Genomic DNA, 104,802 nt, shown 5'->3' on the forward strand with positions numbered 1-104,802 from the left:
GCTTAGAACAAGCCCTGGGAAATCCTCAGTAAATGCTACCATGATTGTAGATTTGGGGAGCTGTCTGCATGTCTATCCTTTCTGAAACATGATTATTCAGTTTTTTTTCTCTTAGTTACCAGTAACCCTTCCAGTAAATTGAAATTTACTTCCATTGTTTCAAGTACCTTTCTATTGTGACTTACCAACTCTGATTACCCCAGAGTAGCCATTGAGAAGGAGCCTGTCTGAACCAGGAAGTCTAAGGCTGCCTGACTCTCAGGCCGTCTCCTAAGTGCCAGATTTTTTAAATTTGTGTGTGTGTGTGTGTGTGTGTGCGTGTCTTTTTTTAAGGCCGCACCAGCAGCATATGGAAGTTCCCAGGCTATGGGTCAAATTGAAGCTACAGCTGCCAGCCTACAGCACAGCCTTCACCATTGCTCAGATGGAAGGATCCAAGCCACGTCTGTGACATACACCACAGCTCATGACAATGCTGGATCCTTAACCCACTGAACAAAGCCAAGGCTCAAATCTGCATCCCCATGGATACTAGTCGGATTCATTACTGCCGAGCCACGACAGGAACTCCAAAGTGTCAGATTTTTTAAATGACCACATGAGATTCTGGAAACATCCAATGTGCCGCTGGCCCAGGGTAACATGGTACCAGAGCCTGAGGTGGCTTTGTTGTCAAGGATGAAAAAGGAAGAAGCATGTTACTGTGCCTCCCTCCCTCTGAGACTTCCAGTCGTGGTGTTTATTAGTAACTGGAGCGCCCAGGGTTGTCAGGGAACACATGTCTCCATAGAGAGCTTCTCAGGAGGGTTAGTTGTTGAAGCAGCTCATTAGAACACAGGTAAACCAGACAGGGATGCTTTCCCTGGATGACCCTGAGCCAGAGCGCAGACCTCTGGGAGGCGTCGGTTACAATAAACGTGCCCCTAAAGGAGACGCACCACAAATGCCACGTTTGTTCCTCCCTCCTCCACTCAGCAGGCAGGAATGAAGGCACCGCACATCAGTGCCCCTCTGTTTCACGGAGCTAACTGTCTGGTGCCGAAGCTGGATGACTCACTTGAAGGCATTCCTTTTTATGGGCCTGCTGTCTGGGATGTGAATTGATCATTCCTCCCCTTGTCCCGCTGCCCCAGGTCCCTCACCTCCAGCACCCTGTGTCCCGTCTGGCTTCCATCTTCCTGCTTCTGACACTCGGACTAAAAAAAGCAGATCAAGAAACCAAGGCGGCTGTCCTGGGTCTGGTTGGGTGACAGTAACTGTATTTCTCGCTAAAGCAAGTTTTCACGCCTGCTCTCTGGATCTAAGGAACATTGCCTAAGAAAATGATGTATTTGGAAAAGGTGAGAGGATAAGGAGTTCCTGTCGTGGCTAAGCAGAAATGAATCTGACTAGCACCCATGAGGACACAAGTTCGATCCCTGGCCTCACTCAGTGGGTTAAGGATCCAGTGTTGCCATGAGCTGTGGTGTAGTCTGCAGAGAGGGCTTGGATCTGGCATTGCTGTGGCTGTCGTGTAGGCCAGCAGGTGTAGCTCCAATTCAACCCCTAGCCTAGGAATCTCTCTATGCCGCGGGTGCAACCTTAAAAAGACAAAAAAAAAAAAAAAAAAAAAAAAAAAAGGTGAGAAGATAAAAGGATATAGAAACTGGCATGTGTCCTGTTATAGGATGAGTCTCCACTGCCTTCTTTCCCTTCACAAGAAAGCCCACCTGTGCAGCCCACCCACCTTCTTTGTGATACTGTCCGGCTTAGTACGGACAGGTGCTTCTCAAGCACCAATCATTTTTTTCATATAGTTTTCCTGCAATATCCCTGGAGGTTTGCTTCCAGGACCCTCAGACAGGTACCGAAATCCATGAATGCTCAAGTCCCTTATATAAAATGGCTTAGTAGTTTCATTGAACCTATGCACATCTTCCTCTATACCTTAAATCATCTCTAGATTACTTATAATACATAATAAAATATAAATGTTATGTAAATAGTTGTAAATACAATGTAAATGCTATGTAAATAGTTGCAGGAGTGTAGCAAGCTCAAGTTTTTCTTTTCAGAAATTTTCTGGAATTTTTTTCTCAAATATTTTTTATCTAAGTTTGGTTGAATCCATGGATGCAGAACCCCAACTATGGCTGCTCCCTGTTCTATTAGTTACCTATTTTATTTCAAAATTATTTCTATCCCTTTTGAAACATAAATTCTTACCCTCTCCAAATTCAAAAGTACTTGCAGTCATAAGTTTAATGTGCTATTTTTACTGTTTCCTGATTAGTGTGCTGTTATTTTTATTTTTTAAATATTTCCTATTATAACAAATGCTTACAGAATTCTTATAGTACTTCAAGACTCACTCTAGGTGCTCTACAAATAGTATTAGCTCACTGAATCCTCCCAACAAGCCTATGAAGGTGAGAGCTGCTATTAGTCCCATTTACAGATGAGGAGACTGAGGCTTAGGCTGATGGGGAAGGAATCACACAGTAAATAGTAGGACTAGGATTGGAATCTGCTAGAAGGGCTCTAGACCTTGAGTTTCATCTGAGTTAAACTGAGTTAACTACTATACTTTCTGATATATCTATTTTTTTATTAAAGTACAGTTGATTTACAATGTCGTGCCAATTTCTGCTATAGAGCTAAGTGACACAATCATACATATATATACATTGTTTTTCTTATATTATCTTCCATCGTGGTCTGCCCCAAGAGATTGGATATCGTTCCCTGTGCTATATACAGGGACCTCATTGCCTATCCATTCTAAGTGGAATAGTTTGCATCTGCTAACCCCAAATGCGGGGTCCATCCCATTCCTTTCCCCCTCCTCACAGCAACCAAAACTGATAGACCTATTTTTAACATAGATTTTTTTAAACTATTAAAATATTTATATTGTGACTCATATATACAGCCTAAAAATCATCTCACCAACAACCCAGTGGTATGTGCCATGGTTGGAGAAACACCAGCTGAGTGTAAAGAACTCTGGACTCAGAGAAGAAAACGGCTTCCGTTTCTTTTTCACTGCTTTCACATTCCTGGCTGTGTGGCCTTGAGCAAATTTTCAGACCAGCATAAGCCTCAGTTTCCATCCTAGAGACAGGAGTCCATGCTTCTCTCACCGGTGGTTTTAGGGACTGAAGGAAATCATACAATTGCACGTGCTTTGGGAAACACTGTGGTCGAAAGTCAACACCATCCACTCTGAAGATGAAGAAATGTTTTAAAATTAAGGAAATGATGCCTCTCCCTTTTCCCTACAAGCAGCCCCTCGCTGGTTGGAAAACCTTTCAAAGAAAAAGTAGATCCCTATGTTCCTTTGTGCTATAGAGGTTGTTGCTGCAGCCAACCATCCAAAATAAATTACTTCATGCAGTAAGGTCTGTTTATATTATTCCACTACCTGATGACTTCCTGTATATAACATTCAAATGTGAGCATCTCAGCCAAAGGCCCATAAAGCTATTTCCCCCGCACACTTTACACTTCACCGTGCTAAACATCTGCTTTTCTTGGCCACCTGAGTTGATGAGTTTCACTTTGCACCACGGTGAGGTCCAGGTGTCAGGCGAGGACCCAGACATTTTCTTCCCTCATGGCCTCAAGAGGGATCTGGTTTATAGCCTTATTTTCCCACAAGAGCTGGTGGTGAGGGAAGCACTGCAGCTGGGCGTCATTACCTTCAATCAACAGCCATGACATTTTTTTTTTTTGAAGGTAGCAGACAGGGCCAAAGGCTGCCTTCTCACATTTTCAGCCAGGTTGGAGCCGTGACCATCTGGAAAGACGGATATGAGTATAAACCCAAAGGGGGAACTTTCATTTTTCCTTTTTTGGGAACTCCCACAACTTAAAAATTCCTTGCATCCTCATCCCGGGAGGAACGTGTTGTCTAGACCAAGCCTGTGACAGTGGACAGGGGTCGGATCACTGTACCTCTCTGCTCCTCCTCATTATCCCAACAAAATGAGAATAAGGAAGGGGATGCTCCTGGAGTATTTTGATATCCTGGCAGGAACAGTTACCTGTGATGAATCAGTGAAACCTTGATATCACAGATGCCTTTGGGGCAGATCTCCTACCTGATTCCAACAACACCTTTGGTATCAAAGGATTTCTTTTGAGCCCTATGTCCATTTTCACTATGGGGACCACATCTCAGTATAAGAGAGAATTTCACCTGATAACTAATTATTGAGGAAGGAGAGGCAAGACAAACGCAGAGAAAACATTTCCTAAATCCCACCTGGCTTGCCCCTGTGCCTCCGCTGGCTAAACCAGAGCCTCCCAACGTGGACAGAAAGCAACTCACCAGAAACAATTCAGATCGTATTTTGAAGGCCAGAGCTTCTTAAAGAAATGATTCAGAATCTAACAAAAAAATGATACAAAGAACTGAACAAAACAGAAACAGACTCAAAGATTTACCCTCTTTGCAGGAAGTGTCCTCTCTCCTTTCCATCCATGCTTGAAAGTCCAGCCTCTCTGGACCTGTTTTCTTGCATCTCCTGTTTTCTTCCCTACTCCCCACCCTCGCCTCCCTGCTTTACCTTTCTCATCATGGCCAGGTTCCTGAAAAGCCAACCACACTCTTCCCATTGCTCAGTTCCTTTCTGCAGCTCGCTCCCTTGAAATTGCCCACCAAAAAGACAACTGCATGGCACTGCTGGTCTTTTCCTTTGTTTTTACATGTTCTGATTACATTCAGGTCTCAGGCAAACAAGCATACGCCAATCTGTATGCCAAGGGGAGATATATATCCAGATATGTGTTCTTATCCACAAATTAGTTAAAGCAACATACTAAATACTTTTCCAGGTCTTTTGTTTTCTTTTAGTCATAAAACAATTCAAGCTACTTGGAAGTAAGAACTATGTCCTCTTGTTTCCAGTAGTGGGCCTGAGGACATGCTTGCAATCAAATTAGAATCAAATAAGGATGCAAACTATCGCCTTTGGAATGGATTAGCAATGAGATCCTGCTGCGTAGCACTGGGAACTATGTCTAGTCACTTACGATGGAGCATGATAATGTGAGAAAATAGAATGTGTACATGTATGTGTAACTGGGTCACCATGCTGTACAGTAGAAAAAAAAATTGTACTGGGGAAATAACAATAAAAAAGTGAAAACAAACAAAAAGAATAAAATAAGAAATAGAATTCAAACCATCTCTATCAAATGAAATCAGCTGCACTTGTTCTCAATACTGAAGCTTCCATGACTTCAGAACAGAAGTAAGAAGAGTGATATTATTTAGGAAAAAAATTTTTGAAAGTTGGCCTGTATTACAAAGAATGCCCACTTCCCATAGACAAAAGAGTGATAAAAGGAAGAAACTGTTAGCTCTGTCAAAAACTTGAGTTAACTGTGTTAGCAGGAAGATAAGGGGAAATACACTCTGATGCATTGCGAGTACGAGTGTAAATTGATGACATATTTTGTAAAAAGATTTATTAATATATATCAAAATTAAAAATGCACAGAGGAGTTCCCATTGTGGTACAGCAGAAATGAATCTGACTAGTATCCATGAGGATTTGGGTTTGATCCCTGGCCCTGCTCAGTGGGTTAGGGAACCAGCATTGCCGTGAGCTGTGATGTAGATCAAAGACGTGGCTCAGATTCCATGTTGCTGTGGCTGTGGTGTAGGCCAACAGCTGCAGCTCTGATTCGACCCCTAGCTTGGGAACCTCCATGTGATGCGGGTGTGGCCCTAAAAAGAGAAAAAAAAAAGGGCATATACCCTTTGACCCAGCAATTCTACGCTTTTAGAACCAATTCCACATGTTTACTCATATCTTGCCCAAAGATAGGTATATTGTGATATTCATTGAGTCATTTTAAAAAATGAAGCAGCTTATTATCTATGACATGATTGCCAAGATAAGACATGCAAAAAAGCAAAATGCAGAACAATGTGTTTAACGTGCTAATATCTGTGAAGGTAGGACACATACACACACAAACTTGAATTTGAAAACACTATAGGCTCATAGACACACACATACACATTTGGACTTGAAAAGACTGTCTCTGGCAGCTTATCCCAGAACATTCTCTCAGCACCTGTCTTTAGGGAGAGGAATAAGTGACTGGAGACCTGGGGCAGGAAGGAAATTTTCTTTCCCTCTACATTTTTATGTGCTGACTTAAAAATTTTTTTTTATTGTGCAAGCATTAAATTTTTTTGTTTTTTTAAACAAAAAAAAAATTTAAGTTTGGGTTAACTTGGACAGCATTTTTCCCCAACTGAGTGCTAAGAATGGCTGTGATTTAAACATTTTTCCCAGTTAAGTGTGAGGAGTTGCTGTAAGATTTGAGAGGCATGCGTGGGCCAACTCTGAATGGAGATGTATCAGCCCTGGATCTAAGATGAAAGAGAATTTTCTGTTACCTCCCACTGGCTTTGAGTTTCGCTATGTTCAGAAGTTTTAAATGAGGTGTTGCTGTAAAGAAGGCACAAATTACTCAAACCAGACACAAGAGCCAGTCTCATTAGTTCACATTCCTGTCTCTTAGGTCATCCCATGGTCATTAGCGATTGTTGAAAGAAGCTGCTAGGGAAAAATCTCACTGCTCCAGGAAATGTGTTTCCATCCTACAGGTTCTGGGTCTCAGAATGTCAGCAATAACAGTCACTAGCCACAGTCCAGTCTGTTTCTGTAGCAGGCGGAAGGAGGCATCTTAAGGCCAGTAATGCCGAAGTCAGTATCACTCCATCCTTTCAGCTAGCCCCTGAAGCTCTCTATTGCCAACACTCGACTGCAAGGGCATGGCACCAAGGCAAGTCTGGACCTTCCACTTCTAGCTCCGCATAACTCTGCTCTCTTCCCTTAGGAGTCCCCCTAGTCTGACATCTTCTCAGCAATCAACCTCACACCCCGGGAAAGAAGGGGACATTCTGGAGACTAGGGTCCCCTGAGCCATCTTCGAAGCACCGGAAGACAGCCATTAGCAGACATTCTGGGACCTGGGGCAGTTCTGGTCCTCATAAGAACTGTTTTTGGAGAGGCAATTTACAGCTGTCACTGTTGTCAAGTGCAAATAAATTTTTAATAATAAGAATAAGAGCAGTGGATTGATACCTTGGCTCATCTGGAACAGCCATCCAGGGATATTCCAGCCTTAAAGTTTTATCAGCTCAAGCTAAAATTGATATTTCCACCCCACAGGGGAACATTTCGGCCCTTAATCTATTACAAGCAGCAGTGGACTTGAGAACCAAAGACAGCTGAGGACTTGGCCATTGCCAGGTAGCCTGTGAGAGAGGGACCACCGAGGAATTGAGGCCCTTTGCTGTGTTGCTGTGTTTCTTTCACTAGTCTTTCTTTCCAACTTTCCTGTAGGTGTGGTAAATCCAAACGCATAGTTCTCAGAAACTGTAACTCACACTTTAAGTGTCAAGAAATCTTAGAATGTGAAGACACTTTGAACAATCCACTCTTCTCAACTTCAGCCTCTGGCATTGACCAAGGAAAGCGTTTTTGGCATTGCCCTCCTCAGTCTCGCTCACATGCTATCAAGACTCACCTATGGGAGGAGAAATACTTCCAAGGACATCATGTGAATTTATATCTTTTTCTTTCTTTCTTTCTTTCTTTCTTTTTTTTTTTTTTTTTTTTTTTTTTTTTTTTTTTTTTAGGGCTGCATCCACGTTATATATAAGTTCCCAGGCTAGGGGTTGAATTGAAACTGCAGATTGCAGCTGGAGGCCTACACCACAGCCACAGCACCTCAGGATTTGAGCCACATCTGCAACCTATACCACAGCTCACGGCAATGCTGGATCCTTAACCCACTGAGCGAGGCCAGGGATCGAACCCACGTCCTCATGGATACTAGTCGGGCTCATTACCACTGAGCCACAATGGGAACTTCCATGAAGTTATATCTTTACACATCCAGTATACTGACGACTCTTGAATCCCCATACAGTATGAAAGCGAACATAATGCAAGTAAAACCTGAATTGACTTTAGCCTGATTTTTGCAGGAACAGAGACTTATAAATCACTATATGTGTCAGACTCTGCCCTTTTCCCTGATTTGGTAATCACCCTCTTAGTAATTCGGGAGATCTAAGCCAGACGTCTGAATCTACCATGGGCCCTGACTTTACTTATTTAATTCAGCTGAGAATCTGGGATATTATGTTCTATTAATTCACTGACAAACTATTTTTAAATCAATGCTTCAGAGTCAACTTCTTTGTTAGATGTTAGATTGGATAGAAATACATGCAGTAAGAAGTAATTCTCCATTCTGGCTTAAATTTGTTATTGTTCTATTCACATAAGAAAAGGGAAAAAAAAACTCTCAGATGCTCTCAAGTTCCATGGACATTTTTGTCTGTATGTTTATTCAGAAAGGAGTCCAAGTCTACAGTTTCATTTTCATATTTTAAATTAACAGCAAGAGGAATAGCTCAAGCCAATTCAAAAATACCAGTTATTTTGAATGAAAGCTAAAATTATGAAAATTAGTTAAAACCACGAATTATGTCTAGCTTTAAACTATCTCAAATGCACAGATATCTTTTAGCCACACTTCGTGTGAAAAGAGTTTTAAAGGTTTTTAGAAAAAGGTTTGACTCTTTTTCCTCGCCTTTCTCCAGAACAACTTGTTCAAGTTCTGTGGTGCTAAGACCTGGAGTTAACTACTATGATTCATAATGGATTTTCAAAAATTCAAGTGCAAGGAAAGAATAAAAAGCCCTCCACTGATGTTTGCCTATTGAAGGAAGAGGAGAAAAAATGAGTAAGCTGATAGAGCTTTAGGATTCAAAGCAATGGCTTGTGCTAAATTCCTCATAAAAAGGTAAATTCTCGGGGTCTCCTTTCAACCTCGAAACTAGAGGTTGATTTTGTGTATGACTGCTAATGAGATCCGTGATCGCATGGGTCAGAAATACCAGGCCACATCAGGCACATTGCTTTCCCCCACCAATTATCGACGTCTCCGTCTTTAAAAGCATAGATTCCTTTCCTAATTTTACCACTCAACTTCAAATGGCCTCTTTTGGTCTGAGATCAACAAAAACCATTCAGAACGGACTTTTCAGATATTGTATTCTTTTTTCCAGTCTTTGTGCGAATGCTCTGATGAAAAGAAAGAAAACATGGTCTCAGAAGGCCATGTCTGTGCATGTTTTTTAGTGCCCTCCTTTCAGAGTGTTCCTTTTATGTAGAGGGTATCCCCCTCCTGCCCCCCACTTATCCAAGTCCTTCCCACCCTCCATCACATTAAGGACTGTTCTAATGACACTTCTTCTCCCAAGATCTAGCAAAAAGCCAACACCACATGAGCACTCAAAGGACTGTGGAAGGGTGATGTTGTGCTTTTCTTCTCTTGAAGGAGCCTTAAGTCATAACCTCGAAAGCCTCATGTACCTGCAGGATGCAGCTCAAGGTTAGGCAGAGGCTACATAAGATTAAATGTAGGTTAATAATACTTGATTTAAAGCTTCCCTATAACCCTTTTCTCTGAGGAGGTATACCTATGCACACGAAAAACAGGAGGTTAAGGGGGCTGGCACAACCTTTCACAAAACAACATAGACTTTGAGGAGATGACAAAAACTGGTTGGACTTCCAGGGGAAGTAAGCCTCATTCTACACTCATTGTAATACATTAGCATGTGCTAAATGAGACAGGCACCATGACACTATTCCAAGGCCACCATAAAAGGTCAAAGAGTGGGTGGTGGCCCAATTCCTGGAAATCCCCACCCCTTCCCTGAAATAGTTGGAATAATCCTCCCACTCATTAGCCTATGAAATTACCCAGCCCATACAAACTCACTGCCTCATATTTCAGGTATTTGCTCTCAACATCATGAGGCCTCTTGTGCCTTTCATTGACCTTGAGCTCACAACTCTAAGTTATGGATACCTGATGGTACTGCAAATGATTCTCGTCCACAGACATGCAAACGAATTCTGTTTCCTGAGGCTACAATTGATTATTCTCTCCTGCTGTCCAATGGGCCAGTTTTGCATCTACTTACAAATTTATTGCTGCATTATTGCCAGGTCTTTGGATTCTCCTACAAGCCAGTTGTAATATCTGACTGGCTCCCTCATTTATTAATGATTTAAATAACATCTCTAACCCATGTTCACTTTGTATCTGTGATTCATGATGATATTCTGTTTTGAAAACTATCCCTTAACACAAGGAATCTAGAATAGACAGTACAAAACTATTCTCTACTTTCTTCCTTGAGGAATCCATGGAGTTCACCTCAGGAGGGCATAATGAGCCCCCTCCTTCTCCAGTCTCCATCCTTATTCTCTGCCACCCTCACCCCTAAACTCTTTTCCTTATTTTCAGTCATTTACCCCTAGGATGGGCTCCCAGCCAGCCAGTTCCATCTGAAGGGAGGAGAGAAAAATATCTGATTCTTCAGTTTCCTCTGCCTGGAACAGCTGCAGAGAAATTAGGCCTTCCTTTTCTAATGTTGAGGAGACCTAGACTCCAGTGCATTATACTAACTTCAATTTTCAAAAATCCCCTCCAAGAAAGAGAGTGGGAAGGAAGGGCCTCCAACTCCACTCTGCCACTCTGTATCACCTTTCTTTTCCTGTTAAAAAGGTATGTTGCTGCTTTGTCTTTCTGCTGATGAAGATGGTTTCAGTGGATCCACTCTACTCTTTCATCCAGTCTCTTTCATGGACACATGAATTGAGCATTTGCTACATGGCAGGCATCGTTCTCTTTGCAGGAGTTTTGAGAGAATCACCTCCACATGAATGCAGCAGCGTGGCACTTCATAAACCTGTACACTTTCAGGATCTCTCTCATGAAGATGCCCAGCGTGTGGCAAATTCATGCAACCAAAGACTCAGAGGAGCGCTCAAGCCTGAGGTGTTTGACTTCTTTGGCATACATTTGAATAAACGCAACCAGCTCAGACCAGAACTTATCTGAACACAAAATAGAAGAGGTCAGGTACTTCAGATGGCTAATTATCTAAGTGACTATTCACAACCAGAAAATATCCCTGCTTAGTTTGGCTTTCAAGTTGACAGCCATGAAATACAGGCTTAGGAAAACTGTCTCGAAGGGCATGTAGTGATTTGGACCCTCAGCACTGAAACCCCACCTTTGGGGGGCTGGGGGGGTGCAATTCTGGTTGGGGCTGCCTTTCTAATGTGAGTGGGCCCTTTATTTCCCTGACCTCCAAGAGGCTTCCAGCACTTGTCATGGTTTATGAGTAATATTTAAAGTACATTCTAGACCTCCCTCCCTTTCCAACTGCTCAGGCCTCACTAGGCTTTTAAACTTTCTATTTCATTACAGTACAAACAACTCTACAAGCCGGCCTCCTGCTTCTCCCCTCAGGCTCTGCAGAATTATTCATATTCAAGGTCTAAAGAGGAACACGGGCATGAAGGGAAAACAGACGAAGGAGTGAAAACAAATTAGCAATCCAAACAGCCCTTTCCCTGCCTGTCACGAAGGCCTTTGGTGTCTCCTCCCAGAGTCAGGGGGTTTTCTGAGTGGAAGATGAAAGGGTACATTTTTAGGGCTCAGAGAACAGATTCTGCGAAATCTCTATGCACCCAAGGCAACCAGGACAAATTATGCACATGCAGAACCAGGGCATGCCTTCAACCCTGCAGGAGTCACCACACCAGATTAGCTGGGCGGGAAAATTTGGTATTCTGCACCCACCAGGAACAGGACAAAAAGTACATTTCATATTTTCCTTCATGCTTGGATAGGGGGAAAGAAAAAGGAAAAGAAAGAAGAAAGAAAGAAAAAAAAAAACAAGAAAAAGAAGAAGAAGCCCTTAAGCTATCTTTGGGTGTGTCATAAAGCCTTATCTTAAAGCAGTAATTCTCAACTGGGATGAGTTTACGCAAGCCCACTCCCCAGAGAGACACTTGGCCATATCTCAAAATATTTTTGATGGTCAAAACTGGGGGTGGAAAGTGCTACTTGCATCTAGTGAGTAGACAACAAAGAGGATACCGCTAAAAGCCCTATAATGCACAGGGCAGCCAGCATCCACAACCAAGAATGATCTGGTTCACGTGTCAATAGTGCTGAGAAACCCTGCCTTAGGGAGACTAAGGAGTGAAAATAGAATTTTTAAAAAGCTTCTCTCTCTCTCTCTCTTTGTGCGTGTGTCACACACACACACACACACACACACGTACGCGCCCTTGACTTCACACAGGTGTGACCTGCGCAAACACACAGGCCCCCACACTCAGAAGAGACCCCACACTTGATGGAATCCTCGGCTACTGCCATCTTGAAGTTTTAATTTTGAAAGAGGGAGTCCCCATCGTGGCGCAGTGGTTAACGAATCAGACTAGGAACCATGAGGTTGTGGGTTCGATCCCTGGCCTCGCTCAGTGGGTTAAGGATCTGGTGTTGCTGTGAGCTGTGAGCTCTGGGTAGGTCACAGACACAGCTCTGATCCCCCGTTGCTGTGCCTGTGGCATAGGCCAGCAGCTACAACTCCGGTTAGACCCCTAGCCTGGGAACCTCCATATGCCAAGGGTGTGGCCCTAGAAAAGACAAATAAATAAATAAATAAAAATTTCTTTTGAAAGAGGCCCCACATTTTCACTTAGCCTGAGTCCACACACTATGTAGCTAGTACCACATGCAAATGCACATGCACCAAGGAGACACAGCCCTTTTCTTCCATTTTTTAAAAATAGATCAACAGGGATTTCCCATTTTAAAGTCCCAGACACAGACTTTAAAATAAATGTGCTAACAATGTTAAAGATAATAAAAATAATAATAATGGCAAAGGGAGAGACCAGGGGCTGGGTGTTCGACAGGCAAGGGGACAATTAAAAGATGGCAACACTGGATGGCATGAGGGCACTTCACTGTCTGTCATACCTCTGTTCTCCCAGATGGTCACATCTTTTTTTATTATTATCTGTCAATTTCTGCTGTACAGTAAAGTCACCCAGTCGTACATATACACACACTCTTTTTATCTATTATCCTCCATCATGTTCTATCACAAGTGATTGGATATATTTCCCTGTGCTGTACAGTAGGACCTCATTGCTCCTCCATTCCAAATGTAATCCTTTGCATCTACTAACCCAAACCCCCACTTCAGCCCCCTCCTTCCCCCAACTCAGCCCTTTTCTGCAGCAGAGCCATATGTTTTTCACAGCACCCCCTTTTCACCCCCAAAATTCCACTGCAAAATAGCAGTCGATGTTATTTTTCTGTTTTGAAAACCCTTTGTTGGGTTATGACGATGGAGCTGAAGCTGGAAAATACACCCCTGTCACAGATTATGAAATTCCCTTCAGATTCCCCTCTTTCCCACCAAGCTGTCTAGGAAATTTACAGAAAGCACCGAGGGGCGGGCAGTGAATTGTGTGATGTAAACAGGCATTTTCTCCAGGAAAAGAAGCTGTAGGGACTATAGAGTGTGTTCTTTCCTGCAGTAGGTTCTGCTCCAGTAACCCTCCCAGAGATGACAAAAACAATCCAGAGCAAGTATCTTAATACCTGCAATCAAAATCAAATTTCACATCTAGCCTCTACTTGTAAGTTGTTTTTTGTTATAATGTTCTCCAATGACAATAAACCTTTGAAAATTCTTTAAATGTCCTATTAAAAACTCCAGTGAGGAGTTCCCGTCGTGGCGCAGTGGTTAACAAATCCGACTAGGAACCATGAGGTTGTGGGTTCAGTCCCTGCCCTTGCTCAGTGGGTTAACGATCTGGCATTGCCGTGAGCTGTGGTGTAGGTTGCAGACGCGGCTCGGATCCCGCGTTGCTGTGGCTCTGGTGTAGGCTGGTGGCTGCAGCTCCGATTCAACCCCTAGCCTGGGAACCTCCATATGCCGCGGGAGTGGCCCAAGAAATAGCAACAACAACAACAACAAAAAGACAAAAGACAAAAAAAAAAAAAAAAAAAAAAAAAACTCCAGTGAAATAAGAACCATCACTTTGCTTCTTTTTTTTTTTTTTTTTTTTTTTGTCTTTTTGTCTTTTTTAGGGCCGCACTGGCAGCATAGGGAGGTTCCCAGGCTAGGGATCTAATCGGACCTGCAGCCACTAGCCTACCCACAGCAACTCGGGATCTGAGCCGCGTCTGCAACCTACACCACAGCTCACAGCAATGCCAGATCCTTAACCCACTGAGCGAGGCCAGGGATCGAACTGTGTCCTCATGGATGCTAGGCAGGTTAGTTAACCACTGAGTCACAATGGGAACTCCACTTTGCTTCTAATTAATCACTGTTACCTACTCCCACAGGTCATTCAGCAACAATTCCCTGAGCAGCTATGAAGGGATGGATGACCCTGTCCACTAATAATCTTGTTCCCTTTTCCAAATGGACCCTTTAAAATGTCCTGTGTGGGGGATTATCTGCGATGCTTATGGAAAAAAAGAAAAGAACTCCCACACCATCCCCCCTCCAACATACACACACAAGAGCAACAACAAATTCAATTTCTAATACTGGACGGAAATGAGAAACCCTGTGGAAGGTCCGTTCCCTTTGTGGGGACCCGCTTTATGTGTCTCTGCTGCCATCTTCTGACGAAGCATCCAAGCAAACACATCCATTACTACCTGCCCCTTGGGTATCCGCCTAGCAGTTTAGAACTGCACTTACGGGAGTAAATGGCCTTTGAAAAAAATATTAAAGCACAAATCACAGTCGCTGCCACATTAATAAACAGTTGAGAACATCAATAATAAACTTCTAGGCTTGCAGACAGCCTGACTTAAAAACCAATACAGAGAGTTCCCGTTGTGGCTTAGTGGAAATGAACCCAACTAGTATCCAAGAGGATGCAGGTTTGATCCTTGGTCCTGTTCAGTGGATTAAGGATCCGGAGTTGCCTTGAGTAGCCAGGTATGTCACAGACACAAGCTCAGATCCTCCATTGCTGAGGCTGTGATGTGGCCTGGCATCTGCAGCTCCAATTAGATCCCTAGACGGGGAACTTCTATAAGCTGCACCAGTGGCCCTAAAAAAAATAGTTACAGATGGAGCAGAATTCAACACTGTGGTCTGTGACTGGGCAGTCTGGAGCAGTGGGACTCTGGAGAGAACTGCACAAGGATGGTGGGAAAGGCTGAGGAAGAGAATCAACCAGCTATTAACAGCTCAAGGTCTTTAGAGGTTTTTCTTTGTCCGCTCCTAGGGAGGAGAAGAGATCAAAAGCCCTGAGCCCACTTTTCCAGGTAAAGTGTAAATATGGCGGATGTCCCTTCTTAGGCATCACCTGAGACACGCCTAACTCTCCTTTCCCCTTTGTACACCACAACCCAGCCAGAGTTTCAACATTAATGATGGTGCAATATTCACTGCAGCACTATATACAATAGCCAAGACATGGAAACAACCTAAGTGCCTATCAACAGAGGAGAGGATAAAGACGTGGTACACATACACAATGGAATATTACTCAGCCATTAAAAGGAAAGAAATAATGGTATTTGCAGCAACATGGATGGACCTGGAAATTATCACACTAAATGAAGTTAGACAATGAGACACCAACATCATATGCTATCATTTACATGTGGAATCTAAAAAATAGACACACTGAACTTCTTTGCAGAACAGATACTGACTCACAGACTTTGAAAAACTTGGGTTTCCAAAGGAGACAGATTGGGGGTAGGGGGATGGGCTGGGGGTTTGGGATGGAAATGCTAAAATATTGGGTTGTGGTGATCGTTGTACACTATAAATGTAATAAAATTAACTGAGTTAAAAATATTAAAGATGGTGGTGATGTAGATTCCACAAGGGCAAGGACTTGAGTCCATTCACAGCTACATTTTCAGGACTAGGATGGTGGTTCACAGTAGGTGCTCAAAAGATAGATACTTACCAAAGAAACAGTCTTAGCTGTCATTTATCGATAATATATTTTATTCCCAGTCTTTTACTGTTCTTATCTCATTTTAGATTTATAAACCCCCTGAGATATGTGTTATTATCCCTGTATTACTGATGCAGAAAGTGTATTAAGCAGACTTGGTAATAGCCAGCCGGAACAAGGAGAAAATTTATACTATGTTGCTATTAGCCCAGGCTGCATAATAATAATAAAACCAATTATTGAGTAGTTACTATGAGCCAGGACAGTGTTCAGTATTATCTTATTTACTCTGAACAATAGCTCAGTGAAATCAAATATCAAATATTTTTGGATATTGCAGTTTTATAGATCAGGGTCAGAAAGTTAAGCAATTCGCTGGGACTTGACCCTGGACTGAGGCAGCTTCTCTTCCCCAGTATCCTGCCTCCTGTGATAGGAGTCAGGCTGCACACCTTGCTCCAGGATGTCACCCATGAAAGTGACAACAACGTGAGCCAGCTCCCACACAATGCCCACCAGCTGACTAAAGGTAGACACTTCCTCCTCAGCTATTTAGAACCCTAGGTAGAGAAAGAGTCCTGAGAGGCAGCAATCCAAAGGTACTGGATGGCTGGTCTACCATGAAATGGAGTCTTCTCCACACAATGGTGAAGGTCAAAAAATCAGCTGGAAGAAGAAAGCACAGAGCCCTGGCAGCAACTTGGCTCCTCCACTTGGCTGTCCCTTAAACACTGCAAAATGTCATAAACTTAAACAGAACTCCTGGATAGCCACACCAAAACTTGTATGCAAATACCTGTGGCAGAATTGTTCATCGTAATCAGAGGTGGAAATGACCCTGATGCCCATCGGTTGATGAGGAGATACATAAAATAAGCGTATTCAGAAATAGAGTACTATTCAACAACAAAAAGGAGTGAGATACTGGTACATGCTACAATGCAGATGAACCTTGAAAACATCATCCTAAATAAATGAAATTAGACAGAAAGGCTACATATGAATGTATGCTCAGCATACATAAATCTATAGAGACAGAAACTATGCTAGTGGTTGCCTAGAGTTTGGGATAGGAAAGGGGCGGGGGCTGGTGTGAAGAATGAGGTGGGAACAGTGTTTCTTTTGGAGGAATGAAAATATCCTAAAATTGATCATGGCGAAAGTTGTACAGCTCTGTGGATATACTAAAAACCAATTGAATATATCCTTTCAATGGATGGATTGTACCTCAATAAGGTACATATAGGCAGTATGAATTATGCCTCAATAGAGCTGTAACCAAAAAACCACTGTCTACATGTGCTTAGAAACAAAATGAATTCTCTAATTACTGAGGGAGAAAACCCTTGGTGCTCCATAAGATCTAATCTAGTCCCTTCCTCCAGTCTTCCTTATCTCAGCAAATGGCACCACACTCTTGCACAGCTAGAGTGCTATGAGTGATCCTTGTCCTGTGCCATCTCCAAAATCCGAGTCCATCAACAATTGCTGTTCATTACATCTCCAAGTTATATCTTAAACTTTGCCCATTGATCCCTATCCTAACAACCTCCACCCTAATCCAAACTGCCACCTTCTCTCCATCACTGATCTTGCTTCCCATTCTTGCCACCCTCCAATCCATTTTCTGTAAGTTGCAAGAGGGATTGTCTTAAAGTAGAAATCAGATCATGGCACAGACTCCTTCAGGGGTTTGCCCATTGCAGAGACACAGCATCCACCTTCACCATAGCCTCAGCATTCCCTGATGATGCTCTAGGCACATGCCCTCCCTATTGTCCCTCCATTACACCAAACACTTTATCACCTCCAGGGCTCTACATTTACAGTTCTCCCTGATAGTACCAGTCATTCCTTCAAATCTTTGCGTGACTGGCTGTCACTCATCCTTCAGGTCTCAAATGTCTCCTCCCAGAGGGGCCCCTGATTGCCTCCTATAGAGGGATCTTATTGGGTTCCCCTCTATCTTATCCCTGTTCGTATTTATAGTACTTATTGTAATTTGTAGTTACCTTGTTTATTTGTCTACTCTTATCCTCCCCGTTAGAGACTAGGTTTAATTATTTCTTTCAACTTTATAGTTAATTAAATATTTGTTTGTAATGAAAGAATGCATGAAAGCGCATAGAAATCCCTGCAATTTGAGATTGGTTAGAAAGGAATCCAGCAAAGGAAACTGAAAGAAGTATGTTCCTGAAAACATCTCCAGGAAAAAAAAAAAATCATGGGAAAACAAGATTATAAACAGGATTATAGGAGCCCAGCGAGATTGACAAAACTTAGAATGGTAAAAAAACAAAAACAAACAAACAAACAAAAACAAACCAAAAAAAAGCCTTTATATTTACTGAACTAAAACAACAAAAATAGCATATAAAACAAAGAGAATATTGGTTAACATTTTACAGAATTGAAATTTATAGTAGGAGTTCCCGTCGTGGCTCAGTGGTTAACGAATCCAACTAGGAACCATGAGTTGCGGGTTCAATCCCTGGCCTTGCTCAGTGGGTTAAGGATCCATTGCCATGAGCTGTAGTATAAGTCACAGATGCTGCTCAGATCTGGCGTTGCTGTGGCTTTGGCATAGGCCAATGGCCACAGCTCCGATTGGACCCCTAACCTGAGAACCTCCATATGCCACAGGGGTGGCCCTAGAAAAGGCAAAAAGACAAAAAAGAAAAGAAAAAAGAAATGTATAATATTGAGTGTGGTATAATTAATTTCCCTACTTATCCTACCTAGTTTGAATTCAACATTTTGGGAGTTCCCTCACATGATTCTAAAGAGATGCTTATAAATTTGTTCTGTTTTGCTTGAAGATAATATAAATTATTAATAATAATTAAAATTATTATTAAGAAGCAGCAGCAGCAGCACTGTTCTTCCATCTAAAGTTTGAATGGCTTTCTAAAACTGAATCTCAGGGTCATTGGGTCACTTTTCCCAAGTTATGGATCAAAGAACCTAGCAGTTCATGCACATTCTTCCAAAATTCTTTCTGTTGCAGAGAAGGAATAGAATATTGTAGAATCAATTGTTTGAGGATGGCAATGATAAAGGTTGTCCATACTTCAATTACATGAGAGGTGAGGATTGAACAATGGGGAAAATGAAGCAGTTGGGCAAATATCCTCTAAGATTCAGAACTGTGACTGCTCATGTCCCTGTTTTTCATCCTTCCGCCATGCTGATCCATGAGGAACCATGCAGAACTAAGCTGTCTCAAGATTCTGACTTAGGATGTCTGCAGAGATGTTTAGAGATCTGTACATTTGTAACTCCAAAGACATTTTGACACAAAGTCAAGGTTGGAAAACACTGTTTTAAGCCAGGCACTATGAAAAAATCAGGCCACAGGTACAAAGATGACCAGGATCTGGTACCATCCCAAATATTCTCCTCCAGAAATAAGAGTTATGTAAACAAGTATTTCAATGCATGATAAACATTCTGAGCACATTGCTGCGGGAACACAGAGGGAGAGCTGTCTCCAAGTCTGAGTCATATTTGTTCTGAAGAATGAGGGAATTTTGAGGGCTAATATGGAGCTAGGGCTCGCCAATGTTATTTGCAATTTTTTGTCTCCAAATAACTTTCCGTGATCTGCCTTTTGAGAGAGACACTCTCTTTACCAACTATCGACAGATTATAGAGTTCGAAACTGGTCTTTCCTGGCCCATGTTCCTTTCGTGTTCAGTTTTCTAAAATTATAATCATGGCAAAAGAAAGCTCAAAGGACCTGCCAAGTTTTGTTAAACAGTGTCCCAGACTATACTCTCTATGAAGGGGAACCAATTTGCCATGGTTGGCCTGTGGGGTTGCCTGGGGTTGCTACAGGAGAGATCAGAATAATAAATTCAGAAGGGATAGGTAGTTTTAAAGATAGAAGATGACCAACTATAGACCATAAGAGTTAGCATAGCTCTCATGTAAAAATAATGGGGTTCTGTGAAGATGGTGAGATGTCTAGGGAAATTCTTACAGGAATACTTTCAGGTTGGAAATGCAAGCTGGTGAGGACCTTGTACTGTCCTTGACATTGGCAACCTCGAATTGTGTGCCAATTTATTGCTTCCAAGGCATTGCAAGTGTATCCTGTTGGTTTGGGATTTTTTTGGTAGAATAAAGTGCCTAAAAATACACACACATCTGCAATACACACAGCTATTATAAATCTATATATAACTAAATTTAATGATAAATTTTTCTCTCTTTAGAAGATTCCCACAAATGTATTTTAAAAGCTTTTGAAAATGTGCACATGGGGCTGGTCTTCAAAAGAGAATTAGCTATTCAGATATGCAAGCCTACCTGTCAGAAATCAAGTTAAAGAGTACTGTGACAAATACTTTTTGGAAATAGAATTGGGTTTGAACGAGAAGTTACCATCAATTAGCTCTATTAATCTGGGCTGTTGCTTGGTCTCCCTGACCCTCAATTTTACTATCTCTAAAATGGAAATGATAAAACCTGCCTAAGAGAACGATTAAGTAGATAAATATGTAAAGTTTGGTAGTTTTTAAAGCGATGAAAACAATTCATTAGATTTCCAACACCAGTCTTTTTACTTTCCTACTAAAACTTTTTTAAAGTGAAAAGTTGTGTGTGTGTGTGTGTGTGTGTGTGTGTGTGTGTGTGTGTATGTGTGAGTGTTTTAAGTGAAAAACTTAGAAGGAGGCAAAACTTTGGAGACAGAAAAAGACCAGGGGTTGCCAGGACTTAGGAAGGAGAGAAAGATGAATAGTTGAAGCACAGGAGTTCTAATCGTGGCTCAGCAGTAACAAACCCTATTAGTACCCGTGAGTAGGTGGGTTCAATCCCTGGCCTTGCTCAGGGGGTTAAGGATCTGGCATTGCCGTGAGCTGTGGTGTAGGTTGTAGACAAGGCTCCAATCCTGCGTTGCTGTGGCTGTGGTGTAGGCCAGCGGCTACAGCTCTGATTGGACCCCTAGACTGGGAACCTCCATCTGCCATGGTGTGGTCCTAAAAACACAGAAGAAAAAAAAAATTTTGAAGCACAAAGGATATTTTTAGGACAGTGACAACACTCTGTATGACACTACAATGATGGATATATGTCATTATCATTTGTCCAAATCCATAAACTGGACAACACCAAGAGTGAAGCCTCATGTAAACTGTGGACTTGGGGTGCTAATGGCATGTCAGTGTAGGTTCATCGGTGGTACCAAAGGTACTGCTCTGGGGGGAGATGTTGACAACGGGGGAGGCTGTGGGTGGTGGGGAGGAGGGAGCTTAGGGGAAATCTCTGGATCTTCTGCTCCATTTTTCTGGTGAACTTAAAACTGCTCTGAAAAATAAAATCTACAAAAAAGAAAAAAAAAATCCATAATGACACTAACAACCTGGCCCACTGACTAAGAAAAGCAACCATTAGCCGTACACCTGATTATAATATTCGAACAAATGCCAAAGGTGAAAACAGTCTGTTGCACCACAGAACTAGAGAGAGATAAGTAGGCTTGAGGGGAACAAGAGTCTTTTCTCAGGCAGAAACTAAGGTACAAAAATTATCTTCTTTACAAACCCCAAACATGAGTAAGTTGACATTTGTGCCTCTTCATCATTCTATTTTCTGTCCATTATCAAATGTTCTCCAGAAAAAGACAGCCTCTGGAATGCATCCAAAAAAAAAAAACCTTCCTCTAAACCAGTTATTAAAAGAGGAAAATTTTCAGAACTTTGCGTATTTACTTAGGGTTTTTTTTTTCTTCTTTGTGTCTCCTTGCAGAGACCAGGGGAAAGTATGAAGTTAACAGACAACAGAGTCAGTCAACAGCGGCATCTAGTGTTCAATCGGGATTTTTCTGTAAAGCCTCTGGACCGAGACAGGATTCTTATGTTAATGTAAGAAGCAAATCCGTTACATTTAACCCACCATTGGCGATCAGACACTCACCAAATTAATAATGATGCTGTTTTGACAGATGTTCCCAGGGAAAAGACGCACGTTGTCCTAATTCCAGAGACAACCAACATCTCAAAGCCAGGAGCCCATCGCCAGCTCAGCCTCTCCCTCTCCCACTTTCAAAGACTGGATGGTAAATCTGAGAGCCCAGGGGCAAGAGCCCAGGATAATTGTTTAACAGCCTTCTCCTGGAGTAAATTGAATACAGCTGTTTGGGGAGATTGTCCTGTTTTACACGAACTTGTTCCTGACACGGTGAATTCCTCAATGAATAGCAAATTGGGGGAGGGGGGAAGAGTACTATTTAACCTATTGCATTCTATAAATAAGGGGCTATTTTTATCTCTACATGCCAGCAGGGTTTTTTTTCCAGTTTTGTTGACATACAACTCTGTATCACTTTAAGGTGTATAACATGATTTGACTTGCATCATGAAATAGCTACCAGAATATATATATACATATATATATACACATTTATATATATACACATATATATACACATTTTTATATATACACACATATACATTTTTTTTTGTCTTTTGTCTTTTTAGGGCTGCACCCGAGGCATATGGAGGTTACCAGGCTAAGGGTCCAATTGGAGCTGTAGCTGCCAGCCTACTGCGCCACAGCCACAGCCACACCAGATCCTTAACCCACTCAGTGAGGCCAGGGATCGAACCCGCAACCTCATGGTTCCTAGTCAGATTTGCTTCCGTTCTGCCACGACGGGAGTTCCTACCATGATAGATTTAATAAACATCTATCATCTCATAAGGACATAACATTAAAGAAATAGAAAATATTTTTTTAATTCCCAGAGTTGAGGCCAGTGATTTTCAGCATTTTTTTTCACTAACGGTGGGAACTTTTAAGGGGAAAATGAATTATTTGGAATGATGATTTACCAAGCATCGATAAATTTAGATAAAAATAGATGAGGGAGCTGCTCTGTTTAAAGCAACGCTAGGTGGAAGAACCAAATCCCCAGTCTCTCAGGCTTCCTGAACCCCCACCCTTCGCTCAGCTCTCTCTGCCTCTCTCCCTCTCTACCACTCCCCCACTTCTGTTACTCCAGGCCCACCCCACCCCCAGCTTATGCGGCTTTTCCACAGAGCCCTAGGTCCTCGCAGCAGAAGTCCTTTAAACTTGGATATATTTTCCTTAGGTAAAAATTGGAAGACAGTTCCCTGCAAATCTGCACAAAGACTACAGTGACTTTAATATAGGTGCAGATGGAATGTACTAAGTACAGAAAGCTACCGAGGAAGCTGGGCAGCATTTTTCCAGGTGTAAAGACAAGCTTCCCTTTATTTCCACACCCAAGAAGGCACCTCACCCCCACCCTCACCCTTTTGCTAACAGCACCACACCTTTGGATGAGGATGCTGTCAGATCCCTTAGGGAACTCTCCTTTGCCAACCTTCTGGGAGATTTCAGACCCTTTTTTCCCCTTCCCCAGGCTATCTGCCTTGTCTTCTCATAGCAACAAGTGACTAGTGACAATGCAAGCAAAATCTGAAAGTGTCCTGGAAGGAGAGCCAGTGATCAGTGTCCCAAGGTCAATTTCCCAGGGCAACACCCCCTGACAGACCCAAGCTTCAGGGCTGTCTGTGACATATTCCGAAAATGTTGTACCTTGGAGCTTCCTCTATAATCGTCAATTCATTCAATTCTTCATTCACTAAGAAAGTACTCTGGAGCATCTGAACCATCCAAACCAAAGGATCAGCATTTTTACAGTTGGGAGCCATTTATTTTTCTTGAAAGTGAAATTTAAAACATTTTCTAAACCGGGAACTGACAGCCATATCTTACTGTTCAAATGTCATGTGTATGGTGTCATCAGAAAAGAAAACGAGAAAAGTTCCTCTTAGTCCTCTTCACTTGGTCAAAGCAAGCAGGAGGATTTGCTAAGTTCTATGTGGCAAATGCACTCTCATTCCTCTTCAAAGCTTATCAATGAGACTTGACACTGAGCAATTTCTACAAGACTGGATTTCTTCTCAAAATCTTAGGGTTTCTCAGCCTCAGCACTACTGACATTTTGGACAATTCTTTGTTGTATGGGGCTGTCCTGTGCATTGTAGGATGTTTAGCAGCATCTGTGATCTCTAGGGATTCCAATAGCACGTGTTGCTTTAAAAAAAAAAAAAAAAAAAAAAAAAAAAAAAAAAGAAGGAGTTTCCATTGTGGCTCAGTGGTTAACGAATCCGACTAGGAACCATGAGGTTGCAGGTTTGATCCCTGGCCTGGCTCAGTGGGTTAAGGATCCGGCGTTGCTGTGAGCTGTGGTGTAGGTCGCAGATGTGGGTCAGATCCCGCGTTGCTGTGGCTCTGGCGTAGGCCAGTGGCTACAGCTCCGATTCGACTCCTAGCCTGGGAACCTCCATATGCCACGGGAGCGGCCCAAGAAATAGCAACAACAACAACAACAAAAAGACAAAAGACAAAAAAAAAAAATGCACAATGTGAGAGCTGTAAGTTAAATTGTACTGAACTATAGCCTGGGAGACGTCGTCTCAGATAGCTCCAAGGAACCACTGCTCAGAAGAGGCAGTAGGAGAGAGGTCAGTATATCTGTGTGATTTTGGTGAAGGGGGTACACGCAGTCAAGCACACATTTTGGCAGAAGTTGGCTGCTAGTCCCAAGGAGCAAGTGTCTCTGTTAATGATTTTAGTGCTTTGCTAGATATGAGGAGATGCAAGAAATTGGGCTCTTCTGAAAATATCTCACTATCTGAAGGCCTGCTCTGCCAGTTTTCCCAGGGCACAGAGTGCCTCATTCCTGATCTCCACCCTGAAATTCTTCCAGGGGGTGTTGAAGGTCAGCAACTTCAGTAGCTATTTACCTAATCCTTGTAGAGGCAGATGGCAAGTGACAGTTTTTAGTTGGCACACATTTCCCCAGTTAGGACAACCCAAAACTGTCTCCAGACATGGCCAGATACCTCCCAGAGGCAAAAGCATCCCCCTCCCATTAAGATGCACTGCCTTATGTGAATTCCCTGCATACTTCTTGCAAAAATTCCTATGAATTAGATAGTCTGACTTTTCCTATTTACAGGTGAGGAAACCAACATTTGCACAAACTCCCCAGTTTTGCACAACTGAACTCAGTTTAGAGCCCAGGAATCCAACTCCAGAGTGTGTGCCCTCAACCATCTCTGCTCTATCCTCCTCAAAATTCCTAGCCTGCCTACTGCCCAGGATCAACAAAACTCTCAGAAGAGTCAGTCATTTCCCTGGTACTGCCACAGTCTTAAGAGGACTTGCTGCCCCTTCCAGAGTCTGGTGCCGTGAAAAGACAAAACTAAAATTCATCCCCTATCAGGTTTGCCCTAACGTGTGAAACTATACTTCTCAGGCCATGTCAGCATAGAAGTTTCTATAAAGTTACAAGAGTAGTCACAAAAGCAAATTTCTCTACTTCATTTCCACTCACTATGGAATTCTAACCTCCAGCTTTAAATACCTGCCATAATCTTCCAGTTCCCTCTTCATGCTGGGACTACAGCTGGAGACACCAAAAGGGGATTTTAGTGGCTGCTGCCCACCTTAATCACTTTCCCTGCATAAGTTCATTGAAACTTTGTAACAAGCAATTTGCCCATTTTCTGTAGAGGAAACTGAGGATTAAAGCAGTTCTGTAACTTGCCCAAGGTCACTTTACCTTGTTAGTGACAGAGCTGAGTTCTGAATATCAAAGCCTGTGCTTTTAACACTTAAGGTGTCTGTCACTGTCCCCTTGGCTACCTATGGCGTCACCAGTCTTGGTGATTGCAGCTGCCCACTCTCCAACCATCCCACCCCACCCTCGCCTCTGCAGAAGCCACAACCAACACACAAAGACTATGGGCATTTCTGTAGAAGGCACATACGTTGCACAGAAGCTCATTCTTTTGAGCCTTCAATATCACTGGTGCCAACACTACAAGCATCTTCCCCACAGAAAATAGCTTGTTTAGTCTTTTCCTCTTTTTTGCATCTCCTCACTTTAAAATTCAGGTATAAGCCCAGCGTGGGAAAGGAGAAGGAAAATGTCCATGACTGACAAACAGACATTTTGGCTCAGAATGAGCCTCCGTCATTGGTCTTTTGTTGTTGAATCAGACTCTGTCTCTTGACTTTCTTCCCTCAGGATGTAGGAGACAGTGTCCCAGTAAAAATGTAGAAAGGAAAGATCCTGGCCTGATGACTAAGCCAAGTCCAGACAACTGTCCCTAGCCCCCCTCCCCCACCCCCCCCACACGTCTGCTCCTATAAAGTTGCTTCCAAAATTACAACCCTGCCTGTTCTGACTCCAGTCCGACCAGCCAAGCACGGACCCAGAAGAGCTAGCCCATAAAAGCCTTGTGAAAACCAACCCTTCTCAGGGCTCAGACTCCAGAGCACAATCTCCTCTGAGCCTGCTGGCGTAATAAACCTGAGTTCTCCAACTCTGAGTGCTCGCTTGGTTTCTTGCCAGGTAAAGCGCTGCTGGAGCTGATACACTGTGGCCACAGGGCTGCTGGGCAGCTGCTGTAACAAGGATACAGCCTTCCCAGTTCATTCTCTCAGCCGATGTTTGCTTAATATCTTCCATGTGCCAGCCACTCCACTAGGCACTGGGACTAGATCAATGAGCTAAGATAGATGTAGATAGATGTGGTGCCTGCCAGCTTCATGGAGCTTGCAGTTCATAGCAGAGGAAACCATTAATCTAATAATCACATAAGCAGGTTCAAGGTGATGGCTGTGTTAAGAAACAGGGAAGAGGAGTTCCCGTCATGGCTCAGCAGTAATGAAACTGACTGGTATCCATGAAGACAAGGGTTCAATCCCTGGCCTTAGTCAGTGGGTTAAGGATCTGGCATCACCGTGAGCTCTGGTGTAGGTCACAGACATGGCTCAGATCCGGCATTGCTGTGGCTGTGGCCTAGGCCAGCAGCCACAGCTCCAACTTGACTCCTCGCCTGGGAACTTCCATATGCCACGGGTGAGGCTCTTAAAAAAAAAGAACCATGGAAGAGGAGTTCCCACTGTGGTTCAGTGGTAATGAACACAACTAGTATCCTTGAGGACGTGGGTTTCATCCCTGGCCCCCGACTCAGTGGGTTAAGGATCCGGTGTTGCCATGAACTGCAGTGTTGGTCGCAGAGGTGTCTCAGATCTGGCATTGCTGTGGCTGTGGTATATGCTGGCAGCAGCTCCGATTCGACCCCTAGCCTGGCAACTTCCAAATGTTCAAGGCACGGCCCTAAAAAGACAAAACAAACAAACTAAACCAAAAAACAAACAAAAAAAAAGAATTATGGAAGAAAAATATGCGCTGCTCTAACATGACTTGATTCATATTTTATGTGGGGATCTAAGATTGTGAGCTTAGGGAAGGGTTTGTGGATAAATGTATAATGAACGGAAACATAAAGCTCTGAAGAATGGACAAAAGGTAGGAGCAGTAAGGAGCTAAGAGGGCAATGGAGTGTGGGGAGCTGGAAAGCGTTCCACATAAAGAACCAGGTGCATAGGCTGAGAAGTGGTAAGAGGGGGCTGTGCTTCTGGAAGGAGGCCATTGCAGCAGAGTGGAGCTGAAGAGACAAGCAAGGTCCCCACCTGCAGAAGCTCATGGGCGTGTATAGGATTTGGAACTTTTTCCTAAGGATAGTTCTTTAAGCAGGAAGGGACATGAAACTATTTGCATTTTTAGAAGATCATTTTGCTATGAAAGAATTTCAACACAATGGTCTTCTAAAAATGCAAGTAAAGGAAGGAAGGAGGAAGAAAGGGCATGAACTATTTGCAGATTATTAACACAATACTGGTGGCAGCTCTCTTGAAGCATATACTGCTGATCATCCACATAATATCCACACTCTCCCTCTTGCAAACTCAGAGGATTCTACTTTTGTTCAAGGTGCCTAATCACTTTCTCAGACTTCCTTGTAATCGTGGCTGGTCCAAGGACCCAGTTCGGGACAATCATATTTTATGAGCAGAACTCTTTTTTAGAGAGATAGGCATAGCTAACATGCCTTTTGTTCCTTTGCTCTTGTATCTTCTCCTTCCCTGGATGTTGATGCTGTCTGGAGGTGGCAGCCCTTTTGGAGCCATGAGGATTAAAGTCATAAGTTAAGGATGAGGAGCAGGAAGCAAGCCACAGACTACACAGCTGATCCACGGACTGTCCCTCCTGGGACTTCTTGTTGTATAAGACAAATAAGCCCTTATGGGTAGGGGGTCTCTATGACTCACACCTGAGTCCAATCCTTACTTCACCCACTAATCCCTCTGACATCCTCAGACATGCCTGACTTCTAGAATGAATACAACATCTGGTCTTTCTCCAGATAAGTTCCAGAGATGACCTGCATTGAAATCTCTTAGACTGGGAGGAATTAAAACTACAAAGTCTCTAAGCCAGGTGGCCAAGATTAACATTGTCATAATAAGTCATGTTGATATAGGCACCCTTTAGAGGTGTCATGAAAATGGCACTTTTCCTCCCAGTTTAATCATAAGGAAAATAGACAAATTGCAGTTGAGGTACATTTTACAAAATGCTTGGCCAGAACTCCTCAAAAACAAGGAAAGTCTGAGAAACTGTCATATCCAAAAGAAACCTAAGACATGACAACTAAATGTAAAGTATCCTGAATGAGATCCAGAAAAGGGGCATTGGGTAAAAATAAAGGAAATGTGAATAAAATGTAGACTTCAGTTGATCATAATATATCAGTATGGATTCACTAGATGCGATAAATGTACCACACTCATGTCAGATATTAAGGAAACGGGAAACTGGGAGTGGGGTATATGGAAACTTCCTGTACTATCTTTACAAGTTTTCTATAAATCTAAAACTATTCTATAATTAAAATCTGTTAAAATGAATATTCCCTGTCTTCATGCCAATTCTATAAAATTGCACTGTCATGAGTGGAACCCAGGCACCACTGCATCCAACAAGACCCTCATGTTGGAAACTACTAGTTTAGGACTAATCTAGGGCCCTACTACACTTGAAAGGCAAAACTCTTTAGGGCACCTGCCAGCTGCTACAAAGAAAGATATAGACCCTTCCACAGACAGGGCTAGTCAGGATATTCAAGAGTAAATATTCAGCCTCTAAAACAAAGCAGGCAATTCCTTTGTTGTATGTATTTTATTAACACCAAATGCCTTTGGACAGAAATCACCAGTTCAGTGTTTTGCCCCAAATTGATTTGGGGCCTCTGCAGTAATAATGCTAATAGAGTTATCTCTAATAAACTGGACTGCATTTTTGTGTTTCTGTCATTAATAAAGTGGAACATTCAGTGATTTGATTTTTCTTACTTCTTGGCTCCCACGGTTACCACCATAATATCTTGGAGTGAAAGAGTAACAAAACCAATATTTAGATGGGTTTTTCCACGGCACTATGAAAATTTTTCATCACGCTTGAAAGAGTGAAATAATTGTTTTCTATAATAGATTTCTGACGTGCATATACAGAAATGCAGCCATTCATTAGTTGAATTCAGATATATCAGAATCAAATCATACTGTAAAATGCAGCAGGAGAGGAAGGCAGCATGGTGAAATGGACAGAAAAGTACACCAGAGATTAGAGGGCCAAGTGGTAGATTGTGGTGCAGTTATTGGCTAGCTATGTGACTTTGGAGAAGTAATCTGGACTCAATTACACATTAGCAAAATGAGCTGTTTGGATTAGCTGACTTTTAAGATCCCTCTGAGCTATGGAATTTTGAGTAAGGAATCTCATAGCCAGGAGTTAGTCTTACACCTAGCATCACAGTATTAAGGCTTGTATCTATAAACTCAAAATAATTCATTACTAAGAATTCAGAAACTAATCACAAACTCTCTCTCTCTCACTATATATATACACATATATAATATATATTATATATTATATATAATCACAAAATACAGGTGTAAAACTTCAGCTGTCTTAATTATTTTTTTTAGAGCTTCAGTGCGGCATATGGAAGTTCCCAGGCTAGGGGTCAAAACAGAGCTGCAGCTGCCAGCCTATACCACAGCCACAGCAACCCCAGATCCCAGCTGCATCTGTGGCCTCTACCACAGTTCAGGGCAAGGCCGGATCCCTAACCCACTGATCAAGGCCAGGGATCGCACCCACATCCTCATGGATACTAGTCGGATTTGTTACTGCTGAGCCACAGCAGAAACTCCCAGCAGTCTTAATTATTGAGAATTCTATCCCAAACAATGAATTAAAGAGACACAGCCAGTATGAAAGCCTATTTAAAGATACTTTTCAATTCATTTTGCAGCTCTTATGGATGCTGCCATGTGAGACAGGGAAAGATCCCAGAATGAAAGCTGACAACAAGTAGAGAAAAGAAAAGCCCCATAAAACAGATGTTTTAAACATGAAGCATGTGTTGATGTTTATTTATACCTGGCTGCTTTATAGACTGACATTGTTACAGTTTCAAAGTAGGAGTTCTCCCCATAGGCAATCGACAAGGAAAACAGAGGAATCACAAAAGAAATAAAAGTGATAACAAGCGTATGGAATAATGCTCACCCTAACTAATAAACAGACATGCAAATTAAATCAACAAAGAGGTACCATTTTTTTTCCTTTGCTAGCTTTTTTCCTGGTGTATACCTGAATGATAACAATATGGTAAAACTATATTCTCATACATCATTGTTAAAAAGAGCATGAATTGGTACAAACCTTTTGGAAAATACTTAATGATGTACATAAATATGATTTAGATATTCATGTTTTGAGTCTGTAATTCCGCTAAGAACACCAGAGAAAGCAATGTGCAGGAAGATGTCCATTGCAGAGAAAAATTGGAAACAACCTCTAGATGTCCAAAAAATAGAAGAAAGATTGTAAAATTTGGTACATCAATTTAATACGTAGCTTTGTAAAAATGCTTTCAGAAGGTAACAGAAAATGTTTATGATCTGTGAACTGTGGTAAACTGTCATTCGCACATATATATATGAATCTTTGGCTTACCCAATAGTTTAAATTTTTACATTTCATAACCAACATTTTAAAATTGATAACATTTACATAAAAGTAATGTTTGTTCAGCTCTTGTCAAAAATCAGAATAACTGGCAAAACTGAGCCCCTTGGCATAACAATGATCATTTGGAGCTAAGCAGTAACTGCTCCTTTTATTTTTTTTTAATTTATTTATTTATTTATTTATTTTTAATTTTTTTGCCTTTTTGCCTTTCCTAGGGCCACTCCCATGGCATATGGAGGTTCCCAGGCTAGGAGTCTAATTGGAGCTGTAGCCGCCAGCCTATGCCAGAGCCACGGCAACGCGGGATCCAAGCCGCGTCTGCAACCTACACCACAGGTCACAGCAACTCTGGATCCTTAACCCCTTGAGCAAGGCCAGGGATCGAACCCTCAACCTCATGGTTCCTAGTCTGATTCGTTAACCACTGTGCCACGGTGGGAACTCCAGTAACTGTTCCTTTTAGAACAAAGAATACCTAACAGTTTTTGATCCACATTCCCTACCCAGTTACTGTTGGAGACATTTGAGCTCATGATCTCTGACCTAATTTAATAGCCAGATATAAAATTGTACATAGAAACATCAAATATGCACATAAAATGAGTCCTCCCAAAATGTTTTATGTGGTTATATTAGAATTCTAGTATTATGGTTAATTTTTTCACTATTTAAAAGTTTTCTGGAGTTCCACTGCGGCTCAGCAGGGTAAGAACATGACAGTCTCTGTGAAGATGCGGTTTTGATCCCTGGCTTCGCTTAGTGAGTTAAGGGTATGGTGTTATAAGCTGTGGTACAGATGTGGCTTGGATCCAGTTGTTGTGGCTATGGCGTACACCTCAGCTGCAGCTTCGGCTTGACCCCTACTCTGGGTACTTCCATTTGCCACAGGGGTGGCCATAAAAAGAAAAAAAAGTTCTGCATTAGTTTTGCATATATTAAAAGAGGGTGGAAGTTGACCTAAGTCAGTGTGACCATTCAGCAGATGTCCAATCTTTTAGTAAACTGCAGTGATGTCCAGCAATTACAAGAGGTGAAGGCCATATGTCTCTTGTCCCATAACCTTGCAACTGAGCGGTATGTTACAATGAAAGCAAAACTTAGCCCAAATTCTTTTAAACGTACACCACTTATTAGACAAGAAGTACGAACTTGCTTCCTGTAATCCCAGAGAAGCACCCTCCCCCCCTTTTCTTTTCTCAGGACTCACTGAATTGAAATAAAAGTTTGAAAGAAACTTGAGTGAAAGTTTCATTCTTAGGCAGACACAGCAATGTTCTAATAACTGAATCAGATGACTCGGCATCAGGTCTTTGAAGTGGGAAAAGGACAAGCAGTGCTCTGGCTCCTTCAGCACCGCCGATCCTAACAGATTCTTAACACTGTCATCCTACAAACACGATGGAACCCAGACAGTCTTTCTACCTAACCACCTCTCCCAATTGCTATTCATTTCCTAAGTGGAAACTCATTCCTAACATACTTTATGCAACTTAATGAGCTTTCTGGTATGAATTTTGATAAAGATGATTGAAATGTTTAAGCAACAATCTTAGAAAGTGGATGTCTGGTTAGGGGATGCTTTTTTTTATTCCTTTTTGGCTTCACCTGTGGCATGTGGAAGTTCCCGGGGCCAGGGATCGAACCCGTGCCACAGCAGCAATCCAAGCTGCAGCAGTGACCATGCCAGATCCTTAACCTGCTGTGCCACAGGGGAACTCCTGATTAGGATACTTTAAATACTAACTCCATGTCTCTAGGATATATGATAAAGTTTACTTACACATTTCACACTACTAATACTAATGAGTTTTTAAAGTAAATTGCTACCTGCAAACTACAGCTATTGGATTTTGAAAGAGTACTAATCTGGAGTTCCCCTCATGGCTCAGTGGTTAAGGAACTGGATTAGGACTCATGAGGATGCAGGTTCAATCCCTGGTTTCACGCCATGATTTAAGGATCCAGCGTTGTCATGAGCTGTGGTGTAGATCACAGACGAGGCTCGGATCTGGCCTTGCTGCGGCTGTGGTGTAGGCCGGCAGTTGTAGCTCTGATTCGACCCTTAGCCTGGGAACTTCCATACACTGTGGGTGCAGCCCTAAAAAGCAAAAAAAAAAAAAAAAAAAAAAGGACTGACCTATAAGTCTGTGTTTTATTTGGCGCTTATAAATCTCATAACCTTATTTTCATCCTTTATAATATATAATATAGAAATATACTGGGAGTTCCCGTCGTGGCACAGTGGTTAATGAATCCGACTAGGAACCATGAAGTTGCAGGTTCAATCCCTGGCCTCTATCAGTGGGTTAAGGATCTGGCATTGCTACGGGCTCTGGTGTAGGTCACAGACACGGCTTGGATCCTGCGTTGCTGTGGCTCTGGCGTAGGCCAACGGCTACAACCCCGATTAGACCCCTAGCCTGGGAACCTCCATATGCCGGGGTTACAGCCCTAGAAAAGACAAAAAGACAAAAAAGAAAAAAAGAAAGAAATACATAAGTATACAAATATACAAAAAATTGTTCGTTCTAAATTTAAACTCACTAAATACGTAGATTATAGATAAATAGAAAAATCAGATAAATCCCATTTAGTTACTCAATGATCAAAGGATCTGAATCAAGTTAAGAACTTGAATCCTAACTCAGTTCTCCACAGCCCAGTGTCCTAAACCCATATGTTAAGGGAGTTGAAAACTGGAGTGCCCTATGTCCTTCTATAGTTTGTCAAAAGAGAATATGAAAAAACACTTCTTGAAACATTGGAAAAGAAAGTTCAAAGTGGCTGACCATTTTTACTCTACACTTATCAATGTTTTGAAAATTACAAGTACACTCCTTTCAATGCAACTTAACCAAATTCAAACAGATTTCTCATGACATTGAAACAGGCCTGGACCTGGGATCTAGGACCCTTTGCTACAGTGCTTCTGCCTGGACAAAGACTCCTGGAGCAACAAAATACAAAGAAACTATAAAAGACTAAAAATAACTGCATGCATGCACAGTTGGGGCAATTACCAACAAGATACTAAAAGACCAAAAACCCAACTGCTCCTTCTGAGGGGTAAGAAACAAAAGCAGGGTACTATGCATGCACCCTGCACACAGCACCACCAAGCTACCTCTGACCCAACCCCTGGACCTGCCCCTACCCTCCCCCCATACAAGGGACTAGCTTGCCACCTCCCTCAGGGAGTGAGCAAGGGAAACTCTTACTTGTTTTTGCTCCTCAATGCTGCAGCACGAGTCCCAATAAAGCTTTGCCTGAGTTTCTCGTCTGGCCTCTTAGCAATTTCTATTGGTTAAAGAGTCCAAGAACTCCAGTTGGTAATAATGTTAGTAACAGAAAATGATCTGAGGGAACAGATAAATGCATTAATCCAATGGAAAAGAAGCCAGGTTTGTGCCATGATACTTCTGCTATTTGGAGGTAATCACCTAAAGTAGTTTCTGCTGCTGTCAGTGCAGTCCCCTTCCAGAAATTACTGACTTTAATGTCTTAGCTAAAGAAAAATAACTTTTATGATAGTCTTTAAACATTATTTAACCACAAAAAAAATAAATAAACATTTAACCACTTATGTTAAATGAACCATCTGAGGTACAATGCTAATACTAAGAGAAATTTGATATGAGGCATATGGAAATGCTCTGTACTTTGTAACTTTTCTATAAATCTAAAACTTCTAAAATCAATAGTTTACATTTAAAATGGGGGAGTTCCTGTCATGGATCAGAGGAAACGAACCTGACTGGCATCCATGAGGACCCAGGTTCAATCCCTGAGCTCGCTCAGTGGGTTAAGGATCTGGCGTTATTGTGAGCTGTGGTGTAGGTCGCGCACATAGCTCAGATCTGGCTCTGGTGTGGCTGTAGCTGTGGTATAAGCCAGTGGCTACAGCTCTGATTCACCCCCTAGCCTGGGAACCTCTATATGCCATGGGTGTGGCCCTAAAAAGACAAAATAAATAAATAAATAAAAATAACAAGGAACAAAGTAGGCTGTTGCTAGATTTTGAATTTATGCCTTCGTGAGTCTGAAAAAAACCCTACTCATAATGAGCAGTTTTTCAAGAAATTGTAATTATTATCCCCTGCAAATGGCATGGCCATACCCCAGAACCCTAGGAGTCTGCATTGTCATTCATCTATTGAGCTTTCCATAAATTCCACGTGGTTATCCTTTCTTAATACTAAAAGGCCTGACAGGTCCTCTAGTACCAGTGTCTAGCCACTTGGCCATAGCCTGGACCTGTTTTGGAGCCTTTTCCTCCCCTGCACCTTGCTCAGACCTGGCAGCTCTTCATGTCACCCAGATAAATGGAATGAGGAAGTAGTTCCAGGAGACAACATGAAGAAGCCTACCAAGCATTCTGCTGACTCCTTAGAGGCGAGAGATATAGATGAAATAACTCAACTTTTCCTTTGGAGGGGATGTTTCAGCACACCATGCACCACTGGAAATGTCACTGAAGTGACTGGTCCCCGAGACTTTGCAGGATTTAGCTCCCATCTTCTGAAGTGCATGTCTTTCATCAAGGCATCCAGTGCATTTACCACTTCGTACTCATCAGATCTAATGTCGCTCATATAGTAATCAATGTGATAGTCTGCAGAGTCCAGATGGCCCAGATCCCTTTGAGCTATATTATAACGGAGGGTAGGAAAGTTTAGACAGATCTGGAGCAATACGTTAATGTATACCGTTGTCCGTCCCAAGTGAGTGCAATCACTTTCTGGCCTACCTTTCTGATGCGTATGGAAAGAACACATGTGCTCGATCAATAGCCACACGGTAGCTGAGACTTAATTTAGTCTCCCCAAGATCCCATGTTTAGCTCAGCAGCTGCAATTAGGGCTCCCCCTTGGTTGAATTTTCAGCATTGACTTTCACGCTCTGCTATCCACCTAGTGTCAGGGCCAGAGTGGTGAACTAAATGGAATTATAATCAGGACCAACACTCCTGCATCCTTTAGATTGTTAAGGGAACCAATCTCTGTCATCTTTCTGGAATGCAGTTTTAACTTTGGTTTACTATCTTGGCTGGGGCGAAGCAGTTTCAGAGCCTTCCACTTACCTTTCTCATTAAGATGATTTTTAACCCATAAGCCAAAAAACAACTGTTGGTTCTGCCAAGTCCCAGGTATGTTCAATCCAGTAATTTATTCTGGAAATGGGGAAATGACCATTGGATGGATCCATGGACTCTACTGTGAGTTAGACCTGGGGTAGAACTCCATCTATTCTCTGAATTCCATATGCCCCCACTCTAAATGGCACACTCTAATGACATTCTGGTCCCTGAGTATCAATGTCACTTTGGACCCTGTGTCCCATATCCCAACAATATTTGTGTGCACTTCTTTCCCCAGTGTACAGTTGTCCCAGTAAATAACCACAAGTCCTTTTGAGAAAGGACTAGGGGAAGCACTGCCACATACACTGGCAGTGCTGTTTCAAAGTCCTCCTTCTTGGGGATCCAGCCTCTCTTTCAGTCAGTAGTTTCTGTGTCTGGAACAGCCAAGGTCTGGAAACTTGGCAAGAGATTGTAACTTCATTAAGGTGGTGGCGGCTGTGGCTGTGCCCCACCTATTTTTGTTCATCCATCCTTGAAATCTTTTGATGGCATAGCTTGAGCCATAGTCACATTGGCCACCCAACTATTGTGCCCCTGGGGGTGCCATGTTCCATCAACCAATTCCAAATCTCAATGCAGGGACCCCTCAGACCTGGCCACTCGTTGTGATTAATTGTGCCCACTGTGCTTCTCAAGGGAAGCACTGCCACTGGGCCCCTACTCTTCCATCTCCATTGTTACCCATGAGTGCACCTCTGGAATAATCTGTGGCCTACAGAGATATGGCTGAGCTTTTAGTGATGCTGAGGACCCCTCACTAATGCGTTCTTTACCATTTGGTCCATGTGTCCACTGTGCCTTCCTGGGGTCCCCTGTAAGAGAACATATTATCTTGTTGACTGCAGTAACATTCATGGAATAGGAAATCAGATGGTTGATTTGCTAATTACAGGGTTCTCCTGGTGCATATTAAAATAAATAACCATTAATATGAAATTTTCCATCCATCTACCCCTTGAAACCACCCTGCATACATATATAAACTTTTGGGCCCTGGTCCTGCTTAGCACCTTGTGAATTCTGAAGGGGTCACCTCAGTCATCCTCAAGCCTCTCTCAAGTACGACTCAACGGGCTTGGGCACAGATCTGCCCTTGATGGCTATAGGTCAGTCCTTAAGCCTATCTATCTCTTAGCTTCTTTACCCTTCAATTTAAAGAGATTATGGAAAAGCATTATCTGTTCCTTCTCAGATCTTGGAAATACAACACACATCAATTGAAAAGTAAACACAGAAAACTTTTAATTCCTTGCAAGGAAAATTTTCTGGATTATTCCATGTGCTTTTCTAATCAAAAGACAATTTTATCCTTAGTGGCTCATTACCAAAAATAAAGACTATGGGTACAATTTATTCTCTATAGATACAAACAATCTCATCTACTTTGACATCGAAAAAGGCAGAAAGACAAAACACAAATTCCTGGGACAAAGATGAAAACAATATGATTTTCAAAGGGTTTTTTTTTTTTTTTTTTTGAATATTTGTCTTTGCCTCAGTGTTTGCATGTTTATTTTGCAAGATCCTACAGAAGAGAGGGAAAATACCTGAAGGCTAATTTTAAACAATATTAGAGAGGTATTAAGCACTAAATAAAACAAAATAAAAATGTATTTTTTATTTTAAAAAATAAAACTTTTAGTTTATTCGCTAGGAAGAATTTTCCTGAAACATGACAGTTAAAACTGGTCTGCAGCGGAGCACATGTACTTCCTCTAACAGAGTGTTTGAAACATTGTGTTCACTACCAAAAAAAGCTGGTCAGGATAGGGAAATTTCCAAGGCATAATTCCCTACACAGTAAATACAGGTTACTTTTTAAACTTGAAGTCAGAAGAGCAAAATCTGTAAAAGTAAAAATATTGCCGTTGTTCTCACCAATATATCGCTACATCCTATAAGCTCTGAGAGTCTTTTCAATAAAATGAACGATGATTTCACAGCAAGATCCTTGCTTAAGTGGCAATTAGGGGTTGAACCAGAGTCAAAGCAGCAACTCAAACCACCGCAATGACAATGCCGGATCCTTAACCCACTGTACCACAAGGGAACTCCAGGCATTAACTTTTGAAGTTGGACTGCTTGATCAGTGGATAGAAGTAAGCTGTATTGACAGAATCGCTCCATTTTGAAAATCATCTGCAGAAGGGAAGAAAGTCCAGCGATACCCTTCTTCAAAGCAGCCCTGCCCTGCAGAGCTGCAAATCTACGGGAGAGGTCCCTGAGCAGGTGCAACTGTCAGCCAATAAACTGGAAATAGATTAAAGACAAGACAATGAAGGTCAAATAGATGCTATCCCAGACAAAGTATCAAGGGCTAGTGGACTAAATCTGGCCCATATGCAAAAAATGAGGTAACCAGATAGCAATGATGTTGCAAATTTAAGATGCTTATCCTACAACTGAAGACAGAACTTTTTACAAGTAGCTGCAGGAAGTTCTGCTCAGGATCATTCTAATTTGGGACTCACTTTTGAGCAGCACTCCTAGATATTTCTGTTATTTGGTACTTCTGAACTTTTGAATCATCTCAAAATGATGCCTCAAACACCTCCAAGTTTCTGTAGGTGCTTCCAAATCAAGGAAAAGTCATGTAATGTCTGGTATTATTTTTGGTGTTATTATTTGGTTATAACAATTATTGTAAAATTGGTACCCCATATTTGGGTTCAATGATAGCACTATTAATTTTATTGTTTTATTAACTAGAACATCCCATTCTCCCAATAGGATGAATGGTTAGAGTGTGTTGCATAACCAAAATGGGAGCCATGGGTTCTTGGAACCTAATCACTCATCATGAAATACCCCACTGTCCAACTTTCTGATGCCAGGTCACTGGGTGCTTCAACACAACTTGAACATTCCAGGGAATCAAGTCCTTATGATGATCAGATATCCAAACCCTCAGATTTCTGTAAGGTTCAGGATCCTTTTTCTCTTAGCTAGCTCATTCTTCTGGCTCATTCTCTTGTAACATTTTTCCAACTTTGGTTGGCTGTTGAGGTCCATTGGGAGAATTCCAACTCTGCCTCATAGCCTCTCCTTTAGGGACTTGGAAATGGAAGGTAGTGCAGTTGTTTCTGGCCATCTGCCAGGCACGGGACCCCAGGCTTCTTGGGGTAAGTTCGACTAGCAATTTTAAAGAACTCTTCTGCAGCATCGAGTGCAATGAGACGGTCCTGCCAAAAAAATTAAAAATAAAAATGCTGTCAAGAGGGGAACTAAGCCAAATGGGTAGGAAAACCAATCTAAAAAACACAATATTCACCCTAGAAATAATGAGTAGGTGAAACATGCATTAACTTTTTCTCAACAAATTTAGAGACACTCCTTAATCCCATTCCACTGTTCTTAGAGTCCTTTCCAATCATTTTTCAATCTTAGGTTATATATACAACAGTTCTCACATCTCTTTGACCTAAAAATTCTTCCAAAAGCTGACTGCATGGCAAAATTGGCTGAAAAATACAGATAGATTCTTGAGCCACAACCCAAGTCTCAACTGGTCTGAGTGCAATCTGGAAACCTGAGTTTGTCTTTTGTTTTCTTTTTACAGCTGCACCTGCAGCATATGGACATTCCCAGGCTCAGGGTCGAATCAGAGCTGCAGCTGGGGCCTACACCATAGCCAGGGCAACACCAGATCTGAGCCACATCTGCAACCTATGCTGCAGCTTGTGGCAACTCTGGATCCTTAACCCACTGAGTGAGGCCAGGGATTGAACCTGCATCCTCACAGACACTGTGTCAGGTCCTTAACCTCTGAACCACAATGGGAACTCCAGAAGCCTGAGCTTTTGAAGCCTTCCAAGTGATGATGATGTGCTGGCTTCTGCGCATCCATGCAAAGATGCCAGCATCATTGGCACACCTCATACTGTGGCAGAGCTGGTGGTATCAGAATGAGGAGTATAAGGACTAGCAGAGATTAAAGCAAAATCAGAGCAGATCCACTTACCACAACAAAGAGGTATCTCTCCGAGAGCTCCCAACCAGTTGGGAAAATACTGGTCTCTTCAGCCAGTCTCAACAACATCTCCCGAGCTTTCCTTGTGTTTTTAGTATCACTTATGGTGCTGAGTTTTGTCACTGACAACAAAGAGTCTGCTTCCTTTTGAAAACCTATGGTAAAGAAATGGAACCCTCAGGTACAGCAGTCACAAGGAAATGACGGTCCTGCAGTACGGTCCTTACAGAAGATTAAGGGACCCAATGCGGGATTCTGAACAAATATGAGAAAACTGAAGCCCCAGGCACCACTCCACGTGCTGCTTCCCACCCATCCCAGTGGTTGGTGGGGTCTTCAATTAAGATTCTTTGAGGTTTCTTCTTATCTAATTTTCTTTGTTAACTTTTCCCTCCGAGTTAAGCCTCAGACACTCATCCATGGACAGACTGCTGTTCCTTTTCTCGGTTTGGAGACCCTCCTCCCACTCCCTGTCTTCACTCCTCCCTGTTCCATGAATTCCTACTTGCCACTCAACCTGCCAGGTGGACACCTTTAGGCCCTTACTTCTCCAAGCCCAGATTCTCTTCCCCGCGACAATATGGCTGGCTGGCTAAATTACTTACCCAAAGGTATAAAAGACGCATATATTTGACTTGACTGAAATAACTTATATGGTAAAAAGGAGACTATCCAGTCACAGCAATCCTGGGTGAATAAAGAAGGCAGAGGTCCACCCTACCCCGCAGCATCCCAATGAAAGCAACAGAGGCTCATAACGCAGTACCCCACTTTTGAAAAGTTATGATGCCAAGGAGTCATGTTCTCTCAAAGCAGAAGGACTGAGGACTTCAAGACTGATAGATTCATTTTTTAAAAATTATGAGGATGCACGTTCAATCCCTGGTTCTGCTCAGTGGGTTAAAGGATCTTGCATTGCTGTGAGCTGTGGTGTAGGTTGTAGATGTAGCTCAGATCCTACATTGCTGTGGCTGTGGCTCAGGCTGGCACCTGCAGCTCTGATTAGACCCCTACCCAGGAACTTCCATATGCTGCAGGTGCAGCCCTAAAAAGCCAAAAACAAAAAAACAAAACAAAACAAAAAACAAACCAGGAGTTCCCGTCGTGGCGCAGTGGTTAACGAATCCGACTAGGAACCATGAGGTTGCGGGTTCGGTCCCTGCCCTTACTCAGTGGGTTAACGATCCGGCGTTGCCGTGAGCTGTGGTGTAGGTTGCAGACGCGGCTCGGATCCCGCGTTGCTGTGGCTCTGGCGTAGGCCGGTGGCTACAGCTCCGATTGGACCCCTAGCCTGGGAACATCCATATGCTGCAGGAGCGGCCCAAGAAATAGCAAAAAGACAAAAAAATAAAAAATAAAAATAAAAAAAATAAAACTTTGTTGAGAATTAAAAAAAAAAAAAAAAACCAGGAGCTGGTGATAACAGAAACATCAGACATTTATGCTTAAGGATACAAGGAAGACAAGCTTGGGGAAATAATTAGTGCACAGTAGCCTTCACCAGCCAGTTACTGACATTCCTTTCATAAAAACCCCGGTGAAGAAAGCGAACACAAATGATCACGATTGGTTATTTTTACTATTTCATAATCACTTTCAGACTCACCTAAATCTTCCAAAATACCTTTCCATCTATTTCTCACTTCCCTTCGAATCTGTCGCAGGGAGTAGATATCATAGTTGAGTTTTTGCCACTCCTGTAGGAAGATAAAAATTCAGTTTTATTTTTACCCTTTGGCCTCACTCTCTAACTAATTCCCCAAGTCAAGCTATATAAGCATGCAGTTCTCCTCATCACTGATCTTCAAGGCATATCCCCAAAGAAGAGAAGGAGATAGGTGAGAAGGAGTCAATTCATGGGCTCCTATGTCTGGAGAATCCGCTGTGTTCTAGGTGATATAACATATTACATAAACTATCCTAATTACAGTCTTCACATTACCTATCCTCCCAACTTCAGTGACAGCACTGGTAAAGTGGGAATAACAATAGTGAATATCCCATCTAAGATCGAAGGTATAAAAAAGCACAGGACTTGTACACAGTGAGCACCTGACAACATCAAAGTATTACCGAATCCCAGTCTTTATAGATGAAGAAACTGAAGCTCCTAAAGGTGAACTGGGTAATTCAATATCATCCAGCTAACAGGTATCAGAATTGGTATTTGAATCCACATCTCACTCCAGAGTTTGTGAGAAAAATAATGCACAAAGAATTTGTGTCTTCCTTTGTTATCAGAATAAAGTAGGTCAGAGAACCCCAAGTTTCTTGATTTTCAACCAATGTTTCCTTCATCGTACCTCACCATTGCTCCCTTTCATGTATATTCCCATGATAGGATTGACCTTTCAAGCGTTCAGCAGAACTATTAAAAAACTATCATTCTAAAAACTTCAATATATGGGTAGTAAGCCATCAATTGGTCCCCAAACAAAACCTGAATCTTTCAGGCACTTGAGAATCTTTATTGAGCTAAGCATTTCCTTTAAATGCCATGGAAATTTATTCTCAAGGAGCTTTATCTACATAGAAGAGTTACCTTATGGAGGATACCTTTTCCTCTTAGCAATGACATTAACAACTACCCGAATGCACAGCTTAAAAGAATGTCATTCTAAATGCTCCACTTAAGACTCAAGTTATATGATATTTTGATTCCTCTAACTGGAACTATTTCAATGATGTCATTATTTCCCTACCAACTTCCTTTCAAGGCTTGCTGTGCTCATCAGTAATCAATATTCATGACTGGTTAAAAGAAATCCATTTAACTGCCATCCCCAAACACTGACAGATACAACTTTGAGAAAGAAAATCTAGCAAAATAAAGTGCGTTTCGGTTTGATTGTGTGTTAGATCTTATACAAAGGCGTCAAAAAGTCATGAGTATCCGCTATTTTCTAGAGGTCAGGAAGTGGGGTGTCTGAGTACTCTTGCCTGGTCCCCTGTTTTTGACCAAATGTGTGTGTGCTCTCATGTGTGCATGAGTGTGTAGCGACTATAGTCAGGGATAGGTCCGTGACACTGGAGGACAAAGTTAACTGAGTCGTCTTAGAAATGTGCAATCTGGGCCTCATCCTCAGCATCATGTTAAAGCATTCTTCTCTCATCCTCCACGAACTGTGAAGTATTCAGTATTGCGTTTTCACTGGATGGGTCGCTCAGCATACATAGCATCTTGGAATAGGGCATGGATGCTACAGCCAGACTCCCCAGGTTTGGATCTGAGCTGCATAATTCATTAACAGCGGACTTTGGGTGAGTTCATAACTCACTGCGTGTCAGTGGCCTCATCTGTCAGCTGGAGACAATTCTACTACGTATCTCTCAAGCTTGTTGTGAGGATCAAAGGCTTAATGAAAGCCCTGAAAATGGAGGGGTGTTCATTCTCCTCCAAAGCAGTGTAGGCACAGTTAAGAAACAATTTTCCAAGACTCAGGATGATTTCATTACAAAGGCTGAGGACAACAGATATGACATTATGCAGTATCTCATTTGTGAGAACCTCTGAAAGAAAAATGTCTCGACATCAGGTAGGATTTTACTTTTCCTGAACATTAGTTCACTGTTCTGGACTTGGTGAATTTTGTAAGTGATCAGTTTCCAGGCTGACCTGAAAAATGTCAACTCCTTTCATAGAAAATGTATAGGATTTTGAAAGCATTTGTGAATTATCAAGAGTTTCTTTAAACTGCTGTTTGTATCTTTATTCACATATATTTTTTTTCCTTTCTCATCTTCTAGTTTGTGCTCTCTCATTGTCTTTTCATTTCATGTTACTTTAAGTCTTTTTTTTATAAAGGAAGACTATAAATAAATAAAAGATAACACAGCGCAGCACTGTGCTTATTCTCCATGAAACTGACCCTCCTTGCTGGACTAAATGAAAAGTGATCAGATTCCTAATCATACTTAATCAGAGACCCAAACAACAATCCTCAGACGGGGATGCTTTACGTATTCACACAAGCTTAAATTATGGAACAAACCACTAGGTGGCTTCATTAACTTACATTTAAAGGTCTCTGCTCATTTTTCTTTCAGCTCCATAACACTGATGCCTCAGAACTTGTGTCTTAAATGAAATGCACCCAAATCTCTATTTTTCAGAGACCTATTCTTTCATCATTGGGTCATCTCAGCTTCAGACTTTTTCTAAACCTTTCTCTTCTTGCTGTCCATCTATCAGTTATTTTACTATTCCTAAACATCAACAGTGAAAATATGGAATGTTATACAAATTCATTCCCTGATAAACTATTCAGAGAAACAACCATGTAATAATGAAAAATCAGCTAAGGATGAGCCCACACATGATGCCATCTGCTGCCTAGCACATGATAGGGGTCTGTGAAAATGAACAGAATGAAACTCTGTGTTTCATAAATCCACATTATCACTGTGTTCTTTTGACAGAATAGTCATGGATAATCATATATGAACATATCTGAACATTTTGTGCAAAACTTAAAGCTCCAAAAGCAGCAGAAGCTTCGGTAGAGTTTCAACTAAGAATTGGCTTTTGAAAAAAAATAAATGGTAAGAAGGGAATCTGAATTCCTCTTTAATATATGACCCCCAAGAATAGAATCTAAATGTGGCAAATAGAATCAGTGATGAATAAAATCTTACAACTAAAGAAACAAACGCACCTACTCCCTGGTGTTACAGAAAAACAAATCTTGTGATGTCTTTCCACATTTTTTAATTTGTGTGCCAATTTTCTTTACACAAATAATTTGAAAGTAACAATTAAAGATCAGTTTAACATTCTTCAAAAGTGACTTGACACTCAAATCTACTAGCCATCCAAAGTTTAAAGTCTTATTTTCTAAAACAACCTTTGTTTCCTTATCATTTCTGAAATAATACATGGTGGTCAGGGTGAGACTATAGCCAAACTTTAACAAGTACATTAACGAAGGTGTGATAAAAGAAATCACGCAGGTTTAATTTCATATGATACCTGGGAGCCAAGGAAATCTGAAAAACATTTGATTGCAAACAAAATAACTGATGATGCTTAGCTGAATTCTTGAGGTTTTTCTCCTCTTTAGTTGTTGGCCAAATCAGATTAGGGCTGCTCTGTAAGAAGGGTGAGGCCAAATACAAAAGCGAGAACGAAGCTCAATCTCTGGCCACCATCAGAAGCTTTCAATCCCCTGAGCTGGCCTTGACTTTGAGTTTTGACTTAAGCTCCTAGGATCATTTTCTCATGCACAAAATTAAAACATTTTATTCATATCTGAACTCTATACTATTGTGAGGTTGTGGATAAATGGCACAGTTAAAAAGTCCTTCACGGAATTCCCATTGTGGTTCAGGAGCTTAAGAACCTGACACAGTATCCATGAGGATATGTGTTCGATCCCTGGCCTCGCTCAGTGGGTAAGGATCTGGCACTGCCGCAAGCTGCAGTGTAGGTCGCAGATGCAGCTCAATTCTGGTGTTGCTATGGCTGTGGTGTAAGCTGGCAGCTGTAGCTTCAATTCAACCCCAGACTTGGGAACTTCCATATACCACAGAAACAACCATTAAAAAAAAAGAAAAAAAATCCTTCACGTCTCTTGTCAAACAGGGGATTTACACACTTAAAGAAATGTATTTTAACAATAGGTTACATATATTTTAAAATCATCTCACACTCTTAGCAACAATTTTAAAAGAAATAAATTTATTTCTCATTATAAAAGTAACAATAATTATAATAATATTTTATATAATATAGAAAATATAATTTAGAAATAAAAATTCAAAGAGAACAGAGGGTATAAAGGGAAAACTAAAGCTTGCTTCCTCATCTTCATGTCTTATTCCTCAGAATTAGCTACTTTTTCTTTTTCTTTTTTTTTTTTTTTTTTTTTTTTGCTTTTTTAAAGCTGCACCTGCAGCATATGGAGGTTCCCAGGCTAATCAGAGCTATAGCCACTGGCCTGCGTCACAGCCACAGCAATGCAGTATCTGCGACCTACACCACAGCTCATGGCAACAGTGGATCCTTAACCCACTGAGCAAGGCCAGGGATGGAACCTGCATCCTCATGGATGGATGCTAGTCAGATTCGTTAACCACTGAGCCATGATAGGAACTCCCGAAGTAGCTACTTTTGACTATCTCTTCTTCCTCCTCCCCCTCCCTTTCTCCTCTCCCTCCTTCTCATCTTCTCCTTCCCCTCGGGTAGCTACTTTTGTAACTCCCAAATATCAGGCTTATACTTCCAATTTCTAATGTATTAACTTTAAACCTTCTTGGTACTCTGTTCTATGGACAAAGAGAGCAATTCAGCTCTTCTTCTCTCTCTCTGTCTCCCTCATCGCAAGGGAATCAGGAAAAGTGGAGACAAGTTATCACTAGCGTTTGTACAGTCACAATTTCTACTATCAACAGTGTAAGAGGGTTCCCTTTACTCCTCACCCTCTAATAGGAACATTTCTAGGTTTGTACCCTTGCGCCCATCCTCCAGGAGAAGAAAGACCACCCCTCCGGATTATTCCCAGAAACCCCATGGATTTCACTGCCTCTCCTTAGCTTGAGTTAGGTTATGTGCCCTCCCTGAGCCAATGGGATACGCTGATTGGCTTAAATTATTGGATTTCGAACCTGGCATCCCTTCAAAGGATTCTGATTTCATTGCTCTGGGAGGTGGAGCCCATGCATTGGTATTTTAAAATATTCCTTTATTGGTTCTCATATACAGCAAGAGTTGAGTTTACTGGCTTAAGCCAGTCAGTGTCTACTCTTAAAGCTGAGAATGTAATTGGAGTTCCCATTGTGGCACAGTGGTTAACGAATCCGACTAGGAACCATGAGGCTGCGGTTCGATCCCTGGCCTTGCTCAGTGGGTTAAGGATCTGGCGTTGCCATGAGCTGTGGTGTAGGTCGAGACTCTGCTCGGATCTGGCATTGCTATGGCTCTGGCATAGGCCAGCAGCTACAGTTCGACTTGACCCCTAGCTGGAAACCTCCATATGCCATAGGAGCGGCCCTAGAAAAGACAAAAAGACAAAAAAAAAAAAAAAAAAAAAAAAAGCTGAGAATCTAACTGTTCTCCAATGGAAAATCAGGGCTTGACAGATTGATGAGAAAAGGGGAGAACCGATGTTGGGAGGCAAACATCAAGCATCTGCTGCCCCAGAGTCCATATTATACTTTTCTTTTTTGCTCCCAGAACCCAGCTTTTGTTTGGGGCCCCAATACGCCAGCCCCAGCAACATGGATGAACCAAGACATTATATAGTAAGTGAAGTTAGTCAATGAAAGACAATATCATATGCTATCACTCACATGTGGACTCTAAAAAAAGGATACAAGTGAATTTATTTCAGAACAGAAACAGACTTGCCGACTTTGAAAAACTTATAGTTACCAAAGGGGACAGGGATGGGATGGGCTGGGGGTTTGGGACTGGTACATGCGCACTGAGGTATATGGAATGACTGGCCAATAGGGACCTGCTTTATAGCACGGAGAACTCCACCCAGTATTCTGTGATAATCTATGTGGGAAAAGAATCTGAAAGAGAATGGATGTGTGTACATGGATAACTGAAACACTTTGTTGTACAGCAGAAATTATCACAACATTGTAAATCAACTATACTTCAATAAAACTTTAAAAAAATGAAAGAAAAAAGAAAACTTCCCTATCACTTTACTACACAGAGAAGAGCCAGCTAAAGGAGTTCCCTGGCGGCTCAGAGAGTTAAGAATCTAACATTGTCACTGCAGTGGCTCACAGTGCTGCTGTGGCTCGGGGTCCATCCCTGGCCAGGGAATTTCTGCAGGCTTCAGGCACTGCCAAAAAGATGAAGGAGAAGAGGCTGAGGAAGAACCAGCTTAAAAAGAAGCTAATACTCAGAAGAGGATAAAGAGGATGAAAAAATCACAGACAGATAAAGCCTAAGGCTCTGAAGTCAGTCCTGCTTCTGGAACTCTGTTATTTAAACTGATTAGACCCTGGTTTAGACGACTGGAGTTCTCATTCTGGTCCTTGCATCTGAAAGATTCATGTTACAAAGCCCATTCATTGAGTACATAAACAAAAAGGTAACTATAAATGCTACACAAAATATTAGTCTCATATTTTCCTATGCTAGCCCCTGGGGGAAATGTTCAGCATAGAGACCTACTTAGCTGGGAATGGATACAGCTTACAGAGTATGCAGTGTTAATGGCTCTGCGTGGGTCCCAATCTTTCTGTTCCTTGGAGTGACTTAGGCAATGGCACAGAACAGCAGTCCTTTTCTGCACCCAGGCATTGCTTTATGGTCCCTCCCCTGATTCTATCCATCAGAGCAGAGCTTCTCAATTCTTGCAAGACTGTTGTTATATAACAGGGGAGAGGAGATGGGATACATCTCATTGGCAAATTTCTTCCAAAACTCTGGAGGAAAGGGATCTAACTATCATTCACTTAACCACTGAATTCCCTTAATTGCAAAGACAGGTTGAACCCTTTTTCTGGATCTAATGATCAGTTCAGAGTTAACTTTTGATTCGCAATAACTTTCAGCCAAAATCTATTCACCACCTGGAATCCAAGCACTAAGATAATCTTGTCCTTTGTCTTTCTTGGGTGGGAAAGCCATCATCAGAGGAAGATGCTCGTACCCAAAATCTGCTTCATCTCCTTCACTGCATACCCCAAGACCAGATAATCGCACACTGAACTTTAAGAAATGGTCTTTATTATATTTGATCTGCATAAAAATCCAGCCAAGAAGGTCTTTCCCAAAATTTACATGAATGATGTAACTTCTCCAGGCTCAACTGCCAGCAGCTGTCAAGCCAAAATTCAAATCTAAGGGCATCTAATTCCAAAGACTATATATGCTTTAAAAAGAAATAGAAAGGATTAACTACTTATTGTTGCTTCCTCAACCCAGCTTCTTTCTTCTTATACATTTATTGTTTGTTTATTTGTGTTAGGTAATACAGTCACATAATTCACAATTCAAAAAGCACTAAAGACTATCCCTCAGCCACAGTGTCCTTCCTACAAGTAATGTTACCCATTTCCTCTGTACCCTCCCATTTTTTCCCCCATAAATGGCAGCATACTATATCCTGTACTTTTCACTTCATACATTTTAGCAATCATCCTGTACTATAAGGTTCCGGATCCTCCTTTAACTTGACTTTTTGACCATCTGGCATAGACAGAAACAAAACTGTAATATATGTATTTCATTGAAAATGGTTCCCTAAAAAATTACAGTAGTTTCCTAAACATGCCTAAAAGTAGAAAATGCCCTAAGACTCTCTGCCTCTTAGTCATTCCTTCTAACATCACCATCAAAAAGTACCAAGTACCCACATGAATCACACACTATACACATCCCTTTGGGAATTTCCACTTCAACTCAACACCGACATCCAAAGAAGACACAATTGTGGCTATAATAACACTGTACTATATAAATTAAACATCTAAATCAGGGACTACAAAGTGGAGAGGCGCCAAATACTTTTAGTGGAAAGTGACAACTTTTGGTAAAATGAATTCTTTGAACATTGTAACTGTTCTCTCTTTCCTTTCAGCTTTCACCAATGCCTATCATCTTATGCTACTTTCTACTTAAAATGAAGACAGATTCTCTAAAAGACAGACAAATCATATGGACTGCTTCTCCAATTAATTTTCTTGTATTTTATAGATAGTGGGAAATATCAGATAAGAGAAAGACATGTAATGCTAGGGCGGTCTGGGGGGGTATATTTGGACTTTTAACAAGTCTTTAACAGAATCTCTCATGTTTGCTTTTCCCAGAGAAAGGTGAAATGGGTAATGCAGGCTGGGGTAGTTTTGCAGCTACTGAAGAATACTCAAAACTGTTCATGTCAGCCTGGAGGAAGATTTTTAGAATGCAGGATAGGGCTTGGTTTCTGGGTCATCATTTTCATCAGTGACTTCATAAGGTCAAAGGTCAAAAGTAGCAGAGATAGCTAATATATGGAACATGAGAATCAAGGTTCAAAACATATAACAAATAAGTCCTATGAAGTAAAATCCATAGGTCAAAATGTAATAGCAGCCGTTCACTGAAAGACACGTCCTTGCATCTGGTCCTTTGGCCGTACTGATTTTTTTCAACCTAAGAGTTGACTATTTTTACTTATTCTAATAACATGAACTAATAACAAATAAGTTCATTTATTCCTTATTCCATTAAAACTAACAGGATGGTTAGTGGAAGCTATAAGAAAGAAGGTCAATGTTAGAAGGAACTTTCTATCCAGAATGAAGGTTTTGTAAGATGATGAGCTCTCCATCACTGAAGTCTACGTTAGAATTTCTATACTTTAGTAGAACTATTTTATGTACTTTACAATTTCTAAAAATATAATTACTACAGGCTCTTAAAACCAGTGTCACCTGGCAAAATCCAAAAAGGATTTGAAGGCATTTACAAAAAAGAAAATAGAAACAGAGACAGATAGTAGACAGACAGAAAATTTACTGAGCACATACTACTTCCCAGGTACTACTCTAAGCTCTTTATGGGCATCTACTCAGTTAGTTTTCATAACATGATGTGTCATCTATGAGATGCTGTTATTATAACATCTTAAGAATGAGGAAACGAGGCTCAGGGAGGTGAAGTACTTGTCCAAGTGTGCACACCTGCAACTTAGGAGCTGGGATTTCGGACCCAGGCAGGTGGTTGTAGGGCAACACACTTAGCCAGTGTCCACACTGCCTCTGCAATCAGGACTGGAGGGGGTGCATGAGCAAGGGAGGAAGGCAAGAGGAAGCAGAGGACATAAGAGGAGATAATTAGAAAAGAGAGCAACCTGAAGAAGGAACTATGAAAGCGCAGTTGAAATCGTGGGAGGAAAGAGGACTTTTCAAGAGGCAAAGCATTGCCAGGCTCCAGCCAAGAGAGCGGACAACTTCAAGAATGACTCCTTGAGGGTTAACTCCCTGGGACGTTGCCCTCTGGTCCTCCTTTGGGGACTTCAGTTCTGTCTCCCCTCCTCTGAGTAGGTGGAAGGACCTCACCCCTCTCCCTCTTTCCCCACCCCTTCCCCTCCATGCCCTCAGGTCCATGTCCTGTCTCTGTGGAGGGAGACAAAGGCACAAGAGTTTGCTTCAAGATGCAGAGGTGTGGAGTTCCCATGGGGCTCAGGGGTAACGAATCCCAACTAGTACCCGCAAGGATGTGGGTTCAATCCCTGGCCTTATTCAGTGGGCTAATAATCCTGCGTTGCCATAAACTGTGCTGTAGGTCACAGATGCCACCTGGATCTGCTGTTGCTGTGGCTGTAACTATAGGCCGGCAGCTGCAGCTCTGATTCCACCCCTAGCCTGGGAGCTTCCATATGCCTCTGGTGTGGCCTTAAAAACAAACAAACAAAAAAAAAAAAAAGATGCAGAGGGGGAGGGGAGAGCAGGGAGGGACAGAAGCTGCCAGGATCTGAGATTCTGAGGATTGAGAAAAAAGGGTCAGTGTTTTGGAGGAGGTTGTGCTTGTGTGCAAAACAAGAGAGCTGTGAGACTGCCCGTACTTTTCTGAAACTAGGCTTCAGGCTGGAGAAACACCCTGGGTTTCCTGGACTTACCTCTGCCGCCTCCTCTGCTCCTCCCCACCTCTCATTTCAGAAGGGAGCTGGCCAGATGACAGGGTCACAAGGACGCCTCACTCAGAAACCCTGCCCAGGCCTCTCCAGGCTCACGGGGCAAACCGCAGTTTCGCTTGCTCACATGATGGGTTTCCCCCTCCCAGAGCTAATCAATCCGCCGGCACTGGGGAACGAGCACCCCAAAGCTCGAACCTCTCTGCCAATTTCGAGAGAGGAAGGGCTTTGCGGGGAGCTAGCTCCGTCTCCTTGAGACGACAGGTGGTTTCACTGCCACAGCGGCCGCTGAGCCCTCCCCCGTGGCCCCACTACTTCCTCAAGCTCCTCTTCATTCTCCGCCCTCCCTTCTCCGCCAGGCTCCACAGCGGGCCCTCCGCCTGCTGCTCTCACTTCCCCCTCCACCCCTTAGGCACCCGCCCCCCGCAATCAGCCCTCAGATCTGCTTCCCACGGAAAGCGCTCAAGGACTTCCCCCACCTTCCCCATCTCGCTAGTGACCGATGAGCGGGGTCTCCTAGTTCTCTCCTAAAGCCCTGACTCCCAATAGCCTCCCTTTCTCGCAACCCCTCCCAGAGGCTCCTGGAAAAAGGGAAAAAGAATGAACGTCCACCAGGTGCCCCCTCGGGACACTCATTGGGGGTGGGGTTGACATCAGTGTCCCCAGGCTGCAGAGGAAAGGGGTGCCCAGCATCTTGCCTGGAGTCAGCCAGTGGGAGGTCTGGGATCTGATGCCCCTAGGTGCCTCCTCCAGCTAAAATCCCTCACTCTCCTCCTTCCTCTGCAGGATCCTCATCCTCCTCTGCCTCTTCTTTTCTTGCAGTTCTTTCCCAAGGCCCTGTATTGGGTCTTCTCATCTCCACCTCCCTAGATATTTTCCTCTAAAACCGCAGCTTCTGTGGTCTCTACTTCCCCACCAGTAACTCCCAAGCCTCTTTCTGTTGCCCTGACCCCAAGCCTCAGCTCCAGGTCCTGCCATTTCCACCTTTCCGCCGGATGCCTCCACATGGATGGGCTGCTGACCCAGCCACCTGACTGGATGAGACGGAGCCCAATCTGACTCCCGCAAGCCGGCACTGCCCTCTGACAGCTGCCAACATGGTGGCCATCTGCTACCCACTCCCCTTCCATCCCACCTTCCGAATCCAAATCAGTCTCCCACTCCTGTGGATTCTGCCTCTGTCACAAGATTCCCCTCTTCTCTGTCCCTACTGCCTCAGCCTTAAGTGGCCTGAACAGTTGCAATCATGGTTCCTCTGCTTCCAGAAGCCGACTCCTCCAGTCTCCTCCCCACCTTGTGAAGGTCACATTGGGTCACTCTTCTCCTAGGGAATTCTAGTGATGCCCTGTGCTTACTGACAACAAGTTTCAACCCCAGACAGGCTCTCCACCTGCTCAAAGGGGCACCCTCTGCCCCTTTGAGCAGGTTCACTCCGCCCTCATCCCGGCCATGAAGCCAAGTCACTCTGCAAGGCTCAGCTCAAATGTCACCACCTTGAGAAGCCTTCGCCTTTCTTAATTGAAAGTAACTGCTGCTTCTTTTGAAATCCCTAAGTTCCTTTACGGGAACTACTGTAGAGTTATTTCCTGTTGTGACAGTGTTACACAGGGATTTGTAGTGTTTCTTTTGCAACTAGATCATGGGCCCCATAGATTCAAGAACCCTCTGTGAATTCATCCATTCCATACACAGTCCTCTGTACACAGCAGGCGTCCCAGTGGGTTGGCTGAACTCAAATGAAGACGACAGAAAGGCCACCTTTTGCTGGTGACCGAGTGCCCATGTTGAATCTAGAAAGCAGCACTAAAGTTATCAGAAAAAGCCACTTGGGTTCTAATCCATGTATATTCTGAACAAGGCAGGTTTAGATAATCAAGATATTTTGATTCTCATATTTTAGGGAAACAGAAAAAATTCAAGAAAGAAGAAATAAAATAATCCACTCACCTCTTCCCCTCTTCTACTCTATGCCTGATCAAAGATGATATTTAAAAAGTACTTTTCACAATTGTCTCTTTAAGTCATACTTGATACTAAGATAATGTAGGGCAGGCACCATCGCAGGCACTTGATTAATGTCATTCTTTTCATGAGAAAATCTGAGAAGATGGGTTTATACATCCCTTTCTAGAGATGTTAAGTGAGGCCCTAGGAGGTTAAACAACTCAGCAGAGACCTCACAGCTATTAAGTAAGGAGCCTAAAACTTAAATTCAAGTCTCTCTGACTCCACAATCCACGCTCCTCCCAGTGCCTAAGCACCTATTAGGTCCAAATTTAGCCCATGACATTCCCTTTCCCTGTCACCAATGTAGAAACTGGGACACAAAGAAAGAAATGGAACATAACATGTGGGACTTTCATTGCAAAAGTGGCTCTGGCATGGCCAGCCACTCGGGTCCAGAAGACAGACAGGCCCTGTTCTCCAGCTGCCTCTCACTACCCCTCACTGCCCAGCAACCAGATCCCAGTGCGAGGGGCCGGTGGGAAGGGGGGAGAGTCGGTTATGCTGAGGAAGCTCAAAGCTGGCCTGGACAGTGTCAAGCCCTCCCGCCCAGGAGAGGCATCCTCTGTCAGGACTATAAAAGCCCATTCTCTCCATCTACCACACGTGGTGTGTGAGCGGGAAAGAAAGGATTAAATTTCCCTGTTCCTAGACAGCCAGTCCACTCATTAGTGCTCTGCTTCCACCTCGGCCCAAATGGCACAGATCAGATGACAGACAGAGAAACCTAGTGCATTAGAGGATAAACCACAGACAGGACGAACCCTGGAGGGGAGGAGGGGTAGGAAGTGGAGGCCAAGGAGGAGCTGGTTCCCAGGGAGCTGGCACTTAGCCTTGGGGTCCAGAAGTTGGCAGACCCTCCAACATCTCCCGGCAAGGCTTGGCCTCATGGCTTCTGCCCAGACTTCTCATCACTCTGGAACACTTGCTCTAGGATAAGCCTGGACGTCGGGAACTAGGACCCGTGGCAATGAGTCTTTTCGGGTCAAACTCCGATGTAGCTGTCTCTGTCTCCCACTTCTTCAGACCCACCCACTCAGTGAGACAGGAACAAGCCACTGGCTTACAGATCTGTATCGGGGTCTCCTCCCCACCAGCCTTCCAGAGCTCTCCGTCTACCCTTTCTCTGAATCCCAGGGAAAGCTGGGCCTTCGTGAGCTGAGCCTGCTGCACGGACTGATAGGCCCCGGGACCCCTAACCCAGATGCTCTAATATTTAAAAGATAATGGAGTGTAACTGGCAGTTTGGGCGGTGTGACTGAATGTACCCCGCAGAGCCTCAAACCCCAAATATTAGCCTGCACTTACTGCTTGGGGCACCTGGGAAAGGCACCCCCTGCCTGGTTGCTAACTCACTCCCACTGTCCCATGCACGCTCCTGTGTTCTGACCTAGAAGGCAGCTAAAAGTGTGACCTAGAACAAGGCAAATGCAAATGCCAGGTAGTGCCTTTCCAACGCTTCCCTGCTTATTTTTATGCCACAGCTCCACTGGAGTTCTGGAAACAGACTGCTTTGCAGCCAAGGGCCCCTGACCTAATTCTTTATCTGGTTTTAACCAGATTAAGCCACGGGATAGCTCCCAGCTCCGGCTGTGGAGGTGTGCCAACAAAGCCACAGAGCAGAGCTGTTAAGCAAGGAGATTTCAAGTTGGTTTTGTCTCATTTGGGTGGTTCCAGTCCACGTATAGCTTTGGGGGTTTGAAGGAAGGGCCAAACTCAGGATGTGATCTGGCTAATGCTGCCAATGGAGAGAAACAGGCCTTGATGTTTTCCTGTGACATTGTTATTCCTAATCAACACGCCAGAACTCATCCCCCGTTCTGCTGCTCAGGCCTCTGCAGGGAAGAAAATTAGCTGCCGTCACTAAAGGCAAAGGATAATAAGGCTAAATTCTTGTACATGGAGAGGAAAGGGGGGACTTGAAGTTATGACAAGATAGCAGCAGCCAATTACTTTAAAGTGGGTCCTGTCAAGGAAGGCTGCTTCTTCAAAATACTGAGCAAGTTCGGATGTAACGGTGGATTGTCTGAATCCAGAGTCTGAGGGCCATCTCAAAGGTCCCGCTGCCCCTGAGCATCTAGCCCTGTGCTGTGCTGTAGGGCAACCACCGGCCATGCGTGGCTGATGAGCGCCTGGTGTGTGGCCAAATGGAAAAGTGCTATGAACACAAACACATGCTCAAGTAGGGCAAAGCTTGCAAAGAGATGTCTCTTTATCCAAACCCCTGAAGAAAACACTCTGGACTGCAGGTTCTTTTCAGGTGACAGTTCCCTCATGACATAGTGGGTTAAGGATCCGACGTCATCACTGCTGTAGCTCAGGTCACTGCTGTGACTTGGGTTTGATCCCTGGCCCCAGAACTTCTGTATGCCATAGGGGCAGCCAAAAAAATAATTTAAATAAATAAACAAATAAATAAGCTTTCATACCTATTGTCTCACTTAACTGATAGCTACATCTAGACAAACGTCCTATTACTTTTGAGATCTCTGAGACAACAGAAAAATATGTAATTGACTGAATAAAAACCTGAAACTTTTATTCATGAAGAAGAAATAATAAGGCAAGCAGCACACCAGAAAAAGTCTCTGATACAAATATAGCAAAGGGTAAACATAGAAAGAAAAATTATACTAAAGAACAGAAACCAGGAGTTCCCGTCGTGGCTCAGCAGTAACCAACACGACTAGTATCCGTGAGGATGCAGGTTCGATCCCTGGCTTCACTCAGTGGGTTAAGGATCTGGTGTTGCCGTGAGCTGTGGTGTAGGTCACAGACATTGGCTCTGGCATTGCTGTGGCAGCGGTAGCTCCGATTCGATCCCTAGCCTAGGAACCTCCATATGCCTCAAGTGGAGCCCTAAAAAGACAAAGAAAAAAAAAAGAACGGAAGCCATCAAGAGATAATTCACAAAAGGATTGATGGGTCTTGAAGGATGAAATAACACTTCACCCTTTAAGAATTCTCAGTGAAACAATGAATTTTGTGTTGTTGTAGCCAAATTATCTATTGAAAATAAGAGAAGATTAAAACGTTCAATGCTGGGAAGGGGGTTGTGAAAGGGGCTCTTTTGTAATAACACTGAGAATTATAAAATTGATGTCACTTTATTTTTTCACAGATAGTGACAGGCATTTGGTAGTATATATCAGACTATATAAAAATGGGTAAAATCTTTAATCCATGAATTTCAGGTCTAAGAATCTACTCTAAAGAAATCTGAATGCAAAAAGTCAGTGCAAATGATGTGCTTTAAAGCATTAATTATAAACACAAAAAGGTGATAAAAAAAGACTTAAGTGATACATTAGTGATGAGTGCTAAAGTAGGCTAGATATACTTATTACAACATATTTTTGAAATAAGTGTATATCTCAATGGTATGTATAATACACACATATATCATATAATTTATATAATGGTGTACATACATAATATGTGTAGTGTGTGTGTGTGTATATATATATATATATATACACACATACACACATCTCTGTCCATATATATGTATTTTTTTGTCTCAAAAAAAAAAAGCAGAAGGAAAATGCAATAAAATAGTATAACAGTGTTTATCCCAGGGTAGGATTATGTTTAGGTGATTTATACTTTCTAAATTTTCCACAATGGTCATGTACTTCTTTTATAATCAGAACAGAAAATTTAACCCTCCAAGAAGGATAATATTTTTTTGTCTTTCTAGGGCCGAATCTGTGGCATGTGGAGGGTCCCAGGCTAGGGGTTCCAATTGGAGCTGTTGCTGTCAGCCTACAGCAATGCCAGATCTGAGCTGCGTCTGCCACCTACACCACAGCTCATGGCAACTCCGGATCCTTAACCCACTGAGCCAGGCCAGGGATCAAACCCACAACCTCATGGTTCCTAGTCGGATTCGCTTCCGCTGCACCAGGAGGGGAACTCCAGGATTTTTTTTTTATGGTTTTTTAAGGCTGGACCCATGACATATGGAAGTTTCCAGGCTAGGGTTGAATTGGAACTATAGCTGCTGGCCTACACCACAGCCGCAGCAATGAGGGATCCAAGCCATGTCTGTGACCTACACCACAGCTCACACCAACACTGGATCCCCAGACCACTGAGTGAGGCCAGGGATTGAACTTGAGTCCTCATGGATATTAGTCGGTCCTTAACCTGATAAGCCACATGGGAACTCCCCAAGAAGGATTATTTTTACGGCTTCCTTTGTTAATCCAAATGAGAATCTAATTACCTCAGAAATAGAAAAGTGTAGTTATGGGTATCACTGTAATTTGAATTTATTTAAAGAAGTACTGAGTTCTGGATGGCAAGGCACAGACCTCAGCTCATTTGATTTCAATGAATTCTGTTAAACTGAAAATCCTGTCTGAATTTGCAAGTTCCTGTGCGTGTCTCAATATTAGCTGAAAACACTGCTGCTTCTTTGGGACGTTTACTCTGTATTCCAGGATTGCTTCGGTCTTCAAAGAAGAGGAAGAGCAGGGGCACAGGGTAAGCACAAAATGACAAGATGACAAGCAGGAGAGGGGGGGCCGGGGGGAGGACAGGGCCCACAACATCCAGCAGAGCCAGGTAGAGACTCAGCAGAGAGCCAGGGAACAGAGAAAGTGGGAAGTTACCATTTGCTCTGAAAAATGAACAACCCCCAAATCTGAAAGTTTTCTGTTTTTTAAACCAAAATACTTCTATTACAGTGATAACCCTTTTTGTAATTACAATTCCTACACACTTTATCAGCAGGGACCCAAGTTATAATTGTTCTTTCTTTATTTTCTAGAAGTCAAGTTGTTTACTTCTGCCTGACCCTGAATAATCCCAGGCCTTTTCACTTTCACCCTCTAGTAGGAAGGAGTTAAAGGGCTGGCCTGTGGTTCATTTACTGGCTGTGTGTGTGTGTGTGTGTGTGTGTGTGTGTGTGTGTGTGTGTGTGTTGGAGGTAGGGATGGGCAAGCTCCCCCAACCCCCAGAAAGGGATGAAAGCAGGTGACCCATCTATCTTCCTTATCAAAAGAACCTCCATGTAACTAGACTAATGATAACTAGACTAATTAGACAAACACTAACTAGACTAACAATATTTGCTAGGAAGAAGAAGCCTTGTCTACAGAATGCCCTTAGCAGGAGGCCTCTGGCCAAAGGATTATTTGGACTCAAGACACCCAACATCCCTGGGATATGGCCCCCTAAAAATATCACATTTGCTGCAAAATAATGAGAGGGTATATACAGTGGGCTCTTTCATAATTGATCTGCTTTGCACTATGTGAGGTAACTCGGTGAACCTCCCTGAGACTCATCCAGGATTCTGAGTCAGAAGTGCATGCCCCAGGGAGACGTTCTCAACATCCTAGAGCTCCCTCTGCTTCTCCCAAGCCTCTCCATCATCCGTGTCTTTGAAAGTATTAGTAAAGCTTGGTACTAGGTATGATCCATGATCCGTGCGAATCTGATTTGACAATCAGATCATGCGGGGTGTCTTGTTCACCCCAGCTCCCCCATTGCTTGATTCCTACTTTCTAATTTTTCCATATTTCCATTTTCTACTCCACATCTTCTCTAAACTATCTCTATCCTTTTCCAGCTATCTATATGTAGCTGGAAACTAAACTACTTCCCTAATCATTCCAAGCACATCTCTGGCATATTATACCCCTATGAAACAACCCAGAGACACACTGACCTTTTCAAAAGAAGCCCAAAATGCTTATTCTCTATGTCACCTGTCAATGACAATAGGGTTTTCCTGCAACATATGGAAGTTTATTATGTATGTATGTATGTATGTATGTATGTACTGTCTTTTTAGAGCCGCACCTGCTACGCCACAGTCACAGCAATGCAAGATCCGAGCCGAGTCTGCAACCTCACCACACCTCACAGCAACACTGGATCCTTAACCCACCAAGAGAGGCCAAGGATTGAACCTGTGTCTTCATGGATACTAGTTGGGTTCATTACTGCTGAGCCACAATGGGAACTCCAAGAAGTGCATTTAAATTCAAGCCACAGGAGTTTCTGTCGTGGTGCAACGGAAACAAATCCGACTAGTCACCATGAGGTTGCTGGTTCGATCCCTGGCCTTACCCAGTGGGTTAAGGATCTGGTGTTGCTGTGGAGCTGTGGTGTAGTCGCAGGCGTGGCTCAGATCTGGCGTTGCTGTGGCTCTGGTGTAGGCCGGCAGCTACAGCTCCGATTAGACCCCTAGCCTGGGAACCTCCATATACCGTGGGTGCGGCCCTCAAAGGACAAAAAGACCAAAAAAAAACAAAAAACAAAAAACAAGCCTCATGAAACATTTTTCCTTGCAATTCCAGTATCTCATTTGCTATTCATATTTTCTTCCCCTACAATCTTCAACTGAGCCCCCAGATGCTGCCTCCCCCACTCAAGTGTTGGGAGGTTACCCTGACAAAGCCTCCAGCATGATGTAATGCCACAGCCTCAAGGCAAAATAACAGCTGAAGTGGAAGTAGTCCTGTAATTGCCTGGAAACTCACTGGTTAACACACAGTTTATAATGACCCCAGTCTTTACTGGCTGTTATAGACACAGGGAGGACCCTTGGCCAAGCCAATTAGCAAGCTGCCTGGTCAATTCTAAACTCCGCAGCCATTTCCCAGTTTTCAAGACCTCTGCCTTGTCAGGCATCTGCCTGTTCCCTTATCAACATGGCAGGCTTTCATTAATACCAACAAAGCCCCTAAAACCATTCCTCTGCACTTAAAATCCAGATTGTGAAGGGAAAACAGTGGTGTGGCACTAATGCAACCGAGCAGGACCCTGGGAGGCCCTCCCAGAGTGGACCCCCACTCCTGTCCTCCACCTACATTTTATCAACAGAAAAACTTTAGTCAAAAAATCAATTTAATCAGAGAAGTGAGAAAATACAGAGAAAAAGGAAAACAGTCAAGACAGACTATTAATAGTTCAGCCATTCTACAAAGTCAAGGACCTTCAATTAGTTCTTCTTCAAGGCCTATCGATAATACTCAGAGTCATGTCCTTGGAGCTGTTTTGCAGGTGCTGAAGCCCCCACCAGGTGGAAGAAGTCAACTGCGTGCTGCCCACAAACGCGTCGACCCCAGACTGGATGGAACCAGAAAGTTGATGATGCTGAGTCTCAATTAACTCACCACCCACCAATGAGGAAAATGTTCATGAGCTGATCACACCCTCTCCTCAAACACTGTAAGACGTTTCACTACCCCCTCCAGAGGTAGGGGGCACAGTCCTTGAGGCACTAGCCTGCTTGTATTTCCATCTTTGCCTGGCAATTAACGCTGCTTCTTCTGTTTCCTCCAACTCTGTCTCCCCTTTGGCATCGGTGTACAGAGGCAGCCGATATTTCGGCAACACTGATCCATGCTGGAGTTCATTAATGTGTTTGGAAATTTAGAGTGTACTTTTTAAAATTTTGATGAATCTCACATAATACATTAATCATATAGGCATTTCTCCTAAGAAAAAAGCATCAGTCATTGAAAAATGTTTTGCCTTCATGAAAGAAAAGGCTGCAGGAGTCTCTCAGTGGCCAAAAGGATGTCTTCTTCCAAAGTATCCTAAAGCAGTGGCCAGGAGGGAAGCCCTCCTCAAAGGGCTTAGTTACGTGTCCTTGTATGAAAGAGTAAATCCACACAAGCCCTTGAGCCGAGTCTTCTGAGCACCAAAACAAAGGCAAAACTTGGATGGCCTCAAGCCAAAGAGGAAATGTTTTAGGGTTCACGAGACATCAGGCCTCCGTCACAATGACTCAGATTTGTCACTGTAGCACTAAAGCACCCAGGGACCATATATAAACACAAGTGGGAAGGAATTCCCTTTGTGGCTCAGTGGTAAAGAACCCAACTGGTATCCATGAGGATTTGGGTTCAATCCCTGGCCCCGCTCAGTGGGTTAAGGATCCAGCATTGCTGTGAGCTGTGGTGTAGGTCACAGACGAAGCTCAAATCCTGAGTTGCTGTGGCTGTGGGGTGGGCCAGCAGCTGCATCTCCGATTTGACCCCTAGCCCATATGTTGCAAGTGCGGCTCTAAAAAGCAAATTAAAAAAGTGGGCATGACTCTATTCCAATACAACTGGATTGGGCCTGAAGGCCAGGGCTTGTCTAGAATGTGGCGGGAAACATGGCATGAAGGAATCAAATCCACCCGACTTAGTCTCAGAAATGCCCCACCTCTCATTCCCACAGTATGTGTATCTCACTCAAAGGGCATGAATGAGGGGACAGTCCTAAAAATTCAGATACCCAGGAGGACAGCACTTAATGTTTCTTGGTTTAAAGCCACACCACTGCTCCACAGTCCGCAGGCCTTTAAGCATAGAGACTTCTGAGATCATGTCCTCCACACCTCCCTCTGTCAGATGAGAAAACAGGCCCAGAGAAGTGGCAGAGCCTGCCAAAGGTCACACAGCAAATTACCAGGAGAGTCAGAAGACAGCAGGAGAGCTGGGCCTGAACTGCAGGAATCCTTTCTGCTGTGCCCCGGCCCTCCTTGTCCTCTATGAAATAAGCACCTGCTTTCCTTTTTAACACCCCCTGCCAGAACTCCAGATAACAGAGTGAAGATGAGTGCTCAAACTTATTTCTACAGAAGAGTCATTTTTCCAAAAGATACCTCCCACAGAACCCCAATATAGAATATATATTAAAGGAGGAGCTCCCGCTGTGGCCCAGGTGACCCAGTGGGTTAAGAATCCGATTTCAGCACTCAGGTCACTGTGGAGGCACAGGTTTGATTCCCCAGCCCAGTACAGTGGATTAAAGGATTTGGCATTGCCCCAGCTGCCTCACAGATCACAGTTGTGACTCAGATTCAATTTCTCACCCAGGAACTTCCATATGCCATGGTTGTGGCCATAAAAATAAAATAAAATAATTAATCAATTTAATTTTAAAAAGAATTATGTGAAAGGAATAATGTCCCTCTCCCTCAGCCAGATCCCACTCAGGGCTTGAGAGGCACTGGAAGGGTTCATAAGGACCAAGGAAACCAAGTCGTTCAAATGTGATTTATCATCTATTATGCTCCCAGCACCCCTCATTTCTAGCACTCTCCCTCCCCTACTTTCCAGCTCTACCCAAACGTCCAGGGCCCACCTCTCTCACCCCTGCCCCATACTCTGCAACCCCAATTAGTTATCCAGGATTATTAGTCCTGGATTCCATTCCTCTGAAAAACTAGTTTGTGCTGGCCTATTAACGACAGGGAAATTAACTGTTTTGCTGAGACATACCCAATCTGTCTCTGATAAGAATTAATGTCTTATTACTCCCAGATATAAAATTTGAATTTTAAAAGGGAGAGTGGGAGGCAAGATGGCGGAAGAGTAGGGGGACACGCTCTCCCTCTCCCACAAACACACACACAAAAAAAACACATCTACAGGATAAACGACTCGCACAGAACAGCAACCAATCACTGGCAGAAGAACCTAAACTCCAATAACGGCAAGAATCTTGTGACATTACTAGGTAAAACAAGAGAAAAAAGGAGAGTGAGAGAAGGTGAATCCAAGCTGGACGGGCGCTCCCGTAAGGGAACTGTGGAGGAGAAAGGGATCCCGCACCCTGGAAAATCGGGCCTTTAGTAGATCAACACAGTGTTTTTGAATTACATCGGGTGGATTTTCCAAAGGTGCCTGAGGGGCTGCCTAGGATGGGGCATCTAGGTTCTTGCCTTTCCTTAGATCAGGGCAGTTTTAGTTTGATCAGTTTTCTGGTAGATTTCATTGGGTGGGAAGAAGGAAGAGTTCCAAAAATAACAGAAAAAAGTTTAAAAACCACACACAGACACCAAAGGGCTGCCCCATGCTCAAGCTCTCAGTCCTAAAGCCAACATCAAAGCTATTTTATGGGCATCAAGAATTGTGATGCACCTGAGATTTGACCAACAAGCTAATAAGCTAACACGTTCTCCTGCCACATTTCATGGGTGCTGGCAGAAGACATGAGACTCCAGGGTCAGAGACAAAGGATCCAGCAACAGCAGATCAGCAATCATTATGCCAAATCCCACATCATAATGACAAGAGGGCCAAATGATAATTGCATGTGCTTGGGCTGAGTTTCAGGAAAGGAACCCTAAACGCAGGGAACCAGGACCTTTTTTTTTTTCCCACAAATAAGATCTTTTATTTGTCACCAGTAAAAGTCTGAATTTTAAACAGATTCTTGGACAGGTGGTTCATATATATCAGCTTGTTCCACTCTAGTACCTGTTTCATCCCCAGCAGCTTTTCCAGAACCTTCACCATGAAGCTCTGTGAGTTTTCCCAACTCAAACGTGGGCTTCTTCAGCATTTTTACTTTTCTAAGAAAGACATCACGGAGCAGATAAATAGATTGTCAAGGCTTTTCTATGTCCTTTCCAATGCTGTCTGGAAGCAATTCACTGACCACCTCTTTCAAGACATTTGTCTGCACTTCTTGGGTCATGATTTCCATCATCTTCTTCCAGGTTTGGCAGACCCGGGTGCTGGGCATAAGAGGTCTTCTGAATCTGATTGTGTTTTTTTAGTAAAACCCACACAGAATAGACAAAACAAATAACCATCGGTAGTCTCGACATCCATGTGCACTTCCGTCATGGTCTGACATTTTTTGACCACGGAGCACATTGTGTCACAGGTAGGATCCATGCCATGGAAGTTGGCTAGGCAGTTTTTGCCCTGAACATCTTCAGTAATCAGCTTGAATTTTCCAAATGAACTTCATTATTCTGCAGATCAGCAGGGCTCACTTCAAATACACGACTCTTGAGGCCATCAGCTATGATTTTTGGTTCCTTGAATTCTCATGACTAGTGTTTTCCCATATTTCTTATATTGAGCATAGTAGATGCTTTCACATGATACTAGTATTTCTTAGAAAATGGGTCGACCACTGTCTTCTTGGCTCCCCTTTCTGCCACCTTTCATAAAGTGCTTGTTCTTGCTGATGGCCGTGGTGTTGCTCAGAGAGCCAAAAGGCCCAGGGAACCTGAACCTTTTACGACGGGATAGGCGGCCTCCCTTTGCTCAAGGGAGAATTAGCTCTATTTCCCAAGGCTGCTTACTGTAAAACACCCTTGAAAACACAGTCTAGACAAAAGGCCAGCAGGGCTTATGTTTACAGTGTATGTGGAGATCAACAGACCCATGGAGGAGTTTCCATTGGGGCTCAGTGCTAGCAAGCCTGACTAGCATCCATGAAGATGCAGGTTCAATCCCTGGCCTCGCTCAGTGGGTTGAGGATCTGGTGTTGCTGTGAGCTGGGTGTAGGTTGTAGATGCGGCTCGGATCCTGCATTGCTGTGGCTGTGGCACAGGCTGGCAGCTACAGCTCTGATTAGCCCCCTGGCCTGGAAACTTCCCTATGCCTTGGCTGTGGCCCTAAAAAAGCAAACAAACAAAAAAGAGAGACCCGTGGAGATCACTCTCCCAATGGGGAAGGGAGGCATGGTTTAAGGCTAGGCCTGCTCAGGACTCCTAGGAAAAGTGAGCTGCTCAGACTGGGAGTATTGGGCGGACCCAGAGGGGAAGAGCAGATCTTGCTAATGGACAGATAAGCCTTGTCTACTAGATTAGTTTGAAAGCATTCCCCATCCTTCTTAGAACAAAATTCAAAACTCTCACTGTGCCTTTGTGGTCTGGTCACTGCCTGTCTGCTCAGTGTCACATAGCACAGCTCTTTTCCTCGCTCCCTCTGCTGCAGCCACACCGGCCTCCTTGGTCCGAAGCTCAAACCAAGCTCATTCCTGCCTCACAGCCTCCGCCTGTGCTGTTCCCTTTGCCTGAGATGCCCTTCCTAAGGCTCATCCCCCACCTCATTCAGGTCTTGGATGCCCAGCCCAGAGGCACTTTGTGTCCCCTCACATCGTCTTATTTTTCTTCAAAGTGCTTATCACAACTGAAAGAGGGGCAGGTTTTGCCACCCCCAAAACAGGTCTCTTTGGCATAAGGATTATTGCGTGCTAAAGGCAATCAAAACCCAGCAGACGCAGGAAAAGCTCTTTACTTCCATGGCAACAGCCTCACTTTACATCGGAAAGGGGGCCTGTACCCATAATCATCTTTTCTCTAGGACACTTATCTGCACCACAGGGAAACCTTTGTTCTCCAAACACCTCCTCTGCCTTCCTGTGTATGGCTTTTCCTCTGTACCCCCAGCCCTTTTCCTTTTATTCGCTCAGGCTGATATATAAGCCTCAGTTATGTGGTTGCCTTCTGAGCCTTCATATCATTATGGGAATCCTGCATATATGGAATTAAATTTGTTCTTCTCCTGTTAATCCGACTTACATCAATTTAAATATTAGACCAGCCGAAAAACCTAAAAGGGAGGAGGGGGAATTTTTTTCTGCCCCTATACAACCTACATTATATTTATTTGTTACCAGTCTCTCCTCTACCTGAGGGCAGACCCTTGAAACACTGCTATGGCCACAGGGTGCACAGCTGACCACCAAAGGAAATAATTATTTTTAACTCTATCAGTGATGTGTCTGCCATTATAGGTTGAATTGTATCCACGCCCCCAAATTCATATGCCAGTGTCCTAACCCCCAGTGCCTCAGAAGGTGACCTTGGAAGACAGTGTCTTTACAGAGTTAGTCAAGTTATAATGAGGTCATCAGGGTGGGCCCGAAGCCAATGTGACTGATGCCCCTTTAAGAAGAGGGCATTAGCCACAAGCACAGTGTCAGTGGCCATGTTTGGTTAAAAAACAATAAAACTCCTGGAGGCAGGAGTTCAACAGAAAAAACAATAAAACTCCTAGAGGCAGGAGTTCAACAGAAAATCATCCTTCTGGAGTTCCTGTTGTGGCCCAGCGGAACGAATCCAACTAGGAACCATGAGGCTGCGGGTTCAATCCCTGGCCTTGCTCAGTGGGTTAAGGATCTGGCATTGCTGTGGCTGTGGCTGTGGCGTAGGCCGGCGGCTACAGCTCCGATTAGACCCCCAGCCTGGGAACCTCCATGTGCCTTTCTTGTTTCCATATGTTCAAAGGTGCTTTCTGTCCCCCAAGCGTCACTTTAAAGCAAACAGAAGAGAAATCCATGTCACAGATTAAAATATGAAGGTGAGGACTGCGGCATCAATGAAATGCTATGATTTGGAACCTCAGCAATCAAAAGCCGAGATACACTGGGCCTGAGTCACTTCCTCTGAATGACTAAATCCTACTCCACATAAGCTGAGACGTCCACTTACAGACAAGCACAGACAGAGGAGAGGATACTCTGAGTGAGCCACATGGAGAAAAGGACGGATGCATTCTGCTCATTTCTCCACCTGGGTGTTTCACAAAGCCCTGCCCTCGGCTTTCTGTGGCTGGAAGAAGCGTCAGGAGGAGAAGAGACCAGAAAGGAAGAAGATACCTTTCCAAACTAGGGCAGAGGAACAGGCCCAGTGAGTGGTGTGAATGGCAGCCGGTGTTTCGGCATCAACTGAGGATCTGCCAGCTGGAAGGGAGATCCTTTCTCAAAGGCCCCGCCTTACCTGACCTCGGTCAGGCTGCTGAGACATACGGGCGCCCCAGTTCCTTGCCCACATTCTTGTGCAACTCAAGGGTGTGCTAGATGCTGACTGCCAGCTCATGCCAAAGTTTGCGCCTGTAAACAATTCAGCCCTTGGGAGCCACGAAATCCTTTGGGACAAGAAGGAGTCCTGCTCATCCTGTGCCTTGGCCTCCACCCTCACAACCCTCAGGCTGGACCCTATCCCCTTCCCAGGAATTTAGATGGCAAGTTTCTAGATGCCCAAGGTGATGAGGCAGCTCCAACCCCAATTCAGGAAAGACCCCAAACCGCAATGACCAGAGGAATGGATGTATTCGGAAGCCCAGCAGGACAGCACTCAGCTGGCTGGCCTCTCCACTCAGAAAACCTCTCCTCTTCCTCAGATTTCACCCATGATGATAAGTTTGGGTTCACAAACACTGAGTTCCTCCTTCAAATCACTGACACTTGTCACTGAATTCCTCTATTTTGACCTAACACCTGCCTCTTTTTAACTTCCAGTTGGGCTGGGCCTTCAGAGAACAAATGTCATTTTACTGGCTGGAAAGATGGGAGAAAAATATATTAACGACGGGATACTTGGGGGAGGGCCAGGTGTACTGAGGAGCCAACAATGGGGGCACAGCTAGATCGTAACAGGAGAAGACCCCTTGGGGGGCGGGGGTGGTTTCCAGAAGTCAAGGTGGCCCCTGAAAGGTGAGAAGGTTCTGCATTCACAGGCTGCCTGTCTCAAGGGTCACAAATACGTCTTTGCGTAGCTCAGCTCCACTCCAAACAGCCCATCCCACCCTGATGATACCAGAAAGATGATACCCGAGTCCAGGTTCTTGTTCTCAGCAGTCAAAGAATGGACTCCGCAAACACACAGGCAGCAAGCAAGCAAAGTTTTTATTAAAAGAAAGCAGATTGCTCCCAGGGTTGCTGGGAGGGGGGAGAAGAACCCCCCTTTCTCTATTGTCCTATAGGGATTTTTATCTCTTAAAGGTGAGGAGGGGCACTAAAGTGGGGTCCAGAAAGATGTGGTTTTCTCCCATTGGCCTTATTCAATTACCTCAACTAATATCAGTCCTTGTCCAATAGGGATTTGGGGGTTGGAAATGTCCGGAAAGTTCTAATGCTTTGTTTTGTTTTGTTTTTGTCCTTTTCTTTTACCATTCCTCTCTTTCCTCTTTTATCAGTTGAGGAGTGGAATAGAGATTCGCATTTTCTATAGCAAACAAAGTCTGTGGGGCAGGCACATTCCTTAAAATAAAACAAGGCCTGTGGAGATGTTACTCCCTGGAGCCCTTCAGCCACAAATGTTAATCAATGGCCAGATCAAAGAATGCATTGAAGCCCATGCTCCTACACTGACTACCTGGGTTAATATTCTGCCTCACTGACACATTACTCCTGACTTCTGCCAGAAGAAGTAGATGGATAGTGGCTTAAGCTTATATCCTACCGTCATTCCCCGTTAGGAAAAATACAGAAACTTCGCTGACTTTAGACAGATGACACTGTCTATGCAGTATAAGACGCCAGGGTATTTTTAGTTATTTTCACAGACTAACAAGGCTGGGTTGGAAGAGCAGACGCCCTGATATAGGTTCTTGGTCTGAAGGCCACTCTCTTCTCACAAGCTGTTGTCACTCCCACTCAGAGCTTTCCTTGGAGTCCCCCAGTTTTAGGTGATCACTGGCAAAGGGACCAACAGATAAGAGCTCAGGTCTTTGAGGCACAGCCTTGGTTTAAGAACAAATTCAGCTGCAGGGGGGTTTATCTTCACCACAAGTATGTGGGTGTCCAAACTTCCTGGTAAACTCACCAAGGCTGGCAAAACAGCAAGGATAAAAATTAAGTGCCAACGGACTGAGGTGCGTTCGGCTGCACAAAGGAACAGAAAGTATCCTGGTGGTTCTGCCAAGACCTTCCTCCTGCTTGGCCCCTTCCTGAGGACCTGCCACATGTCCAGGCTTGGTTAGGCTGCAGCAGCTTGTGGTCTTCTGGTTCTTGCTTCCACAGCCAGGACTGGCCACGTGGGGCCCACACACCCATTGCCCACCTGCACGTAGCCTCCGACCACAAACCTCATTGATGGAAGAAGGAACGAGGTGAACGGTGACTCAGGTCCACTGAAATTGGCCCCATGTTATGTAATAATAACAATGACAAAAATGTGGTAATAAACAAGCTTGGGTGTGACTTTATCTCACCTAATTTCTAATTAAACAGGACAATGACTTCAAAAGGGTGGACCCAGTTTGTAGTCATAAACCACCTGACCTACCTCTTCTATTGCAAAACCATCAAAGGGCACAGCTCCCTCGGGGGTGGGAAACACCATGGTCACGTGTAACAATATGTGACCACAGGTACCAGGGACAGGCACCCCAATGGAAGGGTGGTTTCCTATCAGAAAAAATATCTTGATCTTCTTCCAGAAAACGTCAGGGATTTTAGGTCTGAGAAGTCACAAATCTGGGTTCCCATCAGGGTCATCCCCACCCCCACCCCGCATTCAGTCCAAACCAGAAAGCTCAAGCCTTCCAGATGCCCCAGCTGCACACAGTCCCAGAGCACCCGTATCCAGGGCTCTCGTGGGCTCAGTGCAATTAAGAGCCATTTACGGTTATTCTAGGATGAGCAAGACCAATCAAAGGAAAGGGCGGGGGGGGGGGGGGGGTTGAGAGGGTGGGGGGTGGGGAAGAAGCTGACAAATACAGCTCTGTTAATTACCATGTGGATTCCCAGGCAGTTGGAAGGGAGGCAGAGCTCCAGAGAAACAGCCTGATTTATCAGATGAGTCTTACAACGTTGAAAAGATAAATACCAACTATCTACTTCGTGCACATTCTGCCTCCGTCCACTTTGGCAGGATTCCTCAAAGCATGCTCCAGCCTCTCCTAAACTAACTCTCATTTTCTCTCTTAATCTCTCTCCCCCTCTCTCCTACCCTCCTCCCACCCCTTTCTCTTTCTCCAACACACCCACAGTAAAACAAGACAGTTTAGAAAGACTCAGGCAAATAAGCCACCACAAAGTGTGCTGTGAAATAATTGTTTTATATTAAAATGTATATATATGAAGCAATATATGCATATGGTCTAAAATTGCTTTCAAATGGTATAGAAGACCATAAAATTAAAAGAAAGTAAAAATGTCCCTCTTTCCACTCATTTCCACTCCCCAGGGGTCACCAAGGCTATACAAGGTCACAGCATAGTAACCTTCCTACGAAGAAATGTTATCGCTATATATTAGCATATATACGTTTTTACACAAATGGGATAACATAATACATACCCACTTAGCAACAGATCGTAACTATCTTTCCAAGCCAGTACCTATAAATCCTACTTTTTTTTTTTTTGTTTTTTAAGGGCCACACTCTCACCATATGGAAGCTCCCAGGCTAGGGACTGAATCAGAGCTGCAGCTGCTGGCCTAAGCCACAGCCACAGCCACAGCCACACCAGATCCAACTGTAACCTACACCACAGTTCACAGCAACCCAGATCCTTAACCCACAGAGCAAGGCCAGGGATCAAACCCACATGCATCCTCTTGGATATTAGTCAGGTTCGTTACCGCTGAGCCACAACAGGAACTCCCTATATCCTACATTATTTTTAAACCAGTACTTTCATCAACTATTTTAATTTCCAGATTTTTACTTTTCAAAACAATACTGCAAAGAATGTACACCTTTGTTTAACAGTATCCACAGGATGGACTGCCAAAAGCAGAATTGCTGGAGGAGTTGATGTAATTTATATTCAGTATTTAGGCTGCTCCACCTTAAAGAGAATTCCTGGTGAATGGGGCCAAAAGGACTGATGAGGAAGCCAAGGAGCTATTCTGATCACAAGGGGTACCACTCAGAGGCAACCACTCCCCTGGGCTCTCTTGTGTCTCGGCCAAGAGGAAAATGTATAACTTTATGAAATGTGGCCACAGTTGGTACAGGCAGCAACTCCTAAAAGCTCAATAGCCTCAGGGTTTCTATGCCCTAGGTCCAGCTTTGTCTATTAGATAAAAAATCAGGAAAACAAACGTGCCTTCCATTGGAGAAGTGTAGCTGTCCATGGGCAACAGAGATGATGTCATTATTTGACTGGGAAAAGAGTCAAGAGGTTCCGTGGAAGAAAATGGGATGGCAGGGCTTGCTGAGCCTGGGCAATGCATTAAATGCTATTTGCAATCACCTATGTGCTTCACTCAGATTGCAATATCTAGAGATCTGACCTGCCATTGCTAATCTGCTGGCTCTGTCTGGGTCTCTGCTTAGCCTCTTCAATGTGAGCCTCTATTCAAAAGAGCTCCCTTGCTCTCGGTTGTAGATTTATCTAATATTACATTATTCTGGATTTCCTTTGATTCCATATACTGCTGCCTGCCCTCCCATATCCCTGCTTGCATCCAGTTCACTTGTGGGTGATGCTCAGAAACCTCTGTCTACCACCATCAAGGGGCAGGGTGTCCTAACCAATCTCCTTACACTGGAGGTGAGGGCACCAGGTTTTCACATCTGGAGGACACTAGCAGTTAACACTGCATATGAAATGTACTTAGAGTAGCACTGGGTATACAGGAAGTGTTCCATAGTTGCTAGCTGCTATCAATCACTGGTCTCTTCCTCGCCCCCAGTCACCTCCAAGTCTGGTCAGTGGTTTCCTTTACATATTTCATTACCGGGGAGAAGCTGGATGGACCCATCAAGTTTATGATCCATCAAGTGGTTACATGCATTTGGGTTTACATGGCAGTCTCTTGTGAATTTGGTTAGTGTTAGTAAAATCCCCTATGATGGTTCATTTTATGTGTCAATGGCTAGGCCTCAGGGCCCAACTATTTGGTCAAACATTATTCTGGATGTTTCTGTGAAGGTGTCTTGTGGATGAGGTTAATACTGAAATTAGGAAGGTGTTTGTGAATGAGATTAAATTGAAATTAGTACACTCTGAGTAAAGCAGATTATTCTCTAGAATGTGGGTGGGCCCTACCTAATCATTCAAAGGCTTTAATAAAACAAAGATGGACCCCCTCTCTGCAAGAAGGAATTCTGCCTTTGAACTTGAACTATTTAAACAGGCCTAAATGCTGGCCTTCTCCATTAGATTCTAGATTCACCAAGCCTCTGCAATTGTGTGAACCAATTCCTTTTATTTTATTTTATTTTATTATTTTATTTTACTCTTTTGCTTTTTAGGGCCACTTATACAGCATATAGAAATTCCCAGGCTAGGGGTCGAATCAGAGCTGCAGCTACTGGACTACACCACAGCCATAGCAAGGCCAGATCCCAGCTGTGCCTGCAGCCTACATACAGTTCATGGCAATGCCAGATCCTTATCCCACTGAGTGAGGCCAAGGATCAAACCTGTGTCCTCATGGATACTGGTCGGATTCATTTCTGCTGAGCCACCACAGGAACTCCCAATTCCTTTCTTAAAAAATGTAAATTGGGAGTTCCCGTTGTGGCTCAACGGAAGGGAATCCGACTAGGAACCACGAGGTCTGGGGTTGGATCCCTGGCTTCGCTCAGTGGGTTAGGAATCCAGTGTTGCCGTGAGCTGTGGTGTAGGTCACAGATGTGTCTCGGATCCTGTGTTGCTGTGGCTATGGTGTAGGCTGGCAGCTGTAGCTCCAATTCGACCCCTAGCCTGGGAACATCCATAGGCCTCGGGTGTGGCCCTAAAAAAAAAAAAAAAAAGTAAATTGATAGGTAGATAGGAATGTAGACAGACATGATAGAGATGGATAACAGAAAGGAGTATAAACATAGGTATAGAAATATATAGATAGAAACACATCCAGTTGATGCTGTTTCTCTAATATACTCCCTCAGTGCAAATAAATATATGAGCCCTGAAAAAGTCAAGTTCAGAGCCCTGCAAAGCTAATGACTAGATCTGGGACAGAAGGCACACACCCACAGTATCACAAGCCTATGAGCTTTGCATGAACAGCCAAACAGCCTCCCACAAATACATGCTCATCACATTGACCTAAGAATTGTTATGAAACTGGAAATGGGTCCTTACTTTGATGAAACCAGAAAGTCTAACTTAATGGCAGTATCAACCAGTTAGTCCCTACATACAGTTGAGAGGCAGGAGGTCTAAGAAGGACAGAAAAAAAAAGTTTTCTACAGTGTTGAAAGTAAATTAACATTAAGAATAAAAAATATTTGAACAACCCAAATGTCCATCGACAGATGATTGGATTCGGAAGAGGTGGTATATATACACAATGGAATACTACTCAGCCATAAAAAAAGGATGACATAATGCCATTTGCAGCAACATGGATGGAACTAGAGAATCTCATCCTGAGTGAAATGAGCCAGAAAGACAAAGACAAATACCATATGATATCACTTATAACTGGAATCTAATATCCAGCACAAATGAACATCTCCTCAGAAAAGAAAATCATGGACTTGGAGAAGAGACTTGTGGCTGCCTGATGGGAGGGGGAGGGAGTGGGAGGGATCGGGAGCTTGGGCTTATCAGACACAACCTAGAATAGATTTATAAGGAGATCCTGCTGAATAGCATTGAGAACTATGTCTAGATACTCATGTCGCAACAGAAGAAAGGGTGGGGGAAAAACTGTAATTGCAATGTATACATGTAAGGATGACCTGACCCCCTTGCTGTACAGTGGGAAAATAAAAAAAATAAAAATAAAAATAAAAAGAATAAAAAATATTTGACTTCAGGGATACAAAGAACTGAAAACACTCATTTCACATCAATTGCTGACTGAACATTAGACACATCATTTTTGATAAACTGAATTAATACCTAGACACAGCAGGCAGAATTTGAACTTTCGTTGCAATAGATCCTATATGTGAAATAGCATAGATACCACTGAAAAAAATCAATCACACATTGGTGTTTTCTGGAAAGAGAAATAGGTTGAAAAGTGATTCACTTTTTTCCTATAAAGTTCTAGGCCATAAATTTGTTTTATCACATGATTATTCCTGCTCACATTTAAAATACAGAACAAAGAAAATCATTCAGCCCTCGGCCCTAAATCCTCAGAACCTTGTAGCTTTCCTTCACCTCATAGGGAAGAGCATGGAATCCTGGGTCAGAAGCCCTTTTCTGGACACTATCAAGAGGAGAAACCCTCTTTGGGTTTCTCTCTCACTTTCCTTTTAATGAACAGCTCATCTAGGAGTTCCCATCTTGACTCAGCGGTAACAAACCCGACTAGCATCCGTGAGGACTTGGGTTCAAACCTGGCCTCCTTCAACGAGTTAAGGATTCAGTGTTGCCATGAGCTGTGGTGTAGGTTGCAGACACGGCTTGGATCCTGCGTTGCTGTGGCTGTGATGTAGGCTGGCAGCTGCAGCTCCTCTTCGACCCCTTTCCTGGGAACTTCCATATGCCGCGGGTGTGGCCCTAAAAAGGCAATAAATAAATAGTTAATTTGTACCAAAATCCAGGTAATGTATGGAGGAGGCATCCTGACTATGACGGGCAGGGATTTCTGATGATCTCATTTGTTCTAGGAAAAACCAAAGCCAACACAGAGGTAGGTCACTGGAGGCTTAACTTGGTGTTAATAATCCCTGATGTTTCCAATGCATCAGTAGTCAGCCATAACTTAAAAAAAACATACAACTCTTGAGGGAGCTTTATGGTTTCTGTTTCTTCTCAGGCCCAACTAGTTTGTGAAAGTTGTTTAAAAAAAAAAAGAAAGAAAGAAAGAAAGGAAAAAAAAAGACAGTTTCCATTGTGGCGCAGGAGAAACAAATCCAACTAGGAACCATGAGGTTGCAGGTTCCATCCCTGGCCCCACTCAATCCCTGGCCCCACTCAGTGGGCTAAGGATCTGGCATTGAGGTGAGCTGTGGTGTAGGTCTCAGACGAGGCTCAGGTCTGGTGTGGCTGTGGCTGTGACAGAGGCCAGCAGCTACAGCTCTGATTCAGCCCTTAGCCTGGGAACCTCCACATGCTAATGGAGGTTGAAGCTGTGGCTCGGATTCACTCTCTGGGCCGGGAACTTCCACATGCCATGGTCACAGCCATTAAAAATAAATTAAAAAAAATAAACAAACAGGGCCTGGCCATTACATTTTAGTATATAGGTGCCTGGAAAAGCAGAAGAATTCAGATACAGAAAGGCCCCTCCCAGATTTCAGTCCTCTCAATTTCCCTTCCATGGACAAGCAGCTCCCAGGGAGGTTCTACCAGACATCAGCCTGTTCTTAGTTTACACCCCTAAGGCTGGTTCTCGGTGGCTGTGACCAGCCTGCAGTTTCACCTGTCTCTGTTCTCTATGGATGTGAAAACTGACCAATCTGAAGTCCTCAGCTGTTTTATTGATCAGTTTGGAGGTTAAGAAAGGTGATCTTAATGACAAGTGTTGGTGAGGATGTGGGTAACATTAGAACTCTCGTGCGTTGCTGATGGGAATGTAAAATGGTGCAGACCTTGTGGAACACCGGATGGTTCCTCAAAAAACTAAACACAGAATTACCATATGATCCAGCAATTCCACTTCTGGGTATAGACCCAAACGTATGTATTTATTTTTTGTTTGTTTGCTTTTTTATGGCTGCACACACAGCACATGAAAGTTCCCGGGCCAGGAATCGAATCCTAGCTGCAGCTGCAACCTGTGCCACAGCTGAAAGTAACCCAAGTTACTTTCATTGCTGGAAGTAACCCAAGTGCCTGCTGACAGAGGATGAATAAACAAAATGCAGTTTATACATACAACAGAATGCCATTCAGCTTTAAAAAGGAAGGAAATGCTAACACAGGCTGCAACGCGGACAAATCTTGAAGACATTATACTAAATAAAGTGAGTTTGTCATAGGAAGACAGATATTGTATGATTCCATTAATATGACGTACCCAAAGTGACGTAACTCGTGGAGACAGAAAGTAGAAAAATGGTTTTCAGGGGCTTGGGGGAGGGATAATAGGGAGTTACTGTTTAATGAAAGTTTGAAGTTTTAAACTGGGAAGATGAAAAGTCCTGGAGATGGATAGTGGTGATGGCTGACCAGCAATGTGAATATACTTCATGCCACGGAACTGACACTTAAATGTGGTTGAAGTGGCAAATTTCGTGTTATTTACATTTGAGCACAATTTTAAAAATAGGTGATCAGGGATCCCAGCTTGTCTAGGGCAGTCCCAGTTTATATCATTGGCCTGGTGTACCTGATGTTAGCACCGCCCCTTTCCTCTTAGGTAAGACCTTGTGGCTGTGTCCCAAAAAAGACAATAAATAGTATGACCACCCCCAAAACTACTCGGTATCATCTTAGGACATGGCAAAGGTATGACTCTGCTCTCCAACTGTCTAATACCAAAATGCATGTTTTCACCACCTCTCATCCCACTGAATATAATTATTTTCCCCTTGCCTACATTGCTGTCTAACATCTGTTGTCTTAATTCTGTGGGTTTACATAGAGCTTTGACATGCTACCTACTTAGTAAGAAACATCAATTACCTTAATGGTAATATCCAAAAGGCTTAGATTTTTTTTTTTAAAGTGAAGGGTCTGCAAAGAATAGAAAAGACTATCACAAACAAACAATATCTTCTGGTGGAGTCGAGTGGACTTTGGAACCCAGAGTGGTGCCCAGGGTGTTAAAAATTCCCAAAACAGCAGTGCCTGCAGGATGTTGCATGCAGTGGCCAGCAAAGGTTGATGCTGAACAAACACCAAAGTTGTCCACTCTGTGATTCTATTGGTGCAGGGTGAGAAATGGTTGACAAAAACGCACACCAGAGCAGCTACTTGGCAGAAAGTCAATATCCATTTGGTAACTTGGTCTTTGACCAAAAAGATTCCACTGAGGCTCTTTCTAAGCTCAGTAGAGAGAGGGGGGCAGTGTTTGTAGTCACACAGCCTCCCGGGTCATACAAACTGAACTCAGATCCCAATCCCCCAACTGCAACACCTTGGGCAGATGACCGAAAGTCTCTAATCTTATGTGTCAAAACACCTCCATTACAGGGTCACTGTGAGGCTTCGGTTTGGGGTCTGGAGCACATGCATGAAGCAGTGTGCCATGGCTCAGCACCCAGCATAATCCTCAAGATATATTATTGTCTAGAACCCAGAGGGTATGACGGCTTGACTTTCAGATCCTAATGAGCGTTTTTATTCTCTCCCCCTCTAACCCAAACAGATATTAGCACAATCAAGGAAAGAATGGCGGCATTCAACAATCCAGATCATCTGGGCTCCAAACAAAAAGGCCTTTTGAGAAGCCTGGAATTATCTGGGGAATTGCTTCAATTTCCCACTGTTATTCTGCTCCTTCACACTGGGTGTAAAACTTGCAGTCCTATCGCCAACAGTAGCCAGTGTTCACCCACTTGTAGAGAAGTCGGGGGGTGCTTCGTGCAGTGCACAGAAATGGGCTAAGACAGAGCAGTGCAGAGCCCCGACTGGAGTGGCCCGTCCCAAGAGCCTCAAGGGATGTGGCTGGTGCAGGATCAATTCATCCTTCTCTCCCAGCTCCTCACGTCCTCCCACCAAACAGTCAACTCTGTTCTGTCCTTTCTTTGTGAACCAGGGATGTGACAGTCTAAGCGTATAATCCACACTGCAAACAAACCCCTGGGAACATCTGTTGCTATTTTAAATGTTTTATAGGAACAGTTTACAATGTCTGGCAACACTCTGCCAGCCCTGACTCACAGGAAGAGCAAACAAATTGTAAACCAGGAAGCCATATACAAACTCCTCAAAGAACTACTACTGAGGCACAGCCCACTGGATCCTGGGGGCAGTGCCTTCTTGCCTGCCCGCATGCATCTTTCACAAGCATCATATGTTAATAAATCCATTTCCTACCTAAAAAAAAAAAAAAGAACTACTACTGAACCACCAAATAATGTAAGCCAGGGAACACTAAACAAAGTGCCAAAGGGATGGGAAGAAACAAGATGAAATACATTGGGGTTAATGACACCGAAACCCTGGCTTGGAGCCTTAACCAGCTGTCCTCACCGTGGAATGCGAGATTTGGGGAAGGTGTCTTACGACTGGGACCACTTCCTGAACTGTGGTCATGATCCCCAGACCAAACACAGTTCTCATCCCACTGATGTGCGCATGCCTTTCACATCATTGGTTTTAAAAAGTCACAGAAATGGGTTTTGAACAGGTTCTGTTCATGCATTTTGAAATCTAGATGGAATCAGACAACAACTAGTCCTCCGTCACAATTTCAATCGTGGTGCTCATTATGCATTATGTCTCTGGGTTCACAAAGCCCAGATCGAGATCCTGGCTCCATACTTTCATCTGTGTGGACTCAGACAGGTTGCTTCAATTACAAATAATAATGGCACGCACCTCACAGACACTGTGAGGACTTAGTGTGTATCAAGTGGTTGAACAGTTGTGTGGCACTAATTTCGTTACTATTAATATCTTAGAGGACGAGACCATTGAGCATGATTAGAATTATTTATACAAAATAAGAAAATAAGGTGCAATAATATCTCATTAGCCATTATTAAGCTCCCTAGAATACAGAGTATTATCTGAAGTACAACTAGGTTAATGAGAATGAACATAAGAATAATGATTTAGTACATGATTTTGAGGTCGTTTACTAGCTCTTAGTCAAAGCATACAGTATTTTACCAAATCAAAGACAAGAGCAACATTTTTCCACTACTTGGAGGTCTGTAAATGCGTCAGTTCTTCTGTCTTCAAGTTTTTGAAGCCTTGTGAAAATGACAGGGGATTGTATTCTAATTCATGTGACTTCATTTTCTGACACTGCAAGTAATTTAAAGTTCACCCCTTTGCTTCATTATTTGCTTTCCTATATATCTTCTTTTCTGATTTTTTTTTCCAATTTGGGACAATACTGCAAAATTAGCCTTAATTCTATTTGCAAGCCTTCCTCCACCAGCCCCAGATTCTGTAAGGACATGTAGGTGACACACATACTGTTTAGAAACTATTTTTCACTTTTCGGAGAATTTCAAATACGGACATTCCCAGGTCTTTCATGCTACGGCTACTCGAGGAAATACATAATGTTTCTGTTTTCCTTAATGCTTTCTTACAGCTTCTAAACCATATTATGGAAAAACATCTAGGGTTCTTTGTTCCTCAGTAGGTAGAATTTGTTTCCCTTTTGAAACTAAAATCCTCTGTTTTTATTAAAATTTGTACCAACTTTATCTTGCATGATAAAGAAGATAAGCAATATGTACAGATACGGAACTTGTTTCAACTGAAAACATTCCCACCAGCTTCCTAACTCTGCCTTCTCAATCCATGGTGAGTTCATTTTTCAATCATATTGAACAAAATAACAATAATACTAGCGGTAATAGTCCTTGTTGTAAATGTTTCTCATGTATCTGCAGCCCAGAAACATATTCTGTTTAGCTGACACATTTTTTTTTAATATGAGCTATCATTAAAAAATCTGGATGTCATATGTAAATTTGGGTTTTTAGCTTCTCTTAAAAACTCAAAGTTCTGGCACTTCCGGATCCACATTCTAAGCATGGCACACAGCTAGCTGGAGCTTAGCAGCTGCACTCCTCAGAGTACAAACTCCCAAGGCTAACCAGTTTTGCACTTGGAAGTCTTTTTCCTGGGTTCCTCCAAGAAGGAGGCACTGTGGTAATTCCAACATTATAATACACATATACTCTTTGATCCAGCAATTCTACTCCCCAAAAAAAACATATATATGGATATCCACGGCCACACTGTTTCTGCTCCTAACAGCAAAAAACCCTGCATCAACCCAAATATCAACAGATGGGATATTTGATGGGAAATCCATGTAAGTGAAGACCTGCATGAGCGAGTGCCAAAAACAATAAGGTAAATCTCCGCATGTTGATATGGAAATAGGTCCAAAATATATTATTCGGTAGGGGGAAAAAAAAGCAAGGTGCAGAATGATATGCAATGTACAATCCAATCTGTGGGGAAATGAATAAATACATGAATACATTACTATATGCTTTTATATGCATTTCAAATTTTTGTAAGAAAATATAAGAAAAAATTTTAATGATGTGCATATATTATATACGCATATATATACATATATACCTTAAAATATATTACGTATTTTATATATGCTTTGTGTATGTGTATATAGACATACATACATACACTAGGCATATATAATATATATATACATTTCTTTTTTACACCTGAAAAAAGGATGCACCGTGAACAGAGATATTTCACACCATTTCGTGTGCACTCACCCTCATGACAGCTTCATGTTAGTGACTTGATGGCCTGGCTTGGCTGCAGAGTTTCTCTAGAGTTGAGCCTGATTTCATTTCTTGGTCAACCCAAAGTAAAAGCCTTCTGGAAAGCCCTTTACACGGCTCCAAGAGCAGCACAGAAATGACACAATGGGCCGCTTTGGAAGCTGTGCTTCTTCAGAGTGCTTTGCAGCTCACGTTGCCTCCTCTACAAACTTTTCAAACGTAAAGACAAACTGGGCAGAGAGACAGGAGCTCCTCCAGAGAGAGCAGCCAGGCTCAGTCTAAACACATTTCAAGCCCCTTTCATTTGGTGCCTAGGGCTCTGAGGGGAAAGAGAGGTGTATTGTATCTCTCATTTCCCCATTGCTATTACAGCTTTGGGCAGAGTATGGAAAGAAGAAGAAGAAAAGTGAAGAACTAGTTCCATTCTCACAGCAGAAACCCTAACTGGTCAGCCCAATAGAGCACAGTAAGAACTAGCTCTTTCCATTAAAGGGAAAACAGGCCTGAATTCCTGTCCATATACTTAGGAAGGGCAGCCACACCCAAGAAAGGACGCTCATCAAAGCCACTGCAGGACTCCAGCCAACCCTCCCCCTGCCCCAGGCTTTAAGGACCAGAGGTAGGTGTGACCGCTGCCCCAACCCCTCAAAGGCATCCAAACCACAACAGAATAAAAGGACTGTACACAGGCACTAACAAAAGGTTATCATCTCCTACCAAAGCATGTTTTGGGGGGGGGGGAATAGTCAATAATTAATTAGCAAAAAAAAGAACCCTAGATAAGGAACAGACATCTCCTCCCCACAGCCCTCCTCTTATGCACACATACTCTGGTGCTTTTCTTCAGAGCCAGAGCCTGAGGTGTTAAATATCCTTATCCTTCTCAATTACTATAAGATACAAAGGAAAACATAAAGCCTATATCTAATATAAGAATCTGCTCAAAACTAACAGATGAACACAGAAGTTAGAACACTTAGGTTGTATACGATGAAAAACAACACCCATGATAGTATATTATGTTGTATTATGTATAGTACTATAACACTACTTTTGAAATAAAGGAAAAAAATAGAACATGATCCCTTTTGCTGTTTTCTCTTAATTTACGAAGTCATCTCTTTTTCAATATTCTAGTGTTCCCGTATCAATAACTTTGAGTCCATTAAGAGTAGTTTCAAACCTTATCGCAAAAATCATCTCAAACATGGCAGATACACTGTGTGATCAATAAGCACAATTTAAGACACAAACAGAAAAAAAAATGAATTCAGGCCCCATTAATTCAATGGGATAATACAAAGTATCCCCCAACCTTCAGTGTGAATCTTTAACAGTGGCTTGCGAAACAACTGGAAAGATTAGAGATGCACTGGTTAAGCCATTTAAGATGATAAAGTATCTTCAGGCTGTTAACAGCTTGGCCTTGCTGTTTCCGTAGTGTTGTAATTTGTATCATTAAGACAATAATTAGACATCAGTCTTATCTGTGTATTAAGCAGGTGTACCAAGACCAGCTATAATTAGATGCCCTTCGTTTCAAACGTTTCAAACGTCTCATCCTCCATTCTTCCTTCCAAGCTGATCTTCTCCGTCGTTGCTCTTTTTCACCAGACACTGTCACTTGCACACAGCAAGATCTCAAAAGGTGCTTACCTCTGAATCTTTGGCCTGTTGATTACGAATGACGATCAAGTTGTACAGGATCCTGTCGTCATCTGCCTCTGTGTGGGACACATCGTGAGGCATGCTCCACAGGTTCTTCTCATCATCCCTCGCCAGAGTGGCTCCAAACGAAGAATACGGATTGCTATCACTACGGTATAAAAGGGGGGGGGTATGAGGGTCTTGTAATACATATTACATATAATATATATATCACATGCATGGAATATATATTACAAATTAAAATGTATTATATATTACATGATGTAGCATATAATATATATACTCCTAACAAAAGACGCTGAACTGTCTTTAACAATTAAGCATAACACAACAGAACAAGAAAAAAAATCGCTTTAAAAACAGGAGTTCCCGTCGTGGCACAGTGATTGATGAATCCGACCAGGAACCATGAGGTTGCGGGTTCAGTCCCTGGCCTTGCTCAGTGGGTTAAGGATCCTGCGTTGCTGTGAGCTGTGGTGTAGGTGGCAGACGCAGCTTGGATACTGCATTGCTGTGGCTATGGCATAGGCCGGCGGCTACAGCTCCGATTCGACCCCTGGCCTGGGAACCTCCATATGCCGCGGGAGCAGCCCTAGAAAAGGCAAAAAAAGACCAAAAAAATAAATAAATAAATAAATATAAATAAATAAAAACAACAGAGCACATATATAACAGAATACCTTGGCAGAGGTAATTTTACTATGTTAAAGGTGAAATTTAGCACTGAGTATCCCAGCAGCTAGGACAAAAAAAAAAAGAAAATCCAATTGGGAATACAATCCCCATGTGATTAAAAGAAGAAAACAACAGGCAGAGATGAACTTTTTACTAGCTCCAAATTCAAGGAAATAGATAAATTTCTAGTTCAATGGTATGTAGGAGCCATTAAATTTCTTACGAGAAAATTAAGTAATAAATTCACATATCCAAATACTTTACAATGTGGGATGTTGAGAGGATTTCAAGAGCCACGCGCTATACTGTACTTTGGTTTCCCGACTTGCCATTTATGAGACAGTATCTGTGCCTGGCCTTAGGGAGGAGCTGCATGGCAGAGGGTCATACCCAGGACCTGCTTCCAGAGACCCAGGTAACTTCTGTGGGACTGGACAGGTGGGCTCATGCTGGGGCTAAACCCTTCATCTAATCAGTGTTATCTTGATTAGATGAATCACCAATTCCGTGTTCATCACAGGGCTCAATAACATTGTGAGCAACACAGAGGTGGCCCCTGTACTTGGACCTCACTAGAGTCTAAGGATGGAAATACACTGATGAATGATCATGTGACTGTAAGAATAAAAGCTGTGATAAGTGCTATAAACGGGGAGTTGAGAGCTAGTGGGGGTGGGGGTGGGCATCAGACAAGCGTTGCGTAAAACGGATGTTTCGGCTTTAAGTTGCAAGAGAAGAACAGAGTTCCAAACAGAGGAAACAGCACATTCAAAGGCCCTGGAGTAGGAGGAAGCAGGGGGCATGTGCAAGAAGAAGGGGGGCATTGGATAGAGTGAAAGAGAAACTGAGGAGGCAGCTGGGGCCAGATACCCATAGCTTTGCAGGCCGTATTTTCTAACATCCTTTAAAAATGTGGTCTGTATCCCTAAGAGCAAAGTAAGATGTGGAAACGTTTTAAGCAGGACTGCGATGGGTGATACAAACAGTACTACATCAGGATTCCCCCAGTGGCCTAGTGGTTAAGGATCTGGTGTTGTCACTACTGTGGCTCAGGAAACTGCTGTGTCTCAGGTTTGATCCCTGGTTCGGGATCTTCTGCAAGCCATAGATGGAGCCAAAATAAAAAAAAAAAAAAATAGTATTACATCTTTAAAGATCTTGCTGGCTAAAGTACGGAGAATCCTAAAGAGGGGTGAAGAGTAGACTTGAGGGATTCATTAAGATGCAATTGAGGCAACTCGGTTGAGACCTGACAGGTATCAGGAGTAGAATGATGCTGTGCCACTGAAGAGAAGTACATTATCCAGGAGAAAGTAGACGCTCTCGGGCTTTTCACCTGGATGGTGGAGTGACGCCGTTGTCTGAGGCAGCGCTAGAATGCCCCAAGCCCACGGGGTGGCACACACATCTGCAGGTGCAACATGAGGGAATGGCAAGGGAGAGATGGGACACCAGATAAGCAGACAGTACCTGGGAAGGATGGATGTGAGTAACTGACAGCTGGGCTAACGGTTAATGTTAAGATTTAAACAAACATGAAATACTTAGAACTTGGCCCTAAGGAGATCTTGAAACAAGAAGCAAAGTCCCAGTCACCAAATTGGGGTTCAGCAGCAGGAACCCTCCCAGCAAGGAGGGGATCCAGCACTTGATGGGGTACAGGTCAGGCTTGGGGGAATGAACCAGGTCCCCGTTGTACAAACAGGGGCAAAGAGGAGATGGGAGCTTGGAACCAAGGCCAGCAGGGGGCCAGCTGACCATATGGATGCTAAAGGGTGTCCCTAAAATCCCTCTGGCTTCAGGTTAGAAGCGTAGGGTCTGGGACTGGACAGAGCGATCAGAGAGATGAGAACTATGGAGAGAGGAGCAACTTAGGGAACCAGGCACAGCTCAGCCACAGTGTTCTCAGAACTGTCCCATTTTCCCTTAGCTGCGGGACACCACAAGGCTGAAACACAGAGGGATCCGCTGCCAGCTTCTCTGAAGAGTGATGACGAGCCAATGAAAGGGGAGGCAAATGACACCTTAGTGCCCATTCGGACTTTAATAAGCATGTCAAATTCATTCATTCTTTCTTTTAATGGCCGCACCTGTGGCATATGGAAATTCCCAGGCCAGGAAGTGAATCTGAGCCACAGCTGCAGTCTACACTGCAGTTGCAGCAACATTAAGTCCTTTAACCCACTGCCCCGAGCCAGGGATCAAACCTGAACCTCTGCAGCGACCTGAAGCGTGACAGTCAGATTCTTAACCTACTAAGCCACAGCAAAAACTCTCTTCATTCATTCATTCAGTTGTTTGTTTATTCAACAACTGTATGCTGGGTACTGGGCTGGGTGCTTTAGGGATTTAAAGATGAATAGGACATTTTCCCTGCCTTTAGTGTGACAACAATGCAAGGAGGTAAGGTAAATTTTTTTAAGTCCAAACAGAAAATTGTAGGAACAGAGACGGAGTGAGACCTTGTGTGTGTTGAGAAGACAGTTCAGGAAAGGTTTCAGGGAGAGGACAACATCTAACTCAGACCTGAGGAGCAGACAGCCTTTCTCCGGGAAGAGAAGCAGGGGGAAAGGTGTCCCCGGCAGAGGGAACAGCACCAGCAGCGTATGGAGGTTTAAAGTGCCCGCAGGGTTGGGGAATTCCATGTGTCAGTGCAGAGCTAGCCACACAGGCCCTGGGGGAGGGAAATGAGGGAAGTGGGAAAAAGGTGACTTGGGGTCAGATTGAGTGAGGATTCTCCTGTGAATGATGACAAATTACCAAGGGGGTTTTGAGCCTGTCAGGTCTGGGCTTTACAGAAATAACTCTGGATGAAAAAGGAACAGAGAGATGGCTTAGGAGGCTGTCACAATCAACCGTCACAAAGGGTAGGTGTGGCTTTCATGCCACGTGCTTTGAGTTCCTAGTACCGGGGGAGAGGCGTGGGCAGGGCTGTCCTGGCAGAGAGAGAAAGAAGCCCGAAAACCAACCACAATCAGAACAGCTGCTCTGTTTAAATCTTATTTGTTAGCGTTACTGGAAGATTTCCTTGGGGCTTAGGAAAGGTGGTTCTGTTGCTTAATAAGTACATCTGCAATTCTAAATGTTTTGAAATATCCATTGGGGTAAGAGTGCAGGAAAGTGTGGGCTAGGGGAACATCGGTGGGACCGGCAATGAGAGGATGGGTTCCTGCAGCATCTGAGAGGGGACATGGCAGCCCGGGTGACAGGAAGCACGGAGGTGTGAGCAGAGGAGTGAGTGCTGACCGTGTGAGGGTGATGCCTTAACCTAGGACAGTGCAGAAGAAGCCACGGCTCACCTGTGCACCTGCAGGTCGTTCAGAGGGTGGTCAGGGTCTGGGCTGAGGCACGAGGACAGGGCTGGAGATCTAGACTTGGGGAAAATGTTCATGCATTTCCATCACCGCAGAAGGTGTGGGATCAGAGGAAGGGTCTGGGAACAAACAGGGAGTGAGGAAAGACCTCAGGGGAATGGCTGACAAGGAGCAGGGGTGGAAGGAAGGGTGTGAGAGCAGATGAGAGCACGCTGGGACAAAGAGGAATTCCCAAGAGCAGGTGAGCCTGGAGCATGTCAGAATGTGAGCACGCTGGGACAGAGAGGAATTCCCAAGAGCAGGTGACACTGGAACATGTTAGAATATGAAGGGTATTGAGCTTCTTTTTGCCTAAATAGATTTTGCAGCCCGTGATAAACCACACAGGGCCTTACCTGGGGGCTTCCCGCTTCCATCCCCTCCTGCTGTACAACCTTCTGAGGTCAGAAGGGTGGGTGATGTTATCCCACGTCATAGGCAGGATGGAGACTGAGTTGTTGTTCTGACTTCCCCCTGGGGAGGCAGCCAGCTGACCATCCCTCCAGCACGAGATCCCCGCTGGGGCGTCTCTAAGCAGCCACAGTCATAAGACTTACCATCCAAGTGCGGTGATGCGGGTGCACCCCCCTCCCCACAGCAGCTCGGATAACAACTACCCATGTGACACGTTCCCCATACAAACTGGCAAATTCCCCTGGGGCTTCTCCTCAAGGCATCCAGCCCCACCCCACCCCACCGTCCACCCCCAGTTCACAGCTTTCACCAGGAGCTGCAGTCATAGCTGCTTACGCCACAATACTTGTTCCTCTCAGGTCCTGAAACCCGGTATGGTCCCAAGACCAGTCTTTTATTTTTCCCAATTTGTTTCACTTGTAGAAGTCTTGTCTCTTCAACAAGTTCACACATTCCTCTAAGGCAGGGATGGTACCCAGTATTTATTCCACATCCCACATCACCTGGCAGAGAGGGGAACAGAGTAGCTGCTTTAAAAGTACTTGAAAAAAAAAAAAAAGAAAAGAAAAGTACTTGAAAGGAGCCACCTGAGCAGTGACTCCGATGTGCTGAAGGAAATCCCAAATATAACTGATCAAAACTTCCTCCTTCCAAGGTAGGAGGTTTAGACATTAGCCAGGATCTACCTGAATAGTTGGAGATAAACAACATTTGACCATGAAGAAGCTAGCTGCTTCCTGCTTGATGAACCACCATTTCTTTACTTGCTCTGAGATTATGACAGCAGCATCCCTGGCCAGCCGCTCTTACCCTCTCACAATCAATCAATCATCAATCAATCAATATCTCTGTCTCCTCTCTTCTCCCCACCCCACATGTACACACACACACACACACACACACACACAAGTGCTCACATGACTCTAGCCAATGTCAAACAGTAGCCACTCATCCTTAACCTACAAACCTGAATGCAGCTCAGCAGGAAGCTCACGTCTCCAGACAGGTGTTGCCTCCCCTGCTCCTCCCACACCCAGCCCTGCCCTAATTAGGAGCAATGCTCCCCTGTGGACCCATGAGCCTCAAACTCTGCCTAGTCACTGATGCCCCAGGGACAATGAGACTGGGGAGAACTAAGGGCCTCTGGCTCTAGGTGACAAATGACTCTAGGTGGCAAATGACTCTAGCCCGGGGTGATGTTCCCAAGCTCCAGCTGCCCTCCCAAGCTTGGGATCTCTGATCTCCGCTGCTCTCCTCTACAGGGAACCTCCCCCTCCACACCACTGCCTCCCTCACCTTCTTCTTATACCTTGGGGTCACGAGTCAGGTTTCTTCGGGGCACAGACAAGGTGGGGTTGATTGCTAAATAAACCACTAAGTTAATAATTTCACCAAAACACGGGTCAAGGTGAAAGTGAGTGAGGGTGTGACCTCGTTGGGAAGGCCCCGTCAGACCAGCCTGGCCCCCAGGATCTGTGCTTCGGCACTGGGGTCCCATTCCCTTTGTCCTGCTCCATCACCCAGTCAAGGCAACATCCACTTTGTTTAAAACTTTGAACTCTTAAGAGTTCCTGTCATGGCTCAGCAGAAACGAATCTGACTAGCATCCATGAGGATGCAGGTTCCATCCCTGGCCTCGATCAGCGGTTTAAGGATCTGGCATTGCCAATGAGCTGCAGAGTAGGTTGTAGATGAGGCTCGGATCCCACGTTGCTGTGGCTGTGGTATAAGCCAGCACCTACAGCCCTGATTCCACCCCTAGCCTGGGACCCTCCATATGACACAGGTACGGCCCTAAAAAGACAGAACAATAATAATAAAAATAAAATAAAATAAAATAAAACTTTGAACCCTTAGAGTGGAGAAACCAGAGCAAAGAAAAGGCTGAAGTGAATAAGTAAAGAAGCAGCTTAGGAACCTCTGTGCAACTGAGACTGTGAAGGACCGACTATAGGGCTTGTATAAAGAGACTTGGTGCAAAGGCCCTGGTGTCTGGGCCAGAGCCATGGGAGGACAGAAGGCAGGGGGAAGAGGGCACTGAACCAGAGCTTCACTTTTCCTCCCTCCCCCCATATAATGATCCTAAAAGGTTCTGAGGAAAGTAAGAGGGGCCGTTTCACCCCTGGCCACCATCTGCTGATGGTAAATATTTTATTAACCTCGGGCATTTGAGAGGTGACTCCGAAGTTACACATGAGGTGAGGCAGAGGCTGCTTTTACTCATGAATGGTAGTAAAAGATTCCACCCCTGATCCCAGCTGGGGCTCGAGACCAAATCGCTTCAGAGTCTTTATTTTTTAACACCACCTAGAGCTAAAAGCTACAGCACCATCCACTCAAGGTTAGAAACTCTGGACTCCGTGCTTGGGGACTAGGCTTGGTATTAAAGCGGTTCACAGGGGACTACCAGCAGGGACCCCAGACAAAAGCTTCTGCAAAGCCCCATAAATATGGCACACACAGGCAGGGCGCTGAGGCCAGGTACCCCACTGACTTTACTGCTCTCCCCATAGACAGGCTGGGTGTTAGCCCTCACTAGTCCCTGACTCAAGCTCTGAAGACAGTGAAGAGACAAAATCTCCAGTAAACAGCAAACAAAGGTCTCAAAAAACAATCCCCTTGATGGCCTATGGCCTCCTTATCTGATTCCCTTCTAGGAACTGGCCTGCCTTTTTTTTTCTTTTTTCTTTTTAGGACCGCACATGTGGCGTATGGAGGTTCCCAGGCAAGGGGTCAAATCAGAGCTGCAGCTGCCAGCCTACACCACAGCCATAGCCACAGCCACACCAGATCCGAGCTGTGTCTGCGACCTACACCACAGCTCACGACAACACCAGATCCTTAACCCACTGAGGGAAGCCAGGGATCGAACCCGCGTCCTCATGGATGCTAGTTGGGTTTGCTAACCGCTGAGCCTCGACGACGGGAACTCCAAGGCCTGCCTTTTTGCCTCTGGCTTCCCCTTCCTCCCTCTGTGGCAACTTCCTGCTGAAGGAAGCTCTTTACCCTCCCCTCCTTTTCCTCCCTCCCTCCTTCCCTCCCTCCTCTATTCTGTCTCTCTCTCCTTTCTTCTCTCTCCCTCTCTCCTTCCTTCTCTCCTTCCACCTTGCCCCTTCTTCCTTCTCTCCTTCATCCCTTCCCATTCCTCCTTCCTCTCTTCCCTCCTTCCTCCCTCCCCTTTCTCCCTCGTTCCTTCCTTCACTGTTCCCAAGACAGATACTCTGGCTGCTTTCTCTTACTAAGTTAATCCAATGTTTAAATACTATTTAGCCCCAAGTCTAAACATCTTTCTTAGATTCTGGAGCTTTTCTCATTGTTTAACCACCTAAGCCCATGACTCCTTCAACCCCAGAGGTATCAACCTCCCCAACATTCAGGAAGAAAACCACCAGATACCATTTTGGGGTACTGCTCCCTGACATGCTCCCATCGCCCGGTGGCTGAAATAGTGGGATCACGCGTTTCATTCACTGCTTTAAAAAGCACGTTAGGAGTTCCCCGTCGTGGCACAGTGCTTAACGAATCTGACTAGGAACCATGAGGTTGCAGGTTCGGTCCCTGCCCTTGCTCAGTGGGTTAAGGATCCGGAGTTGCCATGAGCTGTAGTGTAGGTAGCAGACGCGGCTCGGATCCCGCGTTGCTATGGCTCTGGCGTAGGCCGGTGGCTACAACTCCAATTTGACCCCTAGCCTGGGAACCTCCATATGCCGCAGGAGCGGCCCAAGAAATAGCAAAAAGACAAAAAAAAAAAAAAAAAAAAAAAAGCACCTTAAAGGCTCAAAGATGGACCAGACAAGGAGCCTACAGAGTAGGCAGGGGAAGCATGATTTGTATTTCTCCCAGCTGAGGAAACGCTGGGGCTCAGGAAGATGAGACTCAGCCCTTGAGCTCTTCTCTGTTTATGCTCACTCCTGGTCACTTCATCCCATCTCATGGCTTTCAGTACCATTTCTTGAGGAAGATTCTCAAATCCATATGTGTATCCCCAGCTCAGACATGCTCCCCAGTCCCAGACTCTCGAATCTACTGGCCTTCTTCCCATGTCCACGTGCATGGCTAGTGGAGAGCCCAGCTCAACATGCTGGACCAAGCCCCTGACTTTCACTCTAAACCTCCCCACCAGCAGTCTCCCCACCCAGAGGATGCAAAATCCATCCTTCCAATTGCTCAGGACAAAACCCTTCAAGTCATCCTTGGCTCTCTCATTCCCTAACAACTAATCCACCAGAAAATCCTACTGACATTAAACAAAAACCCACCTCCACCCTCACTCAGCCAAGGGGCCAAGGCAAAACTCCTGCAATGTTTTTATTTTCCACCTCTTTCTACCTTTGCTTCCACCAATGCTCTTCTTAACACAACAACCAACCTTTTAATATGTAAGTCAGATCATGTCACCTGTCCGCTATGACCCTCCAGTGGCTCCCCTTTGACTTAGTCTATAAGCCCCACATGACACCCCAGCCTCTCTGGCCTCTTTGCTGTTCCTTGAACCCACCAGTCGGCTCTGCCATCTCAGGGGCCCTTGCACTGGCTGATTTTTCCATCTTCAATACTTTCCCCCATATTCCACAGGCCTCACTCCCTCTCCGCCTTCAAATCTCTGTTTAAACATCCTCTCCTCAGTGAGGCTGACTCTGACCAACCTTTTTTTTTTTTTTTTTTTTTGCCTTTTTGTCTTTTCTAGGGCCACACCTGTGGCATATGGAGGTTCCCAAGCTAGGGGTCCAATCAAAGCTGTAGCCGCTGGCCTACGCCAGAGCCACAGCAATGCCAGATCCGAGCTGCGTCTGCGACCCACACCACAGCTCACAGCAACGCGAGATCCTTAACCCACTGAGCAAGGCAAGGGATCAAACCCGCAACCTCATGGTTTCTAGTCGGAGTCGTTTCTGCTGAGCCACGACGGGAACTCCCTGACCAACCTATTTAAAAGTACAAGCCCTCTCTCCCCCTTGCCCCCTGCTTTACCTCCATATCCATGGGATCTGCATCCTCGGTTGGTGGAGGTGGGGGGAGGGTGGGGGACCAATGCCCTGCAGACACCAAGGGACGCATGTACTTACTGATCTTCTAATTTACTTATTACGTTTACTATCTGTTGTGCTCCCCGCACTATAACAAAAGCCCCCTGAGGACTGCATCTGTATTTATTTTTGCTCAGTGATATATCTGGAGTGCTTAGAACAGAACCTGGTACTTAGGAGGTGCTCAATTTGCTGAATGAATGAACCGTAATTCCCTAACTTCATAGGAATCTAAATGATAGAAATGAGGCTGGAATCCCACTCTCTACACTCATAGACAAACCCTTAACATTGAGCAGGTTAAATTTATGAAAGCGGGGCTTGTAATCTCCCAGAGGAAGCAGTCAATAGGCACATACTTTTTTTTTTTTTTTTTTTTTTTTTGTCTTTTTGCTATTTCTTGGGCTGCTCCCGCGGCATATGGAGGTTCCCAGGCTAGGGGTCGAATTGGAGCTGTGGCCACAGGCCTACGCCAGAGCCACAGCAACGCAGGATCCGAACCGCGTCTGCAACCTACACCACAGCTCACGGCAACGCCGGATCATTAACCCACTGAGCAAGGGCAGGGACCGAACCCGAACCTTATGGTTCCTAGTCGGATTCGTTAACCACTGCACCACGACGGGAACTCCTAGGCACATATGTTTTTAAGTCTGGTGGCGATCAGGGCTCTGAAGGAACATACAGTGAATAAAGGACAGAGTGCGGGCAAAGAGTACTGTTTTAAAAGGGTGGTCAGGGAAGAACTTTCTGATAAAATGACTTTAAGCAGAGACCTGAATCGATTGCGGGAGTTTCCCAGACAGGTAAGTGGAGAAGGAACATTCCAGGCAGGGAGGGCAGGAAGTACAAAGGCCCTGAGACAGTGAGGACCTGGAGGAGGCCGGTATGGCTGAAGGATGAACAATTTCCCCTTCGTGCTGTCTTTCAAACCTAAATCACATGTAATAGCGTCAAACTGGAAACCACCCCAAAGTCCGCCAACAGAAGAATGGATGAACCAAAGGAAAAATATTATAAAGCAGCAAGAACCACCGTCTATATGCACCAACCTGGAAGGAGCTCACAAAGTCAAAAATACACAATTTGATCCTATGTACATAAAGTTCGAAAGCAGGCAACACTAACGTACATTTTCAGGTGCATACATAGGAGATAAAGCTATAAAAAAAGAAGCAAGGAAATGACTATCAGAAAAGTCTAGATACAATCAGGGGTGGGATAGATGGGCCTGGCGATAGTTATCTCTTACCCTGGGTGGTGCTTACAGGAGCAGCCATTTTGCAGTTGTTCTTTTTTTAATGATTTTTATTTTTTTCCCTTATAGCTGGTTTACAGTGTTCTGTCAGTTTTCTACTGTACAGCAAGGTGACCCAGTCACACACACATATATACATTCTTTTTTCTCACATTATCATGCTCCATCGTAAGTGACTAGATATATAGTTCCCAGTGCTATGCAGCAGGATTGCAGCTGTCCTTTATACATACATGTTTGTGTATGTTTTCAGTCTCTGATATCACACATACAAACACAGATTTTTTTTTTTTAAGTGAAGAAAAAAAGATAAGTGAGCGTCAATTCAGTTAATTCTCATTCCCTTTCAGGCAGTACAGGGGTTCTTTAGATACAGACTGTTTGGCCAAAATTATCTCCTAAAAGAGACAGCAAAGAATAGAGTGCATTGTATATTGCTGGTGCAAAACAAATATGCATTAGCCCGACGGAAAAGGATGTCCTCTGCTAACAGAATAAGCTATCGTATGCGACATTTAAGCAGAGTTTGCTTTTTAAACACAGTACATGTAGCCAGAATAGAGAAAAGACTTGTGGTTGCCAAGGGGGAGGGGAAGGGAGTGGGATGGACAAGGCGTTTGTGTTAGTAGATGCAAACTATGACATTTAGAATGGATAAGCAATGAGGTCCTACTGTACAGCATAGAGAACTATGCCCAATCTCTTAGGATAGACCATGATGGAAGATAATATAAGAAAAGGAATGTGTGTGTGTGTGTGTATACATATAGGTATAGATATATATATATGGATATGGATGACTTAGTCACTTTGCAGTATGGCAGAAATTGGCACAACACTAAATCAACTATAAGTTAATTAAAATTAATAAACAAACAAACAAACACAGGCGTAGTGGTAAGATCACTTTAAGATAGCAAAAGAAAGAAGAAGTTCTAGGAGTTCCCATCGTGGCTCAGTGGAAAACGAATCTGACTGGCATCCAGGAGGACGCAGGTTTGATCCCTGGCCTCCCTCAGTGGGTTAAAGACCTGGCGTTGCTGTGAGCTGTGGTGTAGATCACAGATGGAGTTCGGATCTGGCGTTACTGTGGCCGTGGTGTAGGCCTGCAGCTACAGCTCCGATTCCTGATTTGACCCCTAGCCTGGGAATCTCCATACGCCGTGAGTGTGGCCCTAATAAAAAAAAAGTTTCAGGAAACCTAGATCACGTGATATATACAGGGAAGAACTCGCATCTTCTCAGGAACTTCCAATATCAGCAAGATTGACTAAGGCAACTCACAAAAAGGGAAGGGGGATGCTGTGTGTTGCCTGGGAAGAAAATCTTTCCAAGCCATCCTCGATGAATTGTGAGTGGCTGACTCGGTAAAGCATTTATCTCCTACTTATTGGCCCTGAGGCCCACTTTCCGGGAACAGGATGCCAGATCCTCCCTCTCTCTCCTCTGTCTTTCAAGGAGGTAAAAATACAATCCTTGGAATGGATTCCTTGAGCGACTTTGTGCCTCTGTGATCACTTCCTGTGAGTCACTGTCTGGCCCAGAGCCACCGGCTTTGTCACTGCAGGTAGTGCTGAAGGACATGGGTGAGTTCGCTGCACCAGCTCAGGGAATATCAGAAACAGATTATGGGAAAAGAGTCAGGCCATCTGGGCCCCGGTCTGAGAGATCCCACTGACGCTAACTCATTAGCTGACATTGTAAAAAGCCCTTCGAGGGTAGATAGAAGGCAATTTGATCAGTTCCGAAGTCATGTGAGAACACAGGGTGAAATGAAAAACTCTAGACATGTGGAAGGTCACTGTCTTTCTGGAGTGGGATCCTCTCTCCATGTCCTACACCCACCACCCGTCTTTCCCAATGCCACCTGGCTTCACAGCCTTAATACAGAAAAATGAGCCAGGATCTCTGGACCCCAGGCTGCAACAATTCGAGGCAAATCTCAAACTTCAAACAGAGTGTCAAGAACACACCACATAAGTGGCTAGATATGCACACCTCCCTGTCTACTAGGAAGACTCTGCCCTTTCTATGGAATTGAAATGTATTAGGATTTGAATTCCAGCTCGACCATGTGTGCCTCTGACAAGTTGCAGAAGCTCTTGGGCCTCAGTTTCTTCAACCATCCAGTGGGGATTACAGATGCAATTACAGCCCAGCTTCATTATTCCCGGATTCCATATTTGCAAACTGGCCCACTCGCTAAAATGTATCTGTAACACCCAAATCAATACTCCTGGGGCTTCTGAAGTATCCGAGTCTCAAATTCCCAGTTGGGGCCCTACAAAAGGATGCCAGCCTTCTGTTTCAGCTCTCCTACTACAAACAAATGTCCCTTTTGTGGTCTATTAGTGCTACATTTTTTTTTTTTTTTGCACTGTTCAGAACCTCAGACCTTCCATAGATGATTGACAAGGTGAATGTTCCATGACTCCACCCTAAAATTAGGGTGAAGGTAAGACTGAGCCAAACCTTTGACTTTCTTTAGGGCTGAAGCCTAATGTTAAGGTCAGACCGTGGGTCCTCTCCCCAGGCCTAGACTTGTTCTAAGCTTCCTGGCATTAGAAATGACTACTCACCTGCTTGCTGGTGAAGCAGATCTTGGCAGCTAAAGAGTTTGACAAATGGTCATGATTCACACATCCTGGGCCTTCAGCTCCTTCCTTCCGGGATGACAATCAGCTTCCTTGCCCCTCTATTCCATGTCACACAGAATTTCAGCGGACACAAGCCCGCAGAAAGAGGTCAGTCTGCATCGACCCTGGAACGGCCCTTCAAGACTGTGCCTTAAAGTCAGATCTATCCCTTGTACAGAAGAAACTCAGGTTCAAGGACTTTAAGAGACGTCCACTAAATCTCATAGCTGGTTAATAGGTGGGACAAAGACTCCGGTCTCCTAACTCCCTCTGGGCTTGGCGCTCAGAGCCAGGTTGCTCCTACATTCAGGCTGAAGAATTATACTGATGAAGGTACATGGAAGAGGGGCACGAGAAATAGGCCACCATGGGCGGGAGCTAGGGCTGGTGATCTCCACCAGTATTGAGTCTATAAATACTATCAGTTAATTTTGGAAACCATTTGGGAGTTTTCTGAATTTTCTGCAATGGAAGGCATGGACTCTGAATTCAGATAGATAAGGAATTCAAATTCTGGCACTCTGACTCATTGGTCGTGACTCTGAATTAATTGTTTAAAAACTCTAAGCCCTGGGTTTCTCATCTATAAGATGGGGATAAATAACACTGTTGTCATTTGGTCACAGTGATAATTAAATGACAGAATGTATGTTAAAAAAAAAATCTCACTTGCCCAACAGTCCACATGCACTACGTACCTTTTATATAAAGTTAAGAATGCTAAACACTGGAGTTCCCGTTGTGGCGCAGTGGTTGACGAATCCGACTAGGAACCATGAGGTTGAGGGTTCGATCCCTGCCGTTGCTCAGTGGGTTAAGGATCCGGCGTTGCAGTGAGCTGTGGTGTAGGTTGCAGACGCGGCTCAGATCCTGTATTGCTGTGGCTCTGGTATAGGCCAGTGGCCACAGCTCCGATTAGACCCTAGCCTGGGAACCTCCATATGCTGATGGAGTGGCCCAAGAAATGGCAAAAAGATTAAAAAAAGAATGCTAAACACAGATTCAATTTAGAAGTCACATTTGGAGGGGAGAGGAGGATGCAGACATAAAGCGATACATGGGGGGCTTCAATTCTACTGTTAATGTTTGCTCTTTTTTTTTGCCTGCACCTCCGTCATGCAGAAGTTCCTGGGCCAAGACTCGAACCCATGCCACAGCAGTGACCCATGCTGAAGCAGAGACAGTGCTGGATCCTTACCTGTGGAACCACCAGGGAACACCCTGTTCGTGTTTTTTTAAGGTGGGTGCTGAGTATGTGGGTGTTTGTTCTGTTACTCTTCATAACATTTTGTTTTAGATACACTTTTAAAAAATTTATGCATTGGAAGAAATTAATAAATGAACAGCTATTATAATTTTTACTATTAAAAAAGCATTGAATTCATTCTTATGCCCTGTGGAGCACTCTGCTGGGCACAAAAGGGGATGCTAAGGAGAGTTAGAGCCCCCCCCCCCAATCTGAATTAGAGCCTCCAGTCTGGCAGGGGTTGGAGCACCCACCCATAAGTGTAATAATACCAGGGGGAACGCAGTAAGTGACCTGAGGGGTAAAAAGAAAAAAAAGAGACACCATAACTGCTTGGAGAGATGGCCTAAGACTTCATCATATAGGTGGCAGCTGAAACGGGCCTTAAAAACCAAGTAGAAGCTTCAGCAGAAAACAAAAAGATGTCTAGCTAAAATGCAGCTGACAGCAGCACCAGAAGGGAAAGCAGCATGATAAGACTGGTCAGGGCACAGGGACCAGGACACTGAAAGCAGAGACAGGGAGAAAGGAAATGGGAAACACGGCACAGATGGTCAGCACAGGGGTATTCTGTGCACACCAAGAAAAGAGCAGCATGTATCCTTCTCTGGGAACTATAAAGACAACAGTTTTCATGTAATCACACAGAGGAAAAAAACAGATTTCACGTTGAGTGTAAGATGAGGGGTGCAGCTCTTACACTTTAAAGACATTTGTGCCTGGAGTTCCTGCTGTGGCTCAGTGGGTTAAGGACCCAACGATGTCTCTGTGAGGATATGGGTTCAATTCCTGGCCTCACTTGGGGGGTTAAGGATCTGGCATTGCCACAAGCTGCAGTCTAGGCCACAGCTGTGGCTCGGATAAAGCGTTGCTGTGGCTGTGGTGTAGACCCCAGCTGTAGCTCTGATTCTACCCTTGGCCTGTGAATGTCCATATACCACACCAGCCATCAAAAGAAAAAAATTAACAAATAAATAAAGACATTTGTGCCTCACACAGAGGAAAGCAAAGGAAGGCAGCTGAAGAACATGGCAACATCAGAAGGGATTTGTAGTCAAGGGAGGCCCCAGCATATTTCCAGAGAAAGGGAAAATAAAGAACTAGTGGGGCAGAGAGAAATAGAGATGCAAACCAGACAAAGGACAGCCATTCCCTTTCAAGGTTCCAGAACAAGCAAAAGGAGCAAGACCAAAAACATAAGTGGCAATGTCGGATTGGCAAATGAGGCAAATGAGATTAAAAATTGGTTTTCCTAAACTAACAAGAGTTCCCAGTGTGTTTTGGAAAACAGCTGCTTGCTGGTGACCACACACAAGTAACAAACATCTTGCCCTGTGACCACACCCCCTCGAGGCACTATTGCCTTGGGGTATGAAATAAAACTTGAAAAGCGCTGTTTATAATAGAATAAAAGATTTAGTTTGGAGGAGGAAGGGTCTGTACAAAACTTTTTTTATAAATTAAAAAAAAATGACATAAAGAATGAAGTTCTTAATAAAATAAAAATTAAGACCACCTGGCCATATTGATTTCATGACGTCAAGATTTCAAACCAGGCACTTTGGAAAACAGCCTGGCAGTTCTCAAAAAGTGAAATGTAGAATTTACTATAGGACCCAGCAATTCCACTTCTAGGTATATAGTCAAGAGAATCAAAAATCTATGTCCTGGAGTTCCTGCTGTGGCTCAGCAATAAGGAATTCAACTAGGATCCATGAGGACATGGGTTTCATCCCTGGCCTCGCTCAGTGGGTTAAGGATCCTGCGTTGCTATGAGCTGTGGTGTAGGCTGCAGACATGGGTTGGATCCTGCACTGCTGTGGCTGTAGTGTAGGCTGGCGGCTGCAGCTCCAATTGGACTCCTAGCCTGGGAACCTCCATATGCTGTAGATGTGGCCCTAAAAAGACAAAAGAAAAAGAAAAGAAAACCTATCTCCACACAAAAACCTGTATGCAAGTGTTCACAGAAGCATTATTTATAAGAACCAAAAAAGTGGAAATCACTCAAATGTCCATCAATCAATAAATAAAACGGGATATATCCATACCATGGAATATTATCCAACTATAAAAAAGAATGAAGTGCTGACAGACCCTACGACACGGATGAACTTGAAAACATTATGCTAGACGAAAGTAGCCAGATGCAAAAGGTCACCTATGGAATGATTCCATTTATACACAATGTCCAGAACAGGCAAAACCATAAAGATGGGAAGTAGTTTAGTGGTTGACTGCGGAGGTTCAGGGACTAGACCAGGGAGAAGACAGGGAGAGGAGGGCAGCAAGTGACCACCAGGGGGTATGACGCTTCTTTCTGGAGTGATGAAAGGTAGAAAGTGGTGATGACTGCACAGCTTTGTGAATAGACTAAAACCCACTGAACTTCACACTTCAAACAATTTCACTATAGGGGACACAAATCTAAAAAAGAATGGATATATGCATATGTATAACTGATTTATTTGCTATACACCTGAAACTAACACAACCTTCTGAATCAACTATGCTCCAATAAAATTTATTTCAAAAAAATTTCAAACTAGACCTTCCATTGACTTGGACAGGAAAGAACATGCTAGTAACACACACACACACACACACACACACACACACACTGCTCCACTTGTCCTTTAATAGGCAGCTCCTCCCAAACATTATATTGAATAGTGTCAGAATGACACTTAACCACAAAAGGCCAGTCCACGCATATGCACATGCTCAGAAAACCAGCAACAATACTTAAAACATTTATTGAGTGTTTACTATGCATCAAGCCCTATACTGAGCACTTTACACGGATTAGTTCATTCCATTTCTCACTGCATCCCTTTGAGGTACATCCAATTATCACCCCCATTTTACAGATGAGGAAATTAAGGCATGAATATGTTTCATAACTTATGCTAGGTCATCCAGTTGGAATTTAACTCCAGGCAACCTGACTCATGTGCACTATTCTATTCTACCCAACTGTCTCTGTCTTCTTAAAATCCTTTGTAAAATTCCTTGACCCACAGTGTAAAGCAAGGAAGGAGAGGGTCAAGCTTTGGTTCGATTGGCTTGGATTGGATTTTTGTCTTTTGTCTTTTTTTTTTTTTTTTTGTCTTTTTGTCTCTTTGTTGTTGTTGTTGTTGTTGTTGTTATTGTTGCTATTTCTTGGGCCGCTCCCGCGGCATATGGAGGTTCCCAGGCTAGGGGTTGAATCGGAGCTGTAGCCACTGGCCTACGCCAGAGCCACAGCAACGCGGGATCTGAGCTGCGTCTGCAACCTACACCACAGCTCAGGGCAACGCCGGATCATTAACCCACTGAGCAAGGGCAGGGATCGAACCCGCAACCTCATGGTTCCTAGTCGGATTCGTTAACCACTGCACCACGACGGGAACTCCTGTCTTTTGTCTTTTTAGGGCCACACTCACAGCATATGGAAGTTCCCAAGTTAGGGGTTACAAGATTTTAAAACAACCAAAATTATAACCTCACGTGGCAAATCCAGGACAGAAAACTGGAAAGACCTGAGGCTCTGTGGCTGAAATCAAGCTGAGGATTATATTTCATGTTCTATGACTATCGACAATTTGAGTGTATGACTCAAGCATGAAATTCTAGATTATTACCCACTACTTTTAAGACTGGGAGTAGAATACTGGGTTTCTCCCTGCCCACAGCAATCTAATAATATAGTGGGAACAACACTGCAAGAGCAAACGAAAACACTGTGTATCTATCGTCTGTATGACTTTATACATCCACAACAAACACATTTGTGTTTACATACTTGAATGCTCCCTAAACAGGCAACAAGTTCAAAATCCTACATCATAAAAGAAAAAGACAAATAAGGGCAAAATGATCAAAGAAGACTGCCTGAGGGGATCTTGAGAACTAACACTGAGGAAGGGGCAGGAAGGATGAAGGTCACTACTTGAAGCAAACTTGGAGGGAATAAGAAGCTTGGATTGTTCCTCCAGCAATAAGAATGCCCGTCTGATTAAATCAATGGGTGTACAATGTGTAACGTACCGGAAAATAAGAGTGGACAGGCAAGAAGGGTTATGTAAGATCTCAAAAGTCAAGGGAAGTGTTCGAAAAAGCAAAAAAAATAGGTAAATCACGCTTTCAAGAAAGTTGTGAAAGTTTTTAGCATATCATTTGCATACTTCATAAGAAACTCGGGCTTCCACGTTTGCTGACCCAACCTGGAATCCTGCCTCATCTACTGTTTCCTCATTTCATTTTTTTTTTTTTTTTTGTCTTTTTGCTATTTCTTTGGGCGCTTCTGCAGCATATGGAGGTTCCCAGGCTAGGGGTCTAATTGGAGCTGTAGCCGCCAGCCTACCAGAGCCACAGCAACGTGGGATCCGAGCCGCGTCTGCAACCTACACCACAGCTCAAGGCAACGCCGGATCCTTAACCCACTGAGCAAGGGCAGGGACCGAACCTGCAACCTCATGGTTCCTAGTCGGATTCGTTAACCACTGCGCCACGACGGGAACTCCCTCATTTCATTTTAAATAGTTTGCTTCTGTCATATCTACCTCCAAGGCATGACCCAGTCAGAACCTTAATTTCAGCAGTTAAGATAGAAGATAATTGCTGTCCTGTCCCTTCACAAAGTCACTTAGCACCTTGCTAACAGTGCATCAAATCTGCTCACACTTCATAGCTTAATCTATAATGAATCATCAACATCCCAGTGAGTGACTAGGCTGTCCCTTGAGAAAAATAGGTATTTTTTAAAGTGAAAAATATTTCCTTGTGCTCAGTCGCTGAGATTGTCTTCTCTTAGTAATAAAATTTAAATGACAACGTATTCAAACAAATTCACAGTTGCCTATTTCACTGAAATATACCTACGAAACAGACAGTCATAGTTGTATTTAATGGGACTCCTATGCAAACTTCTCTCCCGTACTTCCCCGCCAGGGCACTGCACTCGAATTCTCGGCATTTTCCGCAGGCGTCCACTTGGGTCTCTGGTGCCTCTGAGCATCTGTGCTTTTAGCAAATATTTTGCCCAAGGAACAGACCCAAGAAGCAGGATCTCCTGTAAAGGACCAAGGGGCTTAGTCTGAGCCTCAGCGTGACCTTACAGCCTAGCTCCCCAGCTTAGACGATCACACGGGTACTCCCCACTCTGCGGCCCCAGTAGCCCCCAGGGAACCCCAGATCTCGGTCGGGGCGCGCACCTACCTGACCAGGGGCTCCTTCTCCGGCACGGCGGGCTCCTCCAGGCACCTGCACGGACAGCAGCAGCACACGGTCCTCAGCCAGTCGCTCAGCCCCATGGAGAACGAGGTGCCCCGCCGGCGCCAAGCGACTCCGAAGAAGCCGCGGTGGCGAGAGAGCGCGGCTGGGGCGCGGCCACCGGGCCGGCGTCCAGGTGCGGGGACAGTGGCGGCCCGGGCGTCGCGGGCCGGTCCGTGCGCATCACGCCGCGGCCGGGAACGCGGGTGAGGCCGGAGGCGCCTCCACGGCCCCGGGGTGGTAGGGCCGCGCGCTTTCTTCCACTTGGGTTTTCTTTGGCGCGCGTATTTGGTGTTTTTTTTTTCTCTCTCTCTCCCTCTCTCTAATTCCCCGGGCGCAAATTGGGACGCATGCGTCCCCGAGATGCTCCGCTGCTGCCCTCTAAGGAGGAAGCCGGGACTCCAGCCGCCAGAAGGCAAAATCCTAGGGCACGGGGGTTACAGGAGGGAGGGGGAAGCCCTAGAGTCACAGAGCACGAGGTTGAGCTGGATCTAATCATACGTTTTATTGGCTTCACTCCCGCAGGAAATAAAAGATCCTCCTTCCCGCCTCCCCCCTTTCAAAGCAGAGGTTAAGGCATATTTTTAACATGTCAGCCCCACTTAGTAAATTTAGCAGAAGAGTAAGGACAGACGCATTATAAAAGTGGGTTTTTAAAGCATTGCAGAAACAAGGATTTTTTTCAAAAGTCGTTTTCACGCTTCCCAGTCTTTGATTTATTCTAAGAAGGTAGCCTCCATCATTGTTTTTGCAATTTTCCAGAGCTATTTACATACGTATTTATTTACTTAGGCTTGTACAAACTTGTAAGTGCAGGTAGGCACTTGCAGCCCCAGCTCCTTTCACACAAACAGTGCTTTACTCCATACATCTCTGTTCCGGGCTCATTCCACTGTTTGCCATGGAAACTGTTCCACATGAATACATGTGGAACTTCCTCTATCATTTGAATCATTGTCTTTATGCAGTTATATGGATGCCCATATGCTATTTAACCAGACCCCTATGGATGGACAGACATTTAAATTCATTCCAGCCTTATACAATTAAAATAATTCTGCAATCAACATCCTTAAACTTTGCGTTTGAATAAATGTTTGGCCGTTGAATTGCCAGGTCTTAGGTAAGACATCTTTTTAAATTTTGGTGGATCTTGGCCAAATTGCCCTCCAAAGAGGAAATTCCAATTTCCACCCTGATCAGCGATATATGAAAGTATCTGTTTCCCCAGGCCCCACCAATATTATGGAATTTTCATTTCTGTCAAGCTTATTTATTCAGCAAATATTTATTGAACATCTATTATGTGCCAGGCCTGTTCTAGGCTCTGGGGATACAGCAATGAATAGAAAAAACAAAAATCCCTATCCTCTTGGAGCAAACATTCGAGTAGAGGAGTTAAACAAATGAAATAATACATTATCTGGTATGTGAAAAGGTGATACCTACTATGGAGAAAAATAAGGCAGGGTAGAGGGTAAGAAGCACTAGAAAGTTGTGTGTGTATGCGTGTGTGTGTGTGTGTGTGTGTGTGTGTTGTGTGAGCGCACACATCTGTGTACCGGGTTGGGGGGGAGGGTGGTGCCTGTAGTTTTATTTATTTATTTATTTATCTTTTTGACTTTTTAGGGCCGCACCCACGGCATATGGAGTTTCCCAGGCTAGGGGTCTAACTGGAGCTGTTGCTGCCAGCCTACGCCAGAGCCACCAGAGCCACAGCAACGCCAGATCTGAGCCGTGTCTGCGACCTACAGCAGCTCACGGCAACGCCAGATCCTTAACCTACTGAGCGAGGCCAGGGATCGAACCTCATGGTTCCTAGTCGGATTCGCTTCTGCTGTGCCACGATGGGAACTCCTACCTGCGGTTTTAAATGGGGGGCTCAGGGAAGGCCTCTCCATATAGTGAGACGGAATTGGGTATCAAGGGCTGTTTTAGGAAGAGACAAATGGAGGCCATTCTGACAACCCAGGTGACTGATGGTGATGATCTGGACCAGGGAGGAGGCAGGGAGACCTGGAAAGAAGTGCTTGGACTCTGAATGAAGCCAGAGCCAATAAGGCTTAGTTTGGAAGTAAAGTATAAAAGAAACGGAGTTCCAGGTTTGGTGCTTACAAGCTGTGAAAGATGAATTGGCATTGATGGCGACAGAGAAGGGTGTGGGAGCAGCTGGTTTGGAGGGGTAAGGAGGAAGGCAAGAGTTTATTTTCAGAAGTGTCAACTCCCATGGGCTGTGTGTTCATTTTAAAAGTGTGTTACTACACATAAGTTTTCCTGTTCTGGCTGCATTATGAGGCTGAAGGAGCTTATCCAGTGACTAGTCACTGAGAGGCTGGCTGCCGAGGGTTCAGGAGGGACAAAAGAAGGTCCCCAAGTGCTCCAGCTTAGCTGGGGAGACGGGACCCATCATGAAAAGTTGAGAGGATGTGACAGAGTACCAGCTGTCACCAGGCAACACAGGGCTGTGGCATCAAGCCAGCCCAGCACCGTGTCATTTATCACTGCAGCTGCGGCGGAATGGAGGCTGAGTGCTGTTCTTGACAGCAGACTTCCTGCTGACTGGACAGTCCCTTTAATGGAATGCACTCTACTCTGATATGGGATTTTTGGATTTAAGTTCACCCACCTAGGTTCAAGTTGAGCAGAGGAGGCTGCCAACAAGAAGATGAAAGCTAGGGTCTGATAGCTACTATTAACTATTGGAGTTGGGTTTGTTGAGAATGGGGAATGAGAGAAGCTCCAGGAAGATATAGGCGTTCTGCCCCTTTGCTAACCTTGATCTTTGACAAGTCACTTTATTTTTCTGAACTTTGATCTTCTAATCTGTGAAATGAAGATGATGAGCCCAGCTGTATCAGCTAGACACAGTTGTGAGACTCACATGAGTTTGATTAAAAATCACAAAGCTCAACAGAAAGAGTGGAATTCAACACAACCAACTAAATCCAACCAGTATAGTCTTGTTGAGCGAAGGTCAGTTCTAGTACTACTTGGCTTATGTATGGCAGCATTTCTTTTCACATTTGTACCTCTGCAACATGGGGGCATCTTTTATGAAGTCAGTTTCAGACAGGGTATTTCTG

The 104,802-nt window shown here is 43.8% G+C and overlaps 1 protein-coding gene and 1 pseudogene across 2 annotated transcripts; both read right to left on the reverse strand.

Annotated features, from left to right (window-relative positions):
• On the reverse strand, positions 37,129-102,173 carry MREG (melanoregulin). 2 transcript variants are annotated; one of them, XM_021074953.1, is made up of 5 exons: positions 101,666-102,173; positions 81,849-82,008; positions 41,488-41,578; positions 39,873-40,036; positions 37,129-39,093 (listed from the first exon to the last, which is right to left on the reverse strand). In XM_021074953.1, exons 1-5 carry the CDS (start codon positions 101,758-101,760, stop codon positions 38,959-38,961), a joined length of 645 nt encoding a protein of 214 aa, XP_020930612.1. In that variant the 5' UTR covers positions 101,761-102,173; the 3' UTR covers positions 37,129-38,958. The 2 variants fall into 2 exon arrangements, with proteins under 2 accessions (XP_020930612.1, XP_020930613.1); XM_021074954.1 differs by lacking the exon at positions 101,666-102,173 and adding an exon at positions 86,245-86,543.
• On the reverse strand, positions 63,576-64,722 carry LOC102166607 (annotated as a pseudogene).

This window comes from Sus scrofa, chromosome 15 (genome assembly GCF_000003025.6).
Source record: "Sus scrofa isolate TJ Tabasco breed Duroc chromosome 15, Sscrofa11.1, whole genome shotgun sequence".
Lineage (NCBI taxonomy): Eukaryota > Metazoa > Chordata > Mammalia > Artiodactyla > Suidae > Sus > Sus scrofa.

Excerpts from the sequence above, each read along its gene's own strand:
- MREG (XM_021074953.1), bottom strand. The coding sequence starts at position 101,760 with ATGGGGCTGAGCGACTGGCTGAGGACCGTGTGCTGCTGCTGTCCGTGC. Across the intron at positions 41,579-81,848 it reads AACAGGCCAAAGATTCAGAG|GAGTGGCAAAAACTCAACTA; the intron begins GTAAGCACCTTT and ends ATCTTCCTACAG. Across the intron at positions 39,094-39,872 it reads AGAGATACCTCTTTGTTGTG|GACCGTCTCATTGCACTCGA; the intron begins GTAAGTGGATCT and ends TTTTTTTGGCAG.